This window comes from Scomber japonicus, chromosome 6, assembly GCF_027409825.1.
Source record: "Scomber japonicus isolate fScoJap1 chromosome 6, fScoJap1.pri, whole genome shotgun sequence".
NCBI classification, from domain to species: domain Eukaryota; kingdom Metazoa; phylum Chordata; class Actinopteri; order Scombriformes; family Scombridae; genus Scomber; species Scomber japonicus.
In genome coordinates this window covers 29,283,747-29,424,416 of record NC_070583.1, presented here as the reverse complement: position 1 = coordinate 29,424,416, position 140,670 = coordinate 29,283,747, and the positions used below count along the sequence as shown (strand labels likewise).

Here is a 140,670-nt window from a genome sequence, read left to right as displayed (position 1 = left end):
GTGTCATCAGTTTGCATCCGTGTGTGTGTGAGTGAGTGCGTGGGCAGTGTCTGTACATACTGTTGATTTCAGTCTGTATATGTGGGTTCCACTTGTTCATTAGGCGGGCATTGAATCAGTTAAATTTTGTGTGTTTTTGATAGCCATTAATAGTCATAAGAGTAAAAGGGGAAAGTGAGTTTTGTTTGTCTTTGCTGAATCTCCGAGGAAGCAGACGAGGCAGAAAACCAGCTATGAGACAAGGAGAAAGATGAAGAAGACGTTACACTAAAGATTTAAATACTAAATAATCAATTCAGGTGTATATTTATATAGTTTGTATAGGAATATCATTACATTTCTTACTCCTGAGGTTTCTTATCAATTACATTTCTAGTAGCACACATCTGAATGATTCAGTCCTCCTTCCGTGGTCATCGGTCAGGTGAATGTGTGCTTTGTCGATGTGAATGTGTCATTTGTTTAATGTGTCCATGGTCTTAGTACTACTATGTGTACTACAGGAGTAATTTTTTAAAAGAAATAGCCATTTTGAAGTGTCAGAAAACATCCATAGGCAGAATTCACAAGTCAGATACCAATTTTGATATCCAGTACGTACTCTGTAGTACTGAACACTGTGTATACTTTAATGATGATACATGTTGTAAGTATAAAATTTTAAAAAGTATGTAAAGTTTTGACAGCTGAAATTCCATCACTGCAATAAATATGGGATTGTTTTTCGAAATCTTGCTGTACATTGTTTGTTTGTTTTTCACACTGAGGAAAGAGAACCGTATATGCTAAACACACATATGTTGAGCAGACAAAAGATTATTCAAAAACAAAACCAGTACAAAGAGAATTTCATAGACAAAAATGAAATTAATATAAAACAAGTAAATATATTCTATAAAAAACATATACTGGTGGCATTGTGTTTTTTTTTTACTTGATGTTGACTGAATAGCTTTGTTCAGTGGTAAAGTCAGTCAAATAAAAGCACATTTTAAAAATAAACAACACCTGTTGAAACACAGTAACCCAAAGTGCTGAAACAATGTCTGCTGTATAAAGTTTACAGGTCGTCTGTCATCTTCCAGCTTGTCTTTCAGCTCTTTTATCAGATTAATGTAGAGCAAGAAAACATAAAGAACAAGCAGAAATTCAAACTTTTTTTTACATCAGAAGATTATTCTTCACATGGAGCAAAGTATAGAGGATCACAATGTCTCTGCTGCCATCTTCTGTGGCCACCATCTTACTACACTGTTGCCATGGTGCCGATGCTCATCCTCATTATCATTCTCCTCATCATCATCATTATTATTATTATTATTATTATTGGGCATCAATATGAACTCATGCTGAACTCATATCACAGCAGAGCCGATAAGAAGATAGTGCATTTAATAAGCCAAATATACAACACTACAGTATGTCACAGATTAAAAAACAAAGCTATCAAAACCTCAGAAGGGTGAATTCAATCTGTTCACACACATGAAAAGTTAAAAGTCAGTTCACCATAGCCATTTTAAGACACAGACATCCTCCAACATTTTGCATGTGTTTGTGTTTTTCAGCACACTCAATACCAAGGAACTAAACGCTTGGAAATAGCTACAGAGCAATCCTTTATATATTACTTTTATATTGTGTATTTACTGCAATTGAAATGACATTTTGACGATGATTCAGTGAAGGAATCAACTATATAAACTGATTCATATTTCATGTGGTGATAAAAAAAGAGGAATAAGGATTTGCTACTGAATAGATCCAACATTCAATAATAAATGCTGTAGATCAATTAAGAAAAGGAAGTTTCCTCAAAGGTTAGGGCACCGACCATGACTTGCAACATCTGCAGTTAAAATTCAGCTGGGGATCTCTCCACTGTCATCTGTCGTCTCTCTCTAACTGTCACTATCTAATAAAAAGAAAATGCCAGGAAATATTAAAATAAGCATTCACAAATGACAAAATAATCAGTAATACTGATATACTGATAAAAATGTTGTGAAATTTGTAAAACAATTTGACAATATAGTTTTAAAAAACAACAAGCTGTCATTTAAAGCTCTGTTGGCTATCAGTGGTTGGTGCACTCATTGACCTAAACTCTAGTTGCTCCAGATTGTCACTCGCTGTTAAAGAGGTTTTTTTTGGGGAGTTGAATATCCACCAAGCTAATACTGTAGCATGAAGCTGCCTGCTACAACATCCCTCATTCTGCCTCATTCAGGTGCTAAAACTGTAATAAAAGTTGGGGAAAGAAGAAGGTGATCTTTTCACATTAAGGAGATGGATGTACAGGAGGTCATATACCCTGCCAGAGACTCTACCCCTGAATAAACCACAGGATTCAGCCCATTCAAACAGCCATGCTGCTCAAAACTGTGTCCATATCCTGTGTCGTCACACTCGTATTTGACTTTACATCGACCAGTAGCAGCCACCTCTGAGGTCAGACTGACAGGCGGCGTGGCCTGTAGACCGCTGGCCTGGATGTTGGGGTCCTGCAGGGCAGAGGTCGTGCAAAGGGTTGTGGTGGTAACGACTTGTGAATCTGACACCAAGCTGTCTTTTTGTAACTCTTCCCACAAATTACCTGGGGAAAAAAGGGAGAAAACATCAAATTTTATTCTGGATAGCTTAACCCTAACCCTAACTCTAACCCCTAACCCCTAACCCTAACCTTAACCCCTAACAACTAACCCTAACCCCAACCCCAAAACTAACCCCTAACCCTAACTCTAATCAGAAGGAGATGCATCTGCTTCCTTTTCCAAATTGATCCCTCTTTGCAAGAATTTAAATCTAAACTTGAGGCACTGATGAATTAATTCTACAGTCCTACCTTGCAGCTGCAGGTCAATCAGACTGGGATTGAGCATGTCGATGTCATAACGGGCGTCCCCTTCCAACAGCAAGTCTTGCATGCTCTTTGGGCCAGCACAGTGTTGAGCGGCATCGTAAGGTGTTGGCATCTTTCCAGCCGTGGGTGAGTTCAGGCTTCCAGGCTGCTGTCCACAGGGTGAGTATTGGGCAAATGAGTTGCTAGGGTGGGCAGCGGCAGGGGGAAGATAGCATGGCTGCTGTGTGGAAGGAGGAATGTGGGAATACTGCAAACGCCTGATTGGTCCGAGCTGTGTTGGGGTGCTAGATGATGTGGCAGTGCTGTAAGCGGGCAGCGGTCTGGAGGACAGAGCTGGGTTAGAGTAGGGAAGCAAAGACCTGAACTTGTTCGGTCTCGTCCCCAACAGACGATCTAGGTCCTCTGCAGAAAAAGAGTAAATTACAATTATGTGTAATGTTGTAATGAAAGTGTAATGTTACACTCAGGCTTGTTTGCTAATTTCACTTTCTTTCAGCAGCGATGCCTTTCGAGACGGTTAGAGGACCCACCTGGTCTTGCCATGCTCCTGCGAACAGTAATGGGGTCCTTGCGGCGCCATTTGTGTAGCTCCTCTTGCATCTTCTCCACCTTGGCTGGATTGAGAGCCCACAGACAGCCTTTGCGGGACGAGTTTCCATTTTTGTTCTCAACCTTCTCAAAGCACTTGTTCAGGGAGAGGTTGTGCCGCACGGAGTTCTTCCATCCATCAGGAGCCGTCTGAAAAACAGAGAAGATACGGTTTAAAGCTTTATAAAGACATGTCAGTCATGGTACAAGAGGAAAAGGGATTGATTATTGATTGATTATTCCTCTTTTATTTCATTTATTTGATTCCTTTACTGATAGAGATAGTAGTAGTGAACAATCAGGAAGCATGCAAGAGCAATGGGCAGCAATGACAGCTGGTTGGAATTCAACCAAGAGTCTCCTTAACCAATACACTCCTCCATTATAATTTCTATTTTTTTTAAGTCAGAAAAATCACGATGTCCCAGTGATACCGTCAAATAGTTTGTCTTGTCCAAACAAGAGTTCAAAACTGAAAACCAATTCGATAATCTCAGTCAAAATAATTAAGTCTTTATTAAGTTATTTGTGACACCCATCATAACAAAATAATGAACTTCTTCTCACTTTTAATTTCCTTAATACTTTTAACGCACTAATTATACTCTAATTATACTCCAGTGGCTTGGCATTGACACACTGCATGAACACATCATTCAACCTTTAGTTAAAAGTCAAAGATGATGTTGAGCATAAAAAGCAGAATAACAAACAATTACAGAACACAGTGTTTTGTAATCATGATTTTAAGCCTATTGATACAATGTATGTTGCAAAGTGTTTGAGACCCAGAAACTAAAAGCAGTTTTTCCTGTCATGTCTTGCTGTTATACACTTCATATATATATTTCATACAAAAGGCAATGATGCATGGAATAACTGTCACCAGGATATAATTTTAGAGCAGAGTGATAAACAGACAAGAAGCCTCAATTATCAGCTTGCAACTGAACATAAGAAAAGCAGCTTTGTTTCTGTACAAATTTCCAGTTTTTTGTTGCAGCTTGCTCACAAGTGTGTCAACATGTAATTTAAAAGTAACCTTTTGATCCAGCCAGATACCAAGACATGTATAATCTGATACCATCTCAATATTGTGTCCATTCAGGTTGATAATATGCAAACTATTGTCCACAGTTCAGGCTAACCTCTCACCCACTGCCTGACTGTGGATATATGTTTCAAATTGGACAACACTTGTTCAAATATAACATACCATAAGTGTTACAAATTAACTGCAATCTATTTAAGTAGGTCAGGGCACCAGCCCCTCCCTAGAGGGACTAATAAAACGTATTAATTATTTAACCATTAGCAAAGATTACTGGCTGCATGCCAGAACAAGTGTCCACTGAACTATAGTAAATGGAAAGATCTTGTCAATATTAAGAAAGTATTTTGATTTATCAAAAGAAAAATTCCCTGCTTTTTGCAAATACCCCTGATCTCTATTACTTATCACCTGTTTTATGTATTTTCTGGCCCTGCAGCATGTGTTTAATGTCACAGGCAGCTGTTTGGAAACCAGCCATCTATAAGAGGCCTTCTTGAATATGAATGGCACAAAGTCTTTGAGCTCTTTCCAAAGTCTGAACTTATATAATTTTATAGATACCTGGAGTGCGTTGGAAAAGCCATAGTATTTGTGGCAGTTCAGGGTTCAAACAGAGGCCCGAACCTGCAGCTGCTTCTTTTAAGCAATATTTAAGTACAGGGGCATGAATTTCATCATATCATAAATTTACATTTTACTATTATTAATGTCACTTATCAGATTTTATTCTCTGAATTCATCTACCTACACTCAAACACACCGCCTGTATTAAATAGACACAATATATCATCTCATTTTACTTTCCATGCCAGCCTTAAAATTACTTTGCAGCTGGTCCAGAGCCATCCAGCTGCAGGTGAAACTCACCACTCCTTGCAGTCTTTCATCAACCATTACAGGGATATTAGAGTGATTGATGTCAGCTACAACACAAGACACAGGCCAAACCTGATTATACAATAAACCAGACAAACAGCTGTTCTGAGACATCTGAGTTATGATGCCCAGGGTTTTGAAGTAGCAGTTTAAGAAAATGATACATATGAAACATCTTCCAGGATGCCACTCCCTGAATAAAACTGCCAAAACATTAGCTGTACCCTCGTGGCAGAAATTAAAAGCCGTTAAAAACAAATTAGATTCTTCGACAAGTGTTTGGAAGATTGTCAAAAATACTAAGGTTATCTATATATCTATATTAAAAGAGTAAAGAGAATAGTTAGTTTTATCACTATTAGTCTGCAAAAACATGGCTCCAAGCTTAATGCCATCAACCTGCAACCAAAAAGATGAGCATGTGAGCGTGTTTGGCTGTAGATTGCCCCCGACACTGCAGTGACCAGATAAACTTGATCAAGAGCTTACAACTTCTCACACTATGAACAATATGAGGGTTTGGGTTTTTTCAGCTCTGTTTGTGCTACTCATGGGTATGAGATGTGTCTGTTTGGTTGTACCTTGAAATAGGGGAAGTGTTCAGTCATGAAGCTGTAGATCTCACTGACCGGCAGGCTTCCTGTTTTGCTGTTTTTCAGAGCCATGAAGATCAGAATGCTGCAGTCACCAAAGAGACATTGAATTGTTTTACACATTATAAAATATATATTTTTTAAAATACATCTTACACAGACATGGTGCACAAATTTAAGAAACTAGGTTAGGTTTATCCAGAGTATAGTTCGCAAATACATTATGATGGTTTGCACTTCTCCTTGGTATTGACAGTTTTTGGACTTTTTGGTTCATTATTTTAAGTATTTCACATTTAAATATTGTTTGGGTGGAACAAGGTTTTGTGTGAGGCAATAAAAAAAGGGAATGAACTACAGGCCCTTGCTCTTATTTCTGAGATGGATGTGAGATGTAATGTTACCTGTATGAGTAAATAGGCTTTGGGAAGAGGGAAGGTGTGGGACTCTCCTTTTGTGCTTGAGTGGAGAGACTGTGCAGTGAATATTTGGAGCTGTCAGACTGGTCATTAGCGGGGTACAGTCTAGATGAGACCTGTGCAGAACAAACACACAAAAATAATGACCCGAAGTCAATAAAAGACTGGTAAACTGCTCAAAACCATAAAATATTTTTCTTATTTTCTGTAGCTTGTTTGGATTAACTTCATATCCATATATTCTACTGCATGGCAACAAAAACTCACCTGTTGGAGAGGGCTCGATGAGTTGTAAGATGGATAACTTTGAGACTGGAAGCAGGAAGGCTCCACTGGCACAGCTGGTACATCTGGGTACAAATACTGAAAAATAAATGAAAGGAACCATTTGTTAAGTGTGCTTATGCACTGCAATAGTGCAGTTCAATTTGTCTTAGTTTGTGATCATTTCAAATCCAGCCTGCAGTCCATAGTCAATAATATAATAGTCAATCTTAAGGGCCTGATAAACTACCCTCGAAAAGTCCGGAATACTTATGTGGGGCTCCATAAGTCTAGAGACCTGAATGCTGCCGTTGTTTGGGTCCCAGGATGTGGGCATCTCACTGCTGGAGCTGTGTGTAAGACTGTCAGGGCTGCAGACCTCCTGCAGGCAGCTGAAGGGAGACGAGCAGTGCTGGAGGCCACCTGCAGCCGTCACTGTGCTGTCACTGAACTGTTGCTGGTACGAATGGAAGCGGTCTTCAGAGTCGTCGGGGCCTTGTCCTGGTCCTGACCCTGAACTGACGGTCTTATCAATGATGTGCCTCCTGTTCACAGCTGCAGCCATCAAGATGAAGGTGTTGCTGTCTTGCTGGGTGAAGCAGACATCATATCCATCCTTAATCTGTGGTGTGATCAACATTGTAGTGGATACAAATCAATAAAAAGTGTGACAGTTAAATTCAATTACTAATCACTATGGCTGGCATAATGCATTCAATTAATCCAATGCATTGAATTTGACGATGATGTGCAGAACCTCTGATGGGTCAAAAAACGTACTGATTGAAGCACCAGAACTGCTGCTGTTGCATCTTTTTGCTGAGACTTTGATGCTACACTCAGCAATCAGTTATCTTTTGCTTAAGATAGAGACTAGAAAAAGAGGAGGAAAGCTAGCCTTGCCCTCTTCAAAGGTGTTGAATTCTGCCTACTAGATCAAGTCACTGCACCTGGCCAAGAATTACTTATAACATAATCCATGAAAAACCAAAAATGATCATTTTTTCGCTCCAGACTTTGTGTGGATTGAATGAAAGAGATATAATGTGCTAAGTAATGAGTTTTAGAGGTTGATTTTGCCACTTGTTGTATTTTGTTACCTTTCAATGATATTTTCAGTATTTGTGCTAAGCTAAGCTAACCGACTGCTGGCATTAGCTTCATTTTTATCATATAGACATGAAAGGAGATTAATCTTCTCATCTAGGTCTCAGCAAAAAAGAAAAGCAAATGAGCATATTTCTTAAAATAACTTACTCAATGTACCTTAAAAAGGAATACTGATCCATAGCAGGTAAAGACATTTGTCTACTGGCACTGACAAACACTATATAAACACTGTATAAATTAAAAAGTCAGAAGTCTGCTCTTCTATTTCCAGTGAAACAAAACAGCCTGAGGCTCATCACTACCTGCGATTCTGCCATCTGCTGGCAGGAGTCTTCACGAAGCTCACAGGTGTGTCGGCTGGCCTGAGGGGTTGATGTTTGAGACTTGCCACTGCTGGAGGAAAATCTTGGGGATTCTGACATTCTGCACCAAAACCTGCTCCTGTGAAGAGATTTTTTTTTTTTTAAAGCAAGCTAAACTTGAAATATCCTTTATCGTCTGATCTGATCACACAATGGATGTTATTACTGAGGGTTCTTGCATAATTTGCAGCAGATCATATGTTATCTGAATCATGAACAGCATGAATGTAAAGTGAATGTTGCATGAAGCTGGTATTGCATACCATCATAAGGGAGGAAAGTTTCTATGCTACTTTAGATTGATACAGCTGTTGCCAAATGACAGGAAGCTATTCTGATGTGTTTTGAGGAAGCACTTCTTGCCACTGATCCTTTGAGATCATATCTACTGAGTGATTATCCTTCTGTAAATATGCGAGATACAGTATACTGTGTCCTCTGACAGCATGAGCAAGCATATTAAAAACACCAAAGTTTGACACCAGTGGCAGGGGGTTATCTGGCCGAGTGCAAAGAAGGGTTATCTGATCCGAGCGGAGGTGAGAGACACGTGGCCCAGGTTCCAGTAAAGGTAACCTCAACCCCGACATAAACCAAGCTCATTAAAACTGCCAACAAACCATGGCTGTTAGGTCACGTAAAGCCAAATAATGCTGAGGCAGACAATCAGTTTCTCTTGTTGTGTGTGTGTGTGTGTGTGTGTGTGTGTGTGTGTGTGTGTGTGTGTGTGTGTGTGTGTGTGTGTGTGTGTGTGTGTGTGTATGTGTGTGTGTGTGTGTGTGTGTGTGTATGTGAGAGAGAGAGAGAGAGAGAGACAGAGAGAAGTAGCAATCATAGCTCTTTCTGTTAAGATGAGAGGGGGCTTTAAGGTGAAAGCTGAGAGATTGCCTTTTCACCACTGTGGCAACAAATCCTCTCATCTGCTTGACAGACACACTGCCACCATCCAGAACAGATGCACTTAGAGTGAAGTGAAGTAGAAACTTAAGCAGTGGTGAAAGTCCGTGTGAAGCTTTCTAATCATTAGGACCATAGAGAAACTGTGCAGTATTCACTAAAGGTTCAAATAAGCTTTGTGTTTTGCATCCTTTTATTATTTTTCATTTGTTTTTTTATTTGCAGAATAATGAAATGGTGCATTTGGTGCAGTATGCTGACAGTGAAAGAAGATGTTCCACTTCACAGTATTTGGCAATCATATTTTTTATGATTAATCATCCGTCAAGTGGCTATGAAGTCACTTAAGTGTATTTATATTGCACCTTTATAGAGGAAAGTCCCTTCACAACCTGATGATATACAGTAAGATATACATGACACCTTTCATACATCACTGTGTGAAAAAGAAGGCTTATTTGATAATATCTGTTTCATAATGACCTTATTGTCTCTGTCAGATATTGTCTGTTTTCTGCTCTCAGCAGCCGCACTGTTTGACAAACACTAATGAACACTAAACATCTAGTTTTACACGTTCACTGATGTCAAATTGTCAAATTGTTGTTCTTGTCTGTTTTATTACCATTAAACTAGTCTCATAAAATATCAGGAAGTATCATTACAAATCAAACTTACACTTGCACTATCACACTATCGTTTTTAAGACTACAAATACTGATTATCAGCAATGTCCGTTCAATTTTAAGAATTTGTCTCAGCCTTTAACATGCATCATGACACATTTGGCTACTATTTGATTTAATGGCAGCAGAAGAGCTGTTGCATGCATGACGTTATATAACTCTAAAGACGTACCAACAATATCCTCGTGCAGTGAAACAATAGCATCTCATGTGTAAATCCTGCAGTTTTTTGTTTGTTTGTCTGTTTTGTTTTATGTGAGTCAGAGTTGCGTCAAAGGATTGGATAAAACCCAAAAAAGTGAAACTCAGCAGATTTAACGATATTCAGCTGTCAGTCAGCCGGTCTATGAAGGTGTAGCTTCAGTGAAAGTGCTCTAAGCTTCAGAATATAAAGTTATGTAGTTTTTTGCATGGTATTTTACAATAATAATAATCATGTGATACTAAGCAAATACTTTAAGAAACTTTTTTTTTTTAGTTCTCTCCAGCAGTGGGCTTATTTATCTGTGACACCTTAACTTTACTCATAGTCATTTGTTTCCATTTTTATATTACAAATATGGTTAATACAGCTCTAAATATGGAAGCACTGACATATGAAATAAATACTTACTTATCAGGTTCATATGTTACACTTTTACTTCAACACATTTCAGAGGGATATATTCTTCTTTAACTCGTTACTTTTCAGACTAATCAGAATGCATTTGATGCAGGGCATTACCCAAATATAATACATTATAAATACAACATAGTTAAAATTAGCTTCAGCTTAAATGTTAATCATTGGATAACAATAATAACATAATACTATATGTGATAATATAACATAATGAGTACTTTTACTTTTGAAACTTAAAGTATATTTTGATAATGATACTGTATTTCTACTAAAGAGTTTGATTCCAGGACTTTAAGTTGTGATATTTTATTATTGTTAACACTATGGTTAATTAAAAGATCTGAAAGCTGACTGGGAAAATAACTTTATAGTCTCCTCTTGTTTTTTATGTATAGTTAAACTCAAAGGTAACAGTTATCAGCAGCTTCAGTAAGAGAATATCAGAGCTTGCTTTTATCTTTTGGTCAAACCACCTGTAGTAACTCTTTGCGCATTATGAAGAAGAATGCATTACCAGATGCTGTGTTATAAAGTCTGCCTGCACCTAACACACCTAAAAGGCAATTTAACACCCAAAGCACCAAATATTCCAACAACAATATTTCTTCTTGCTTAGTTCTTGCTCAGTCATATAATCTCTTTGGGTGTTCCAAGAACAAAAACATTGAGGTGCAATTTACGGAAAACGTTGGATGTTGGAACGACGAGCCAAGAGAATCATGCAAGATAACACACATCCTCATCCAAACCTCAATTGACAAATGATATGTCATGCCCTGCAGAGATTGATCATTTGTGATGCAAAAACAGTTCAACCTACCCAGCACCAGCACTTTTCCATACGCGCTAGAAAGAGACATATCAAACATTACAGATCCAACTTGTACCAAACGTCACTGCTTGCAAAACTCCAGTTTTTCAGCAGTAAGAAACTACTCTCCCATATCTATAAGACTCTGTGTAACACAAATCAGCAAATGACCATACCCACTAACAAATGTACCTTCAACATCTCTGACAATATAAAAATCCAACAAATTCAATATAAGATCCTTCATAGAGCACACACCACCAAACATAAACTACACATCATGGGATTCAAATAATTGTTCAACCTGTAACCAAATAGACAATTACATTCATGCATTATGGCTCTCTACACACATCCAGCCATTTTGGTCGGAGGTCGCCAAGAGGCTGCTCTCCCAAATCCTTGATCTCAGCATTCCAGTGACACCATCTCTCTGACCTGTCGGACATCACTGTCAAAACACCTCAAACGAAATGTATATTAATATCTCTTACAACAGCAAAGAAAATAATACTGCTACACTGGAAAGACAGAACAAAAATCTCAGTCATCACTAACAAATATGGAACAACTGACCTTCACAATAAAAGACAAAATTGAACAGTATAATGAAATCTGGCACACAATTGACATAATGACTGAAGGATAGACACGCACATACGCACACACTTTGTTACGCATTCTCTCTCTCTCACACACACACACGCACACACACACACACACACACACGCACACACACACCTCCTTTTGTGTTTTTTTTGTTTACTATTATTATGTCCTGTTTTGTATCATTGTCTCATTTGATTGATTGTTTGTATGTTTTTCCTGATCTGCACTCTCTTCTCACGCTCCGTATAACTTGTTTTTTCTGCACAATAAAAAAAAAAAGAAAATGACACATCATTTTTCATTGTTACCAAATCTAATTAATAAGCATTGTTAATTTTAATGGGAAAAACCTTAAGGTGTATTTAATAAATCCTTCTTTTTTTATCATATATTACTTATCCTATAACCAGAGAAAATGAATGTCCTAACATAAGTTTCATCCTAAAATTGTAAGTTTATCATCCTGTTTTAGAAGTGATATGATGGTGCAGCTTCGTAGCTCCATTATTTAAGGGAAAGCCCAGTCGTGGATTCAAGACATGCAGAATTTCGACAAAAAATGTACATATATTCTGGATTTTTAAGTGAATATTTGCAATCCATAAAAAAAAAAGGAGTAACAAAATCAAAACATAATGTGATACTGACAATAAAATGCAACAGAAGGCATTCATTTTGATATATTCTTGTTGTTCTTTTGGTTTATTTGTTCAATTAACTTCTAAACTAATTCAAAAATGTTCTTACTTAACCAAACTCTTCTGTCTAATCTAGTGCGGTTCCCTCATTGAACACATCTCGTTAGTGTTTGTCCAGTCTACCGCACACTTTTCATTACAACAGGATTAGATATATTTGTTTCAGAATAAAATAGCTGACATATCTGTTTATCTCAAGGCTAATTGTCTGGATTACATGTTGGTAGTAATGCTTTGTCAGTGGAGTTGACATAAGAAGGATGCCGCTCAGACATCAGGAAGAAGTCTGCATCTACAGCACTGTCAACAGAAGTAGTGCAGACAGTAATACTTCCCTGTGCTCTCTCAGTTACTTCTTAGTTACTATATACAATCATTCTGGAGGAAAAGACTGTAAATAAATTAATACTAATACATATGATTGCTGTATAAATTGGTACAGCAGCTCATATGTACACATTCAAACATTTAGAAAAACTGTCAAAATGAACTCACCGAACCTTTGAACTCAGTGACAGCTCCCCGTCTTTTCTTTGTGGATTTAAACTTTCAGTCAGATTTTACTTCTCAGACCTGTAGCCTCTGTCCACATCTTAAGCCCATTTCCCTCTTGTTGCTGTGCACCTTGAACCCCCTCCAGCTTGTGAGAGTGGCAAGTCAATTAGACTGAATGTCTTAAATTGTATTGAAATGGTTGATGGGCTGGTTCTAGATTTTGGCAGCTCATAATGTCATCCTCATTCTCTCTCTCTCTCTCTCTCTCTCTCTCTCTCTCGCTCTCTCTCTCTCTCTCTCTCTCTCTCTCTCTCTCTCTCTCTCTCTGTGTGTGTGTGTGTGTGTGTGTGTGTGTATGTGTTTGGCACTCGTCCAGGTTAACCCAGCAATAAGATACACAGTAATAAAAACCTGCTGCAACAGGTTCCAAAAGATCTATTGGTGCAGTCATTGGCAGCTGGCAGCACTCTCTTCCTCCCTCCATCAGTGTTTCTTTGCCTCACTGAATGGTTATTTGTCTGAATGAGACATGGGATACACTCCAGATCACAACCAGCGGCGAAGAGCAGGCACCATGCCCTGGTTTCTAAGCTCGCTCATGGCAAAAGCTGTCTTAAATGTGATTTCAATCCACTTACCTGCGTCGCAATCAACAACTATGAACAAGTAAACCCAGGCAAGAGCAGAACATACACATCATTACAACTACACCAAAAATCTACTACACCTCTGGTAAACAGAAGCAATCAACCTGGAAGTTTCATTTTCTGATGCAACCAATAGGAATTCAGTGTAAGACATACCCATCTATCAGGCTGTTCTGGTCCGCTGGATGTGAAGTCAGTTTAATCAGACTAGTCAGACTAATCTCAGAACCATCTTCTCTCAAACTTTTACATCGATGGTGTGAGGTGCAAAGAGCAAGGGAAGGAGAGAAATAAAGGAGAAAGTGAGAGAGGGAGAGGGAGTAGAGGTATGTCAATACAGGTAGATTCTTATCCTATCCTTCCAATGAACCACGAAAACAGCAGCAGCCTTAACTCATATACCTTGAACGAACCCTGTCCTCAGTGAGAGGGTGAGGCAGAATGACAGAGAGAGACAGAGGATTAATTACAGGTTGAATATACTCTTGTGTTACAGTGCAAGGCCTCTGCAGAGCGAAGCTACTGCCGAAGGCTCTTTCTGCCAAAGATGGAGTTCTTGAGGAGGGTGTAATGTGGGAACAGATTCCAGGGGGCACATGAGTGAAAGTCTCATTGTCTTCCACAGAATAATTGCTCCAGTGCTCGGGTGTTCTCAGTTGCAATATCATGTTTTGCTGAACATGTTATTGATTCTTTTATCATTTAAAAGCAACAAAGCTCTGTCTCTCTACCACCTTAAACACCACCAGCAGTTTTTTTTAAGTCCTGACTTCAAGAAACCAGGATTCTAATGAACCAGAATCACATTTCTTGATGTCACTCTCACAATGGTTATGCCTGTTTTCAGTGTGATTCAAGATTGACACCTAAAACCTTGATAACAAAAAAACAAAGATATAAATCCTGACTTGCCTCTGTTAAGGAGAAATGCCGTTTACGATACTATTTATTTGTGTTTCCTCATGATCTACCTACTGCATGCAAATCTAGTCATTCAAGTGGAATCCCAACACACCCACTCAGTGACAGTTTGGCTGCCGTGCTATATACTCATACTATATGCGTCATACTGGATTATCTTCATACAGTATGTTCCAGGGAAACTGTTATGGTTGAGGAAGAATCTATGCCAAGAAATCATACAGCTACTTCTTCTTTGGTCTCTTTTGACATACCTCTAGGTCAAAGCTGAAACTTTAGCGATCCCCTGTTTTCTCCCCTCGAATCATCATCACATCTCAATTTCAATTCGTTCAATACTTTGATTTGTGACCAAGTACCTGTACAACGAATGGACTTTATGTTAATACGACCTTCTTTGATCTGCAGAATTGTCACATCAGGTTGACTTAATTAAATGTGACTAATTAACTGGCAAATAATGATGGTCAAAAACAAAGACATAATTCAAGACTCGGTGACAGGTTTATATAAATCACAAAGCAACTCATTCTCATGACTCATAACATCCAACAGAATGTAGAAAAACTCAGTGTGTTTTTGACACATTTATTGTCTTCCTGGATCCTCTCCAAGGCAGGAAAACATAAAAAGAAATTATTATGGTTGAAGAGGAATCTATGACTCCTCATCATCACGTCTTCCTCTGTGAGGTCACAGCCGAGTTTTGACTTTTGACAGCTGATTAAAAAAACACCTGCTAGCTTTAGGTTGACTGAACCTAAACTGTGGTGATCAATTCATCCAACAATTTTTTGGTTTGTAACTAAATATCCTGCTTTGGCATATTTGGTATAGTGTGAATGTACTTTTTTTTTTAAAGAATCATGTTGATGTCTTTGGTTGAACGTCTTTGAATGTTTTCTCTGTTTGTATGCCTACTGTATATCTTATTGTTTGTTACTTTGAACTTGTATTCTGTAAATACTGTTTTTAGAAATAAAAGGTCAAAAATAATAACAGTCGCATATATCAATCATCAATTCATAAAACAATTTAACACCAACACAAACTACAACCTAAGCATCAACACATGTTGATTCAACATCTCTCTAAAACAATCCCCACAAACTGAACATTATTCTCTGAGGTGCAGAATTGTCATATCAGGTTGCATTTTGCTGTTTACTGTTTAGTGTCAGTGTAGCTAATGAACTGGCAACTAAATGTATAACAACATTTAACATCCTACAGTATGTGCCCTACCCCGGGTCTGGCAGATAGACAGGCTGTCTTTTCTCTTTTTTCTTTTTCGTTTTTTAACCACACCTTTCCTATGAAATGACTTTCACATAAACTGACTTTTACAACTGTTTTGAATTGTTTCTATCAGTTTAATAGCAATTCTCTAGATTGTATCTAATAAAAAATATTTGTAGTGAGAACTTTGGTTTCAGATAATGCCACAATATGAAACTACATTGTATATCTTCAGAAAACAGGGATTTATGAGTCATGCACAATCCCTGAGGCAACATCATTTATCACTGACTACATTTCAGCTCAGGGTGAGGAATTACCTTTACATTGCCTTTCTCAGGAAAATTTCTCAATAAAATGTGCAGCTGTCTTCCCCAAATGACTGCTCTCAGCACATCATTACCAATTCAGGTCCCTTATAAATAACCTGTTCTAGAAATACTAAATGCAGTCAATACAAGGTCAAGTTACAGGGAGTATGATCATTTCAGATTATTATCTATACTTTACATCTTTCTGAGAACAGGTCTGCATATGATGTGTACATGGCACTTGGTATGCTAACAAGCCACCTAAACAAACAGCAAGTCACAAAACTCAAACTGGGACTGGACTTGGTACATTATACATTATGACTGGAAAAAACACCAAAAGCAATCAAAATAAGACAAGTAAGACAGAAGATATCATGTTATAAAGATGTTATCTTACCTCTGATAATGGACATCCATCACGCCTTCATTAACTTACAACTGTGAGAGTCAATTCAACAGAAGAGAGAGAGAGATTTACCTTTGAATGTCTCTATCTTTCAGTGTTTACTAGAAGAATGGATACTAGATTAAACAAAAACGTTTTCCGAACTGCTTAAACTTTTGACCTCACTGTAGTTTCACCATTTTAAAATCCCGCCTGTTCCTAATGCTGCAGATATAAGGCCCCCTGCCAAGGAGTTCAATGAAATGTTTTCAATCAGGTTCCGACAATTTCCTCCAATCATTTCTCCCACATTGCCCCTTTTGAAGGGATTTGCCTTCTGTCCCTTTGGCTCTCCTTAAATCAATTGGGGACCCAGTGGTCCTAATTCTATGGATGGCAATGGGATTTGAGCTCATCATCAAATTTAACAGTCTGAGTGGAAGTGGGTATCAGAAACCACAGTGAACCCTTGACCTTAGAGCCTATCTACAACAAATATTTATTCTCTTGGAAACTGAATATTACGGACACACACAAAAGGTTACAATTGACTTTGAGTAACTACCTTTTCTTTAAAATTGCATGTACAGTGTGTATAATTGCATATGTACAGGGTCAGTTCTCATACAAATGAAATATGTGACATCTAACAACATCAACATTGTGTAATTCACTGCAATTCAGACATCTGCTAGAATAAACAGTTGATTAGAAATATCACATCTAGTTGACCGTACTGTTAGATTATATTAGTAATCCTAACATCATTCAGTTCTTACCTGCTTAGCTGACTGTCCAAAGGATTATTTATCTAAATTAACTCAGTCAAAACATCAGCACAATGTTAGGAGGAATATTAAGATTGATAGAAGGTCTTGGCAGTAGCATAAAGGTGAGCAACCTGACAGACTGGTCCTCCAGTACCTGATAGATGAGCAGTTATTGTTCATAATCAAGGAGTTTTGGTGGCATTAGCCCAACTGGGGAAGGTATTCAGCTGGAACAAGGCCACTCCCCACGTGTTAATGGCAATGTTGGTGGTTATGACTCCAACAAAGTTCAGAATGAATCCAGTCCTGGCCTGTAAACAAAGGAAAAATAATACAAATGAAACAAAGACAACATAGTGTTTCATCAACAGAATAAATGTCATACCAATCTCATAATATTAATACCAACTGACGCATTTATACAGTGCAGCTGCTTTTCCATTTCACAGTTTACCTGAGCTCAATTTCCATGTTAATATTCAGGATATTTTGTGTTTGCAAATAGATAATATGATATGGATCAGGATTAATATAAGCTGCTTATCTCAAAATTGGATCCACAATCTTTATCCAAACCACTGTGTGCAGGTCAACACACTCACTTAGAGGGTCTTATTTTCTTTCTGAAAGGTCTTACCATGTCCATGACTTTCAGGTTGCCATAGGAGAAGGCAATGGCGTTGGGTGGAGTGGCCACAGGCAGCATGAAAGCCAGCGAGGCAGAGATGGTGCAGGGAAACATGATGTACAGCGGGTGTATCTTGATGGCGGTGGCCTTTAAAAATAAACATTCACACAGATGTAAAACGGGGCAGATATGAATATTTATTTATTTCATTGATATCTAAGACAGTGGCAGATTTGTTAAATGGCCCCTAAAAGTTTATATAATTATTATACAAGCACGCAGATCAGATGAAAATAATTCAAAATAGATGCTATTTGAGTTATTTGAAAAATATTGGTCACAAAATTCATAGCTCCTTAAACTTAAATGATGTATAGATAGACAGGATTTTGTTCAAGAAGTGGTGTAGTTAGCATTTTATTGGTTTGTGGCTAATCCGTTCTTGTTTTTACATTTTTTTTTTAGTTTTTTTTTTTTTTTAAGGTTTAGTTGAGGCATAAGGCAGGAGTTACTCTACATTTTTCTTACTGTCAACAAAAAATGAAGAGAGCACAACCAATAATTTGTCGATCTGTCTCTAAATTCTCTCTGGTTTTTCTACTCCGTCTACGGCTCTTAGCACCAAGTCCAATCATTCCAAATGAAAAAATACATTTTAAAAAGTATATAGATTCACTTTAAAAGGGGTGCAGTAATTTGCTAAAACAGCTGGACACTGTAGTTTTTAGAAAACTTTGTTCAAACAGGATTGAATCATGAATTTGTTAGGGACTATTTACAGCTGACAGAATCTGGCATGTGATTTGTTACACTAAGAAAAACATCACCAACTTCATGCTTTAACATTGTCCAGCTTTAAGCACTGAATGTATGTGAGAGTGAGCATTACAGATTGAGACAGTATCGTATTGCGTCTCACCATGGAGGCCAGTATTGGCAGAAAGAGAGTGGTGGTGGCAGTGTTACTGGAACATTCGGTGAACATGGCCACCAGCAGACACAGCAGGATGGAGATGGCAAACGGAGGAATGCTCTGCAGTGGTACAAGACTCTCTCCCAGCCACATAGAAAGTCCAGATTTCTTCATCCAGTGTAGAAAAAGAAAAAAACATCAGTGTCCAAACATCTGAGGGCAGGAGACAAATGTGGACTCAATGACCAGCTACGTTACCTCACTTCCATGGGCCAATGCAAAGCCTCCTCCCAGAAGCAAAAGGATGTTCCAAGGCATCTTTTCATGGACAATATCCCAATTAAGCAGGGGGGAAGGAGCTTCAGCAGGGGCCCCTATTAGAAGATAAAAGAGAAAAGCTGGCTGTTATTGGTTAAGATGGTCATAAATAATGGCATATCTAACTCTAAAGTGTAGAAAACCACAGCTTTTACTGTGTGCAGATAAGATACTGTGACCATAAAGGGACCCTTTAAAGATAAAAAGGATATGTGGTAAACAGGTAAGCCTTCAAAATCACTATTAAAAGTGGTTGTAACTGGATTCATATTTTTAAAATCTGCTCAACCCAACTTTTTTTTCTCTTTTCCAAGATGAGAAACGAACTTTGGCACCTCAAAGTCTGCCCCAAACCTTTTAAACTAAGAGTCTGTTAATCATTATGTCACCCTTCTGTGTATAAAACACAGAAGCTTTTCCTCTTTTTGAGGAGCAGCAAAGACCTTGTCGCTCATAGGCAGCAGCAGGACACGCTCAACTTAAGTTACCAAGAGGAGAAAAGATTTTCATTGATACAAAAGTCATTTGTCTAAGGAGCAGCACAGCATGTGCTGTTGTACAGGCTTGACCTCGGGGCTATCAGGCTACAAGTCAGGAAGGAGTTGGGATAATGTTTATTAGAAAGTACTGAATCAGCTAAATGAGTTGTCACATGCTGTACAAGTTATTGACATGGTTATGAAACTGCAAGCCTACCTTCATGTGAAAGGCTTAACATGCTGCAAACATAATGTGATGAAACAATCAATGATCACTCCCCATTGCTGAAAAAAGACTTCTGATGTAACATATATAATTGTATCTTTCTTAAAATGTGCTGATTTGTGTGATAGCTTCAACATATCAAAATAGAGATAAATACTCAAAACGAGCACTCCCATGTTGGAACATGAAGGAAGCGTTTTATGTTTTAAGACTCTAAACATGAGATCTTCTGGAAGCGCATGGTCAGTTTCTTTATTCACTTTTCACTTGTAGCACACATGATATAATAAGAAACATGCCAGCCGGCCTACCATCCTCAGACTTCCTGCAGCATCTGGGCAAATTGGAAGGGATGCAGAAGAAGAGTGCTGACATTAATATGGCCACCGTGCCATCTGTGACGTACCTGTTGAGAAAATACTATCAGTGTAATGCAAATAATAATGTAAAAAACCTCATGACATGATCTGACACTGGACCAGCACTTCCACAGAGCCCAACATAACTTTAATAAGAGACCCTCCCTTGCTTTCTGCTCTTAGCCAAATAGCCAAAATGCCTGATTAACTATAATACTCACGTTTTTTCTTTGTTGAAGAGCACAGTGGCCCAGCCGGGTATGAACCCAGGCTCCCTGGTAAACCACAGAAGAACCAGCAAGATGAAGATAACCAGTACACAGCCCTCAGCGAAGCTCATCCTGCCCAACTTTTTGTACTCATCTTTGATTACTTGGTATGCCTCCTTGTCACCAGCTTTATTTGTGCCACATCCAAAGGACTTTTTCAAGCTGGAATAACACAATAAGTGGAAATAAATTCCTCCTTTATTCATAATGTTATGTTGTTTGGTCTTAATAATGTATCGGAAAGAGTATCACTTACTTGAAGCCCAAAAACATAAACTGCAGCCACAACCAAGAGAAAGCCAACATTAGCACCATGTTGGGAAATGAGAAGCCAAAAAAGCTTGCAAAGTTGATGATGCCACCATTATCTGGAAAGAGTCTGTTAATTAAAAGAAAAACACTGTGAACTCCCAACAAAAACATACTAGGAATGATAATAATCATAACCTGCACCTTATCACAGATTGTTCAGACAGAAAGAATAACTAAGTTTACCACCGTTTGTCTGTGTTCAGGGACAAAACTTTTACTTATCTTATTTAATTTTAATCATAATATGAGATGTATGTCGTGTTTATTTTTTAAAGGTTACAGGACAGATTACTCCTGGGACTTAATTATTGGATGTAATTGACCATCATTTTTGTCAGTAATAACATTTTTCTCACTGATTTCATTACTGTGATAAATATAGAGTATCAATACTTTATATATAACTCACTGCACCAACACAAGTAACAAAACAAATTTCAAATGAGTCCAAGAAACCGACCCATGTGGATGTAAGAACAAATGTACCTGTTATACCTAAGAGTATTTTGACCCACTGTATTTATGTGTAAATCAACCTTAACAAAGCAGACTGTTTATATTGCTTTTTATTTAGAAATGCTAACTGGGTAAGACTGGGGAAATTTAAACATTTAATAAAGGTGTTTAAAATGGGTCTAATCATGCCCCTTCCCTTCATGGACTGGATTGGAAGTTGTGTGTGTGTGTGTGGGGGGGGGGGGGGGGGGTCATACTCATCAATCTGGCCCTTCAGGATGACATTAGGTGTGGTTCCAGTGAGGGTGGCTGTTCCTCCAATGCTGGCTGCATAACAAACACTTAGACTCATTCCTTTCGACAGTTTCACATACTTCTGCTCCCGCTTAAGTCTACGCTGCTCTGCCTCCGGACTCCAAACAGAAACCTCTGGAAGGACAGAGACAGAGACAGAGATAGAGACTGAGACTCAAATTGATGTTTTTAAAGGGACATTTAGCATTAATAGTACATGATACATTATATCAGCTTCTATAATTGCTTCACTCACAAAAAGATGAAAAGTTTCTAAAAAAGAGGCAGCATTTTGCAAGATATGAACATTTGTTGGGTTTTTTTAAGTTCTCATAAGCCCCATTCACACATGCACTGCAACCCTGGAGTTATCTGGACATTATTAGGTCCAAATCAGTTGAGCTAGATATTATACAGATTTTACTCCACGAAGTTGAGTAAAGTCTTTCCTATTCGAGGCTTTTATTGTCAAGACAAATTGTAAAAACTAAAAGAAAAACAACTTACTTGAAATAATATCATTTTCCTTGCCTTCCTTCATGTCTTTGCTATCATCTGCATCTGTAAAACACCATTAGAACAAAGCAACAAAAGTCAGAAAATCTTCTCTTTAACAAGTAAAACGTGAAGAGCAGAAACTAGACTGTCACACACTCACCCATGTTGATGCTGCTGTCCCTTCTTATGAGCTCCTTGTTGTTGTTTTCTTTGACGTCACCCATCTCAAAGCCTTGGTTTTCCAGGCCATCCTTTGCAGCAGCCTGGTCGTGATCCCTCTCTTCAGCTTCGGCCTCTGTGTCACTCAGCTGCTGCAGTACAGCATTGGCGATGGGCAGCATCATAGCTGTGGAAGCCGTGTTACTGATCCACATGGACAGAAAGGCTGTGGTGCTCATGAAACCTATCATCAGGCTGAAGGGGAAGCAAAACAAATAATTAGATAGAAATGCATAAATGGGATGTAAAGATATTGGATATTGGAGTGATAATCGTCACTGAGAGAACAAGGTGTCTTACAGAGAAGGCTTCACCCCAACAATAAGCAGAACTTGAAGGGCGATCCTCTTGTGCAGGTTCCAGTGCTCCACAGCGATGGCCACCAGCAGCCCACCAATAAAAAGCATGTTGGAGTCTTTCAAGTACTGGATACAAACCTGGATAAAAGAGGAATAACAGAGTTAAAACATGTTTCAATGTGCAACTTGTTTCTAGATCTTTTGAAACTGTAAAAAGATCCTTCAATTAACAAATCGTATTCGGACATATCACATTTCAAGTCAAAGAAATGGCTAATTGTATGTAAAATACAGTCAGACACACCTCGCCTGATTCCATGATGCCCATCATAGGGAAAAGAATAACAGGCAGCAGGGCAGTCACAGCCAGAGGGATACACTCTGTACACCAGTACAGTGCCATCAGGATTATCGCATAGCCACATTTTGCCTCCTGTAATGACAGACAAGGACTATGCTGATTGACATGCTTAATACAAAACATACAGTATACATGACTATAAATGGTCTGTAATGGTATAAAAGCTACATTTTCGGAAGAGGATTTACCTGTGGTCACTGCTCAAATTTGCAACCAGTCTATTAGAAATGACATAATACATTTCTAGTAACACTATAACTTTAGGGCTAATAACTGTCTAGTGCTTGATTTACCATCTTAATGTTTCTTTCTTATTTTTTAATCAATCAATCAATCAATCAATCAATCTTTATTTGTATAGCGCCAAATCACAACAAAGTTATCTCAAGGCACTTAACACATAGAGCAGGTTCTAAACCAAACTCTTCAGGTTTTAACTTTAAAGAGACCCAACATTCCCACATGAGCAACAGTGGCGAGAAAAAACTCCCTAAGTGAGGTCTTATTTTTTAAGTGAGATGCCATATAAAGGAATCATATTATTATTTATTATTATTGTTTGTGTGCAAATAAAGATTATATTATTATGCTGTATAAAAGGCAAACAGCTGGACAAGAACTATCAAAGAAACATACTTAAATTTACATGTATCATAAAAGCTGAAGAGAACAAAGATTTTGGTCTTTGAATTAATGGCACTGATTGAGCACCCAAACATGACCCCAATTTATCCTGTTTAAAGATTACATGTTACAAAGGGTCACTGCTGAGAGGACGACGTAAAAGCCATTAAATCACTTCGAGACTGACGTCGTTGATCCTTTTTGATTGTCTTTCATTTTGTTGACAAAATTTGGCTTCAGATTTAGATACATATGAGCTGTTGGAAAGCCATCTCCCCTTCTCAAATATTCTTTGTGGATTTAAGCAATAAATTCAGAAAACACTGTGTGCCTGTATTTGTACAATGCTCTAAGTGAACTGAATGTTAGTATTAGAAAAAAAGAAATATTATAAGGTAGCTGAATCACCTGGACATAAAATATTGTGATTCCTGATGATACATTTTAACAAAAAACATTTCTATGCAGTGTCCCTCCCATTGACGCCTTTCTCATTTTTCATCTTCTACCATTGAGACAATCTATCACACCTCTTCCCTCGTCTATCTTGCATAGTAATATGGTGCATACCGACAGTGTTTTATTACATCTACTCTCAAAGCACTGCTGCTATGTACTTTGTACTGTTTACTCCTCATAATCACATTACTCTTGGAATTTAATCTTAAAAACATTTCTTGTAGCCTTGTATAAATTGCTTAAAAGAACACAATTCATGGATTATATGATTATCACAATACACATTCATACAACCAAGTTACTAATGAATAGTCTCAAGTGACTCACCACCTATACACGGAGGGCAAATATAACCTGTTGTGACACCTACAGGCAAATGCCATGGTGAACTCCACCTTATGTTATGGAAATTCACGCATTTTTAGGTTTTTTTTACTTGTGTCAAATGTTACAGTTGGTCAGATATGACATGAACAGCGTGGAAGGATCGAGTAAGTTGGATAAAAGGGCATAGGAAGCTACAAGTTAAACCTGTTCTTTAAGCAGTTGGGATGCTGGTTCTCATTGATCTAAGAAGGTTATCAGGCCTTGAAAGAGATCTATGCTTCACTTTTGACGGTGGAAATGGGTGTGTTAGGTTTCCCATATCAAGCTAATTCACCTCTAATAAGGACTGACACTAGAGCACAAGTGATCTTGAACAAGGCTTCGTGTCTCAAGCACTAAACTGATGACTATGCTGTACCATGTGTATTCTGCATTTAATTGCCACATATCTTACATTTTGTCGATAAACTTAGTGTCATTTTTATGACTTCTTAAGTAAGAAATCCTTTATTTACCTGCTGATGACACATATTCACACATATATTTTCAGCAAAATTTGAGGTTTTTCCCTGTAGGCTTACCAAAAACACTTTTCCCCAACATATGCAATGGAATGGGTTTAAAATCACAATGGGAGCCCCAGTTTGCCGTCGTTAGATGTGTCATCCTTAGTCACCAAGTGTGAAGTCTAAAATCATGTCCAATGTTCTTACCGAGGTCGGGATGATCAGGGGCAGAGGCAGAAGTAGAAGAGGTGTCAGAACTATCACAATGTAATTCCTATATCTCCACAGTGACGTTAGAAATCCAGCCATGATCCTCAAGGTGTGATGGACATTCAAAATATTGAACAGTCAGAAGAAAATAAATCAAACAATGAAATGAAATGATTAGTGACACCAATGTTCTGTCTAAAAGACAGTTACGTATGAAGTCACAGTTTATATACTGGTATACATGGTATGTCCCCCTGAAAAAAAGATTAAAAATTAACTTTTGAGTGTTGGGGGCTGCAAGTAGAGGGTGTGTTTCCATGTGTTTAGATAGATAAGGCAAGAGACCAGGAGCAATAATCTAGTGGCTGCTGCTTTGTCTGTCAGGTGTGATCATCAAAAGCACACATAACTGTTTATTACCGCTAGTTACATGATCATGCATGGTTTAATACTGAGAACGCATATCAAAAACCCATCACACAGCCAATACAACAGCAACAAGCATGGACAAAACCGCAATTTGCATTGCTCTCACATAGAAAGCATTCAATAACTACCTTCCAACCTTCAAATTTCCTCTCTGTAGCTCTGTAGCGCATTTTGCAAATGTGTATAAGTCATTTTTATCATATGGACAGCAATGTGTCAAATTATAACTTCACTGAAATATATTAAACCAACACCCCACCACAAAACAATGGTCAAAAATAAAGTCCACTGAAACCTTTCCTGCTGTTTCCTGCTTCCCCTGTGACTCATTACTGCAGAAAAGACTGATACATTCTGCAGAGTATTACATTAAAAATTAAAATGAAAAAAACAACATATTACAAAGTGTTGAAAGACAATGACTTCAAAGCTTTGGTGCCGGTTGTGTGTGTTTTGTATGAGTATGTTTTTTTATTTCAGTGTGCTGATTGACACATGAGCTGTTATGTCTGTTGGACGGATTCACTGTCGTGTGTAAAATGAACTGCTGTGCAAAGCAGTGTGTTAGTAAAGTCGACTGTGTGAAAAGTTTGGAAGATGCAGATTCACTATTGAACCATGCATGTAACCAATCATAAAAGACAGTAATAAAGTCACAGTATTTCTCAGTGCAGATGGAAGAACAAGGCTTAATTATTGGCACTTAATAACAGGGTTGGATGTATGTCTGTGGGCGTAACTTGCGAGAAACAAATGGTATGATTCTAGAGAAAATCCTTCATAGGCAGAAATGTAGACAAACCAGATTGTCCTGACTCCTGTGTGTGTGTGTGTGTGTGTGTGTGTGTGTGTGTGTGTGTGTGTACATGCATGTGTGTGTTTGTGTGTTTAAAATGAAAAGGTGAGAACAGGTGAGAGTGATGATTGGTGTGTGAGGCAACCTTAAGTTACTATTACAATCCTCATAAACTGGAAGTCAGGGGCAATAAGGATTATTACTACCTCTCCCGCTATTACTGCAGGGAGGAAAGACACATTGTATACCAATAACATTTTCATCACATTTTCTACATAATTGTCAAAAAAAATCAAAAGATCAATAGTCAGTTTTAGAAATTAAACTATAGCTTAATAGAGAGAATATCTGACTGGTGTATGGAATTGGTAGATTCAGATGTAACTGTCATACTATAGCACTTTTTTGTCTTCACAGGAGTGTTTTTTCCACAGTTGTTTGTTATGTTCAGGTTCACTGGATACCAACAAGGAGGAGCAACACTATAACAGATTTTATAATGGCAGTGACTCCCTGTGGGTGTAGCTTGTGAGAAGCAGTGGTATGATTCCAGAGAAAATCCTACAGGTTCAGAAGTGTTGACAAACCAAACTCTCCTGCGTGTATATGCATGCATTTGTACGTTTGTGTGCATGCATGCGTGCATTTGTGCGTTTGTGTGCATGCATGCGTGCATTTGTGCGTTTGTGTGCATTTGTCATTTAATGTGTTATGTGTGAAAAGGCAACAGCAGGTGAGAGTGAAGATTGGTGTTTTATATCTTGAGGCAACTTTGAGTTTTAAGTAACTACTGTCAGGCTTGAAGTCCCTTGCTGTTAGTGTTCAGAGAAAAACAAAATATACAGATATAGTTGGAATTTAAGTAATGACTTTCATTACATTTCGATAAAGAATCTCTACTCTACTCTACGTCACTCTATGCGACACCAGACCTGCACTTATTGGAGGCAATGGAGGACATCGAAAACATCAGTCCTTGGACAGCTGTTAACAAAGGCTAACAAAGTAAAAAATGGGGGCGTGTATTAAGTGGTTAAAGGACTGTTAGGTAGGACATTCTTTTATGAAGTTTATAAATTTATGGCAGTGTGAACGATGCCTAAGAGCAGCGTTTACAGGAACACAACCTAATACAAAACAAACCCAAATGGCTGAACAAGGAGTAACGATGAAACCAACCATTTGGGAGTGTTTTGGATGCAGATTTCAGTTTTTGTAAGTCTCTATAGATAATTTAACCATTTTAAGTCTATTCAATTAATAAATAAGTAATTCACTAGGGGACCACAGGGTTGGTTGTTACATTAAATAGATGTCACACACATAGACCTGTGAGACACTTGACTTTGAGGGTGGGAAGAACTTTTAGGGTTTTTCATGTCAAATGTAAATATCCAGCTCTTCAGTGTTTCTCTTGTAGGCCTTTACACAATGGGTTCATGTAGGACATCCATAATAAAACAATAATTACCATTAAAATGTATGAAGGCTAGCCAACATGTGGTTGTTATTAGCCAGTAGCAAAAAATCCCAGTTGAAGATACCACATTTTCTTCAGGGTTATTGACATATACATTAACATTTAACATGAAATAAATTTAAGGGGAGAAATGTCTGTGTTTGTGGACCTATTTCTGTTGTAGTCCCCATTGTTTTGGTTAATGATGTTGTCTTTGTTTTCAGTTATATTATAAAACATTATGAAATCTGTTCTGTTGCCCTGTCAAAAGACACCAATAAAAAAGAAACCGTAGATGGTTTACCCACAAAGGCCAGGGAGGCTGTACCCTTTTGTGTCTTTCGCGTCTTCCACTGCCACATTAGATCTTGGGCACCACCAACACTTGTGAATGAAAACAAATCATTCATCTTCTTAACTCTCACCTCGGGACTAGACAGATACACTTTTAATTGACAACTTTAAGCTCCTATAGTCATTAAAACTGCACAAAACACTGGCAATATTCTTATATCAAACGTCCATACTTACTTTTTGCATCTGTATGAATTGCACTATATTATTTATTTACTGTAATTGCCCACAAGTGAAGGATATTGACACACAGTCAATTATGTCACTGCTTTTCTAAGAAAAATCATAAAAAACAAACTAGCTACTAAGTACATGCAAAGACAATTATCCATCGATAGGATCAGGGTTAGGGTTAGGTAATAAAGTCCATCCAAAACAAACTGCTCCCATGTCTCATAAATGTCTAATTTACAACCCTAATTATGTCTGCCGAATCAACCTGGCCGGGCAAGTACTGAGGTGTGTTCAGGTTTACTGGATATCAACAAGCACGTATTTATTTTAATACCATATTGGTACATTAAAGGACTATTAGGTAGGAGATTTTTTTCTGTCAAATTTATGACAGGTGTAGTGACTGGGGAAAAACTCTATTTAGAGTCAATCAATCAATTAGAGTTTCACAATGAGACATCGAATTTATAGAAATTTATAGAATTTATATAAATATCATATCAGCTAACTAATTACAAACAAATCTATGACTTTTGGAGTGTCGTTAAATATTTTGAGGTGGGTCTTTATTTATAAAATAATGGCTGCTAGTTGTGACATGTGACCGTGGTTTCCACAAACGTTACTGTAACCAGGATTGGGGAAGATTACATGTAATAGGTTACAGATTACTAGTTATACTGGCTACTAGGTTTTTAATCTATCTGATGAAGAAAGCAAAAACAAAAAAAATGTAGGGCATACTAAATTAAATCACCAGATAGGCCTACAGGTGTGCACATTTCAAAATGTTTTGGCAGATAAGGCTGCTTTGTATAAATCAAAGTATTTCTAAGCCTAAAAACTAGAGAAAATTAATATGCCATTTTACTTTTGAGCATAATATCTCAAAAAATGTCTTCTGATTTAACAAGAAACATCTTGAAGATTTCATAATGATAAGGTGGTGGATTCATGTGTAAATATGATACACAAATCAGAAATGCAAAAAAAACAAAACTGTCCCACATTACCCTAATCCACCCCATTTAATTTGTTAAAGGTTAGGGTTAGGGTCCAAAATGGCTGATAGAGTGCATTTCCCCTATTCATCCAGCTGGGGGCGCTAAATCCCCGCTTTAAAGTGCAGCAGTATTGCTTCCGTTATCTAGCTGAGCTGTTAGATTTAGTTACACTGAAGCTTTTAGTATTAAACAACCACGGAGACACAGCAGCTAAAATAAACCTCAGTCAGCATTATCAACTAGCTGCGTCAGAAAAAAAGGGAACTGTGGTAGAGAAAGAGAGAAAAGGCGAGTTTTGCTTGTGTGTCCAGACACTCTGTCTGTAGGCTACCGAGTTATAACACAGTTCATGTTGGTAGTCTGACATGTACGAGCCGGACACCGCAGCTATCCTTCCCGGCGATGTGCTCAACTCTGCGTCGACGGACGACGAAGTGTCTCCGATTGATTCATTTGACCACAAAGAGGAAGTTCATGCACGGGCCTCCAGCTCCCTGCGACCGCCGTTTTCATGCCCGCTGCCAGTCTCTGTGGAGCCGGTGTTGTTCTTGTCCATGTTTTCTCTGGCCCTGCAGGCGCCCCTGTCCACTCAGTATCTGTGGGATCGCATCAGTGAAGACCTGGGCTACAATGGCTCCAAGAGGTCGGAGTGCAGCAACAGCTCAGTCCTCCCCGACCCTCTGCTGAAGGTAGGTGGCAACTTCCAACAGGGACAGAAACAGACACCCCACCCCCCCCTCAAAAAAAAAGAAAAGCTCAGCTGTTGCTGAAATAGGCAAAGCAATCATAAAGACTGTCCATACAGATCATATCAAACATTATTTGTCATTCATTATTTTACATCCAGGTACTCAGAAAGACAATACACAGTTTGGGGAACATTAATAGAAATAACTACACAGCCACACAGTTCACACAAGGTATAAAAAGCAACGCACAAAAACAACATAAATCATTGTAAAAGGAGACTCATGCACTAGTGTATTTAGAAATACCTGACCATCAGCACTTTATGATGAGAGTTTTTAAAGAAGAATGGGGCCTTCAAAGGGGCCACATCATCTGGATCTTAAATGTAGGTGCATAGATTAGATACCTGCATTCCCCTTTTGAGAAAAGAAGGAACAGATTTCAAGATCATTACAACATTTAACACAAGATCAGCATCACCAAAGACGAAATAAAAATAGCTGTCAGAAGGAATAGGAATATGATGAGCATGCATAATTTGAATCTTTAATTTAGTATCAGTTTTAATAGATATAGATAATAGATATATTATTTGTTAGAACCCAGAGCCATTACAATTTGTATAACGTGTACTAAGAGAATTATTTCCACAAATGGTGCAAGGTAAGTCAGGGTAATATAGGGACAAAGCAGGAACAACTTGTATCTCTTTTTACGCAGTCTCAGTGTCCCTGTTCACTCAAAAGTGTAGTTGACCAGATTACACGTATCATGTCTTCCCCAGGAGGTGGAAACTTTGACAGCTCACTGGAACCTCTACATCAATCTGGGAGGCTTTTCTTTAGGTCTGTTGGTGGTTCCTCTCCTGGGCTCATGGAGTGACCTCGCAGGTCGCAGGCCAGTCCTCATCTTACCCAATCTAGGCATGGCCCTGCAGGCAGTGGTCTATTTAGTGGTGATGTATCTGAAGCTGCCTGTGGCCTACTTCCTGTTGGGTAGACTGCTTAGTGGCCTCTCAGGTGATTTCAACGGCGTCCTGGCAGGCTGCTTTGCATATGTAGCTGATACCAGCGACAGGCATTCCCGCACCTTCAGAGTGGCAGTCCTGGAGGCTTGTTTGGGCCTCTCTGGGATGCTGGCTAGCATCATCGGAGGGCAGTGGCGTCGGGCACAAGGGTAACAAATATTTTGTGTTGCACTATACTCAAAATTAAAAACTTTTTTGTTAATATTATACAATCATTACCCATATATGTTTATGACTGCATTTAGGTACATCAACCCATTCTGGCTAGTCCTGGCCACCAACCTGGCTTCGGCTCTTTATGCTTACCTGTTCGTTCGTGAGTCCGTCCTACCAGACCCAAGTGCCAAGCTCCTCACTACTCGTCACTACAAGGCCATTTGGCATCTCTTCTCAACAGGAGGCAGCACCAACGAGGCTGGAGGAGGATTCCACCGATGCAAGTTGTGGATGTACATGCTGTGCTTTTTTTTGGTGGTGACTGTACACTCTGGCTGCCGGGAACTGTTCGTGTTGTATGAGCTGAGTTCACCACTGTGCTGGGGACCAGCCCTCATTGGATATGGGTCAGCAGCTCTGCACCTGGCCTACCTGAGCAGTCTACTGGGCCTGAAGATCATGCAGTGCTGCCTGGAGGACTCCTGGGTGGCCATTGTGGGTCTGGCCTCCAACATCATTGGGCTGGTGGTCTTCTCTGTCGCTGATACCACCCAGCTCATGTTCACAGGTGAGGGACTCTGGACTGAGTTACTGTCGTGATCTACAGAAGTTTAAACAGATTTCTCCATGGAATCAATTCAGCTGCTGTTTTCTCTCTAAACGATTTTCTAATATTCTTACACAAAAATTTCAAAATCTGATTATGGCATTATGAAGCACAGAAATCAGTTTTTCTTAAAGGAGTTTACAAAATATTCATTTAATGCCATAATGTTGTAATTGAATGTTCCGTATGTTACTTTTATTGTCCTCATTTATTTGTGTTTTTATCACTGTACTCTGTGTTTTGAGAACATGCGCTCTTTATTTTGGCTACAAGTGAAAATAATTTCACTTTATCAGGCAAATGAAGACTGAACAGGGCCAACCTTGAATACCAGGTTATAAAAAAGTAAATTCTCTCCTTTTGGAATGTGCTTTCTCTGCTCGCAGCCCAGTTTGGTTTGTTAAAAAGTTGCATGTTAATTGAAAGACCATTCATTATTAGAAGAAATGAGAGGAAATACCTGTTTTGAAACTGATCTTTAAAGCTTGGCAATATGAGAGACGTTACTGCAAAAAGATTTAAGCAGAGAGCAAACATAATCTCCAAGTATGAGTTAAATTACCATTATTATTATTATTGTTGTTATTAATAGGTAGATTTTGATAGAATGATTAATATCAACAAACTAACTACTTTAAATTGATGTTAGACAGATTGGCTGACAAAACTGAGGATTATATCTCTGAGTGCCTTGTTTGTCTCTCACCAGGTTATGGGCTGTGTTTCCTCTTCATTGCTGCGACACCTGTGATCAGGTCAAAGCTGTCCAAGTTGGTGGGCCTGTCAGAGCAAGGTCAGACCCTGATCTTATACAAATCTATAACACATTTAACAAACTGTAAAAATGTAAATATGTTGTCTTACATTGAGAAAAAATATGTTAATATGTTTAATTGCACCAAATGCCCAGGGCACGTGGCGATGAAAGCTGTGTCTGTGTTGGTTGAATGATTCAGTAAATTACAGTTAGATTGGTATTATGAGTCAGTGCTGTTTAATTTGAAGCACAGGTTCCTTTTTCACATTGTGTCCTGTGGGTTTGTGTACATATTATAGTTGTGTGTGTGGGCTTTCTCCCAGGTGCCCTGTTTGCCTGTGTTGCCTGTGTGGAGACCTTATGTTATCTGGTGGGTAGCAGTCTCTTTAACTCACTCTATCCAGCCACACTGCACTTTATGAAGGGCTTCCCCTTCCTCTTCGCTGCCATCATCCTCTTCATCCCCGCTGGAATGATTGGGTGAGTTTTAGTTGTTTTCTCAATAGTATATTCTACTTTTTGTCAACTAATGCTAAACAAAATACTCACAAAAACATAAAATCAATACACAAACCTTTTTATAATGAACAGTTAAATATTCATAATTTTTCATGTCTTTTCAGGACTTTGCAGTGTTTAGACCAAAGGAGAGAGCACAGAGGCTCCTGACCTGAAGGGAGGCAGAGAGTTATGATTCGTTATGATTCGTCCTGTTGTCAGTGTGTGAGGTGAGCAGCTGTGACATAGAGACATCCATCATGTCACACCGAGAGAGACTTTTGATCTTGCCACAGCAACGGGGCAGAGGAATAACTCTTACCTAGTTCAGAGATGAGATTCTTTCAACTAGCCACATCAACCAGATCAAGATCACAGTTTGAAGAATCAACAAATTAATGACTGACCTTACTGAACAAGACATGGTCAAAACCTAGTATATGGCTTGACCATGTATGAAATGCTAGAGGGCTTTTAATTTGAAACGACAGACACAAGTGGCGACACTCAGTGAGGTGTCTGATGACATCACTCGGTCAGTTTATAGGGCTGGCCCCTGCAGTCTAGCCAAAAACCTCTTATTAATCATGTAGTTGAGTTAAGGGCATTGTCAAACCTTATGAACAAGATTGATAACGTCATAATAATTCATTTTGTGATTTTATGCATCAAAACCGCAGAGCAGAGCACCAAAGAATGTAACTTCCACTTCTGTTTTTTCTTTTTTCAATTGAAAAGCTGATTTATCACAATTTAAGTTGTCCAACATCATATCAAGCATGGGTGCTTGTAATGTTACCTCAGTATATTTTTTATGAATAAAAACAGGTGCAGTTCCTAATGAATTAATCTATAATACAGAAATGCTTGGCACACTTTGTTTGTAACGTAATGTATTTTTTTAAACGTTCCTGCACCTTGATTTATAAAGGGAAGACACCAAAGATATTTAAAAAATAAGAAAAACACAGGACAGCTCACCTGTAGCTGACACTAACTGTACTGTTGCTATATTGAGATTTATGGCATCTCCGAGGTGTAACTTGTGTCTTAATTTGTAGTTGAATTAGTTAAGAGTGCATAGAATTAATAAAAACAATGATTTCAGTCACTCTTTTGAAGTATAAGGAACTTAGCCACCACACAATGAGCAACTACACCCTTATCTTATGTATTTGCCTCTGTTTGCACATTTAGGAAAAATCCAGCTGACCAATGGAAATAGTCCTCCAACAGTGTAGATAATACCAAAGACTAGTATCATGTTCTAAGAAGATAGATCAGTCTGTGCCATTTGTGTCCATACACAGCCATCAGTAATCCACAGCACAGATAGTGAAACTGTAGCAGCAGCAAGGGATTACTGAGTTACACCTTGACCCTCCTCCATCCCTTCATCTCTCCATAAAACAGATACCACAGTCCAAACTCCCTCAAGAGCCCCCCTCCCCTCCCCACAAACAACACTAGATAGTCCCTGAGCACAAAGCCACAGCCAGCATGCACACAGGTCAGGTCCTAGTTGCATGGCAAAGGAACAAGAGCTGCCAAATCAGCTTTAAAATGCACAAAGGGAAGTTCAGAGGTTAAGTGAATTGATCTGAATGAACACTGGTTGCTTCATGTGGTCAAAGCCAATCTTAACATATAGTCTGACAACATGAGATGTTCACATATTCAGTTGTGTAATTAATTTGATTTATTTAATGATTTTATTTTAATTTGTATGGCTTGTGATGACGAGATACGCACAAGTGGATGAAGCTCAAATGAAAGATTTCACTTTTACATTTTTTCAACACATTTTATTTTTGATCATTGTGTCTCAAATAAAAGGACCAAATTTGGCTCGTCCATCTCACACTTTCGTAAAACATCATGGTGACAAATGAAATCCTGTGTTACTACTTGGGGGGAAAATGTCAGTTAGTAAATGGAGCACATTTTAGTTGCATTTCCATGACGTGAGCAAATATATTTGCCAAAGAGTCTTCAGGCAAGATCAGACGAAAGCCCTGCAGAAAAATGACTTCTGTTAGTGAACCTTTGAGCCTGCTGGTTCCTTATAGATAATATATAATGCTGCAAAAATCTTTAGGTTACATTTATTGTATTGAATAATAAAATGTGACTCATACACCCAGATGACTCCTTTGGTTAATTTTCAAGACTTAACTGTACAATCACATGACTATCAACATCATCAAAGCAGGATTATAGATTTTAAGAGGTGTACTGCAGTGTTGTATTTATGTGTACAGGTGATTTGCCACAAGTCTTTTTATAGTTTCGCAAGTATATGACATTGCTGGATTTCTTTTCTTCTGTACTAGACTGATTTTATTAAATACACTGAGGAAACAAGGATTCATTTTCAATTGACAAGCAGAATAATATTTACTTGACAGCACTGTGGAGAATAAAACCACAATTCAGAAATATTAAATGGTAGTTTAAATGTACTGCACTGTGTTGTAACTGCTGTCTATGAGACACTGTGTAAAACAGATGGAATAATGTACATTTTCAAGAAGTCAGCAGTAAATTACTGTCCAAGTATTTCTCTGTACTTCTTAGTTAGAGGGGGTTTATATAGCTCATTCATTCTTGTACACTATATAATGCCTCCAACTTCTTTTATGCCCACGGCGAATACTTGAATAATGAAGAGTTAAATGCGTCTGCCAGGAAAGGCTTCTTTTCTATTTCAACCTAAACATGAAAATAAAACAGAAATGTAATTAAAATCGGAGACCTGCTTTTGGTCCTATGAATGTACAGTGTACATGTAAGTTAAAAAATAAATAAGTAAAAAGACTATTGCATCAAGCTGTTGCTAGTGGATGCTTCAGAAATTGCAATTGATAAGTTTGCTGGGCGCCAGTGGTGGCTGATAAATCACAGTTATTTTCCTGAGTCACAGAAGGCGTATACTGCACCTGATTACACATATGAGGGTACTAACATTAAAGGCTTAGAGTTTATTACACACAATCTGGACCCTTTGCTTAAATTTCACTTATTGTTCGCACTATATTAGGTCATTCTGTAAGCATCTAAACATAATCAAATCGCTTCACATGCATTTGGGCAGAATAGGGAAAGCTGCCCGCCAGGTCACCAATAGGCCATGTGGGATTTGGCATCATTTGAGAGTGATTATAGCTGAGGTCAAACTCCGTTTATGTCTCTTTATTTTTTTTCTGTTCTTTGGAGCAGCCTGGTCCATCAATTAGGTCTTGGTTTCCTTTCAGAAAGCGTAGGATCTTCTCGATCGTGGCCTCCTGATATTCATGGGACCATCTGTGTCAAGAGAAGAAAAAACATTTGATGATGTGCATTAGTTTTGTCTAACGGATATTTTACAGGTTTGCTAAACAATTGAATTCATGAAATGCAAGAAAGGTAATAAAAATAGGCTTTAAGAGATTCATATTGGCATGAATGGGACTGCAAGCACAAACCAAATGCTGTTTAATCTGTTTAGAGAAAGAGTTTCCCTCGTATTAAAATGTGCTCCACTTGCACAAAAATGTAATGTTCCAGTTATGCAGAGATGTGCTGACATATAAAAACACATATTAGGCTTTTAATGCAGAGCTTCGTCAGTAACTCACTTGATACCGTTGAAGTTGAGAATTGATCTCATGTCCTCCGGCAGTGACATGGGGTCAGGCCATGCGAAATTATCTGTGACAGGAACTATGTTCTTCTTACCAGCCAAGGCTGTGACGATCTCCTGCAAGGCGTATGAAAATGTGTTTGAGTCAATGATGTCTACAATCTGCAAATGACAAATGTTTTTCATGTTATCTGATCTCTTGTTATAGCTAAAATGTTGCAGCATTCTTCATCCCACTGTTCAGAGAAGTTGTTCACCAGCCATTAAATATGTTAAATTAATGTTTCATTTTAATTAATCGAGTAAGTATACTTTTTATGAGCTTTAATTTAATTGTCTGGACGTGATACTTGAAAGCTAAAATATAAATAGTGGTTACGCAGTGTCTGTACTGTTTACAGGCAAAAAAGGATCAATCCTTTTATTTGATTTTCCACAGCCTTCGAATCAAGGCATTGGAATGTATTAAATCAAATCACCATCTAATCACATAATCAATATATAGTATTTAAAGCTTGATATATGCTCACTTCAGGAATCAGATAGTGCTAAATGTGGAATACTGCATCTTGATGAAAGATTGTGGTGAAAGTCAAAACAAAAATGAAGATATAATGAAACCTCCTATTTCAACATGAAGTCCTGACCGAAGAGTCCTGACCTTATGCACCCAGTCCTTCATGGCAGTGTCACCCATGCACTTGTCGAGTGCGTTTGCAGACAGGACCAAGATGAAGTTACGTGCCCGCTGGACGCTCTGAATCAGTTTGTCCTGGAATTTGCCAGCCTCCAACTTCTCCACATCGATGAAGACGCTGTATCCCCGAACCTGCAGGTGCACCTTCAGAAGGCTATGGGCAAGGGAGAGATTGCAGAAAAATGTAGAAAACACAGGAGCAGAGTTAATTTACTGACACTTCCATAGATATATACGACCTCATTCCCTCAGGCTATAATAATGACCTTTCCCACTAATCCTGCTTCAGTTCTGACCTGGCCAACTGTGAGCCGGTAGTCCGACGGTAGCTGATGAACACATCCGGCCCTGTAGGTTGTGCATCCGTGTGGCAGGGTCTTAGGGGCCTACGACTAGCATCCAGGATCTTTGCCCTGTGGACTCCGTTGCCAATGTGACAGTCCTGCCCAAGCTGCTGATCAGTCAGGCGCTGGATGTTGCTACGATCCACTCCTGACTGCACCAGGCCATAGGTGTACTGGCGGAAACAAGGGTCCACCCCAGCTAACCAGTCAGCAATATTGTTTGGGTCACATGTGGAGTAGTTGGCGTAAGTCTTCAACACACGCAGGTCTCTCAGGAACCTGGAGGATCAAAGAAAACAAAGGCCATTTTAAGACTGGTTTTACTTTTGTGCAGATCCTTGTGTGAAAGGGTTTTTACCACTTGCCTCTTACGAGTGAGGCCAGCATTCATGCCCAGATCAGTCTTCAGATCCTCGTCTGTGATGTGCAGCAGGAGGTCTCCATCCACCTGCAGCTCCTGTGAAGAGTTAGAAATATGTCACATACACCAATAAATTATCTGAGAGTAAGAAGAGAAAGAAGGCAGCGATAGATGTGCATAAACTGTTTAACATACCTGGAAACGGTCACAAAAGGCACTGAAGCCAACCTGCTGCAGCCAGGTTTGTACTTCACAGGTTTTCCAGTTGGGCACACATGACAACATGCGTCTCGGCACTTCCTCTCCCATCATTCTCAGTGCCCGCTTGGCAAGGGCGCAGGCTGTGCCGTTACTGGAGTACATGACGATTCTTTTGAGGCTCTGCACTGCTCCAATCTGCTGAAAAATCTTAAAAAGAGGACACATTCAAACTCAGTTGCAAGAAAGCCACAGCTCTTACCTAAAGATAAGTTGTATGAGAAGTGATTGTACCTTGGTGTTACGCTGACGGGATTTGATGCTGGCCTCAACACAAAGGTAAAAGGCTGCAATGCACTTCCCCTCCAGTCTTGTGCCATCCAGTAAAGGTAAAAGATGCTGCAGATCAGATGCTGTCTTCCCCTGCATGCAGTCTGCACTGTCCAACAAACTGCGGGCAAACTCATCCGGATCCAAAGACGCAATGAACGGCTCCACCAGCTCCAAGGTTCCAGATTTCACCACTTCTTTCTCAATCTCTCTGTTTGTGGCTAACACAGTCACAGCCAGGCATGCATGGAAGCGAATGAGTTCATCCTCTTTGGAGAAAGCCAGCGGGAAAAGCCACTCTGCTGCCTGTTTCTCAATCATCCATCGTTGGCAACGGTGACCCCCATACATGGCACAGTTAGCAAGGGCCACAGCACAGTGGCGCAGCACAGTGGGATCTGTGCCCCGGCACCAGAAGAGGAGGGCATCCAGGGCACCATTAGTGATGAGGTGGACGGACGTCTCCTCAGTGTGTTTGAACATGTGCTCCAGGATCCCTGAAACACTGCGAGCCAGCTGAGCGTCTTCCTGCTGTTGGGTCAGGTTGAGGATGACCCCTAACCCCATACGTGCTACATAATCCCTGTCAAGAGAAGTTTGGAAATCCAGCAAGGGAACAAAACTCAGTACAGTAGGTTGACTGATCCCAATTCATTTTGGACTGATTGTTGAAGAAATGCAATTTGAACATGACGTGATCTTTGATTAGCATTTTTGTCACTATTTTCTGTAGTTATATAAAATTGTTCACATTTTATAGACTCAACAATTAATAGAATAGAAAGATAAATAATGAAAATAAGGTCTTAAGTTTAACCTAGGGGGTAACATTGATGTCACACAAACAGTGCTTGAAGTAACTTTCAACTTTCGTCATGACCTTGTGACCTTGTTACTGTCTGTGTGTGTGTGTGTGTGTGTTGTATCTATCCCTGCACAAAAAACTGAAACCTCTTACAATGTGATGCAATTAGGTAAGTACAGACAAAACACAATATTGAGAGAATTGAACACAAACTGAACACATAAAGCTTTCAAGGGGTAACTTTTTAATTGCGGACTGCTGTATCATTGAAGCTGTATGTTATTTGAGTGTTGTTGTGTCTACCCCTGCACATACTGCACCTGTTGTCTGAGACCAGTATCTGCTCCAGCAGTTTTGCAGACTCATAGGTGATCTCCACAGCAGGTGTCTGCTGGAGCTGTAGCAGCAGCTCCAGGCCTCCATCCAGCCGGATCCTGTTGCAGATCTCTTCGGCCACCTGACGGCCTAGGGAGGGTAAAACCCAGGCCTCCTCCACCAGCTGGTAGATCTCCGCTATGGCTCTGCGGATCTCATCTGAGTCTGATGTATCTTTGGATGACTTCAACCTTCTGATGGCGCAGCGGAGGGCGGGGAGTGCGGTGTCCAAAACCGCCTGGACATCGGCGCTGATCCCCGGAGAGACTGCTCTCGGGTCGGGAGCTGAGCTGCTCTTCCCTCTCTGGAGCCGGCTGACATATTCTGGCACTGTGAGTCTGTCTGAGCTGAACATGATGGAGAAATGTCGGTGGAGCCTCGACAGGATGAGCGTCAGAGAGAAGAGCATCCACCAGCACGAACAAGTGTGACCAATGTCAGTGGATACGTCAGTGCTGAAATGTTTACAAAGGCCTCAAGCCTGTTTAAGTGTGCTGTCCGTCTTGTGAATTAGTCCAAGAGATGCGTCAAGCAAGGCTTATGTAGTAAATCAAAAGTGACAGCTTTCACCAAATTTCATCACCTCTCTCTCTTGATGTCATCCCTGGCAGTAATCATATGAAGACTCATAAACAGATCCAGAGCATGTCATTCTTTCTGGTCCTTCTTTAACATCTGTGCTACATTTGTGTCTCTTGTCCCACACGACGATGCAAGGATCAATCCATTTGTGCCTCGGTTTCCTCGGGGGAAATTTCAACACATCAAAGGCTGAAATTCAAATTATTCCTAGGGAGAAAACAGATGATTGTTGTCTGTGTTTTGTCTTTCAGTCAGTCTCTTGCAAACAAAGAAGGCCTGTTGTTCCCATGCAGTTTCTCTCCCACCACTGCATCCGACGCTCTGTTTGTGTCCTTCAAAAATATTAAATATATGATACCACACCCCAGTGGGAGAAAATGATCTATCGCATCCTTTGGTCAGCAATCGCAAGCAGCATGTCTATCTTCAGGGGTCTGCACCGCCCACCGGCTGCCGGGGATGAAGACTATACAGGAAGATGAGCTCCCTCCCCCTCCTCTTTCCTCCCTGCATCACAGCCGGTCAGAGCATGCTCATCATGCCGAGATATTTCTGTAAACACTGCTGTCCCTCTGCTGGAGGAAACGGAGAAATACCAAAATGTACCACAGTTATTCCTCCATCGCTAACACACCATAACTGGGCCTGTTGACAAAATAAATGAAACCACTATGCATCTGGCCCATTCATTTCCCTAAATTATAAACAGCAAATATAAACCTCTCCTCATTTAGAAAAGCATTAACCCTCCTGTTGTCCTCAGGTCAAGGAATGAGGAAGGAAGGAAAGGAGTAAGGAGGGAGGGAAGGCAGTGAAGAAGAAGGAAGGGAGGAAGGAAGTGAAGAAGAAAGAAGGGAGGAAGGAAAGGAGGAAAGAAGGAAGGAAGTGAAGAAGGAAGGAAGGAAAGGAGGGAGGGGGAAAAGAGGAAAGAATTAAGGAGAGAAGGAAGGAAAGGAGGAAAGAAGTGAAGAAGAAGGAAGGAAGGAAGGAAGTGAGGAACGAAGTATGGAAGGAGGAGGGGAAAGAGGAAAGGAGGGAAGAACGAAGGAAAAATTAAAGAAAGAGGAAGGAAGGAGGGAACAGTCAAAGGAAACGGGGTCAGTTTGACCCGGGAGGATGACAGGAGGGTTAACATTCAATAGGGTGGATTAGGGTTATATGGGACACTGACCAATGTGGGACAACTAAGATCCAGTGCATTTATCTTTTTCTATTCAGTTATTTTAAAGTTAACTATCCGTTCTGTGTAAATTATATTGTTTAAAATTACGCATATGTGAACATAAAGGCTACTAGTTTTTGAACCTAAAAACTATGGGAACACATTTCAGAAATTTGTAGCAGATATAAGGCTGCTTTGTATAAATCGGAGTATTTCTAAGCTTAAAAACTAACTAGTGTCCCACATTACAAAATCTACAAATTCTGAAACAATTTGGCACAAGGAATTATAATATACCGTAAGTGCCATGTTCCTTTTCAGTACAATATCCAAAATGTGTCTTCTAATTTAACAAGGATACATCTCAGGGATTTCATAATGATATTAGGTGTTTATATAATGTATTGGATTCATATGTAAATCAGGTAAACAAGTCAGAATTGCAAAAAGTGTCCCACATTACCCTAATCTACCCTGTTTCACACAAACAACACTTTAAAAAATGTGTTCACTGTGCCTTTATAACATCGAACTCCAAAGAAACAGTGCGAAAAGAATCTGGCCCATGGTTGAACCTATTTGCTGACACCTTAGACCTGTGGAAAACAAATGACATAACACACACACACACACACACACACACACACACACACACACACACACACACACACAACATTTTGGCAGCTACAACACACTTCCTTGGTAGTTAATTATCCTGTGTGAAATCTTTACAAGGAGCCACAATAAGCAATAACTTTACTCTCACGATTTAGTTTTATTACTGACAGAGAGATAAATCACTGCAGTGCTAATAATGCAATAACATATGCAGTAAAAGTGCAAAAACCCAGTGGATGGGGGTCAAAAGATGAACACACTGCTTAAACTTTTGTTTTGTATCGATCTCTTCTTTCTCTGTGTCTCTGTTTGTTTGTTCAAGTAGAAAAGATTTGCAAATAAGGTTAAGGCAAACAAGGAAAGCGGGGTGACTGACACATGTTTTCAATGATTGGGAGCGCATGGTCCGTCATTACTGTCTCATTCTGTCCTTGCACACAGCAGAGGAAACATGAGGCTGCTGGCTGTCCTGCTGCTCGTTTTCATTGCAGAGACTTTCGCTGCAGATGGTATGTACAAAATTTTTAAAAACATATATTTTAAAGGTCAGAAAGGACTTATAGCAAGATTATGTGTGAGTGCTGCTAGTTGTTACGGTTTGTGTAAGTAGAGTAGTATAAAGTTACAGTAAGGGGTGATAATGGCCAAAACAGCATCTACATTGTTCATTTCATCATGTGAATGGCTCATTGCAGTGAAGTACACTTTTGAAATGATGACTTAAGTATCCAAAGAGCACCTGTGTGACCATTACAAAGACCAAGCAACGCTGCTACTCCATTGTCTTTACATTCAGCTTCAATGTTGTGTTTCGACTCTTTAACTTTGTCATTTCTATCTACAGAATCTTGCATGGGTCGTTGTGAGAATGGCTTTGACTCCAAGAAGGAGTGCCAGTGTGACTCAATGTGCAAGTATTACAAGAGCTGCTGCTCTGACTATGAGGTCACCTGTGGCATGATGAGTAAGAAACTGCCAGTTTATTTCAAATGTATTCTGTAATATTGTTTGCTGGTGAAGATGTTCATATTGCACCCCCTTCCTCCCCTCCCTCAGCTCGAGGAGACACATTTGTGTTTGCAGAGGATGACGATAACAGTGAGCAGGTTGACAGTGTGACTCCCTCCCCTGGATATTCAGCAGATGACAAGACTTTACCTGCCAGAAGTCGTAAGCTCATTCCCACACCGACGCCCATATCAGACTTCGCTCACAGACCAGACCAGCGTCCAGAAACCACATTGAAAATGACCAAACCTCCACAAGTGTTTGACACAACCATCCAAAGAGCCCCCCCCACAGTCCCACCTACACCGGAGGTCCCCAACGCAACTGAAGCCCCTGAGATTGACACAGCTGCCGAGACAACCACCGCTCCAGTCACAGAGGCCACCACTGAAGCCCCTGACCCGGACGCTGTGGTCTGCAGTGATAGACCTTTTGACTCCTTTATGCAGCTAAAAAATGGCTCCATCTATGCCTTCAGAGGTGGGAAGTTTTTACATTTGACATGTTTTGTCACTAACCTTGTTGTTGTAGAGGAATTGCATTGATGGTAACGTGTGTTTTCTCTCTTCTGTATTTTTAAGGGGACTTCTTTTTTGAGCTGGACCAGAAAACCGTGCTTCCTGGTTATCCGAAACTCATAAAAGATGTGTGGGGCATCAGAGGTCCTATTGATGCCGCCTTCACACGTGTCAACTGTCAGGGGAAGACCTATATCTTCAAGGTGAGGACATAGATTACATCTGATGATGATGATGATGATGATGCTTAATTGACATGAAAACATTTAACAGGGAAACAGGTACTGGAGGTTTGATAATGGCGTGCTGGATGAAGACTATCCTCGAGATATCAGCGTAGGTTTTGATAAGGTTCCCGATCATGTGGATGCAGCGTTTGCCCTCCCTGCTTCTAATCACCATGGAAAAGAGAAGGTGTATTTTTTCAAAGGTAAAACCAGATTTTAAGCTATTTATGTTTATATTCCGCCATTTCTTCATCATATACCTTAAAGTTACTTCAGTATTGAGATATTTTAATCTTTGCATCTTCACCAGGGGATCAGTATTTCCTTTATGAGTTTTTGCACCAGCCGTCCCATGAGGAGTGTATCACCATGTCTGAGAGTTCTCCGTCCGTACTGTTCAGGCGCTACACTGACCTGTACTATAGCAACTATGAGCGTGTTTTCACCGAGCTCTTCTCTGACTGTGAGTTGTGCTGTTATGGATCACTCATTCTTCTTTTGGGTGAGGGGCAGGTGTTCAAAATGTGTGCATCTTAATTTGTCTTTAACCTTCTTTAGTGCCTCAGCATCATGACAAACACCACTTCATTAACAAGGACTGGAAGGGCCTCAAGTCTCCAGTGGACGCCGCCATGGCCGGCAGAATCTATGTCACACCCATGAGGTCAGATACAGGCCGCAACGACCAGCCTGACCAGCAGTGGGGTCAACAACAGGGCCAACAGGGGAACCAGCAGTACGGCCAACAATGGAACCAGCAGTATGGCCAACAGTGGAACCAGCAGTACGGACAGCAGTGGGGTCGCAGGAGACAAAGGCGTTCACCCTTCTGGGGCTCCATGTCTGGGCAGGGGATGAACATGGGCCGGGACTTTGCTGAAAGGGGGATGGATATGGGTCTAAGAATGGCAGAGAAGAGGATGGAAATGGAGGAGAGGCTTGGACGAGACTGGAGCAGACGGTGGGATCAAGACTGGGATCAGGATAGACGGAGAGATGGTTACCGCCAGAACAACAGAGGCAACTATGACTCCAGAGACAACCGCAGAGATGACAGGCTAAACTGGGATGTGACCCAAAGGAATCTGCCCATGCAGAGCGTCTACTTCTTTAAAGGAGGTAATACAGCAGAGAAAGACTCCTTAATGTTGTAATAATTGGCACCATGTGTGACCCTATGCTAACAATTATATCCATTGATTCATCTGTTGATTAGTTGTACAATTAATTATTTGCATAAGCTAAAAAAATGTCTGAAATTAGTGGTAAATCCTTATTTCAAGATCTCCAAATTGCTTGTGTTATCTGATCAACTCTCCAAATCCCAAAGATTTTCACTTACAGTAAAATACAACTGAGAAGAGAAGCAAATCCTCACCTTTGTTAAAAGAAAACCAGTGGATCTTTGGTGTTTTTGCTTATTAAATGGCAAATAATTAAACATTCTCAAACTTTTTAATGTTATGTATTGATCAACTAACATATCCCAACAGTCTTACCCATTGGTACGCTGCCAGAGCCTCATGGGATCTGTAGTCAATGAATGCCAGCAAACTAATCATTCATTTGACCAAAACATATTTTTCTGGTATCATGGTCCTCTGCAGCATGGGTTGAAACTCCATTTGCTGAGTGAAATGTTAAGAATGATCAAAATAATCACTGTTCTAAATTAGTTCAAATGAATATGGACAGAAAACCCAATGAACGTACATTTTTTTCAAATGGAGCGATGAAAGAAAACCTTTGTGAGATGAGTTACAGACTCAGACAGGATGAGGAGGAGGAAGCTCTTTTATAACTAGTTTCACATGCTGTGTGTTAGTCTGCATGACAAAGCAACAGAAAATCAAATCAGTTCCCTCTAACAGTCACTTCTTTTTTATCGTGTGTACTTGTTGAGTATTTCTTCTGTTTTATGTTTTCCAGCTAAGTACTACAGAGTGGACCTCAGCACTAAGAGAGTTGACCGCGCTGTGCCTCCATATCCCAGATCCATCTCCAAGTACTGGCTCGGCTGCTCAGACCCCACTGGAGCAGAGAAGAAGTAGTTTCAAATAATTTAGGTATTTAAATATAATCATTTAGATAAAGTTTGTATATAACAGATCATTCTTTTTCCCGCTCAGACACGCTGCTGTTGGCTGTTGTGTCTCACTGGCTCACTATAACACATAACCTACTACTCCTCAGCATTAGGAAATATCGACGATCAATAAAAGTCCACACACCGCTGCTCAGCACAGTAGTTGGCCAAAGTTCAGGTAGTTAACTTTCTGCAGAGATTTCTCCTTTGTACTCAACATCAACTGACCTACTTTAGTAAATGCAACTAGATCAAGATGAAACAGATTTTATCTCACATTTTCTAAACATGCAAATAACAGATCACTTTTAGGCTACATTGTGTTAGAGATGCCATGTCTGTGTTGTGTCTGCACATCTGTTCATTTGTATGGTGCCATATACAGTATTTGTATTTAGAGAGTTATTTACTGACAAGAAGAGAAAATGTTTATTTTCTCACTATTAATCATGATCACAGGAAATACAGTGTATGAGAAAAATAAAGACAGGGTCTCTTGCCAGATGGTTCTACGGGTTTTAAATGAGTCAGGACAGTAAAAAAAAATCCTGAATTGCAGTAATGTGGATTTTACCTAACAGCAGCAAGATGTGACTTTCACAGCAGAGGTGTGATTTGACAGAAGGTTGTGGATCCACTGTTTTGCTCTCTGACAGTCAGACAAACTTAGTTACTATTTGTTTTATATTCACAATCTGTTACAGTCTGTTTTTTGTGTTTTCAACACAACAAATAAACAAATAAAAAATATAATTGTGGCAGCAAATCTTATTCTGTTTTTGCTTGAATAGAGAACACAGCTGTAGTGATATTTGTGCCACTTGCTCTTGCCTTCTTGGAATAAAACACCACCCTCAGGCATGCCTATCTCTTCTGACACAAGAAGCGGACAGAGGGCAAAGACCAAGCCCTCATTTGACTGTTCTGGTTTGTATGCAGTTACTGTACTACACTCCACACCTGAGCAAATAAAAACAACTCTCATTTACTTACTGTTACTGCTACTGTTCAGCTGTCGATACTAAAGATATTCTGGGAGGGGTGGGGGGGGTTTGTTGCCCCACTTACCTTTTAACCTAATATATGTGTTTCTTGTACTTTCTTTAGAATGTAGGCTAAATGTGAAGGTCATTTTTTGGTCACAAACACTGCAAAAAATGTCACATAAAAACATACTACAGTACTTTTCCCTTTTTGTCTGTAATGGTGATACCTGCAAAATGATTAAAAAAAGTTAAATACAGTTGTACTTGGATCAGACCTGCTGATGACGTGGTTTGTCCAAAGTTATGAGTGTTTAATCATTACGTTTTCATAGCATGGTTCGTCGTTCACACTGACCACTGCACCTTCATTGGCAATGACCTCAGTGAGACTCGCAGCGTCCCCTTCTGGTCCAATTGTCTGGTAGCCGCCCTCATTTTGTCCCATATTGAGGTTGTCCCTCTGCCCTCTGTCTCCCTCCGCCCTCAGCTCTGGCCGAGAGTCCACTGAAGCCACCTCTGGCACGCTCTTCAAAATGGACGAGAGAGGCCTTTTAGGAGCACCACTCTCTAATGACACAGTTCCGTTAGTGCCTGCTGTGTCAGATGAGTTGGGGGAAGCATGTTTCCTTCTGACAGGTTTACATATGGCAGCCTCTCCTCCAGAAGGCTCTTCCTGCTCCCACACACTCGCCCGAGCTCCTAGCTTCCTCCTGGGTGGTTTGGTGATCCCTTCTGTTGTTTTGGCTTTGAGCCTGCCAGGATCCTGCTCCCTTTGTCTCTGGAGGCTTCCGAGTCGCCGTAGCATAGCCTGAACGGGTCCTTCTGAGCTCGACTCCACCTTTGATACGGGCCGTCCCGCCTTACCCACCGTCACGTACACTGTAGTGACCTTATTTATGTCAGAGGTAGATGTTGACACCTGGTTCCCTTTTTGAGCAGCAGTGTTGGACATAGTCCGTCTTCGTCCTGATGCCCCAGGGACCTGCAGGGTGGAGCGGGACGGGGTGTTTAGGTTTCTATCTACTTCTTGTTCCCCTGCCTCACAGCTTGATTCCTGGTTATCTGTTGCCTGCTCATCCACCCCATCTTCCCTCTCCTCACCCTCAGCCCCATCTTCCTCACCAGGCCTAGCTGCACCTCCCTGATTTTGGAGGGCAGAGAGCAACAAAGCCCCCCTAGCAGGCTTGGATTTGGTGCGAGGGTGTCCAGAGAGAGAGCTGGGGTCATGAGCCGAGCCACGTCTCTCTTTGGGGCTGAAGCGGGTGCCTTCAGCAAAAGAGACAGACGGCCGCTTGGCTTTGGCAATGCTGGAGGTGCGGGGGATGCTGAAGGGTGATGTTATGTCCTCACTACTGAAGCCTGATGGGTCCAAGAACATGTTACACTTGGAGCTCATCTCCTGGAACTCGCCGCTGGCCACTGCCGGGATGTCTGTCGAAGAGAGAGAAAAGTCCAGCAACATTAGAAGACACAGAGGAAGCGCAGAACTGAAGCAACAGAATAACTAAGGCGATGAGCTGTAGTAGTTCTGCTCACTACCAGAAGAGGGCAACGTAGAGTTAAATGAATTTTTACTCCTACCTTCTCTTGGAGGGACACAGTAGAGAGCCTCTCCCTCTTCCTCATCAGTGTCGAAGGACGAACCCTCAGTCACATAGCCGCAGGAGGGAGGCTCAATGAAACTGTGGTTGAAGGTCAGCTCCGGGTCATGGTGAGATACTGCGTGTGAGACATGAAATAGAGATTACATGACATAAATTATAAATGTCAATCAAATCTGTGTTTAAGGTTTTAAGAGACATTTCTCAGACGCTCGGGGCCCTCTCTTTCATTTCTTTCCATTTGCAATTAGCCATGATTTATTATCAGTTTGTTGTGATGACTATAAATTAAGTTGGTTTGAAAAGGGAAAAGAAAGTTCTGCATTTTGTGTTTTTAGTTTCATTGGCTTGAAGATCTCTCTCCTTCAAATAAGTGTTTTATCAGTTCAACCTTTCGGGGTGAACAAGAGAGTCATTATATGATCAATTATAGGCTTTTTAAAGACTTGAAATATCTGTTTTACTTCATGACTGCTTGAGTAAAATGACAGAACTTTGAACTTTCACCCTTGTTTACGCTAACTAACTGAAGTCATTCCTTAATAAGAAATGAAGATTTAAAAGCAAAATATGCCTGAGAAACAACTAAGTGCACTATGTCCACCTTCTTTGGATGAATAAAGCGTTACAAAATGACTACACTAGTACTACTGTAATTATCGTGCTGTCAAACTGACCAGTCACACGAGGCAGGCCCGAGGACCAATTAGAGATACAGGGGAGGGCAGCGCCGATGTTTGCCAGGACGCTGTAGACGTGATATTTCATCCGAACGGACCAACCTCCATCAGCCACAGCCGCCCTGGAAAAAAAGAGAGTACACTGTTTGTTTGTTTTTACCCTACAGTTCCGTTGAATCTCACTAAATTAAAATAGCAGGAAACTGAATGTCATTTTCTGTTACTTTGACTAATTACTCTGACTTGTCTCAAAAGTAAAGTAAAAACCCATGTAATGTAAATATATATATGTGGGACAGAGTTTGTGATGATATTCCCAGCTTGTTCATGATCTTGATACTGCAGTGAACAGGCTGCAGAGACATCTAAATAAATGGGTTCATTTACAAATCAAAGCAGGCATTTTCACTCTTCACACAGGGCAACATCATAAAACTGTCCCCACAATGAGACAAATCTCATATTTATTAACTTAACTCCAGACCACATTCAACACAAACATGCCTCAAATCACAATCTATGATATACAAGAGCCTGTGCAGTTAATCATTGTTTAGTTAAAATGTGACATTTGACTCTTCTCCCAGATTCTGGGTTCTGTTTGCCACAACAATATGTTTCTGCTCTGTTCTGAAAAATTTGACATGGAAGTCAGTAATGTAGTGAAGGCCAAAGTATATCCACTTCAGTTCAAGGCCGTCCAGTAGTGTTTGGACATGCACACAATGCTGAGAGGAGATAATATTGAGAGAAGGAAGTGAGGTACAGACCTGTCTTTGTCATCAGCTGGCCGTCCTCCACAACACAGACAGCAGCAGATTACGGCTACGAGCAGCAGGAGCAAAGGAACCAGTATACCTGCGAGCAGAGCGCCTAACACAAACACAAACACACACATACATAAATGTATATACATATCAAAAAATAGAAACATTTAAAGTGCATGCACTAAAGGTATAACCAGATGCATGTGGATGGATGGTCAGACGTACTGCTGGGGCAGGCACCAGTGACCGGGTGACAGCTGACCCCCTCCCCACAGTCGCAGGCAGAGGAACAGTTGAGGCCGAACTGCAGTGCGTGGCAGCTGCTGTTACAACTGGAGAAAAACAGACAATCGTGTAATTACACCACCGCAGCAAAGAGAGCAGCCTGTGGATGAAGGCTGGATCATGATCTATTTTAGTACTCAGAAAATAAACAGAGAAGATTCGAGGGAACATACTGGAGGTTTTACACGTCTTGTTTGACAGTTTGAATTTGAAAAGCGATATGATAAGTACTGATTGCATAAGCTCTACATTACTGCTTGCAACTTTGAAAAGCAAACTGTGAGTTGCTGTTGTCGAAAAATACGTCTTATTCAAGTTCACAGAAGCTTCAAAGTGTTATTTGAGAGTCAGCTGCTGAGCAACAAGAAACGAAAATCAATTTCACATTATACTTTTTATAACACGCCGATTTGCTTACTGTTTTGTCCACTGGGTTTGATTTTATTCCTTTCTAGTTGACTATCAAATCACAAATGCACCAACAGCAGCTGCATTAAGACATGGCTGTAATCAAACTTGGACAAAAAATAAATAAAGGTGAAAATGACCTGTTTCAAGCTATTCCAGTCTCTGTGATTTTTATATGAAGACTGCTTTTGGTGAATGATCAGCAGTAAACAATTAAAACTGTATTTATAAGACAGAATACAGTATAACTTTGGTTTCTCTAGGTTGTGTGTGTGTGTGTGTGTGTGTGTGTGTGTGTGTGTGTGTGTGTGTGCGTGTGTGTATGTACATGTGTGTGTCCCTGAAACTATATCCCCATCCAAAGAGTAACATTAAGTTTGTGGCCTGACCAGCCGGCTCACCTCTCTCCCTGAAAGCCTGGCTGACAGACACATCTTCCTGTCACGTGATGACAGTCACCATGGAAACAATGGCTACAAAGGAAGCTGCAGGCGTCTCCGTACGTCCTGTCAGGGCAGGCCTCACACCTGGCAGGCGATGGCCGAGAACACAAATATGTTTTTGTTACTGATGAGGACATCTTGATGATCTACATTCTCTTTACCATCTTACCATCTGTCACACACTGAACATTACAGGCATAAACACATGATTGTCTGTCCATCTCTGTCACACACAAATGCCCTCATTTACAGAGTGGATCAAAAGCATACTGGGTCTTGAGGGCTGGCTATTTTAAGAATGCAAAGTAATCATCAAGGAGCATTTTTACGCTCCAACTTATGACCCTTACCAAAGGCTGCAAAGACTGTACAGCTGATTTTATGCGCAGTAGCACATTCACTGCAAATTGCGTAATCATGACACTTCATGTCTCACAGTGTTTCCGAAACATACTGCAGAGTTAAAGCCATTTTCCTCCATACATGTATTCATTTTCATACAGTAAAAAATCAAACTGCAGAGTTAAAACTTGCTTGATGGAGATCTTATCATCACATGGCGATGCAGCTGTGGGCAACTACTGGTTTGATAATTGTTCTTTTGCTGAACATGTGCTACAACATCTTTTAGGAAAACACTGTCAAGCTAAACTTTTAAATGCACAAAACTGCCGAATCGTTCTTTCTGTTCTGGGTTTGATCCTCTAAAAGTGAAACAATAATAAAAGTATTCTCAAATGTTGAAATTATACACCAATAAACACCACAACATTTAACCATGTTAAAGCACCACAGACTGTCTGCTCTGAAATAAGTTCCAAGTCCTTGCAATTCATTTTCATATCTTGGTGAAATGAATAGAAACCAATAGCTACCAGAGAAGTGTATAAATATGCCAATACCTCATGGCAGATGTTCTCAAACTTTTTGGTTAACTTGGTATGTAGCCTTTTTTGTACCTTTAAAAATGCATAAGTGATTTACTAGTTTAGGGCTGCAGCTAATTACTATTTTCATATCAATTAATCATTTAGCCAATAAAATGCTAAAAGGTTGTGCAAAAATAGAATTCTCAGAGCCCACCATGATGTTGTTAATTTGCTTGTTTCACAGATTAACAGCCGGAAACAAAGATATTGAGTTTACATTGTCAATATGTCAAAGAAAAACAACAAATTATCATATTTGAGCTCATGTATACACACCTGGGTCCAGCCCATCCAGGATCACACCTCGAACATGTTCCAGTTTTTGGGTCACAGGACTCATTGGTCCTACATCGTGGACAGGTCTTCTCGCAGCCGTCACCATAGTAACCAAAGGAGCACGGCTGGTCGCATCGTGTACCGTTCCAGCCGGGCTCACAGGCAGCACACACCCCATCAGTAACAGAGCAGTTCTGGTTGTCTTTACAGTGACCACATCTAAGTTCAGGAGAGAGGAGAGCAGGGCTGAGTGATATAGATAAAATCATATATCACGATATTCTTTACCAAATAACTCGATATCGATATCACAATAATATTGTAGGGATGACTACTGGTGCTTTCACAATAATCATCATCAGTAATGTGGATATAATGACAAAGTGGGTAAAGGCAAATACTACAACAGCTAGAACAATATTGTAAATTCAGAAAATTATATCATTGATTTTACTGCAATGCAGCCTTTAAAAGCAGGAAAAGACAACACTTCTGCCATATTACGATATTACAATATCCAAACTCTGAGACGATATCACGATAACGATATCATATCGATATATTGCCCAGCCCTGGAGGAGAGTCCACCATGTGAGTCTACTAAACAAACTACCTTTAGGTCTATACCTGCACACACACACACTCACTTTCTTATACACCCTCTGCCGTACTTCCCAGCTTCACAGGGCTGGTTGCAGTAGGGCCCCTGGTACCCCGGGTGGCACAGGCACTTCCCCGTATCCGTGTCACAGCTGCTGTGTGCAAAGTCACAGTTACATCGCCTGTCACAGGTGGGCCCCCACCAACCTGTCGTACACTCACACCCACCACTTCGCTGGTTGCACGGTGACAGGTAGCAGTTGCAAGCTGCGGGACATTTCAGCCCCCAGTTCCCTATTTTGCATTGGCACCGGCCTGTCTGCTGGTCACAGCCAGGGCCCGCTGAGCCCCCGGAGACACACTGGCACGGCTTGGAGCAGGTTGGTGACCACCAGCCGTCATCGCAGGTGCAGTTTCCGTGGACGGGGTGGCAGTGGCCGTGGCGGGTGCACTTGCAGGGGTATTGGCACAGTGGACCCCATCGATTGGCATCGCAGGTGCACTCACCAGTGACAGAGTCACAACGACCATTTGGGAAGCACTTGCACACCTTGCGACAGTCTGATCCATAAAACTCTCGAGGACAACCTGGTAATAAAAAATAAATACATTCAGATATAATTACATATTCTACAGAAGATAAGTGCAAAAAGAACGAGACTGCAATGCAATCAGGTCTTTTCAGATTAGTATTTTAGCTCTACATTTTCTATCATGGTCAGGATATAAAGTATTAACATCAGCTAACATAAAACATAACACAAAATATGTTGACTTAAAAGCAAAATTGCTAATATGAATCATCGAATTGCAAACTGGAATTACGTGAATGGTACTTTAAGGACCCCCGCCTTAAAAGTATTCTCCTTGTACTTATATGTTACTGTTCTGATACACATGTTTGAGCTTCACTGTGCAGAGTGAATATATATAAAACTGTTTTTGACATTCATCTTGGTGAAAGTTTCTCTGTACATTTAATCTGAGTTTAAGACTATTGTCTACGTATTTATGGGCAATATTTGTGACATCACAGTCAGTTTAGTGTCCGATGACAACTGAGTTGACTTTACAATTAAACTTTTGAAATGAACAATATTTGCATATTCAGAGAACAGGAGTCATCTTAAGATTCTTTAACTTGCTAATTAAACTTTTGGTGGAAAAAACAAATCAGATGTCTTGATGTAATCTTTAAAAATTACCCAATAGCTGCCTAAAACTATATTAGAGCCTGGTCGATATATCAGTCACGATTTTAACAGCCGATATTGGCCAATCACAGATCTATTGGTAATGTATCAGTATCTGCATGTTGTCCAATAAGTTGTTGTTTTTTATTTATAGTTATTCATAATTATTAAATTCCTAATGAAGTTTAATGTATCTGTGCACTGATTTTGGGGAATACAGTTTATTGTTAAATTTTTAAATATACTGCCTCCACCACATATCTATAGCCACATTCGGGGTATAGTTGCAAAAATGTGTGTTTATTCATATATATCTATATATATTACAAAATTTCCATATCAGCTCCAAAAATCCAGCATCGGTCAGGCTCTAAATCATATACATATTACATAAATATAATTTACATTGACATTTTGCAAAAATATTACTAAAAGCACCAATGATATGGTCAATTTACACAATCTAACTTGCACAGTGTTCATGAAACTAGTTATAATATATATTTTATAAAGTTAAATGAATCCACAGATCACCAAAAAGCTTGTGTTGTTTATGATCACTCACGTGTTTTACAGTGAGCTCCAAAGTAACCGGGTGGGCAGCCACACACTCCTGGATACACACAGAGCTCACCCTCCTGGCAGGCCTGCTCACCCTCACACACAGCTACACAAACACACAAACACACACAAACACAGGATACCGGTGGATAAGACACCAGGAACAACATGGAGGCAGTAAAATCATTATTTCTACATTATTTGAATAGTGACACTCACCTATGGTGCACTCTTTTCCTTCTTGGAGCCATCCAGTGCAACAGACCAGGGTGGAGGGATCCCTGAATATATTTAAAAAGTAAATTAGCCTCAAACTTGAATCTGAGACTTAGCGTAAGGAACGAGGACTTGACATCTTTAATCAGCTCAGTGGAATCAATTGCGGAGGAAATTTAAACATCCACAGAGCTGTCCAGCAGTGTTACACTTCTGTTTAAGGTGTAGCTCCTTGAGAAATACATTGTTCAAAGACACTACAATTAGTCCCAGGAAATGTTTTTATATCCTGATTTTCTCAACCTGTCCAAGGATGTAATAATCTGTCTGTTACAAGCTGCTGTAGCTGCTCTCATCACTGGATTTAACTTTAAAAAAGACAACAGGTGTGGGCGAAGGTAAAGTAAGGTAAAGTTGAAGTGTACCTGAGATTGTGGCAGACGTTCTTCCCAGCAGGGTCCAGTGTGTGTGAGGAGGACAACGAGCAGCAGAGCAGAGCACTCAAAGCTCTGAGGAGAGGCTTCATCTCCACACCGGTCCGAAACCAAAACCTGGGACCCAGATCACCCTTCAATACAATCAAGTACAAGTCAAATAGGCTCCTGACTCCTCTCTTTTCTTTCTTTCCTCTCAACTTTCAGTCAGAGGGAGCACAATGAGAGTCAGTATCTCTCTTTCTGTCTGCCCTCCACCCTTCCCTCCTTCCCCTCCTCTCTCTCTCTCTCTCTCTCTCTCTCTCTCTCTCTCCTGTGAGTCGTCTTGTGGCTCCAATGCAGTCAGAGAGGTCGAAGCCCCCGAGTTTCCTCTTCCCATTTCCTGGGGAAGTCAGAGCCACTTCCGTCTATTCAGCCAGACACAGAGCATTTTAACGATGGTCGAACACTAACACACAAAACATTCGCCGCACACACTCACGGACAAAACACAGAACGCACACCCCCGATGTTTGACCCTTTCCCAGAATCTTCCAGGAGATGATGAAGAAACTCCTTATAAGCCATGAACGTTAGAACAAAGATGATCACATGATCACTTAGAGCTTCGTCATCTCATGGTGACCTGTTCCTGTTTTCACTGAAGATGCATTTCTGATTTGTTGGACCGATACTAATCATTATATACTGTCATTTTAGTCTCAGTGTTGACCATGGTGGCCTTATTATGGTTGTTTTGGTTTGGTAGTTACAATAACTGTGGTTTGTCCTTCTTTGCACTATCGTTTATGTCTTTGTTTGTTTGTTTTTGTTTGTTTATTTGTCTGTTTGTTTTTCTATATTGTTGAGAACATGTTTGTCTGTTGAATCTATGTCTGTCTATATGTTTGGACCCCCTCGAAAACGAGATGGTACATCTCAAAGGGTTTTATCCAAATAAATGAATTTTCAACTAAAAAATCAATTCAACAGTAGCAACACGTGCATCTAGTGTTGCATTTTTTCTCAAATCATAGAGAAAAAAATGACAAAGATTATTTGGATTTTCTTCAATACAAGTCTGTGTTTAAAGGATTTTATTGAATATCAGTGTTACAGAAAATCCACATGTTGTGTTTCTATCACACTTTCAGTAAAATCTACTCACATGGCATCTTAAATCTGTTTTCTCATCAAAAATGTTCATAAAACTTTCCATTAAAAACATGCTAACAAAAATATTTATGATTGCAAACATATCGTAGGAGATGTACTGATTGGAGGGTCACACATTGCCTCTCTTAACGAATACAATACCAGCCGTCTGAGTAGTGCTATGATCACACATGTAGGGGGAACAGAGGGGTCACTCAGAAAATGTGGAGACTTGATGATAGTTTGTCAGATAAACGTGGTGGGGATTTAAAAAAAAAAAACCCAACACACTTTCTCATTTCCACAAGGAAGCACATCACTTCCTTTTCAAGTAACCAACAGAAGCTGTGTGCCGACATAAACACACATGTATGGCACCACCATGAAATACACACCAGTTACTGATGACTGAAAATTAACAAATTATTATATTTTTAACAATACAAGCAGCGAGTTAAGGCTTATGGGGTTAAAATGCACTCACTGCTAAAATGGAAGAAATTCGTAATAATAATAATAATACGACTAAAAGTTTTTTTTTTCTCCTTGAGTATAAAAGTGCTTTAAATCATCAACAATACATGAGTAAAAACACAGCTTAGAAATCCCCAGACTGAGGTAAAAGTTTCATGATGTCTGTGTGGTAAAATGTTGATTGTTTTTTTTTTTTTAATAAAATAAAATAAACCTCTTGTGGAAAAAGATGTGTTTAATAGACACCGTTTCCACTTTACCAGAGTATTATAATATATCTGTAATATCTTTGGTTTTTTAAAACATTTGAGGATTTATATAAATATCTATAAGTAAAAACCCATTTCTCAAGAATTACATGGCTAACAATAAAACCTTCCCTATAATAGAGAGTAACATTATTGTTGTATTAATACTTGAGTCGGACCAGTTTGGGTTTGTACCAAGTATTCCTCTTAATACTGCTGCTCTATGCTGTAGTTGAAGACTGTTCATATTTGCTGTTTCTTTGAAAAGATAAAGAGACTAAGCCAGAAGAGGAAATGAAAGGAATTATGTCAGATACAAGTCAGTTTGATTCAACATTCAAACGTTCACCCTTTCTCTTTCTTTACAGTGCTTATGTGTGGTGATGTTGGGAAATTTCAATAGTCCGTGTAACTTTTTCCTGAGCTACAACAGATTTTTCTGTCATGAGCTGAGGGAGAAGGTGCAACTACAGGAAGAAGAGTCTTTTTTTTCAGATCACAAATAGTAGAATCTCACAGCGAGCGCTCTCAGGTCGATCCCGGGCTCAGGAGGACGGCCGCTGATCCCGCTCATCATTGGCCTCCGAGTCACCGAGGATTTCCCAGCTGGAGATGGAGGTGGTCATGTGGGTGGGGCTCCGGCTGTTGCCCGACCGCGTCAGGAAACCAAAGCTGCAGCAGACAGAGGAGTAAAGAGGAGGTCAGATCTGCTGTGAGGGATTACAGCTAAATATATCCCGAGACTGATGGGGATCTCAGGACAGCGACAGTGTCAGCAGAGAGTGACAGCACCATGATCTGATTCACAGATCTGTGATGATTCAGGCCATTTAGCTTTTCATTTCTCTTGCTTTGCATTTGATGAGAGGTGAAATCTATTTTCAGATAATCTTGTGTATTATTCATTTTTCTGTCTGAATCACATCATTTGCAGAAAGGTCAAAAAGACACAGTTACAGTTTACTTTGGTGTGTACTGTGCAACCATGATATACACTGTTTGTTTTAAACCTTTATCCCCTAATATAAAACCCATAATAATATTCTCTTACTTAATGAAAGTAAAGTCACAATGACAAAGACTCCTTAGCCTAAACATTACTGGGTCTGCAGATCTTATCTCCTGGGACTTTCCATCCTCCACTTCCTATTTTTCATTTATTCACTGCAAAGCAATGACTGCAGAAGCTAAATTGCCAAAACCACCACCAGCAAAAATCTTCAGTGACAGATCAGAGAGACTCAGGGTTATCATCTGTGGTTTTTTGCAGACTAGCATTGATGTTTTATAGTGCTGACGTCTGAGCGGTGCAGCACAGGTGGAAGTTGTACTCACAGATTTCGAATGCGCGATTCAGCCGGTTTGTCAGAACCATCTACTTCCGTACCGTCTACTTCTGTTTGCCCATACAAAGAGCTCTTGTCTTCCTCGTCACTGGAGATGGAAAAAAAACACCATCAAAGTGTGAAAACACAGTGAGTCTGTGTGTAACAACGACTGCCAAAAAAAACTGAACATATTTCTTTGGAAATGATCAATGTGTTGACTGTTTGTGTGTAAGTGAGACCTGCTGCAGTCATTCACAGGAATCCCAAGCATCTTTGCCTTGATGAGCGTTCTCCGTTTTTTGATGGCAGAGCGCACGGCTTCTAAAAGGAAACCTGGACACCTTTCCTCACTCAGGATCTCCCTGCAGAGACAACACAACACAAAGAGGCACCTGTCAGCTTCTCTTTCACTTTATTTAGGCTACTTTATCCTTTAAACTAACTAAAGTAGTACTAATTCATTTATTCTCAATTTACTTAAACTATCAACAAAAACATGACGCACCTCTGATAATAGCTGAGCTCCTCCTGCACCAGGAAGAGGTTGGTTTTGAGCTCATTCCTCTCAAAAATGATGTCGCGCACCTCCTTCTTGGTGAAGCACGGTATATCAGGATCCTTCTGATCAACTGCTGGTTTTTTCGTTGACTCCCGAGCTGCCTGACTTGGAGAGGACTGATGGGAGAACAGAGTCAAGAGAGTCATCACCCATTCAGCCAGACTAAAGGAAAAGACTTGAAACTATACGGCAACAAAACAACAGCCAAGTGTTAGTAGACTCTGAGTTAAAACTATTTTCTTGTTCCGAACATTTTAGAATGAGTGAAGCAGCAGAGTTTACATAATTTCAATCGATGGAATAAAAAAATCCCTGTGCACATCTGGCTCATTGGCTCCACTCATTTCATAAACAGATGCTAAATTGTGATTCAACACGTTTATATATGTGACAAGCAGACTGTGATGTACTTCTTTGTATATGACATAAAAGCAACATAAATAGAGAGTAATAATCTCTGCATACTGGGCTGTTGCTGTTGGTTTTGTCCAGCTGTGCTTGGAGGTTTTCTATTTCTTTGGTCTTCTCTTTGAGGTCAGCCTCCATGTCGGCCTTTCTCTCCACGGTGCTCTTCAGCTGGGCCTGCATCACATTTTGCTTGTGTCGCAGCTCCGCGTTCATCTTCATGAAGCGGTCCAACTGCTCCTGAAGCTACACAGACAAAGATACACAATGAATCATGAATTGTGAGTAGATTTATTAAAGTGAAGTTAAAGGTTAAACAGACAATCCCCATATTTCCCATTTCCCAACCAAGTTCCGGTCAATAAAACAAATCTGTATCTGTATTTATTATATGGCTGACAGTAAGAGCGACAGAGAAATGAGGTGAAATGACCTGTGGAGATTCAAACCAAAAGGCGAGATAGAGAGATAGACAATGAGAATGAAACAACCCAATGTCAAAACAAGTGTAGCATTCATTTTAAGGATGAAAACAATTCCTGACATCCATTTGAGCAAACAGATAAACTAGTTTATTTGGCAATGAGCTAACTGGGAGCAAAGAGCAGAGCATTACCAAATACACACCCAGTTATGGCTGGTATTCAAATCATGTGGTATATTATACGTACACACACAGACACGTGCAAACCTGGTGCAAACATAAGAACAAATACACACACACACACACACACACACACACAAACACAGAGTAGTTCCCCAGACTTGTCTAAAATCTTAGCTTAATCCTCAACCAGTAACTACGTGGATAATCTCTGCACTTTTCTCTCTTTCTCTGATAGCTGACACACACTTCCTGTCCTCCATTGTGTTTACCAGTGTGGTTTACATGCTGTAACTTCTCTTCTGATGCTGGATGTGATGTATGTAATTATGTGTGTATGTTACAAGGCTCAACATGTACAAATATTACAAAACTTGCTAACACTGCAATAATAAACATCATTGTGTGTGTGTGTGAGGAAAGTCAGGAAACTAACCTTTGGAGCTACGGCCATAAATATCATTCCTGTTATCATCATGTGTGTCATCAAGTACTTCAGCACTTTACTGTAAAGCTGCTCTTTTTATGGCTTAATGTTTTAAAAAGGTGTTAAATGTGTCTTTTGTTTTCAAGTATGTGTCTGTTTTTAAATGTGAACATCTGGAGACTGGAATTTCACTCCCATGTATACTGACTGAGTGTGTATTATGGAAGAGGCTATAAACTTCAGATTCAGATTCTGTTGATGGGCGTCAAGCACAGCAGCAAAGATAACAGATTTGTATCTACTGAGCTGCTCTCCAGTCCAGAAACCTTCACCCTGGTTCTCTCACTAGCTGAGTTTAATAGTCACACCCAACTATTTCACATAAATGCATGTGAGGGCTGCTGTGCTGTGCTGCATACCACTCCGCCTTATAAGGAATGTATTATTGTGTTTGAGCAGCTTTGTCATTCACACTGTGTGGCTTTGTTTCTCCTTACCGCCTCCACCTCTTTGGAGATGGTGGTTATCTCCTGGACTTTGGCTCTCAGCTCATCTCTCTGCTTGTCCACCACTTCCTTCAGCTTCAGCATCACCTCTCGCTCCTGCCGCTGGACTCGGTCTACACACATACACACACACACACACACACACACACACAAATGGTAAGATAAAGAAATAGTCCAAAAACACACGTCCTCTTTGTGAATCCTTTCTGAGAGTGAAGCTCTTAATAAACTAAGGTATGGGATAAGCAGTATTATATAACATTTATGTCATTATTATTATTAGGGATAATTATTTGTCTATAAAATTTGAAAAATAACTGTAAAGTTTATGTGTCCAGATGTCTTGTTTTGTCCGAACAACAGTTTAAAACTCAAAAATATTCAGTTAACCTTTGTGTCGTCCTCCCGGGTCAAATTGACCCCGTCTGTTTTGACTGTTCCTTCTTTCCTTCCTTCCTGCCTTATGTCCTTCCTCCCTCCCTTCCTCCCTCCATCCCTCCATCACTGTTTCCTCACTTCCTTCCTCCATCCCCTTTTTTCCTTCCTTCTTTCCTCCCTCCTTTCCTTCCTTCTTCCTCCCTCCTTTCCTTCCTTCCTCCCTCCTTTCCTTCCTCTCTCCTTCCCTTCCTTCCTTCCTTCCTTCCTCCTCTCCTACCTCCCTTCCTTCTTTCCTTCCCTTTCCTTTCCTCCCTTCCTCCCTCCCTACTTTCCTTCCTTCTTCCTCCCTCTTTCTTTATACTCTTTCTTTATATTTTTGCCCAAACTATTTTTTGATTACCAGAAGCACAATTCCAATAGTTACCAATTCATTTTCTGTCCATTGACTAATTGATGAATTAGCAAATCATTGGAGCTTTAATTATTATGCTACATTATATATAGTTCACTGATGGCTAATAAAGGCACTTTACTGATTTGTAGCATTGCATAATCGATCATGCAGTAAAGCACAAGACAAATGCCGAAAATGGAATAATGACAGTACATGATATAAATACTCAAAAGAGTTGCTATTCCAACTATTCCAACTATGTACATGGCAAAAGATAAGATTCGCAACTTCAGAGAAAATGAAACTACATAGACAGTTGTCCGAGAGTGAATACTTAAAACTTGATCAAGACTGTGTCTTCTTAAAGAAAACTGAGGAAATCTACACGAAAATCTATTTTACACGGTTTTACACACTTAAAGGGTCAGTTCACTCAAATCACAAAAAATATATTATCTAGCCACACAGATAGTTTCAGTTTAATGTCCTTTTTTAAAATCTTATTTCAGACAATAGAAATAAAATAGAATAATAAACCTCCATCATTGGTACTGTGTGACATTAAGATCCTCTATGTACATTTGTACTATCTCACACTATAATCAAGATACTCATCACAGTCCATATTATCCTCGTACTCATTATAGATCATATTATCAAAGAGCTCAATACAAAAAAACCAAGGGGAAAAAAATAAAGTAAGACAAATCCCTGCCCTGGGTTGTTCCATTTCATATACATCACATATTTTTATATCCATAAGTACCAAAGTTTTGAGATGTGAATCCTTTAAACATACACCACCACCCCAGCATGAAGAGGTGAACAGAATTTTGTTTGTGACATTCACAGGATTGAATTCAGAGCCAACAATTTGTGCAACATGCTGGTTAATTTGAATTATCCGCATGCCTTACACAGGAGGTAAAAGTAGAAGTAGTTCACAGTGAGGTCTGTGGATTATCACAAATATCTAGAACAAGACATTGTTTAGTTGGGACATTCTTCCTGAGTTTTTCACGTGTATTTTTTTGAATGCAAACATAACACATTTAACTTTCTAATCACTTCTATTGTTCTGAGGTACAGGGGAAAATCTCTGGCTTGTATATTTCAGATAAGCTATCATATCTATTGCATTGTTAAATACCATTCATGACTGCTTAGTATGAACTGAAACTTTAGACTTAAAATAAAATAGTGCTTTTACCTCTTTAGTTACAACATTTGGACTATTTATGATTAGCCCATTGTTGGACTGCCAGACTGCTTCGTACATACTGACACTACATGTTTATGGTTTAATTTGTTAACAACAGGGGAAATAAATCAATGACCAAAAAGACTAGTTAAATCTGCCAATATATATATATTACATGTTCATATTCATTTAACGTTTGCTGGTAAATAGCAGACTATTTACAGTCAAGCCCGAAATTATTCATACCCCTTTTGGACATGCCACTTTTTGTTCAAATGTAAATTAAAGCTGACTGAAATATTTTTTTTACCACAATGATGCCTTTTGTACATCGTCTTTTTATCTTCTTGGAGACGCCTGTGTCACTTCCGGTCAAAAAACAACTTGCTGGTTGAATAAAAGTAAGTTTAAGTCAAAATTTGCCAGGGGTATGAATAATTTCGGGCTTGACTGTAGATTATAGAGTGTTTGAATGTTATGGGCAGCACAGTACACAGTGGGTGGTAAAGGGTTAAACCATATACTGTAGTCCCTAAAAACTTACAACAGCATATTTTAACTTCACTGCAACCAAAGAAGTCATGGGAGCCTGTTGTAGCAGTCATATTCATCACATGATAAAATGGTTGTACACTCACCTAAAACATGACCTCAAAATATTAAGGCAGGATGTTTTCCTTTAAGTACATGAAAACAGGAGACAGCAAAGCGACCCCACCCTGTGGCTCATATTACTGGGGGATGATGTCTACATGCTGGGAGTCTTCAGTAAATACATGAATTATTATGTAACCTGTGGAAATACTGTCATTTTTTTAAAGTCCTCTCCTAACAGTGAAGACAAATGCTGCTTCACCTCTATAAATAATTACACTGTAAACACTTAAACAACCAGTTTGACTCCTTTCAGCCTCATGTTAACACTAGCCTGCAGGTATGACAGCAACCCAGCTGCTTTGAATCTGTGCTGTAATTGGCAGAGATGCTGTTTTACAGTTAATGTGTTTTGCATACGTTTGCATTCATGAAGAGGACCGGTCAGATTAAATCTACGACTGTTTGGACGATCCCTGCTGTTTATAGTACTTCTGAAAATGATTAATATCAAGTATGCTCATTTATTTTGTGATTTTTGCATTTATTCATTTTATGTGATCTTAAAACTATTATTATAACCAGCATTACGAATCAAGAGCCATCTTAAAATCTTGCAAGGCACAAATATTTCAACTTTTTTTCAACTTTTGCCTTTGTTGGATAGAGGACAGTGAAGTAGCAGACACAAGGGAAGAGAGAGATAGGTACAACATGCAACCAAGTTCACTTGCTGGAATCTAATCAGTGATATTGTGCACAGTAACCATTCAGCTATCAGGGCACGCCAATATTTTCAGTTGTGAATGTCCACTCAGCACAGATGGAAAAGATTACCCAGGATTCCCTGAGGCTTTATGAAAGGTTCATGTAGCAACAGTAACATCTCTGCTGTGGTGAGATTGACACATTCATGTGAGGACAATAAACTATTTGTAATGTAGAACAGTGAACGCCTCCTGTCTGAGCTGGTTTGGGCAGAATTTTACTGGACACAATCCAGATTTTAAAAACTTGCAACATGTTTAACATTTGCCTTGAACTGAGACATACCTTCATGTGCATGGCTGCCCTTCAGTCGGCTCTGCAGCTCCTCCCGGTCTTCCTGGAGGTGCTGTACCTGGACCTGCAGCTCCTCACACTTCCTCCTCCACTGCTGCTCCTTCTGCTGCAGCTCCTGCTTTACAGAACAGAAGCCAAGACCTCAGAAACACGAAGTATACTAAACTTTCAGATTAAACAAGTTGTGATGTAACCGTGCTGTTAAAATCCCCTCTAGGAACTTGCATTCAGCAAAACAGGTTGGGTCTGTCAATTTGATAAGTTACTACAGATGTTTTGTTGAAATGGTTCCAGTACATCTCAACATCAAATTCTGATCCTAGGACCACTCCTCTCCATGTACTCTCTTAGCAATGATTATAACAACACTGATGGGTCTGCTGCACTGTTTCCAACAGTGGGTGTTGGTGCCATGAGTATAGGAAAGTGGTGCTGTGAGATTTATCATATCATTGTTCACCTATTATGTGTTTTAATAATGTTTCACTACTTGCCAAGCTATAATAATATTGCCATGGGCCATTCTGCATTATGAATATTTTTACTTTTTAGGTTGCATCTTGCTTTGAGAAACTGTGATTGACATTTTTCACCATCTCCTTTGACGAATCGATAAATCGTGAGAAAAATAATATGTACCGGTAATCAAAATAACAGTTAGCTACAGTACAGAGTATTTTTACATGATGGTATTCTTCCTCTTACTTAAGTTCACTAAAATTCCTAAAAGCGTTGTTTCTTTAGTATTTTTCCCACCATAAGTATATATTGTTTATTAGATATAAACAATATATACAAACAAATCTATTTTTCAAAAATATGGTTCGTTTTCATTGCCTTTTTGTTTTTAATGTCCTTAATTGTGGTGCCATATTGATTTAGTTCTTGAGCAAAGTGTCCAAAAGTTTGGCTTGGAGTCAGTCTTCTTATGTATATGGAATTTTCCCAGCAACAAAATAATCTGTGTCTTTCTCTTCATTTTCATAGTGTAAATGACATAGTGTTTCTTCCTCTATACCACATCTTTTCCCCACCACTGTAGCAACGTCACGCTGCACCAAAGCCGCGTTATTTATATTTCCCACCCGCATCCGACGAAGACCCGCCCTACTCTGCCACTGATTGGTTCCGACCACTCCTCATGCCTAAATCCAACCAATCTAAACAACGGAGGTAACGAGTTCTAGCCAATCAGAGGCAGAGTAGGGCGGGTCTTCGCGGAATCTGGAAAAATAAGCTAAAACGACTGTGCAGCTTTAGACATGGCTTTCCCCCAAACATTAATAAGGTAAAACCATAAACACAGTTAAAACAGTACACGTTAAATCTGAACTAACAGCACTGACAGTCAATTAAATAAAACATACATTAAAAAAACGAGTTTGGCTTCATAACAATAGCGCTTAAAACAGACAATGTCACGGTTGCCTTGACGACACCGACTGAGCAGCATGGCTGTTTTTTCAGGTTAGCAGTATAACAGCAGAAAACATTCATGTGTGACTTTACTAACGACTCAGGCCATCAAATCCGAGTAAAGTAAGTAATTTCAGTTCCATGTGGCCTGAATACATCCACACAGGTGTCTCTTTCTTCCATGTTTTCGCCACATTTGTAAGGCCTTGTCTGTCACAACACGCCACATATGTCAGTCACGACCTCACAGTAACTGAGTTGTAATCGTTGTTACAGCGTTATAACAATGTTTATACGGAGGATTAAAAGCTACCATAATGTTTCTCACCCGTGTTTCATGTTTATCATTGCTTTCCTCTCCTCCTTCTTTCCTTTCTCGTTTCTTCTGCTGCTGCAGTTGTATCGTCTCAAAAGTCTTCAGCAACTCTTCCTCCCGCTGTTTGTGTGCGTGGTTCCTCGACGCAAAGCTCTCCAGCAGCTCCAACACTTTCACAATTTTAGGCACCAGACCCACGACGCTATCCTTGCCGTAGCCGTCGATGAGCTTCTCCACCTCGGTGCCTATCAGTTTGGCAATTTCGTACACATTGTCCACGGTCAAAGCCGAGAAAGTCCTCTCAAAACAATCCTCCAATGCGGGTTTGTCGTCCGAGTGAGATGCAGGTTCCTCCATGTCTGAATAAATCCAGCAGCAGCAGCAGCAGCTCACTTCACATGCTCTTTATCAACAATATCGAAAGCGACAGTGGCTCGTCAGCGCCACATTGTCAGACAACCGTGAAACGAGTTTATGAAAGTGAAAACACTGCTGTACTGTTTAATTTGCACCCACGCTGCAGTGAAGACACGCCTGAATCCGCCTTGCTGCTCCTCTTCTGACAATATCACGTCATGCAAATTAATCAGTACTCAGCTAACAAATAACAAATGCAAGGACATCGAGTACTCCTATAAATCCACTGTATTACAAGGCTCTGGCAGCTCTCTCGCAGTCTACCTCGCTGCAGGATCCTCCTACTTTTCTGACCAATGTAATACGAGTACAAACACTCAGCTACATGCAGAAACTCGCCTGCCAGGTCGAGCATACTGATGCATGCAGCAGAGCGTGAACATTTAATTTCCTGTGAGTCTGCACCCAGAAATGCTGACCTGTGATACTCTACTAAATGTCAACCGCATAGCTTAACTAATCTTCAAAATTGCTCATGTTTGAGGCAGAAAACTATAAGAACAGGATAGTAGTATAACTTCAGTATGCCAGAGTAAAACAGGGCAGTAACTGAAACTCAACCAAGCTATCTCTCAGCTGAGGGTGTTGACCTATGGCCTCTGAAAAGGGAAGCCAGCCAAAGAAAAAAAATTCCCCTGTGCAGTAAAACTTCACACAAATGCTTCACTCTTGTCTGGTTACACAAGTTAAAATGACAGCAGAAAAAAAAAAAAACACCTAACACATCACAAATGTTTATAAAAAAAAAAGGTGATCTTTATTTAAACCCAGGCTTCAATGTCACAGGATGTACATTACAATGTAAAGTACATCAACTAACAGGGTATTTACTGGCAAGGAAATACAACTTTCAATTTCATTACTCAAAAAAAAACAAAAGAGGGAAATTAAGTCATTTTTACCCTTTTTAACAATGTTACTCATCAAATATTACAGCAAAGTATTGTGTACTGAAAACTACACACAAATGCACATATGCTCAAAAACAAACCCGATGCCACATAAAAGTACAGACTGCTTGTTCATACAGACGGTGTATTGAAGTGAGGGAAGAGTTGACATGAAAGGGGAACAAAAACTTTGTAGAAAAAACACAAAATTCCTAAAAACATCCTTTTGCCTTTACATAAAAATTTCCAAACAACAGTTACATGTGTTCAATAGAAATATTTCACAGGCTTTTCTGGACCGGCTCCACATGATTTTAACAGAGCTATCTACAAAATGCGTCAAGAGCAGAAACGTCCACCCGCGCTCAGCCGAACATGTCCTCGCGGTCGGCGTTATAGATCTCACCCTCCTGCAGTGAGGCGAAGTTTAGGAAGTGTGAGGGCCGGTGGACTTCGTGGTAGAACTCCTTGGGGTTGGCGAGCTGCAGGTCGTATTTCATGTTGGGGTCGTGACGCACACCTGTCGTAAGAAAAGTTGAAAGTGGTTTGGTTAATGGTTAGTTGAAGATGTTTATTCAGACAATCCTGCACGACTGGTCTGAGCAGTCATGTGTAAGGCATAGCAAGGCAGTTTTATTTATATATCGCATTTCATACACAATGGCAACTCAATGTGCTTTACACATGTACACAATTTTAAAGGACAATTTTTGTAATGTTTTCGGGTGTCCAAATGAAGACTGAAAGGAGTTTTCCTCGCTATAATCATTTCTCTTGTTCATACTGGACATTAAAACATCCCCATTAAAAGTAGATGAGAGCTCATATGAGGCCTCAACAGTCTGAGTTAGCCATATTAAATGGATATCTGTCACATTTAGTCTGTTTAGAATAAACTCCCCTCTTTGTGTTTCCCTTAAAAGCTCCAGTGGAGGTATAGAAACCAAAAGAGAAGACTGGCACTTATCTACTCGACTAAATTTAAAAGTTTATCTGAAGTTTTATATCACCTTCAGATAAACTTTTAAATACGTTTTTGCACAGGAGGACGACTCTGAACTTTGGCCTCCATCACTCACATTGTAAGTGCATTATAAAATACTACTAAATGGTCAGTATGAACAGGATTAATAATTACATTACAAGACAAAAAAACACAAAAAACAACATGTTTCCAGGTTCACTTGGCACCTGACTCTAGTTTTAAGTCACTCTTGAAAAACTGAACTGTCCTTTAAAAGTTTTGCCTTTGACATTGTTTATATGTTTTGCATGATAACAAACTACTGTGTATTTCCCTGTTGATGTATTTCAATGTTGATTTTGAGCTGTGACGCAGGGCTGTGCAGTTAAAAAAAAAAAAAATCAATAAATTGACACAGGCATGAGCAGAAATATCAATGTATGGCACCGACTTCTGCCACAGATGGACTGCATTACTGAGGCGATGACAGACACGGACGTTATCTCTCATATCACCGTTACACATTCAACCTATGAAGCAGAATGATTTTGCAAGTAAAATCACGTCTACTGACCCATGAAGTTGTAATTCCAGGAGACTTGACCAGGGACCATGAAGAAGCCCAGGAAACGATCAGAAAGCAACATCTGTACTCTCTCGTAGTGGGATGGCAGGTAACCTTTAGGGTTGTTGCCCTTGTCGGTGTTCTGTCGCCCCCACTCGTATCCGCTGGGTGTCAGCTTGTAGGCTGTGAGTGTGCAGGAACCTGGTGTGAAGCTGAAAATCAGATGTAAAATGCTTTTTAGTGCCATTTAACAGCATTGATTTTTTTTTTTTTACTGTAAATTAAAAAGGAAATTCAATAACTTATGAGACACTGTAATAACTGATTTAAAAACAAGGCTAGCTATGTCAACTTATCGATTTTCCCAAAATTTATGTTTATTGTATTTTCCAAGAAATTCTGATCTAGCTGCTTGAAGATTATCGCAGCCCGACAGTTAACATTCATAAACTGCTGACATGCATGAACGACTCTTTTTAATATGACATAAAAATCTAAAATCACGTCTATTCATGGCATTTTCAACCATTTACCAAGATGCCTACCTGCAAGTGATGATGATGGTCTTCTCTCCATCCCAAGAGGGGTTGTCAGCCATGACCTTAGCATGGGTGGTGACATCCTGGGGGGACAGCTGGGGTGATTCATTAGGCTGTGTGTGGATCCAGCCGAGGGGCTCCATCTCCTGTTTGGGCAAAGTTGCAAAGTTAAGAAAAAATTGCCGGCATCGCCATCACAAAATGCTCAGAATGATCTGGAAGTGTGTGTCTTACTTTAAGGTATTCATGTCCAGGCAGCTGGTTGGGCAGGTGGACAGTTTGGTGAGTCCCCCACTGTGGTACCATGACGATACAGCGGATCTCCTTCACCTGGGGGTTGTCTGGTGGACTGGTACCGTAGAGGTATCCTGCGATCTGGAAGAACGCAGATCATGCTTACTTTAAACGGAAGCAGTGACTTTTATCTACGTGATGAAGGACCATCGAGCACAGATGTCAAATGTTGAGACGTCTGTGTAAAACCATAGTAACACATCCTCAAACATACCTGTGCTCGCAGATCTGAGATGCAGATAAACTTCTTTAGGACGTTCTTGGGCAGGATGTAGGTGTAGCCCGTCTCCTTGATGTCATCAGATGACACGTAGATGTGGTTGGTACGGAGATGGAGGTTGGCAGCAGATATGGCCCTGATGGAGTAAGTACAAGGACACATTTAAGCCAACTGAATCATCACTGCTTTGTTAACCATTTACTACAATAATCTATGAAGGTTTTCTTCTTTATGGATTATGAACTCCCATCTGCATACCTGACCCTCCATTCGGTCTTGGAGGAGAAGGTCTGAGTCTCGTAGTTTGAGGTGGTGGAGGTGATGATCTCGTCACCGTGCTTGTTCACAGTGCGGGTCTGTGTGGCTGTGAGCTGCGACTGCTCTTTGGTCTGCTTCTCAATTTCAGCGATTTGCTGACGCTGCTGTGACGGAGCGGAGATCTCCATACCAAGGATGATGTCACGGATTTCCGACTGGGTCAGAGAGGCCACGTTCACACTGGAGGGAGAGAAGGGAAGTGTTAGATTTATAGTCTGGCTTTATTTTCTTCTATAAAGTTACAGGGGGAAAAAAGGGGATATTACTTACTTGTTCTTTTTGCCATAGTCAGCCAGAATGAGGTCTTTGAGTTGGACTTCCACCTTGATCCATTCCTCGTCAGTGAGAGTGGGCCAAATGTGATGTGGCTCAGTGATGGTTGTCTTGTCAGGTTTCAGGATCACCTTGGCGCGGTCGTTGTTGACATGGAGCGCTCTGAGGATCAGGATGAGTCGGGAGAAGGCCTAGAGATGGAGCAGACAACCGAACAAACACTACTTACACAGGGGAATGAGTCAAAGAGTCTCTAAAAATAAATACATCCTAATGAGTTGAGCATTCATTTACTTATTTTGGCATACTGCTAAAATCTCTTTGTGACAACAAACTTCAGGGAAACTTCTATAGAGATTCAATACAGGGACATAAAAATAAGACTCGCTGGGCTCATGGGATGGAGTAAAACTCACTGTGTAAGACGAGATGGTCTTGAGCCAGTCATCATACAGATTGAACAGCACCATCTGAGGCTCTGTCGCTTTCAGGATGAGGTCTCCAAACTTCTCCACCTTCAGACAGGCCTGGAAGGGCAGCTGCAACTCTGAGCCCTTGATCACAATGTTGGGGAAGTCGAGCAAGTGGACCTGCAGACAGAGAATAATAGTATTAGAAGTGAAAAGCCCATAAATGTAACCAGCAGAAATCAAACAGATGACCCATCAGGAGTTCTCATCATTGCAGCAGTATTTAACATGTCAGCCTCACCTCCAGAGGGTCCAGCATGCCCTTTCTGGTTACAATGATCTGTTTCGGCTGCTCTTCAACAGGCAGGGAGCGAATCAGGGCAGCTACTTCTTCAGCTGTCTTCCATTTGGCCAACTACAGAGTTAACACAAGAGTGACGTTAGACACTAGGAAGAGACAACAACAGTGCCAAACATGTATATAAACATTAGTTAGTTAAAAGGGATAAAAAAAAAAAAGTGTCAGGGTCAGTAAATACATTGTCTGTTGAAATTTCAGCAACATCTGATACGGATACAGCCCATATGATATATTAAAAAGTTATTCTAAACTAATTTAACAGTATTACAGTCGGCACTGATAGGCTCAAATAAACACCAGTTATAAAAATATGATTGTAATGACAGCCTTACAATCATACTTACAGACATAATTTGTTTAAAAAACAAAGTAAGAGTAAATTAGAGTTTGTACTGAATGAGGAACCAAATAAAACCAAAGGCTCAGAATAAATCACACAGCTGGTGATTTTAGTAGTGGTAGAGCGGGGCTGTACCTGTCCCAGACGTTTCTGTCCAGCCCACACAGAGGTGTGAATGATCTTCAGGAAGAGCTGTCCGGTTCTGGGGTTGAAGATGAAAATGGCTCCATTGATGGGCTTCGTGGTCAAGTTACCCTCAAAGGTCTGATGAGAGAGATGAAGAATACATGTGACTAAATTCATGGGCTTAGTGTTTCTATATCTTCATGCAAAAGCAGCACTTAAGGACTACTAAACGCATGACAGTCTCTCACCTTGTGGATGGTGACTCTGTAGACATTGGTGTCATCTACGAACCAGATGATCTGGTTGGAGAAGAGTTCACCGTAGTTCTGTGAGGACAGGTACGGCTCAGTGGGCTCTGAGGAGTACAGCTGCAGACCTTTGCGGATGCGCTCTCTGAGCACATACAGGGCAGGGTTGGCCTTCATGATCTTGGCCATGGCCTGTTGGATCAGAGGCTTGCTTCCAGGGAACCAGTTACCATAAGCACTACAAGAAGAGAGTGAATGAGTTAAAGACTGCGTTGAGATTGTTTTTCTTAGTAAACAGTCAACGAGGACGTCACAGTACATTGACTAAACAGCACCCTTTAAGAGGATGTGAATAACTATAGCAGAATGTGATGATCATGTAAAACAAGTTAGGAAGCTTGTGTGAGGACTTTAAACTCTCCTGCAAAACACACTTGTTGACAAGTAGATGCCAAAATCCAGGCAATGCTGTCAAACATTGGTCTGACAATTTACATAGTTTATTTTTAGACACCTATAACACTTGAACTAACCCTAACACAACTTTTTTTTTTTACATTTAGCTTCAAATTGACCCAAAAGGATGAATTATTTACATTATGAATCATAGTTTCATTCATGTGCTATTATTTGAACAAGCCCCCACACAAGATGTTAGATTTTAAAGAAAAGCATGTTTGGCCAGAGATGTGATGTAATCAAGTGACGTCTGAGAACAACATTTTGATTTGATTGGTTTTTGATTGGTCCTTTATCATTACTGCCCCCTGATTATTTCATTTTGACTTTGAACAAGGACTTGAGTGACTTTTCTTCAACAACATTTAAGTCAATTAACTAAATATCTGCAATGATAGCTGATCACGTATTCATGCTCTTAACAGTGCTAACCTGTGGAGATTGTAAGCCAGGTCGATAGCAATGAGCACTCCTGTTGGGGAGGGGTAGATACTCATGTTGTCTGTGGTGTAGTCCAGGAACTTGGCCCTGGCGTAGCGCTCGATGTCATGTGAGTCATAGTCTCCCCAGCGCAGCTGAATGTCAATCCAGTACTTCTGTGTGGTGGTGCTGTCCATCACATCTCTGCAGGAGGAAGTGCACACTTTAATTTATACAAGATAAGACAATGGACCTTTAGAAAACTTTCATGATGACAGTTTTAGAGAGTTTACAAATCTCATACCATTTTCAAATCAACTAGTGTCCAACAGTTTTTATGTATTTAGTGATCAAGTCAGTTGTGTCATGTAAATATATTTTCAGAAGTCATACTTTGAGTCAGCAAGCAGAGATGGCCGAGAGACGTTCCACTTGTATGATGCAAAGAGGAGGATGTCAGCACAGGACGAGTTCATCTTGTATGACTTCCTGGGGTGAATGGTCTCCTTCTGCACAGTCTCAATCTCAAGAGCATCCAGCTCCTGGTCAAACACCTGAAAACAAAAACACAAAACTTAGTCACATTGTGGAAAGAATGAGTTATTTTCTTAGTAGCTGTATGTCATCACTGTAAACACTTGACACTGAAATTCCCCTTTTTTAATTCCCGTTTGTGCTGTGGGAAGATCCAGTCCACAAAAAAGGTAAAACCTACCTGACAGAGATCCATAACAATGCTCTCGTGAATCTTCTGCCACAAGTGAGCCCTAAAGATCTGAATGAGGGAGATCTTCAGTGTGGGGATTTTGCCGTGCATGAAAATACCAGTCAGGTCAAGCTGCACCTGGAAACCCACGTACACCTAAAAGACAAGTAGAGGAGAAATTCTATAAGCTAGTGCACAAGTTTAACACATTCTTGACTTTTCCCTCTTTGATTGTGAGGAGATAGTTGTCAACAGCTGGTCGGACTAACGTTGGCTCTGTTGATTGTGGGCGACCACCAAAGTGTGAAGCGACGGTTGGGGATTTGGTTGAGACCAGACCTCTGGGCATTGGTCAGCTTCTTCCACTTCATGGACTCCTCAAAGCCGCTGGCCTTCTCCCTAAAGCACAGAAAGACAATTGATGCCATTTTTATGTGTTTGATATAAAACAAGAAGTACAAAGACAGAGAGGAAAATAAACTTTTCAGAGTGAAATTGTTCTCACCAGAAGAGACCCTCCCAGGTAGGGAAATAAGTGCCTTTGAAGAGCGTGTGCTCCAGGATGCCCTCCACACCGCCAAGAGCCTGGATCATGTCTGTGCGGTAGTTGTTCAGGTTCCACAGTTTTCCGTCGTGCCTCTGGTGGGTCCACCAGAATGGATTCTGCTTCAGCACCTGCAATCATAATATACAGACACATATTGATATGTGGCTTCATGTTGGCATTAATGCCGAGTTTTCATTTCTGGAAAATGAAAACTATCTAATGTGTAATGAGTATTACAGCCTCAAATTAACCTTTAATCTTTGGGTTATGTTGTATGAATTATTAAGAGAAAACCTGATTTTTGGCCATAACCTCAGTAATCTTCATCATACCTGGTACTGTTTGAAATCTGTCCTGACTCTCCAGCCTTTGTCATAAGCCAGTGTGTGTCTGTCCTTCTGGAAAAGTGTGTTGATACGCGGGATTCCTCTGTCCCACGAGTCCTCCAAATCCTCCAGAGTCAGACGTCTGAAACACAGAAAACATACTGCTATTAGCCTTGTTTAGTTTCCATTTCACATTTGTTGAAATAATACAGATGTCGCCAAGGAAATGTTAACACTGATAAGCTGATGTGTTACAGGCCATACCGGTTCTGAGCAATGGCTTCCTGTCTCTTGAGGGCGTACTCAGCCCAGACCCTCTGGGAGTCAATGAACTCGCTCTCCCACGGCTGAATGTAACGGTACAAGTTAGGAATCAGCTGGTCCTCTTCATGGCTCATTCCAGACCTGAAGTGGGTGATGCCCACATCTGTCTGCTTAGACCACCTGGTGGAGAGGGAAAAGAATTAAACTTCAATTGACAAAAAAAAAAAAAAATACTGACTCTGACTATTAATAACTGACAAGAGATCACAAAAACAACAATCTGCATGCTGACTCACCGCAGGTCTGACTGTGGAATCAGCACGTGGCCCATGGACAACATGCCGAGGCCACCCAACTCTTTGGGAGTGTAGAAGACCACAGGGGGGAAACGACTGGGCATTTTGGAGTTAAGGCCGATCTTGATACGTGTCTGGATCTTGTTCTCACACTTGACCAGCAGATCCAGGAGCTCCTGAGTGTTGACGACTGCTTCACGGAAGTACGTCATCAGGCCGATCAGAGCCGTGTTCCATTTGTTCACAATCTGGAGGGAAAGAGGAGAAATTATGAGTACTTTAACTTGGTGATTAATCAAACATTTTTATTCTAATTCATCCCAGAAATCTAGATTATATTAGATGAAGCTGCCTGCAGACCTTTGTGAATGTGGTGGATCCGGAGGCCATCAGGATCTGACGCACTCGGTTGTGGAAACGCTGCATTGATTCATCGTCCACACGCAGGAAACACTGCGCTGTCCTCTCTTTGGTTACCTGCACATGAAAAAACAATGCGAGAACTTAAAGACACAAGTATCAGTGTAGTAAAGGGATACGTATCAGATTTTAGACGTCTGAAATTGTCATGGCGATCATAGCAGCACAACTTTTTTTTCTCATTATTGGCACTCACCTCGTTCTGCAGGTTCCAGACGCCGTCCTTGTGAGTGAACTCCTCGTAGCTGGTGCGACACTTGGGCAGGATGCGGCACTCAAAGCCACACATGTTGAAGAGTAGGTTGGGGTTGTCTTTGCTGTAAACCGACACAAAGCTGTTCTCCCACTGGACTGTGGTCACTGATCTCGGCAAGCGGTTCTTGATGTCCCAGAAGACTGCACGTCCACTGTAGAATAATAAAGATTAGAGAAGTTAAAACTATTTATCTCTAACCTGGTTAAACAAGTATTATGTTTCTCATAATTAACATTACTGGTTTAAAAGTCAAAGATGGAACTCACAGGTTGACGTCGTGCTTCATCAGTCTCATGCGGGCATCACGAGGCCAGCACTTCTTGTTGTTATAACCCACAATGTTCTCGTTGTTGGGGTCTGGGTGCTCAGTTAGATACCTCTGAATGAGGTCCCTGGCCTCGTCAGCAGAGAACCTGGTGAACATATAAAAGAGTCATATAACTAGTCATATAAAAGGCACTTTGTAAAAACTTATTGCATATATCTCCCCAAAGCCACATGTTAGGAAGTGCTTTCATTCATCATTTCAGTGATCCAATCCCACCTGAAGAAGATGTGGATACGGTCGATGTAGCGACAGTACAGCCGGATTGGATGGGCGCTCTCTGTGGGTATGTCCTGGAAGCTGAGGAAGTCGTTGGGCATCTGGGGTGGTCCGGCCATCTCACTGGCACGGTGCAGGCCCAGCACCAGCAGGTCCATCACCAGGCCGTAGTACTGTACAATGAACGAGGCAAACTGCAGCCCCCTGATGATACCGTATGAGTTTGTGTGATTCATGTCCTAAAAAAAAAAAAAAATCCAGATTTTAGAACAAACAGCAATAAAAAAAAATGTTAAAACAGTTGCTCAAATGACGGAATCAGACTAAATGTGAACTAAATTTGTGTTTACCTTGTAGTTGATGACCACGTTGTTCTTGGCCGTCATGTAATCAGCAATGTTGTGGTCAACGATAAGACGCAGCAGCCTGTTGAGCAACGTCAGATCAATCTTCTCGTACATCTTCTCATAGCGGGACTCCAGCATCACGTTACATTCTCCCTCCGCAGTCTCCCAAACGTCCTGCAAGTTGTTGATGCCTGTTGAGAATAAACAGAAATATATCAGGTTGAGCTATTTCTCCTGAAAACATGGTAGACTTAATGGATTTGAAGACTATGTTCTCATCAACACTTTTATTTCACTTCAAAGCATACTGGGCTATTACACAATAAAAATCTGACTTTCACACACACACACACACACACACACACACACACACACACACACACAACACAATTTATTATATCTATAATAACAAGTCTAGTCAAAGCCCTGACCTTGGCACCACTTGTAGACAAGCAGCGGTGGGGGTTCAGTGTCGGCAGGTTTGATCCAAGGTGGGAACAGGCGTCTCTTGTCTGCTTCATACCACAGATACTGGTCGAGGTAGGCGTCAGTGATCTTCTCCAGGGGCTCTACGTCATACACTGGCACCAGATGGCTGTACAGGTCCATGAACTCAATACCAACCTACAAAAGAAGGAAGAAGTGATGAGACTGGCAGAGGTGGAATAAATAAACCTGTGGAATATCACTCAAAGAAAATGAGAGATTCTTGAGTATAAAACTGTTATTTTGGTCCTGACCTCTTTGAAGGCTCTCTGAGTGAGCAGGTGACGTTTGATCCTGGACAGAGCTTCGTGAGGATTGTCGTAAGCCTGCTCTATCAGCCCGAGCTCTTCCCTCTGAGACTGGTTCAGACGAGACTTCACACTGGAATACACATACAAAGAGTCGATAAAGCAAAACATTCTGGCAGATATTTCCCACTCTAATGAGTTTTTTTATCCAGTTTATTTAATAGCGACAATGCAAGTAAACATCGCACCACTTCCTCTCATTACAAACAAAATGAAGTACTGATGTTCTGCTAACAAATTATAGCTATTGCTATTTTCCAACTCCAGTCCCAAGTGTCCCCACTTAATGTTTACTGATGAAGTTGGATAATGCTCTAAGTGTGTTTACCTGTATGCCTCCTTGAGTCTTTCCAGAGCCAGGATGAGCAGCTTGGTGTCGTGTTTGTAGGACAGTGGAGGGAAGGGGATGGGTGAGAACCGCCGACTCTCCAGCCAGTGAACAGTGGTGGTGTAAATGGCAACCGCCTCTTCAGCTGTGATGTAGGGGCCGTCCTGTAGACAGAACATTAACACTTCAATGAAAACATGGCAAAATGTGAAGAAACAGGACAACAGTAGTTTGGATATAAAGGTGTAATGGTACTATTATCCCATATTAACTTGAAACTAAATCACTTTAAAATATTAACACAATATTTGAATGGTGAACAACCAACTGCAGCTGCAGCCAGTAATAAAAAGCCACCACTCATTTTAATATTCCTCCAGTTCTTACGCACAGGCAAGCAGACCAATGCAAGTGCGCCTTTGTAAGAGGACATTCAAATCTTCACTTGTGATTTGGGATTATTGAAATCTAACTGTAATCAATAAAACAGTATTTAGTCTATAAAATCTTAGTATTTACTGGAAAAGGCTTTTTTGTATTTCCTGTTTCTTACCTTCAGGTAGTTGTGCTGTCTCTCCTGCTCAGCTTTCAGATACAGACGGGTCAGTCTTCCCAGGTTCTTCTTGCAGACCGTTTTGTCCACAGTGGCTCCACGACGGATACGCTCACGGTTGTAATGGGCCGTGTTAGTCCACCAGTCTGCTTTGGCCTTAACGTAGCGCAGGATCATGTTCTCAATGGGAGTGGGCAGGCCTGGCACCTAAAACAATAAAAAGTAGGCACCGTTAACATTTTACTTCAAGACATAGCCGAAATTCAAACCAAACAGCAGTTTAATGATTCTGTGATTAATTCCTGTCTTTCAGCAACAGACCATTTCTCTCCTACAGGTGTCTGTCAAAGCTGATCTATGAGAGACACTAACCTTCCAGGGGATGTTGGCCTTCCAGCACCTCCAGGACTCACTCAGGTGCTGCAGGATGGTTCTGGCCTTGTTCTGTTTGATTCCCTCGGGCATCATGTCCAAGATGTCGTGCATCACAGCTGCACGCAGCTCCAGGTCAAAGTGAGATTCCACACGCTGTTTGGTCACTGTCTTGGCAACACCCTTGGAGTGACGTCCTGTTGGTGTAATTTAAAAAAATGTTTGCTTAAAACTCCTCCAACACAAGCTTGTAACTGTGCACCATCACACTACTTTGTTCCTCAAAAAAAGAAAAGCACAGGACACAAACCTTCAAACTGCCTGGCCAGCAGATTTCCCAGCCACCTCTCCAACAGTGGAGTGATGCCCCTCATGAAGAACAACCACACTCTCCAACCGGGAGCCCAGAAGCCACATCCTGGTCCCTTGCCCACAGGACCCTGATAAAACAAACACATAAGGCCCAAACATAAATCTTAAAGAAGAATAGCAGTGTGACATGCTGAAACTTTTTCTGTAGTTTGTGGGAAAATGAATCCTTTCTGAGGATAAGTAGTACTTACAGTGTTAAACCGGTAGTAGATTAGATGCTTCAGATCTTTGCACATGCGGATTTGTCTCATCAGCTTGTACTTGTAGCGGTACATGCCGGTCAGTTGCCCCACATGAGCGAAGATGTACTGCAGTCCATCAGCCAACTACAATAGAGACAAAGTTCTGCAATTAGCCAAGTATTAAATCACTGTGTGGGATCTTAGCTAAACTGCACCAAAGTCACTGACGCCAACAGACAAGACTAACCACACTTCGATTCTCCAGTAAAGAAAAGGACCAACGATACAGGAGAGAAAAATGTTTATCACAGCCATTCTTTGCTTAAAAGTGTCTTTTTGTGTTTTACATTCAGAGCATGACTTCTATGAACCTGGCAGGTTTGCTAACCTAAGGAGTGTAGCTTAGTTTTAAATTATTAATCCGGTGTATCCTATTGAAAGAAAAAGCTTCTGAATAAATGATAGAAACACCAAACACTATTTGTGATGTTCTCTGCCGAATTTACACATTCAGGGAGAAAATGAATAATGTATGTTAGTGTAGCTGGATAACAGACTGAGTGTACTGTGAGAAATGTGTTGCTGAACTAACCTGGAAGGCATCAACGTTTCCCAGTCTGTACTGCACATGGCTGTCCACCACCAGCTTGCTGAGACGCAGCACCTCTCTGCACAAGTGGAAGGCATTACCGAATCGGGACTTTTTACGCTCCTGGGAAGATAGAAGCAAGAACACAATGTTAGGTCAACACTGGTTATAATACAACATGTGGTACTTAGTAAATATTTTTAGCTTTACAGAAATCACTGAATTACAGAGTTTTAACTTCAGATTTTCTGTTTTTCATGCATGAAACCACAGAAGACAGACAAAATACACGTAATATAAAGTATTGTGCTCTATATTAAAGCATTTACTACATGTCAAATGCATAGGAGGGTTTGGCTGGTACCTTGGTTGTCAGTGTCTTGACGGGCTTCAGGTTGAAGTTGTAGTCAAGATGTAGGTAGTTCAGGTTCTTACGGTGGATAAGCAGATTGAGCATGTTGTAACCCTGTCTGCAAACCTGCAGGCCCACCTCAACCCAGTCCAACTTGGTGGACTGAAAGAACTTTGTTGCCTTGAAGGAGCGGAATAGATACCTGGAAGTCAAACAGGAAAAATCTTTAAAGAAAAACTTACTTGATGAGCAAAACACATTAAAAATGATTAAATTAGGAAGATGAGATCCAGCTCAAGAGTGTAATGATGCTCACCTCTTCTTCTGGGCCTTGGGTGGTCTGTGTTTGAGAGCGTTGAGCACATAGTACTTGAGCAGTTTCTGGTATGACACACGCACCTTCACTGGCTGTCCAGCAGGGCAATGCTCACGGTACCTGTAAAATAATTTAAACACATCCCACTCAGAATTTGCAAAAAACAAAACATCAGGCAGAGAAACAAATTAAAAACTGTTCACAGAACTCACGCATCTGTTCTTAAATTATAACAACATTTGTTCTAACGTGTTGATATTTTGCTCACCAGTTCTTGATCAGGGGGATATCAATGGCTCTTCTTGTGCGGCCGGAGCGGAGGTTGAAGGGTCTTGGCGCCCACAGCAGAGCAATGCCATTGGCAGTGTTGTCTGTGTAGAGTGGGGTCTCCTTGAGGAAGGGCTCCACATACTCAGCTAGCTCAAACTCTTCATCGTCATCAGGCAGGGGCTCTTGACTCTGAGTGGAGACAGGAAATAGCAACAACAATGAGTGCTGACTTTATTAGAGCTCATTACTTTAGCTTTTTACCGTAAATCAATATGAACAGTACTTAGTAAAAACAGTAATTATTAAATAAGTTATAATATCTGAATGCTGACAGGCCAACTGCAGCTGCAGCCAGTGATTTAAGAGTCACCACTCATTTTAATATTCCTCCAGTTCTTACGCACAGGCAAGCAGACCAATGCAAGTGCGCCTTTGTAGGAGGACTTTCCTTTAAAACATCATCAGGGGTTTGTTTTGAGAACGTTAGATTTGGCTTTCCTCAGCCGCCAGAGGAAGGAGGAGGACAAGCAACCACACTCACCTTGACAGAATGTCTGTGTGAAATGGGGTTGATCAGCGGGTCAAAGTAGAACGCTGGAAGATCTGGATCCTCTGTCTTGATAAACACCACATTGGGTGTGTGGTACCTGCGGAAGAAAAGTTATGAGTGTCCATTTATTTCTTACAGCCAAAAAAGAAAAAGATATGTAAATTTAGTAACTCAATGAAAAAAAGTTCAATTGCATTTCACACAGAATTATATCTGTGAATTCTTTAACAACAAAATTAATATAAAGTAACATTGTTTACTGTTGTTTCTGCCTTTTGACATCTAAATGTAATAATTATAATGATAATTGGTTACCAGTATTGTCTCAATGAACTGCAACTTTAAAGAGCCAATTATTCATTGCTTACCAGGTGAGGTGGACGTGGTGTGGCAAGTTGTTGTACAGGTACGGGAATGCGATTTTGTACTCTGTCCTGATGGGCTGTCTGATGATGATCTTGTTGATGTCATTGAACTCATTCCAGTCTTCATCCCTATAGGAGAATCAGAGAGGGATCAGCTCCAGCACAAAGCATCTAGCATCAGTTTGTGTGGGTTGTTTTTATAAAAAGGGGTGAAACATAATTACTATTCTAACAAATACAAAACACCATGCATCTTCTGAAAATAAAATGCAAGAAAACCTCCACCCCATGTTTTAACATTTATGAGCCTGCAAGTGGTGGCCGTGCCAAGCGGCTTTCACAATCCAGGAGAGTTAAAAGTATGAAATCAGTCAGTTTATCATTTATTGAAGGCAGGAAGTTCTTACTGGAGGTTAATGTCACGGACCAGGGGCTCAAACTTAGGTCCTCCAGGGATGGCCATATTTAAGGCCTTGGAAGTGAAGAAAGCCTTGAGGTCAAACAGATAAAAGTAGTTGAAATCCACCAAGTCTGTCAGCAGCTGGTTGGCTAGTCGGTACAGTGTGGACATCATGGGCAGTGTGAACTGCCAGCGACGGTAGGTGGTGCCATTTACAAACCTGCAGAGGACAAAAAGGAGTCATTACTTTACCAGATTCAGAGCAGCTACATGTCTTTTTAAAAAATAAACTAAATGGGTGTCTCATAAAGAAAAAAAGCTTACTTGGCAGTGTCTTTGAGGGGCTGGTGTTCATAGAACCACTCCACCACTGAGCCATCCTCCTCGGGGTCCAGCTCCATCTGAATGGCCTCCAGTGGTTCCACATCAAGGATGTTGTCAGCGTAGTCCAGCGGCGGCTCCTCATCATCAAATGGTGGAAAGCGCATCCTTTTGAAGTGTCGACGATCACGCTTCTCACGACGCATCATGATCCACATGGTGCTAAGAGGAGAATAAAGAATACCAGTGATTATGTGTGTTAGAAATACAAATGAGCACAGTACACTTCCTGTGCATTTCACAAATGTATGAGTACCTTTAACTAAAAACTTCACTACATAACATAGTGACACTCTTACCCCCACTGAGCAATGTAGACCGGCTCAATAACCCAAGGGATTTCATTAACAAAGGAAATGGCTCCTGTGATGTGGTACAGGACAGGCACATCTCGGATCTGCTCCCAGGGCATAGGCATGTTCTCCAGCAGCTTCAACACTGCATGGGGCATGTACTTGAGGGCACTGTTCAACAAAGAGAAAGACACAGGATGAGGTTGGGCAGTCATGATTAATGTCCTCAATCAGTTAGCAAACTCACGAAAATACATTAACCAAACCAATCAGTATTTAGCTTCCATGCACATAAGATGGGTACATTTGGAGGAAAAAAAGTATACCAACTTATAGTATCAGTCAAATGTTTGGACATACCTTTCAATTCTCTTCAATGAGATAGTTTCAAACATTTGACTGGTACTGTGTATTTTGAGTTTCCCATAGATATATTTATTATTGTATTAATCTATATTTACCCGAGGTAGACCCTCTTGTCATGACGAAACTTTCTGTTGGTCATGTCTCCATGGTCCCTGATGATCTTGCGGACATGTTCAGGTGGCATGTCTTCCTTCTGCGCATCCACAAAGCCAAACTTTCTCTTTTCTGAGTAGCGCTTTGCCTGCAACTGCTGCCATTTCCTTGCTGTAGAGTCAGAAGACAACTTGATAAACAACAAAAATTTACCACATCCATTTGTGATAACACTTTTTATCAACACCATACATAAACATAAATGCATTGAGTGAAACCTGACATACCTTTCTCTTGCAGTTTTTCCTCAGACATGAAGTCTGGGACCTGTGCAGGAGGGGGTACACCTGGTGGGATCCCTGGAGGGCCTCCTCTATAGGGGAAGGTAGCTGCCATGGTGCCTCGCAACTACAAACATCACCACAAACAAAGAATTAAAATACATTTCTGATTCCACTTGTCCCAAGAGCTAAACTCTCCGTCACCAAGTCCCTAAAAACACAACTAACAAACAGATACACTTAGAGTACTATCTAATTTGATGGGGAACTCTACTTAGTTGATGAGGTCCAAAATCCAGTGTGTGTACAGTGTGTACACAATAAACCCGGTTCTGATTTCTTAAGTGATGGAGACCAAAATCCAGTGTATCCACACAATTGTTTTGTGCAAGCATGCATTCAAAAGTTTATTTAACGCTCATTCAGCAGCCATATTAACATTTACCTATTTTCTCCTGTTGAGCTGCAGTAACAAAAAGAGGGAGTGAATCTTTAAAGAGACTGCAACGTTGAATGATATCTATTTATTTTGACTACTTTGCAAACTTTATATTATCTTCAGATGAACTTTTAATTACATTTAAGCACAAGAGGACAGTGGATTTCGCTTCCATTGTAAAATAATCTTGTAATGGCCAGTATAAGTAAAAGGAATGATTACAACAAGAAAAAATAGCTCAATGTTAATTTGGGCTCCTGACTGTTGTTTTAAACAGACTTCGATACAATGAACCCTTTCTGTAACTTTAGCTTTCCAACATGGCTTCCAGTCTGAAACAAACACGCTAATGTTACCGATCACCGACTGAGCTTTAAACTTTCAACATTGCTAAAAGTTGCATTACACGAACTTAAACACAAATCACGCTGCAAGTTTGCACAACGTTGATAAACACTAATTCCCTGTAATAAAGCATGGATGAAGCGCTAAGCTAGCCGGGAGCTAACAAAACTAGCATAGCAGCTAAGTAAGCTAACAATAAAAACACGAAAATGCTCGTAACACCACACACCTTACTGCCTTCACTCCAGAGGCAATTTCTTCACGTCGACTGCAGCCTCTTTTTTTATTTTCCTCAAACGACCAGCTACCAAATCATTTCTCCGTTGTGTTGATTTCTTCCTTAGCTGGAACACGCACGATGATCGACGGCAGCCACACGATGGACGTAGTTCAGTGGGATTCACAGGTAACAGCTACGCCGGATGGGCCGCTCTCTTACAACGAAATGTACGGGGGCGCTACGTAGAAAGATACGCTAACGTTAGACAAGCGCCATTTGAACGAATACCCGGATGATGCTGTTTCCGCCATCGCACCGCCCCCTACAGTACTGGAGTGGGACATGCAACCATGACAACCTAGATTTGTGAGACTGTCGCCTGTCACTTCAAAATATTCGTGTATAATAATAATAATATTTTATTAATGGACGCCTCCGCTGGTCCACATTAACAAGAAACAAAATAAAATAAACTAAAACACAAGACAATACAATAACAAGACAGTATAAATATAGGCTACAGAGTTAAAACTGATACAGACATGAATCCAATGCCTCCAAAAACAAGAGGAGTATTTTGTGTCAATTTGTGTAAACTGGGCTAATGCCATCATAACCTTATTTTTTGATTCATTTAACCGAACTATAAATCTGTACATTAACTTCCTTAACACTGCATAAAAGGTGGGGACATTGTTCAAAACAAACATGTGAAGCCTAAGCAGAAATCTCAATGCATGCAACCTGCAACCTGAAGCTTTTTCATGTTTGCTTTGCTGTAATTGCACCAAAAATGGGCTGTAGATTTTCCTTGGTTTTAACTGCAATCATGACAACATTTTTAGAGTTGTAAAGGAAACGTTACTTCCGCATAAATCTCGCGGGAGTTTGATCATTTCCCATTCATGTTTTTGCCTTTTGCCCATGTCTAGTCCATGGTCTAGTCTCGACCTTAGGCTGGTGTCAGCTGTGCTCCTGTCATACCCAAATACTTCTCATTGATTCTCATTGTTCATTTTTGCTTTTTAAACAGTTCGGAACCACTTTTTGTAACTTTAAAGGAAACTAACTTGTAACTCTTTGTTGCGCAATGGAGACTTCCGAAGACGTGCGGGAAAGCGTGAAGGTACAGTTAACGGAGCTTGTGTTATTATTGAGTTTTATTCTCATGCATTTACCTGGTTTTTAAGTTAATGTTACTAAAATATTTTAGGGCTATCACAAGAAAGATTTCGACACTTTGCAGAGAGGCCCCTCCCGGGCAAATCATTTCCGATAATCTCTGCAAAGCAAGACTGATACTCTACTTTGATCCCAGGAACATTGCACACATGGATATAATATCAGGAATTCTGCATATCATGTACACAGAGATTGTATGTTGTTGTTTTTTTAATCTAATTTTATTTTACTATGGAGTGTGATCGTCTAACATTTACTGAAAATATTTGAATTAACTTAATTGTCTGTGATCTCCTGCAAAGAGATTTTCATCCTTAATTTGTGTGATTGGCAGCTGAAAAAAGTTAGTTTAAATCAGTAGATTATACATGTTGTTTTAGTACTACATTACATAGTGGGTAGTACATAGTACTTAAACACCTGTACACTGACTTGCAGCCTGTGTAGAAACTGGAGTTGGCTCATAATGTGTCCTCATGTGTGCAGAAATACTACGGCAATCGACTGCAGTCCACTTGTGATGTGCAAACAAGTGCCCCTTCCTGCAGTTTGTCTTGCTCAGCGCCAAAAATCGTTACTCAAGCGCTGAGTCTGGTTCACCCCGAGGTGTCCAAAAGGTACCATTTACATTTTTTTCCTCGTCTTCATCATTGCATCATATAGGTCTACATCTTTAGCAGTGACTGGAAGGTACAGCAGAGATTATTTTCTAACATGCAGATTTGTCATGCAGAGGATCTTCAGACAAGCCTGTTCTGTAGCTGCTGTCCTTGATTATTTAGACTAAAACAAGAGCAAATTACTGTACCCATTGTCATCTACACTAAGCACACACATCAGGCAAAATGTGATTGACAAACGACTCATCATGACTCATGACTTTCCTATCAGAGTAGTTTAGATTTAGTGGTCATTGGACTGTGGTCACTGACAGTAGGGTTGGGCAATATATTTATGACTATTATATTGATATGTACTGTTATTTATTTATTCAGTCATTATATCCACATTTCATTGTTTAGATATTTTGTGAAAGCACCAATAGTCATCCTTTTCATTATTATCACAGTATTGATGTAAAGGTATTTGATTAAAAGTATCTAGATATTTGATTTTGTCCATATCACCCAGTCCTAACTGACAGTACTTTGCTCCAGATTCTACGGCTGCGGTCTTCCGTTTCCAGCAAAGCTTGAGGGCTGCAAAGTCCTGGACCTCGGCAGCGGCTCTGGCAGAGACTGTTATGCCTTCAGTAAACTCGTTGGACCGAGTGGGCGTGTCACCGGGATCGATATGACAGAGGAGCTGGTAAGAATGACACATGCACATACACACACATTGCCATCTGACTCCTTTGCTCTGTACTGACTTAATTTGTGTTTCTTTAGATCACAGTGTCTCGTCAGTACATCGAGTACCATCAAAAGAAGTTTGGCTATGAGCAACCCAACATCACTTTTGTCCAGGGCTACATGGAGAAGCTCGGTGAAGCTGGCATACAGAGTGACTCAATGGATGTTGTTCTGTAGGTTTTGAAAGTGGTTATGATTCTGCATCTGTGGTTCCCAACTAAACAAGATTACAAGATAGATCTAAAGAGTTTTTTTTCTAACCTTTTTTGGTGTGAAAACTGACTTCAGGCCTCAAAAGGTCATTCAAAGGTCATTATAATATTCTAATAAGGAAATCAGACACATCAACACAATTGACAAGGGGTCACAAGTAGACATTGCTTCATATTATGGGTCATAAGCAAAAAAGGCTAGGAACCACTGTATATGATTTGTCCATTGTGTCTGTGGTCTGTTGATATAACAGCCTGGATAAATCAAAAAACAAATCCTATCCTCTTTTCAGATCCAACTGTGTCATCTGTTTGTGTCCCGATAAGAAAGCAGTGCTACAGGAAGTCTACAATGTCCTAAAGGTTAGTATGAAAAATGTCATTCATTTAAAAATGTCTCTGAAAAGATGATCAAGAACAGACTCTGACTCTCATCACGCTCTCATTTTATCCAGGAGGGAGGTGAACTGTACTACAGTGACATGTACGCCAGCAAAGTGGTGCCTGATCACATGAAGAAAGACCCAGTTCTGTGGGGTAAAATACTGATGATAACATAATTGAACTGTCATCAAATTTCAATGTGGAAGGCAAGAATACAACACAGAATAAAGCTGATACACACAACATACAATATCCTTTTGACTTTGATCTCTTCCCTTTGGATTCAGGTGAAGGAATGAGTGGCTGTCTGTTTTGGAAAGACCTCATTTCCTTGGCCCACAGTGTAGGTTTCAGCACTCCACACCTTGTTTCAGCAAGCCGTATTGTGGTCCACAACAATGAGCTCAAAGAAAAAGCAGGTAAAGAAAAAGGAAAAAAAGAAGCAATTTTGACTTTTAATGACAAGATCATTTTCATTCTACAACTAAGCCAGCTCTTCTTTCTGCAGGGGACATCTGCTACGCATCAAGCACTTACAGGATGTTTAAACTGCCCAAACATCCTGTCATGACTGACGCAACAGTGACCTATAAAGGAACTGTAGCAGACTGCCCTGATCAGTTGGACTTTGATTCATCACACTGTTTCAAGGTATAAAACAAGCCACATCAGAAGAGGTTAATATACAAACCCAATGATGAATGCTTACACAAGAGTTGCATGTACTGTAAATCTGTTTATGTGAAAGGAAAAAAAAAAACTTCTAAAAACATCTTTGGACAGACTAGTTCAATGTTTATTTTTGTGCTACGCAGAAAGATGTTGCAGTGGAGGTGAATGGAGAAATGGCCGCAATCCTCCAGAGTTGCCGTTTCGCCCCGGATTTCAAAATCCAGAAGTTGGATAAACCAGAGTCCTGCTCTGAGTCAACACCACAGGTAGCTGGTTTTTCTGAAATGATTAAATTCTCAATAGTTACCTACTGAAAAATGAAGGATGACCCATTTATTGCATGCAAGAATCTATTTTTTAAATTGTTTTATTTTTTCTCAGTACTGCCACCTCAACCCATTTCTGTTGGCTGACAAACTGGGAAACGCAGTGAAACAATGCTCCAAAACAGGCAAATGAAGAAGAAGAAGAAGCAGTGAATTGTTCTGAAGACAGCAGACAAGTACAGAAATTTAACTGTCAGGCATTAATATGTGTTGATTTTGTCCATAAAGGTTTGTAGGAGGCTAATCATTTTATACCTGTTATGTAGCTCCTGTGACTTATGAATATACTGAATGTATTTTATGAAATTACGTAATTCACAAAGTGATTATTGGTATATAAAAAAAGCTGTAGAAGCATCTTGTCAATGTTTTTGTTGCTAAAACCTGTTCTCTAGTGTGTAATATAAAAGATTAACTTGTACTTGTACTTGTGGATTCAGATAATCAATAAACAATGATTTGAAAGAGAGAAACATACATGTTTAATAAAAAATGTTTAAGTACACAAACATGATTACATCGTGTTTTTTTTATTAGCATCTGTCTGACAATTAAAACTGAAACAAATTTAAATAGCAAATGCGATTATGATGAGATGAGCAACGATTTGGTCAGTTTAACAAACAAAAGGAGAAAAAACATCTTCCATACTGCTCATGTAAGCTGACAACAGTAAAGTGGATGATATGTTAAGTCAGTTCTGAATTATCCCTTTACATTTAATACCTGAGTATTAGTTATGTACCATAAAGCATCCAGGTTTTATTTTAAGTAAATGAAAGATGGTTAGCTCATGCATCATGATATCAATGTTGTCAATCAGCTAACTCATGAGTCATTAAAACAGTAAACATGAAACAGATGTCTAAAAACCCATAAAATATTCTTTATTTTAAACAAGTTACTCAAATATACTGCAACTGCTTCCGTTTTCAGTGTTAACACAGTCTGTATGTCTTTGAATATGAAGTCCACTTAGACTTACCCAGTCGCTGCACTCATGATTGAGATTAGATTACAAAGTGCAAATTCAAAGCCTTGTTTGCTGCTATGGTAACAGCACTGTGAGAGAGAGTGAGAGAGAGTTTTATGGGCTTATCGGATGGCAAGATGCAGTTAATCGAGCGATCCCATTTGGCACTGGATGAGGGTGAGTGGAGCCAGAAAAAGAGAGGTGTTACTCCGGGATACAGCAGACATCTAGTTACACCTGCAGCCAGCTCAGGTCATCAGCTCTGAACAAACACGAGAACAATACAGATGTTTCACTGTTCAACACACAGTATGTTTACATGTACACTTGTATTCCAGTCATAGTATTATCTGGTGTTTGATTATATTTAGGATTATAGATCTGTATGGGTGTAACACTGAGATGCAACCCTGGCCTATACCAGCATATTAAAAAGACCTGTGAGTGGTACTACTGCCAAATTTCAGACCTGAACCAGACGTGAGACACAAAGCTTCAATATATTCTTCTTTCAGTTCATTGTTTACTGCCTGATTCTGTCCTGCGGGTTTGTCTTCTTTTACATATCACCAGTAATGGACAATACCAATGATCATCATGTATTTATTTTAGGAATTTCATTTGCATCTAGTTTGTGTAATCTGGTGTGTGTGTGTGGATGCATGAAACGACTCACTGAGCCTGTGCTTTTGTTATGCGATGTCCTGTTGCCATCAGTTCTGCCAGGTGAGCCACAGCAGGGTCAAACATCAAGCTGGCGGCAGCTACCACCACCTCATCTCTGTTGACAAAGGGAAATGCAACGCAAATATAACACCACAATTCATTTTCAGCTGCATCAGAAGTTACTGAAACTGCTTACTTAATATAAAAAGCCAGGAACTTCCTCTCTTCCACTTGGCCTTTGAATATGATTTCTGTGTAGCCTTCCCCATAGCCTGTAGAATGAAGAAATGAAAGAAGAAAATGAGATTCAGTGCAGCGTTGCCTGACTTATTCTAATATAAGAGTGACAGTTTCTCATTAAAAACTCCACCTGTGTATCTGATACTCTTCCCAAGCAACACAGTCCAGAAGAAAGGAACCGAGTCAATTTTGGTTGGTTTCTTCAGCATATTCAGGGCAGCTACTTTTCCTGAGGAAAGAAAAGGAAAATGTGCTTAATAATCATTTTTGAGCCAGACAGAAATTCCCATATCAAGTCACAGAACATGAAGGTTGTGTCTCTTTGAATCCTTCAGTCTCTTACCATGGGCATGTGACATTTGCCAGTGACCAATGTTCACCCTTTGGTCTCCACGAATGGTCAGAGGGAAGGAAGCAACGTCTCCAGCGCTAAAAACATCTGGTATATTGGTCCTCATGAACTGAAGAAAAGAGCAATGTGTTTGATGTCAGGTCTACAAGCACTTTAGTTGTCATGTCAATACATTTCAGTCAGTAACAGATTAGCCATATCAACACCACAGTGATTACAATTCTGCTGTCGATTGCTGTTTGTTTACCTTGTCTACAACTACAGCTTTCCTAGAGTCCACTTCCACTTCACTTCCTGCCAAGAAGTCTGAATTGGGGATCACACCTGAGAAACAGACATACTTGAGTTTTGTAATGCTGAACAGGAAAGGTCAGAAAACAAAACGATAAAGGTCTATAAATTAAAAAGGTGCAAAAGTTCATAATCTGCAAAGAATAAATACATTTTTTTCTGTCATCGTAATTAAAATGAGGTCAATTACCAATTCCTGCAATCACCACATCAGCTTCCAAGACTATACCACTCTTCAGCACCACCTCCTTTACCTGCAAAAAAAAAACAACACTCATGGATCAACAATATAATATCAAGGTCCCAGTTGAGTCTCAGTGAGAGTGAAGATTGAGGAGTGTTACCTTGCCATTCTCCCCTCTGATCTCTGTGACTCTGTCGTTCATGTAGAACTTTACATTATGTTCCTCCAACATCTTAAAAAGGAAAAATTGTGTGTTTTAAATTGTGTTAAATAAAAACTGGTAATAATTACATTCAGCTGTGACAATACAGAGCGCCATCATTGTTTCTTACTTGCATAGTCATCTTGCCGATCTGTGGGCCCAGAGACCGCTCAAACGGGTATGTGCCAGTGCCAACAACAGCCACACTGGAAGCTTTGTCTGATAAGTAGGATGCCACTTCCATGCCTATTATTTCAAGAAAATAACAATGACCTATGAATTAGATTGACCAGAAAACAAACTAAGATTTATACTGCAACGTAACTTAAACTCAAATCTGATTACCTATGAAGGAGGCTCCAATGACGACAGCCTTACAGTCAAGGCAGGAGCTGTGAATCTCTTTGGAATCAGCATAACTCTCCAGTAACTTCACTCCCATCAGGTCATTACCAGGACAGTCGAGCGGCCTCGCTCTGTTAACAGAAGGACTATTATATTGCTATTGCTGCATAGAAAGCTTACAACTCAACAATTACAGATGGTTTTTACTAGTCTTTTATATGTTTGAGGAACATGCGAGTGAGTCTGACCGACAGCCCGTTGAGATGAGGAGCTGGTCATAATGCTGCTGGCTGCCGTCACTCATCTTCACTGTCTTCTCAGGTACGTTTACTGACACCACCTGAAACACGAAAGATATTTCAGTCTGTGCAAGATGGTGAGGCCACATCTCAAATATCAGTCTTTTATTTAACCTTTATATAATCAGGTAATCCCACTGATATAGAATGTCATTATCAAGAGACCTCAATGTACATGAAACATGAACAGATAATTGTTGACTTTGGGTTCACTGAGTGTTAGCCAATCATGTGGCTAACTCATGTATTGTCAGTATTGCCTGATCTGACCAAGAGTGATGAAATGTAAAAAGGAAGTTGTTAAAAGGAAGAGCTCTGTAGATGAATGAGTATCAGTGCATGCTACCTCTATCTGAGAGATATGACCAACCGACCTTCTCATACTGGGTGCAATGATGGGTACCATAAACATCACCAGTGATAAAACGGAGGGCAGAATGATAAACTGAGTCCAGAGGTTTGAGGGGACAAGAGGATACATCACTATAAATCACATCAGCTGACAGAAATACCACTTCAGTAACCCTTTTTCTGCAGAGTCGTGGGAATCTGGGCCTATTTCAATATCGAATATGAGAAACCAATCTTCTGTCGTAGCTTAGTTACAAGAATTTCAATATGGTCTTTAAAATCTATAGTGGAAATTATATAGTCTATATTGGATCTATGAAACAACATGAACTTAGTTTCCCATGTGTTCACAGTGCAGAGCATTCAAGGAGGTTTGCAGATTCATAACAGCAAATTGAGGAGAATCAATATAATAGTATAGTCTGCATAAAGGTAGGCATGAAAGCCAGATAGGGATGAAGTTATATCGTTAATGTAAATGGAAAATAAGATAGGACCCAGTTTGGAGCCTTGTGGTACACCTTTCAATATCGGTAAAACTCAGACTGGACATTCCCTGTTTGTTTTTTTGCTTATCACCTCTTTCTGCGTCCACACTTCTATCCCATGTTGTTGCAAAAAGTCACTTGACCGGAGGAGGATGCTGCTGCTGTCCACATTCATAGCCTGAAAAGAAGCAATGCCATCTATTACTGAAGCGACATCTAAACACAGGGTAACGACACACTAAAGACGGTGTTTATTGTAATGACTGAAAATGAAGTGTTTGTTTGACTGCATGAATACAGGTTAGGTCTTACCTTGCTCAGTTTGGGCTTGTCAAATGGAGTCAAGGCGTCTTTGGTTACTATAATGATTCGACCCTGGTAGCAGTTCTGTCTCAGCGTTTCAGCACAAACCAGAGAGGCAGGGCCTGAACTCACAAAAATGACAGTCAGTCTGTACTTACTCAGCGGGTACATTCAGAGATGGAGATTAAGGACACACAGCAGCACTACAACACCAAGTGATGTTGAGAATGATGGTCTGAGGCTTGAACTGTGAAAATGTGCCATGATTATTACATCCAGTCCTTACCCCCTCCTATGAGCAACACTGTATGTTTGATGTCTGGTACCAAGCTGCACATCTCCTTCACCCGTTTGGTCAGCTTCAGAGTCTGACAACAACAACAAATGATGGATGATTTAAAATAGAGCATTTTGACACAAAAAGGAAAGAAACATTGTGATCGTTTCATCAATTGAACTTGCAGTCACTTACCTTTTTGTCGATGGAAACATACACTTTGCCATCCTGAACTTTGACCTGTGAAATTCATGTTTAAAAGGAGAAGTTTAGCCACAAACTGACCGACTAAGAGATTTTCTTTTTCAAAAAACAGAACATAGCATAGTAGACGTCATCTGTACGCAATGCCAAAATCATGTCTCTCCAGACTGTGAACTGAAATGTTGACAACCGCTTCCATTTTGTAAGAGGGAAATATTAACAGTAGATTGAGGAAGTGACCAGAACAATGACAATGTCCTGAAATGGAACTACAAATGTTGTCTCAGTGTCATATTTGCCGTTCTTGTCTTAAGCAATGCACATATTAAATTAAACACCATGTGCTCAACAAACGCTGTTAGCAATCCCAACGACAGGATATTAATTAACAGCTGAATAAATATTGCTTTGTTTGATTAGCTTTTATGCCAGTCTGCGGTACATGGGTGCGGGGCCACCTGCTTATGTGAAGTCTATGAAAGGTTTTGTATATAAAAAGCTTTATTTGGAAATAAAATATGTATTTGTGCCCCATATGAAAGGAGTACAAATGCCAATGTATGCTTTTGTTATAATAATCATTTTTTAAAAGCCTGCATTTTGCTTCCATTTAAGTGGCACAAACATCATGACATCAACAGAAAGTATGGAGCTATTGAATTTCACAACCATGTATGTTCAAAATGTAAATTCATGCATTCCTTTAAGAAGTGGCACAAACAAGGTTACTCTGTTGCTTAGAATAAAAAACAACACTTCTCAGGAAAGTCAGTTTCTGTTGACTTTAAGCCAGGACGTGAGGAATTGTATGTAACATATAATCAACAAATGTGTTTCCAATCTATGCCAAGTCATGGATGTAGCAAAAACACCTGAGTAGAAACAGATGTTGGGTGGAAGCTATATGAACTGGACTCTTGCCACTCCTCTTTGTCATACTTTTACACACCTTGACTGTACAAGTGAGGGCTTGTATTAAGGAGATGGCTGAAAAGTGAATTTGTGCCATCCAACCCATTCTTAATAACCATCAATGGGAAACCGACTATCAAGATGGTGAGAATATCTCTTGTGGATTCATTGCTGTTGAAATAGGAGTAAATTATTATTAAATGTTGAGCTCTAAAAGAGAAGTTTTACCTTATAGCTCGGCAGAGAGTCCAGTCCTGGATACTCCTCAATATCTCCAGTTCTGACATTGAAGCAAGCGCCATGAAAGGGGCATCTTACTTTGTCACCAACCAGTTTTCCTAGATTATCAGAGAACCTGCCGTTAACACTACTTAATGCAAAAAGGTCATTCATTCAGAGTTAGATGTGTAGAAAGTGGCAATCTGGATATAGCTGGATGTACCTTTAATCAGAGGAGCACTGTAATGAGAGCACCTGCTTCCAACTGCGCTGTACTGACCCTGGATACGGACAAGTAAGACCTTCTGTTCCCCCACAGATACTTCTTTCATCCTTAATAAACAAAAAAAGAGGTGGACATGTGAAAGAAATGTAGCTACAGATGACTGAAATCACATAAAGCGTAATATTTTTTATCTGGTGACTTACTCTTGGTCTTTCAGGTCAGTCTCCTGACAAACCAGCTCGGTCACCTCCTCCAGCTCTTCAGCAGGACCCGGTTCTTGGCACCGATTCATTCTTAAGATATTAAGAAAACCTGCCTTTTGTTAGGCTGACTGGCACAAAGTTCACCTGGCTCAGAGGATGACACAGCACATCCAGGTTCTCAGGTTTCATTTAGCTAATTAAGTTCATTTTTAAAAGGTAGGCTACATCTTAATTGTGTTTATTGTTCTATTTTAAGCACAAATTGTATCCCCATGGTGAAAGACTTATAGGGTTAGGGTTAGGGTTTCACTTGTTTACTTTATAATGTCTTTGTAAACAATAAACAGGTTATATGATGCCCTATACAAATAATAACTGTTCATTCAAAGCCAGCTGTAATGCAACTTTCTCTTAATTCTGTTAGGTTTCTCAGACAGAGATTGAGACATTGAGACATTGAGAGAAAGATTCAGTGAAAACATCCATAGAGAAACAAGTCTAGTCTTGGACTGGATTTAGACTTAATCCCTGAATAGTCTACAGTAAAAAATAAAAAATAAAAATCACGAGCATAAATAAATCATTGTTATTATTATTAGGAATATGTTTTGGCTCCAGTGTAGAGATTTTCAAACCTACACTGGAAATTGACATTAGTTTGAAGCAGAGGTCATAATGTAAATATGAAGTTGACAGATTTTAATATAACTATAACTATATTGTAAAGCATCGCATCGAGTCCTGCAGCACCCATTCATCCTTTACACACCTCTCCTAGTACGTCTCATACATTTAGCTCATGGATGTATTATAAAATTTAGCCACATTATATTAATACAAACATTACAGATCATTTGTGTTATCCTCACCTTTTGTCTTTTTGTGATTGCGCACCTGAGATCCTCGACAGTGTTTGCAGGAGATGAACAGACTGATGCGTTAAAGAGCGAGCGCAGCACCACGTGACAGCCGGCCTGCGTACCACATGCTCCTCACGAGCTCCTCCCTTCAACACAGTTATCACACAGTTATCTCTCCCAGTGGTGCGTTTGGTTCATTTCTCTGATCACAAATGAAAATCTCACAACTATTTGTTCAGCCTCCACTTCATAAAACAGATTTTATCATTCTTTTGAACAAATTGAAAATACTGTTTTTTGTTTGTTTGTTTGTTGCTGTTGTTTTGTTGTTGTTTATTTAGCCTAAATGTATCCTGAATTGATTAATTGCACTCAGGTGAGTCTTTCACTTATGAAGGGGATTAGATAGATAGATAGATAGATAGATAGATAGATAGATGGATGGATAAATAGATATAATATAATATAAGGTCTTATTATACATTCATGGTGTAGCTACTACTGATCACTAAACTTTATGTTAAAGATGTTATAATATATTTTGAATGTATGAAATTGATTTGATTGTTAGCTGTGGTTATAATGGGTACGTGTTTTTATTCACAAATGTCGTCTAGTTTTTGCTAATTCGCACGAAATTCAAATAATAATAATTAATTCAAATTGTAATAATTACAAAAAATATGCAAACCAAAATGTTCCTGTCTGATCTTTAGGTATCAACTAAAGGGGTCAAAACACTCTTTTACTTTACATTTACTGATTATTACTTTCTCGTCATAATACTGTCTGAGCTGTTAGTAAGTTACAATGTGAGACGGTCCTTCACCTGATGGTGGCGCTGTGTCATCAAATACTGAGGCAGTACTTCATGTCCTCGGTCAGGCTGTTATATGAATGAGCAGCGTTGTTTTGGTGACTTTTAGTGAATGAAAATATAAAAAGTGAAAATGTCAACCATGCCTTTGGTCCCGGGTAGAAAACAACTATAAAGAGTTTAAAATAATATTATAAAGCGTATAATGCAATAAAAATAAACAATGTATCCTGTGTGTTGTAATAGTTTATGTAAATTGTAGTTTATATGAAAAAAAGAAACTACGATTCCCATAAACCCACAGTGATTTGTGACGTATAGGTGGGTTGGGAGGTATGTTGCCTTCATGAACCCTTTGTAATTTACACTATCAATGGGTAGATATAGTTATACATGCAACCACGTTGAAAAGCTTCACCTAGACATAAAAGACTCTAACAAAACCTGTTGGTTTAGTAAAAGTAGAACATGTATACTTTGTATTGTGTATTTTTTACCTCCTGTAAACAATATGCATATAATTTGTATCTCAAAACATCGTCAACATGTTTGTTGTTTTCAAAATATAAGTTTAACATAAGTTTATATTGTATGTATACTAAAACTTCTCTCTGTTTTTACTACCTTGTACAATGTGCTTTGATAATACTGTATCGCAATATGTTCGTGCCAATAAAGCTGCTTTTAATAGTAATAATAATTATTATTATTATTATGATTATAATAATAATCATAAGCATGTTTTTATAGTCTTCACAGAATACAAAAATACTATAAAAACATGCAAATATTAAAAGACAAAGGCAATAAAGACATACAATCAATGAGGCAGAAGAAAGAAAAGCAACAAAAACTAAATGAAAACATAAAAGACCATAAGACATATAAAAGCAAAAACAGAGGACATACAAGAGAAACAAACACTAAATCAATTTAAGGTGAGAGAGAATTTAAACAGGTGAGTCTTGGGTTGCATTTTAAAAACACCTCTACAGAGGCTGCAGATTGAAACCCTAAACGAATAGAGTTCAACAGTTTTGGAGCCACTACTTCAAAGGCCCTATTACCTTTTTTTCAGGCTGGAGCGAGGGTCAACCAGTAGACCCTGGTCAGCAGGTATGGATGGAGAAGATCACATAAGTAGGCTATTCAAGTGCCTGATTGTGTAGGGCTCTCTAAGTGTTTACTATAACCTTAAAATGAATAGGGAGCCAATGTAAAGAATATAAAATGGGTCTAATATGTGACCTCTGGCTGAACTGAATTGATTGAATGAGTTATGAATGAAATTGGCAAGTTCAAGTCTGCGATATCCAGACAGGACGTGAACGCGCCTCAGCACATGGAGCGTGCTCGTAGCCGCGCCTCCTTCATAGTAGGGCGGGGAGAGGCTGTTGTTTGGTTTCTGTTGATGTCAAAAAGTTACACAAGCAAAGAGATGAGGTTTTACAACAGGATGGTTTCACGGTCACATTCACCACTCACCTGCACTGGTTACACCTGCGGACACTGAGCTTTCCTCAGAGGACTAGGACAAAAAAAAAACCCCAATATAGCAAGACATATCTGTTTGTCTGTAAAGGAGAATCATTTGACAGAGTAGTTCACGCCTTCTCTGTCTCTGTCTAAACAATTACCCTGAAAGAAACACGCGTTTTTCTCCTTTTTTACGCACGCCTCTGTGAGTGACCAGCTGAGATCATTTGGGGAACACAGCGGCATGTAAACCTGATTGTCTCGGTCGTCGCAAATAAGGATTCACAATCGGAGGCTACGCTGCATCTACTGCTCACATTTTGGAGAGAGCCTGTTGAGTCTTCAAGTACTACATCAACATTTTCAGCTATGGAGTTGAGTTCAGTGATTTTAACGACTGGGGGCTCCTTCGGTTTCTTCAGACTTGTCAACGCTGGTGTGAGTAAACTCCCCATGCCTGAAAGTGCCTGCAGGAACGCGTGGAAATGGAGAAACATCTCTACATCCTTTGTGCACAGTTTTATCACTGCGATATGGGCAGTGCTCTGGTGAGTTACAACACACATTTAAGGCTGTTTCATTTCACTTTAAGATTTAAAAAATCAGGGTCTGCTGGCATCACTGGGAGTTTCCAGGTGTTATTCAGATATAACGAGTCTGCCAGGTCTCATTAGGGATGCTGGCTTTTTTGGCGCGCTCCTGTAACATTTACCTTGAATATTGATATTAAATTAACGTCCACTGCCTTACCTCTTTTTTATTTTGTTATTTTGTTTTGTTTTGTTTTGTCTTGTCATACTGCTTATAAGACCTCCCATGAGGATGTATAAATCATTTTGGGAAAACATTTAAAAATTCCTTCCAGATATGTTTTTAAGATGTCTATTAAAGATAACACTTTACTTTTAATAATCATTTGTGTCTGATGTGTTTTTTTACACAAAAAAGGTTCATTTATCTTGTTAAAATCCTTCTCCCTCATTAAAAATCCCAGAAACTATGAATATGCAAATGTACTTAATATCAGAAGCAAGATGTCTTCTACTTTACTGTAAAGTTCATTCTCAGTGTTTGAGCACTGGAGGCTTCAGGTTTCCACATCACATTTGTATTAATCTAATATTGGACCAGGGTTGGCTTCCTAACTACCCTTATGCCCTTAAAATCATATTTTCAATTAACACAGAGAAATGTCCCACTTTCAGCAGATGAATGTGAATACAACCTCTAGGCTCCCTTGAAAAAGAGGCATTTTAAACTCAATGGAATTCATTCATTCAAATAAAGGTTTATTAATAACAATAATTATAATAACATTAAAATGGATGGTAAAGTTTACTGTGTGATGGATATTGAAAGTCTAAGGAGTAATATGAGTGTTTCTGAGGAGGTTAAAATTAATGAATTATTGAGAAATCACTGTCAAGGTTCCAAAAGCTTTTTTTTTTCTTTTGAAAAGCTTCATCTTAATGTTTGTTTTTTATCTTTCCAGCTTTTTCCTACACCCACGGATGGCCGAAGACTTGATAGAGACTCACTCTGTGTTTTCTCATGCGTTGGTGTCGTTTTCAATCGGTGAGTAAATATTCATAGTGTTCAGTGCTGAATTACACATTGTGTCCTTATGGGAAGGTACAGAGCTTGATAGATGTGCTGCCATCAACAGGGAAAGTGAAGAAGTGACATTATCTAAATCAGCTAATCTCAATTTTCTACATGGTGTTGTAACAGTTGAGTGAAGTGAGGAGTGTATATGACCCATGTAAATCATTTATTTTAATTAGGTGATATAAGTCACAGGTATTATCAGTCATGGAGATAATTATTATATGTTTTGCTTTGCCTGATGCCAATGTGGAAAGCATATTGTCTGCAACAATAGGTACAGACATGGTAAACATGAGTCCCACTCTGAATGCTCAACAAATCAGGAGCTGACCTGTTAATAAGCTCCCATCATTGCTCAAAATCTCTGGCCTTTTGTTGTCTGTACAATTAATTAACACAATTCATATTTACCATATTGTAAAGGTAAATATCAGGGTTTACCAGAATCAAGTTGTCTCAAATTTCAAACTACCTCACTACCCTGCATCGATCTATGCCTATGTGAATGAATTGATGTGCAGTACCAGTTAAAAGTTTGTCCAAACCTTTGACAGGTACTGTATAATACAGCCTCTAAGGTGCGTGAGATATTGTTTGTTTGTCCTGTTTATCCTGTTACTGTATTGACACCTAGCAAATATTATCATCTGCTCCCCAACATTTGCATTAAGTTTTTTTTTTTCAATTCAAGTTTGTTGTAATTTCTCAAATCTGAGTGCACATGCTGCCCCACATTCTTAAAATAGCAGCTCACTCAGTTTTTTACTTTTCCTCATTAATCCTTTAAGTATTCTTAGAGCGACTAGTGACACGTGAGTCCTCTCAATCCCACATATATACTGGATGCATGCTGGAAAACAAGGGCTCCCCTAGGATTCCCGGGATGTTTGGCATTCTTTCATGAAGCCCAGCACTGGAAGATGGCAAAGGGAGGAAACAGGGGTTGGTATGTGAAAATCAATGGAGAGCATTATGATCGGTCCCAGGCACCAGGCGTAACCCCACACAGTCACGTGACATCACCAAGATAGCAACTGTGGAAGAAGTCAGAAGTCAGATTTATGCGAGTCGTCCACATTAAATGCCAGTGGTAACAGAAAGGGGAGTCATTCACGCAAAAACAAGTGGGATGCTTCTACTAAGCCCTCCCACAAACAGTGTGCTGTGATTCTCAGGACTCTGCAAGTTTAGAGAGGTTTTTTTGCATCAGATGTGTGTGTTCAACCCAACTCACTATGATACCATGCTGCAAACCGGGCAGTGACATGCCATCAATGAACCTCAACGTGTTGCACGAAGACCTTGTCCAGTGCCTAGACCAACCTCTTACAGAGGAACCCAATTATGGTTACCATGCTGCTTTCAAGTGCCTTTGAGACTCAGTAGTTGAGTTTACTGTTCCCATAAATATTTGAGTTAAATGAAATGTATCTCTGCCGGTTTTACCCAAACATATGAAGAACAACATGGCTAACGTATTTGAGCAGTACATTACCTCTAATACAGAAGGTGATAGTAAGTATTGCTCCATGGGTATGTTGTGTTGATATAATGAAGTACCCATAATGCTGTGCAAGTTGAGTTTACTTGGGTTGCGAAAACAAAAAGCCACAGATGTGTACATGCCTCAGTAACCTGGTCAGTATCAGACTGTGCCAGGTGTTTTAATCAAGTTTCACATACTTGAAATATCATCTAAACAGGGTTATTCCAAAAGAGTCGTTGTGTTGGCATGTGTCAGCTTGATTGACTAACTGGTTTTAAAAAATGAATTACCTACCCCTATAAACATGTCAATGCATTACTGATTTATCATTCGTTAAGAACGTAAATGGAACCAAACCAAACATTACTTTGGAAGATTTCTCTAGAAATGTTTTTTTCTTCCACTGACTGTCCTATTCAGACTTCAGATGGATGCCAGTAGGAAGTCAAACAGTGTCTGATTCCCCTGTCCGCAGTGTTGGATGTTAGCTGTGCAAAGCTGCAGCACGTTGGCACGCTGGCACGCTGGCACGCTGGTACAGTCAAAACAAAACAAAACACATCCGTATTTCTTTCATGTTTGTCCCTTAGTTCTTCATTCCTCTTGTGTGTTTCAATGAAAGCATGTTCTGAATGAAAAGATAAGATATCTGAGATAAATGGCACTTTTATAAAAACAAGTTACCATACACCCTGTTGGCTGTTGATGGCAAAACCTGACCCAAAATCAGCCTCATGTGTAAGGGGAAATAACCCCATTGTTGAACAGATTGGCCAGTTTCCACACAAACTGTCTATGCCCTTATCACCCAACATGAGCTAACATGTTATATATGGAGACCAGAATATGTAATAATATTTTGTCTTATGGCTAATAACAAGTATGATGTTTATGGTGAGAGAAACCCAAACATACCACCACACTGTCAGAAGGGTCCATGGTGTCAAATTTCTAACATAATGGGGTTAAATCCAGCCTCACCAGCGCCCCAAGCTCCCTCACAGCCCACCAACCCCATCCTCAACACTCGATTATTTTTCCAGCATTCTGAAAAGGTGTCACCATGGATACGGCTCGTGGCGGGTTGGGGGTGGTGGATATGAATAGCCCCTCTCCAAGACGCATCTTGGTTGCCATCGCAGTCGTCATGGAAGCAGGGTCCCCCCTGGCACACTTGATATGCTCAAGGCTGCTGTTGTCAGAGGAATCTGTTGCTTTAGTTGATTAAGGAATCGGCAAACATAAAGATGACATTAACCTCGACTAATGTGCTGTCTATTCCCGCAGGTTATTTCATCTACGACTTCTTTGACATGGTGCTGAACCAGAAGCTGAGTCAGTCCTGGGAGCTTCTCTTTCATCATGTTGTGGTAGGTCTTTCAAACATTACTGTCGCAGCTAAAAAGAAAAAAAAAACAAAAAACTCCAAAGTTTCATCATGTTTCACCAAAACCTCAGCACACCTGTCAGAAACTCAGACATGGGAAAGACAAAATACTCGTCTTTCGAGTTACAAAGAACACACGAGACAGGAACAAAGACACAATCATTCCAGTGTCACAGAGCCCCCCCCCCACCCCCCCCTTCGCCTTGCCTCCTCCCGCCAAGTATTCAAAGAAAGTTGAACTCCGCCCGATTCCTTTCCTCTTTTGCTATCCCAACCGTTTCTAGCCTTCTACAATTATCTTCATGACACGGTGACCTGATGCAAGATGCCTTCATGTAGGAAGAGCAGGTCAGATCAGTTAACCCTTCCCCCATTTGTGTTTTTTTAACACTGTGGAAAATGAATGTCCTGAAGTAGCAATGTAGACCTACAACCTCGAATACTTTCTCTCTCCGCTTAAGGCTCTCTGACCTAGATCCAGGACCGTGCTAATGTTGTTTACTCCTTTCTGTTGCCAGGTTCTCATCTGGTTATTGAAGTGTATTACACATAATTGCTGTTTATTTGTCATTTTTTGAAAGAGGAATTCACTCTGATATGATTTGGAGTGGGTTTATATTATGCAGCAGCCATGATTTATGTTTGTGTTGGGGTGTTAATGTACATTTAGTGATGTGTAGAAATGCTTGTGAAATCCAATCACAGAGGACATGGCTGATACTGCATAAGGAAGAAAGCATATTTCATGCTGCTACAGATTTATTAAAGAAAAGCATGCTTGAAATCAACATACTTATATGTATAGACATGCTTTGCATAAACTAGTCACAGTCATATGGACTCACATCTTTACATTCTCCCGATAAATATCTCATTAAGTAGATATTTTACCAAACACTTGCTGACAAACCTCTACTCTAAAATGTTGAATGGAACTCATTTTCAGTTTCTCTCTCACGCTAGCTCTTACACCAACTCAAAGGCTGATACTGTGCCAGGAAATTGGCAAATGTTTTTATGAACCTGCTCACATTTTTACTTGTTTTGGTAGTTGAATGGTTGTGTGATAAGAGAGGGGAATTCTTCTGAAACAAACACAAGGCATACCATGAAAGATCACCTACAATGTCTGAGCTTAAGCATATAATGTCTGCTCTTAAGCATACCATACATAGAGAACAGTCAACATTTCCAATGTTCCTTTGGTGGTCACTGAAGACTCAACGTTTCCATCAAGCATGGTGACGCTGCCAGTTGATCTGCCCGTCACTTTCCTTTCACTGAATGCACCAAGTGAAACTTTAGCACATCTATTTGCAGCACCTTTTTGTTGTCTTTAAATTTGTTATGGTGGTTGTTCAACAGAGAGAATCTGGGTTTGTCCACCTTTTCCCTTGTTGGGTATGTCGTCTGCCTCTCTCTCTGCAGACTTTCCAATTGAATCGTTCATTAAAGTTCTAGCTTGCTTGATGGATTTACAAATTATGGTAGTACTATAAATTTTGGACAGTCTTGTGAAGTCAGACATTGATGTCTCACTTTTGAGTGATGATGAGTCTAAAAAGGCCTAAAAAGGAAGCTCAGGTTGTTTGGCGGTGACAGCACCAGTCATTGTCCCTAAACCAATACCATTACAGGCACACCTTAGTTGAGTTTTTTTGTTTGTTTGTTTTTTTCTCAGGTGAAAACCAGTTATTTAATGGCGGAAACACTCTGTCACTCAGATTCAGACTTGTGGGAACCAGTTTCAGCACCACCCTGTTGGTGGTAAAAGCCTATCTCCTTTTTTTCTGAAAGTCTTGGGGGTGTATTTTCTTTCATTTCCTGGAGGCCCAGTGAATGGGTGCTCTGGCCGGGCCAGCTGGCGGCAAATTGTCACTAGAGTGTCTGAGGAATGAAGACTTCTTTCTTTTTCACATAGTTCTCTGTACTTTGCAGCTTCTGAACTCTCTTTCTCATTACTGCCTTCATTTCCTTGTTGTCCCATCATCAAGACTTTCATTCATTTCTTTTCTAAGACGTGACCTCCGTGTATTCAATGTCTCTGAAAGGTCATCTTCCTTAAACTTTGTCCTGTGTAATTCTCTTCTGGCTTTTGCCTTTTTTTTATATTCTTTTGGTTTTTTTCCTTTTCACTCACAGGGCTCACATAATTATTATAAATTAGGTCATTGTGTTAGATGTTCATAAATGGTTGTGAAACAAGAAAAGGAAGTCGAGGTTTTACTGTGAACGTGAGCAGACAGGTCACCTGAAGTCCAAGGAGATGTCTCAGTGGGCTCCCCTGCCATCATCCCACTTTCTTACAATTATATTATACAACTATATACTAAAAACTGTACATAAAGGTCAATGAGGTTGCAGGAATAAACTCATTTTGAGACAAATGGATACCAACATAAAATTAATTAATCGTTAGTTAAAAAGTACAATACATCTATATACTATATTTGCTGACCCAGTTACATCACAATGTGGATGTGGCAAGCTGCATATAAAAGTACATATACAGTATATGTGTGAGTGCCCATGAGTGAGCAAACAAGGTGGTTGATATGGAATATATAGGGGAAGATGTCATGAATGGAAAATGGCGCAGGCTGTGTCAACAACTGATCGTTAAGATGATGTGATTTTATTATTTGATGTTGACTCACGTATGCTGACATAAGTAAACCATAAAGCACAGAAAGCAAATCATGACTTTGTGGACGTTTTGAGCAGGTGCTGTCGTCATTAGGAGAGCAGAAGGTGGTTTGTCTCTAAAAACAACAAGTGCAAATGACACAGTTGTGGGCAAACTTGCCATGTACCGATGCAAATGCTAGAACATGATTTATTAGTGTGGTGCAACATGCATAGTGATGCTAGTTCAGTTTAATGGCTATAATGAATTATTATTGAAGTCACTTACCTCTAGTTGAGATAATTCAACCTTACATTGATACCATCAGTGTGATAGTACAAACAACAGATATTGTAAAGTTTCTAAGGGAAGATTCAAGTTGGGTTGTAAGTAAAGTCTCTTAACCCTCCTGTTGTCCTCAAGTTAATAAGGAAGGATGGAAGGGAAGGTGGAAGGATGAAAGGGAGGAGGGAAGGAAGGAAATGAGGGTGGAAGGAAGGAAAGGTGGAAGGATGGAATGGAGGAAGGAAGGAAGGAAATGAGGGTGGAAGGAAGGAAGGAAGGAAGGGAGAAAGAAGGAAGAAGGAATGAAATGAGGGAGGGAGGAAGGAAGGAAGAAAGCAGGAAAGGAGGGAGGGAGGAAGGAAGGAGGGAAGGAAAGAAAGAAGGGAGGAAGGAAGGAAGTAAAGAAGGAAGGAAGGAAGGAAGGAAGGAAGGAAGGCAGGAAGGACGGAGGAAAGACGGAAGGAGGGAGGAAGGACAGATGGAAGAAAGGGAGGAACAGTTAAAACAGACGGAGTCAATTTGACCCGGGAGGAGGACAGGAAGGTTAAATGTCCAACAGAGTTTACATCAACTGTTTATGTCATAGTTATGTTAACGGCTCAATCCTGTTAAATAATGTTTGGACTTTGTGTCTTACATCTGCCTTCTCCTGCTTTCATTTTCTGTTCTGAACCCTCCCTTCTTTAATCTGTGCCTTCTTTGACGCCCACATGATGATTTCTTTAATGCTGTCTTCATTTCTGTGATCTTGTGTGAGGGTTATACAAGTGTATAGCGAGATGCCATGTGGTGTAAAATGAGTTTTTTTTTATCCCAGTTGTCGCAGCCCAGGAGAAATAATAAGTCAAACATTCCATGGAAAGTTTTTTTTTTCCTTCTTATTGACTGAAGTGGAGATTACAGCTTCTTATTTCTGTCTGAGAAGTATGTGGGGCCCTGCCACAGTCACTGACGCCTGATGAGATCCTGTCAGCCACATCCTTGCGCTTCCTTTGGAAAACAGGAAGTTCTGATAATTCTGCCAGAAATAGGGTTTTCTTCTTCTGTGGTGGTTAAGTATATATGTACCTGCTATAGCTATATGTGTGGTCTGAGACAAAAAGTACTTGTAAATCTATAGCTTTTTAAGCTCTTAGTGTGTAAGAAAGAGTAGAGTGAAATGACATTTGTTATTTTTACCATTGTTTGAGGTAGACAGCAGTTGGTATGGTTAATGTAAAACCGTGGATTTGTTTGCCTTTGCTGATCCTCGTAAAAAAGCCCAAGTCCCCACAATGAATATGCGTCAGCCTCAGTTCCCCATGACTCTTGGAAATAGTGAGCTTGCCTTTTACAAATACGAGCCAGAAGAGGTAGATGCCAAGCAGAGGCAGAATTGTAGATTATTTTTTTACCATGAATACTGAAAGCATGTGAATATTAGTATGACCAATGTTCTGTATTGATTTGTTAATTGATGATAAACATTTGAAACAACAAGTGAGTCAGTTCTGCTCCTCTGCTTGCTCTCTGCACTCACATGGGTTTGAAGTTTTGCCGCATATTTGCCGTTTCCCTCCATAAATGTCTGCCATCCCTCTCTCATTAGGCAGATTTTCTTTTTTTTTTTCTTTCTTTTTTTCCCCCCGTAGAGACTGACCTCCTCTAAAGCAGATCAGGGCGTCACAGGTTTCCAATCACATCTGCTCTGTGCTTTCTGGCTTATCCTCTTCAAATCTAAAGCAATATACAATAAGGATCTTAAATATTCTCTACAACAGGCTACTCATTATGCTTCTTGTTAAAGTTAATGTATATATTAAAGAAAGTCTTCTAATGCTTGTTTTGTAACTTATCATCATCATTTATACTCCAGTACAATCAATGCTTCAATATAGAACTACTAATCATTTATTTATGTACATTGGATTGGATTTTCAATTATTTTTTAAATATAAAAAAAAAAAAACATTTAAATATATATAATTTTTTTTAATGAATTCCTATTTAAATCAACTCTGGTGGCCCTAAAATGACAGCTCACATGAAGTCATAGAGCATGTATGCATATATTAAACTTCATTTGAGTTTATCCAGAAGACACTTTTTGAAAGTAGTTAAAGTAGTTGTGATTAGTCTGTAATGGCTCTGGTTCTCAGGTATCTGGATTTCACATTTGGGATTTTTCTCTTTAAACACCCGTAAAAAACATTTGACATCTTCCAGTCATTAAACAGATTTCCAGTCATATTCAACTCCAGCTTTGGTTGGGCACTTTCAAGAGCTTTCATGGTTTTTTTTAATGATAAGCCATTTAGCTGTACGATTAATGTCATTGTTGTTGTTTCTGGCACTTAAACAGGTTCTCAAGCTATTTCTGTACGTCGTTCATGTCATAGCTCTTTCTAAGTTTCTTGGCTGCTTTTAACTTGAGCCATATCATAGAGCTGCCTGATTGTAGAGATTATGTTAAATGAAGGATGAAAGTGTGTCTGGTTACTACTAACACAGGACTTTGAATTATTGTTGAGTGGCTTTCATCCCCACTCAGTTCTTTCTGCTGGAGGATGGTATACTGTACATTCTCAAGCAACCCATATAAGGCTGACACTCATCTTTGCCGTGTGTCCAAATTTAACCTCTTGCATATTTCCTCCTTAAAGGTTCGTCTTGTAGCAACCTCAGTTATGAGAGGAACTTGTCTCAGTTTACTTGGAATGAAAATAGGTGTTTGTGAAAGGAGATGCTAGCTGTTTCACTTAGTCAACAGTGAATGTTTTGTTTTGGAAGTATGTTGATGTGGTATTTTCAGCCATTGAAAAGAGGAACATTCAGTGTTTTAATTGTTTGCTATGTTGCGACACCGCATGCTCCAGGAATGCCAGGTGTACCAAGGATCTCTACATCTCCAACATTGCAAAACCTGATTATCCTGTACACCTGTCTTCGTCTCTCTCTCTCTCTCGCTACAGTATCATTCCCACTTCCCTTGCGTCATCTTCTCTTTTCACTAGCTCCTTGTTGTCTTAGTAACCAATGACAAAAACCCCTGATCTGACAAGAGTACAGGCAAATTCAAAGACTGGCCAGATTTGTCATACTATTCTCCTTTGGTTTGAAGTCTGTACTGTTGCTGAGGTGGTTCTGTTTATACAAACATGTCTGAAGCTCAGCTGGTCTATTGCCTGATGGATGTACCGTCATCAGTGGTTAAACCTGCATTGACACTTAACACTAACAAGCACCATCTTGGGAGTTTTACTAAGCAGCAGTTGATTTAGTATGTAAGGTATGTTTTTGTTTTTTCGAGATGTATTTCTAGCCGTCCACAAGCTGCAGACTGCCACTCCTGCTTTTTGACCCACACTTAGGTATGACAAGCCAAATGGAAATAGGCTTACTTTTTAAAATCTCGAGTGTCAACATCATATTTGCACACCGAGAGCTGCTTCTCCTGCCAAATCCAAGGCCCCATTTTTATCTAAAAGTTGAATAGGACACACAGTTAGCTGGGCCAATGGTACGACAGCCGCACCAGTCCACTTACTGAGGATAAAGATCCAAAATATGGCTGGAGGAAAAACATATTGGAGAAAGAGAAGGCAGCAGGAGCGTAAGGGAATGTGCATGTGTTTTTTTTGGGAGAGTAAAGATTGTGATGCGTGTGTATGTGTGTGTGTGTGTGTCTCAACAGTCTCATCCATTTTATGCGGGGAACCCCACGGGTCCCCCCAGTCTGTGTGTATATCCAGACAGGAGGACAGACATCTGGTCTCCACATGAACCTCAGGCTCCCAAGGGAGACACACACGTACACACACACACACACACACACACACACACACATATACACACTAAACATCTGGCTTCCTGAGAGGGGTTCTGCAAATGTATGCACCCCCTCAAAACATTTCTGTGCCGCAGCCCAGCTTCATATATCACACACAGTGCCTTGTTCTCCGCTCCCATATCCTTCTATCGCCTCCAAACATCTTCCCCATCCCCCCTCATCCACCCACTCTGTGCAGCTTGGGCCGCCCCCTCACATGGCTACGAACCAATGAGAGCCTCTGTGCTCCAGTAGTATTGTGTCTTGTTTTCATGGATTTTTTTCCCCCCCTCATGGTCTGACTGTCATTGAGGAATTCCGTTGCCCATTGTGGTTTGTGTCAAAAACATTTCACATTCATTAAATGCAAAGGCAGCAAAATCCACACGTTGATGGGCGCAGCTTCTTGTCGTCTTCTTTATCACCCACAGAAATGCTTCTTGGCACTGAATATAGTTGCTTAGGATAATAGATGGTTAAAAAAAATGTGTGAGGTTGTGTGTGTGTGTGTGTGTGTGTGTGTGTGTGTGTGATCTGTGTTTATATTTGAAGTAAACGTTTGCCGTGTCACATAATGCGGTTTCACAGAGCAGCGAAGATAAATTGTCATCAAGAGTCTTTGCACTTGTGGAACAGGTCTGCATTTTCCATCATCATCTGCATTCGTAAGTGTAAAAGTGTTGCGTGGTTAAAAGCATGCCAACAGAAACTGAACACTATTGAGAAATATCTTCCAGAATAATGAACACCCATGGTGACCGTAAAGACAGGAAAAAAAACATTGGCATTGGCTGGAAATTTGCAGTTAAGAAATCAGAGGTCTATTTGAATAGTGGATTATTTAATAAAACATGCAGATGTTGGGGGGCAAGAAAACACATTTTTAAAAAGTGTAGAAAAACAGACTTCCAGTATATTTGCAGTTAATCCCTGCACGATGCTTATCAGGGTTAAGGAATGTGAAATTCAAGTTATCAGTGTGAAGTAAGAAATAAGCCATACAGATGCAGATCCAATGCATCCAGAACAGAGCAGGCAAGTATGAAAGAGCCTCATGATATCTTCAGCCTGCAGGTGGACAGAAGCAAAACACACTCCTGCCATGCCTAAAAATGGTGCCCTGAAAAAGGGAGGGGGCATTTATTTGCTTTTGACATGCCAGCACTGTTTGTGGAGGCATCAGTGAGTTTAGAAGACTTATCACCTTTTTGAAGCTCCCACTCATCACTGACAAGCAAGGTGGGGCAAAGCCTCAACATTTGTTTTCACTGGGTGTGGCACCACCGCACTAGAACCGAAGCATGGAAAGAAATAGACAGTACTCTTGGCTTGGTTCCAGATTCGGTGGGAATACCAGAGTACTTGCGTATGATTCTAAAAACAGCGTGGGTGGGTGAGCAAAAAGTGAGTGTACAGCGCAGGAACAGCTCCACAATGAACATGTGTAGTAAGTGGAGTTAACCATTTCAGTGCCTTTTTTTGTGATCATGTTTCAAAGCAAACCTGAGATATCTCCACTATTTTCTCACCAGAATTCCTGCTTATCATGGATTTAATAATGTATTTTGGAAGATAAATGATGGGTTTATTAGTTGCATAGTTTTATTATCTGGTGAAAGTGGTCAAAGATAAACAATTCGTTGCAGGATCAGATCACATTACTGAAAGTCATGAACAGCGGGTAACATCATCAGATCTCAAGGGCTTTCTGGTGCTTCCTGATCCTAATGAGCATAAGGATGCATTGGGGAAGCCATCATTGGCTTTTATCTGCGCTTGGCCGCTCTGAGAAGTGAGGTAATGGATGATACACATCTCAAGTCAATGCAAACCTCTACTCCTCTCCTCACACCCAGTGCCTGAATACCTCAAGTTAACAGTCGTTGAGCCTCACCCCGATGTTTCCGGTGAAGTTGAGGAGAAGACTCATTCTCTCAGCCTGGTCTTTAAATACCACACGAAGACACTTGCAAATTAATACCCATGCTAATGTTAATTGATTGTATTTTCCCTAAATAATCCTGTTAGGGAACATCCAGTGAATTTCTGACCACATGTTTGTGACAGCGAGATGATGAAGTGACCCACTGTGCTGCTGTCAGCTGAGGGGAGTTAGTTAACTCGGGTCGCATGATCGTAGTTATGACCACCATCCCTCAGCTCTCCAGATAAGTGTGTATGTCTTTTTAAACTTTGAACTCTGTGCTTGCTCGTGTTTGTGTGTCTAATCATTGCTGTCTCATGTTTCCATACTCCAATACCATCCCTCCATTTCCTCTCGAACTGTGCAAGACCCTCCCACCTGCACAATCACACCACTGCTGGTCTGCCTATGAGCAGATGGCTAACATCTCTCTGTGGAGCTTCCTATTAGTTTCCTCTCCATCAACCTCTCAAGGCCATTTCCTATTCTTCTTTTTTGACTTGTATTAAGGAAGCACTGACTGTCTAATCATTTGAACATAGCAGTGTTGGGGCGTGCTGATCAGTGCAGACATTCAAAACAGTAAATAATCAATAAACTTGCAGCTCTGAGGGATTTATGTGTATTTTTCAGCCATTTGTTGAGTACAATGGATACAAGACACTCAACAACATAACTCTTTGTTAAAGCCAGTGCTTCACCATTACTCACAGATAATAAGTACCAGCACTTGATGGATTATTCACATGTGCACCATTAAATATTTTGAGTGTGTGCTGCCACTTCTCTTGTGAATAAACCATAAATCAAGGTTAGCGGTAGTTAGCTATTGGACTAGATCGCCTCTTTTTCTGCCCAAACAAGCCCTCATGCAAATGTGAGTGACTTAAACCAGAAAGAGCTTCAGAGTTTTGGTTTCAAATAATCAGTCGTACCACTATACAGTCCTGATGTGCTGGCATGTCTGGGCAAAGAGGATGGGGGTCGACTGACTTGCTGTGAGACGGGTTTCATAGATAAGATGATCCCGTTCAATGAGAGATAAGAAGGTGAGCTACGTTTCTTTTGAACCGACTGATCCTATAAATCTTGTGGACATAAATTCATTCATTTCAATACTTTAGGAGAGGGGAAGTGACGGAGAAAGCTCTGAAGTAGTAATAAACCCTCCAACAAACCTCCCACAGGCATTAAAATAGGTGTTAAAATAGCTTTTATGTAAAGAAGCCGAGAACAGCCATGCTTACAATTACTTATCTAGAGATCACAAGTTAATTTATCTCATTATCTTGAATATAAATATATAAAGATAATGTATCATGCTCATTTATTCATGCCTACAAAGCACAAGAAGGTGGCTCTTAATGACATGAGTTCAAATCCATGATGTTGGTTCTTGTTCCTACTCTCCTTATTTCTCTCATTAAGTCCAATAAAATGAAAAGGTATTGTTTATTACTTCTCCTACATGAAACATCCCATTGTATTATGATCATATTAATCAACCTGTCATGTGGCTTTGACAGAGCTGTCATTAATAAAGGTGCTGTTCATAATAATGGATTCTCCTTTTAATCTGACATTTTCAGCTTAAATCAGTTGCTACAGTTGTCAAGATGTCATCACAGCATGCCTGCATGACTTTCCTGATCTCTGATAAACATTACGAGTAATAAGAGAAAACAACCTTATTTTTCTCATAGTAACAGGATGATTATCTTGAGATTACAAACTCATTTTCTCAAGATAACAAAATAATTAACTTGTGATCTCAATATAATGGCATAATTTCAAGTATTCTCAGATTCTGTATGTGGATATATGATTGAATTTAAATGTTGAAGTATTTGAAGACTTGCTGTGACTGAATTGTTCCAGATGTTATATTTTTGGACAATTAGAACAAATAATGTTCAATAATGGGAGGGGAGGGGGGTACATGTGATATGTTGTGTCCATCTCCCGGACATATGTCTATGTGTAATGGAGTGAATGTGTTTATTTTATGTACTCTAAGTGTTTTTATGTATTATTCTTATCAGTGAGACCAAAGACAATTTTCATGCAGGATATGATAATAAACTATTTCTATCTATCTAATCTTAAAGTCTTTTGTAATGCACTTTAACAACTTTATCTTAAAAAAAGGAAACAAGGAAAAATATCCCAAATCATCCATCTATTAGCAGTTTTTATTACCTAAAGCAGTGAGCCACAATTAGTATGTGTTTTTTTTGTTGTTACTGTGAGTTATCAGTTATTGTGAATAAATGTCCACTAGTTTGATATCTTTTATAAATCATTTATCTAATTGAACCTGACAAAACACACTCTCCCCATAAAGCTGCAGGCTGCAATTTGCCCGTTTTTATTCCAGTTCAAGCACCGGTTAAAACCATACTAACTTTGCAGGAATGTGATGACAGACCCTCTTTTCCGTGTGTCAAAGTGCTGATGGTAACATATCTTGAGAGTCTGTGGTTTGCCTTTTTTTAAAAATACTTACATTTATTTAGAAAAGCTCCTGCTGACGTTTGCTTTGGTGGTTTTCTCTTCATGCAGTTTCTGACATGCACACTGGTAGGGAGGTTGCTGCCCTTCTATTTGCGATGCGGGGGGTGGGGGGGGGGAACCACCACCACCACACCTGTTGATACTGAACTCAAGGGCCCACCGCTAGGGTTGGGTTTTTAAAAAATGGATTTTCCAATTCAAATTAAGCTTCATTTGAATGATCAGATAAAGAGATGACTGTCTGTCAGTGTCTCCCGCTCTCTCATAAGAGGACCAACATGTTGAATTATCAACAAAAATGATAAGGAAGGCTCTTCAAGGCTGTGTGTGTGTGTGTGTGTGTGTGTGTGTGTGTGTGTGTGTGTGTGTGTGTGTCATGATTGGTGGATGATATAAGGGGTGTCTGTCAGGTGTGATTTTATTGATTTTGATGTTTTTCTGAATGTGAAGGAGTCATATGTGTTTTTTTTAAGTGCCGTATTAAAGGACATCAAAACTCCACATGATACGTACTGCTGTTATCTGGTCACTCTGTAGAGTTGCAATACCGCATTGTGTTGACTGCTGTAGTCTGTTGGTCATGTTAAATAAAAAAGTACATTAATGTAACAGTTTTGGGATTAATTCTTAATTTAAACATAAACATTTTTAATTATGAAGCATGTTAGAGGATCCCTTGTACAATTCATAGCATTAGAAAAATTGAACTGAGTCTGTACTAACCAAATTAATATTGAATCAAATCAGAAATCAAATCAAATTTGGACCTGAATTGGAATCAAATCAATTTCAGGGAATCAGTGTGTCGATACCCAGTGACCCCTGCTGCTCCGAGCCTAGTGTAGCTGCATTTTAAGCTCTAAGAAGAGTTTAAAACTGTGATGTCTTGAACAAAATCACACAGTCTCTTAAACTAGTGGTCACTGTTTGAGAGTTTTAACTTAAACATGCTGCATAGTTTTATTTAAGTTTAAACTCATACTTTATGGGCAGATTTCATTACAATCTTTCACTATGGTTGATATTAATGGTGTAGATTAATTTAAAAAAGTGTCACATCTGCCTCAGTTCATTTTTGCCTCCAGAAAGAGAACTGCTGGTTATCTGAAAAACTGATAAGATCAATATTATCAAATCCACCAACACATGTACCTGGAACATATAGGCAGGTGAGACACGTGAATCGTTGCCACATAACTGCAGTTTTGACGTAAAATAATGTATTTTACAGATTAGTGATACTACAGTAAGCATAGTGTGTGTAAAATGTATATAGACTGTTAAACTCCTCCTTGGTTTATGACCTCCTTCGACTTCTTGAACCGCCCATTCGTCTTTCATTCACATGGTCTCGTAATTATCCAGCTCTAACTGGCTGTGCTGGTTCTGAACTTTGAATTTTTCCCAGAGCCAGCGAGCTCGTTCCCAGTTGAAAGGCAGGGAAACTGGTTTGACATGGAAACTTTTACAGCATCTCTTCAAGGCGTATTGTCGTAAAACAGACAGCTCAGTGTGTGGATATTTTAAACAAACTAACCTATTTCTAAAAGAGCAGGTATGAATGTGAACGTCAGATGCATCTGTGGTGTAATATGGATTTGTGTGAGAGTATTGAAGGCAGCATACTCACACATTCAGACCCCCCCCCCCCTTTATATCATTACAGTATATGACAGAACAATCAGTGGCCAGTACTCGATCACATTCATTAACCTTCACATCACTTGGAGCTCGACTGAAATGAGAAATGTGCAGCATAGCTTTTCTAAAGAGCCTGACTCTCTTAGGTTGCACTGTTTACTGATTAGATCTCAGGATCCCATGACCAATGACCATAAGCCTCTGACTGACTTCCCTCGTGTTGTACAAGTTTTTTTTATTATTTGTGCAGATGGAAACTTTCCTAAAAATGTTAACAGAATACTTCAACAAGCCAACGCTATAATCAGAAAGTAAAATGCACACAGATTTAAGCCTGTAGGAATATTTGAAAACAGAAAAAAAGATACAGTTGTTTCCCTTGGACTGTTACCTTGATATCATTCTTTACAATCGTGTTTGAGGCTTATTGAGCTTATCTTTTTTATCAGCTTTGTCTGGCCCTGGTTTATCTGGTGGATTTCCTTCTTAATACTGAAACTGAGCCACTGTGGCAGCATGGTGACTCAGTTTAAAAGCGTAAACCTTCACACGGATTTTGTGAAAGACGTGGTCAGTTTAGCTGTTCTCTCATGCCATACCTCAGGATAAGCAAGTCGAGTTTTCCCATGCAGAACTTCTGTTAGATAATCTGTTTTTATGCCTGTTCATACCGACACTTTCTATATGCAATTCTTTCATCTTTGCACCCAGTGCCCCCCCCCCCCCCCCCCTTTTACCTCCACCCCTCCTAACCCTAACCCTTAAAAGTGGGACGAAGAGAATGTCACCAGGGTGTAGAGAACGTCTAATTGAGCCCACAGGGAGACAATACAGATAACAAACACCCACACAGCCTTGTTTTTCCGCCCTTATCCAGGATTTTATACTGGCAGCTCTAACAGTAGGTTAATGTATATGACTGCAGTCCAAAGGTTAGATAACCTTTGTGCGTCTTCAAAAAAACAAAATTACATAAATATATAGGTCACATTCAAGCTAAATTATATCCGCCTCATTCTCCAAACCAGAAATGTCCACTGCAAACTACAAATTTCCAAATATAATTTAAGATATATACATTACAGGCTTCAAAACTATTCCCACAACACAAAACTTATGCTTTCACTGATTTTCTGATTTCAATAGTAAAAACAAAAGCCTATTATTATAATTATATATGTTTTAATTAACTGAATATCAGAATAAATATATTTAAAGTTACATCATTGCTGTATTTATACACTGTCATTGCGGTTAAAGTCCATCTGGCAGCCGTGTGAGATGTGACACCTCTCATATGTGTGTGCAGGGTCTGAAATTAAAACCCACCAGGCACCACATGTGGATACATTTTCTGGTTTGTGGGTAATTCTCCAAAGGCTATCTGCCAAATGTTTGTACCAAAATATTCATGAAATAAAATGTCTGGCAGGATGCTTGGAGATAAATGACTCATGTTTGTTCTGATACAGTATAGACACATGCATCATATGTGTTTACATGTGTTTAAACCATAGACTGGTTTAACCATGCTGTGAACACTAGACGAGAAAATCTAACCCACATTTGACACTTGGCAAAAACATATTCTCTTCTTGAATACTGAAAGGAATGCATCTGTGACCCAAAAAGGCGATTTAATTACCAGTGCTCTTGGCAGGTGAGTCAAAAAGGTCATCTCGGACACTGCATGTGTGCCTGGATGTGTCCACTACAGTTTCTAGTTTGGCAGTAACGGCGGGCTGCTGTATGTGAAAGCCAAGCTTCAGCAGAGCTTAGCAGAGCAAATCCAGCTAATGCTGAACCATTCTAATTGTCTGATGGATCCAGGGGCTGGACAGGGGATTACTCTGATGCCCCCTCAGCTAGGGGTGCTGACCGCAGTACAGGGTGTGGGATTTGGCCCTTTTCCTTTATGGATGACTGTCAGAGGCTTCATCCAGGCTCACAGAGAAAGCTAACAGGATGAGTTTGGGCAGCTGCTGGTATCTGATTGGCTGATGATGACCTGGCATGATCTGAACTACTGGTCACAGTCACCTCTGGGTGAATGAGGACATAGTGACTTTTTTTGGAGGGGTATTCCCAGCTATTTATGGTTGTCCACTTTTAAATATACTGTTGGTAACCTTGAAATGGTAAATAATTGCTGAGGTGTAGCTGTTTGTAACATTATGGCTCAAAGTTTATTGTGTTTTGTGGCCCTGACAGCCACTCTGCTATCACTGTTTGTTTTAAGATGGGTGAGGAAAAGCTGTGATTGGCCGTGAACATGGACATACACCATAAAGGAAATGTCGCCACCATAAAACTATATATATGTGCTGGAGGAACACACATTTTTCACATGAATAAAAGCTCAGGACGCTCATAACTGTCTTATCTAGTGGTTGTACAGGGGTTTGTTTTGACTATCCGAGACTTTAACTCTGTCATGTTTTATCTTCCCAGTTCAGATTAGCCCTCAGATGAGCCAGGCTAAAGACTGCAAGATGATGAAACTGTGTGTGTGTGTGTGTGTGTGTGTGTGTGTGTGTTTATTTGTGGTCTTGTTTTGGATTAGTACTAACAGTATTGGATAGGTGTTTTTCGCACATACACCCCTCCATATGTTGTTTACTACAGGTGTCGCTGCTGTAAAGTGAAAAACAGCAAATGCAGGAGATGGAAGGATATTAGATGTGTCATTCAGCGTCTGTGTGTATAATTCCTGTGTACATTCATATTTGCAGATGTCTAGTCTAGCATATTTGATGTTCATGGATACTTACTTTTAATCAGATCTAGCATCCTGTGTGACGGATCCCTTATCGTTGTCCTCTGTTGTGTTTTGGCTGTCTTGATGTCACATTTATCATGAAGTGGAGGATTTGGAAACTCACAACAGAACAGATCCTTCTTCAGCATTAAAGTGTTTCAGTATTCTGAATCTCACCACCTTTCAGTATTAATCAGAAACACAGATGTGTACTTTCTTCCCACATTTATTTTGTTTGTAGACTTAAATTATGGTATTTTTGAAAGCTGGATATAGGCATGGGATGGTAACCGTGTTCAAGGTATACTGTGATATGAAAAAGCCACGATAACCAAAGCTGTTTTTTTGTCTGGTCAAAGACAGGAAGTGCAGGTCAGAAATCCCTCACACTGTCATTACAGATTCAGGTTAAATTAACATGTGTCTCTTTATTTTTCTTTTTAGGAACATTTTAGAGCTGGAATCGAAATACCGCAATACCGTGATATTTTTGCTTATGGTTATCATACTGCCAGAATCTCATACCGGCCCATGCATAGCTGGATACCTGATTTCTATAACATGGAAACTGAGGCTTGGGCAGGATTAAATTCAAGAAAGTGCCCCTAAACCCAACCTCAATCAGCGACCCCAGCCCTTCCTCATTACATCGTATAATTATGATGACAAACAGTACTGAAGGCTTCTAGGCACAGTGGGGCCGACGGAAAGGGGGATCTAAAAAGTTTTTTCAAGACTTCTCTGCTGCAGTTGTACATAAATGAGGTGAAGAAGTGACAAATCTGTGTCCACTACTCCCTTCTCCACCACGTTAAGGATTACTCATTGTGGTAGTGTAGAAAGAGAAGTGCCTCTCCCTTTTCATGTTTATTTACGTTAAGGAGCGGCAAAGAACCATGCATGCATTTATAGGGACTAGAGCCGTCCCCTGGTTGGTAAATGGAGAAGCCCCTTTGAGAGGCGCTGGTGGTGTTTGTATTATAGTTCACTTGTTCTCTGTCGCTCAGCTACAATCACTTCAGGTTCACTACCAACAAACTAGGCTGCATCTTTTGGGAGATTTCTTGACTATAGTAAGATACTTTGGTTGATAACATACTGAGACTGTGTCCATGAAATATTAAGGAAAGTCACCAATTAAGAGGAAAAAAATAATAATAATATCTTTTAAATGATAAAGAGTAACCTAAAATTGCAACAGAGTGGATTTGTATATTTCCTTTCATCGGTAAGATCAGCAGATCTTTTAAACTGTAAGATTGTATTAAGGACAATTATGAGCGCCTTGTGCTTATTACAGCTGTTATTCAAGTTGAGGAATTTGTTATTCTGAATGTGCATTGCCCTCCAGGTTACCGCTTTAACTTTAATTTGCCAACAGAATATTTTTGAGAACATTTTCAACCTCAAACCACGCTTAATTCTCAAAAAAGGGAAGTGTCCAGAAAATTGCCCCTCCTACAGACCCCTCTCATAGCTTGATGCAGTCCTTTTTAAAGTCACATCTTGGCAACTCATCTGAAAAACCATTTAAATCCACTGAAGGGCAGAACATATATAAGTGATTATTGCTTCCAATGGAATATTATATTGAATGCAGTGATTACAAAAAGGACAGTTCAGCTACACACTGGTTGGCAGTGATTCACTTTGCTTATCCAGTCATTTCGACACTCAGTGTGTGTATAACACCTTTCATCTGTTCGGCCACAGTGAAATGTCACAGCAGAGTGACCGACCAACACTGCAGTGTGATCTCATAGAGTGTGTGTGTGTGTGTGTTTGTGTGTGTAGCTTTGTTTTGTCCTGAAAAGCTTCGTGTCCTGTTGACATAACTGTTTTCCCTCTCATCATGCGGACTTTGATGAAGCAGGCTGTTTACAGTGCTAAATACAGTGCATGGTCTGTCGTCTGTGAAATTGCTCACCGTCATTATTTGTCATCACTGTCATTGTAACCTAGTAACAGGTGAAAGGTTGATTCATACTGTGATTACTCAGGGTGTGTGTATTTGAGTCAGAGACAATCTTAAATCGCTGCTTTTATTGTTCAGCTACATAACTTATAGAAATATTGTTTTTACTGTGATACCTAAAGACTAAAGATGTCTTTCTTATATTTGGTTCCAAGGCAAACTAACACTTAGTTCACAACAAGACCAAGATTCATGTCATTTTCTGCGTACCAGGACCCTGTGTTGGCTCCACGCCACATCATATAATGGCATCAAGACTAAGCCATGTACAGCTGTTTCAACTTGTCGTCAGGAGTTTTTACAGAATGTGAAATGAAATGCACCCCTGTAAAGAAAAGCATTTTGACTCCAGCCCTTTTCAGCCAGTGATACATACAATACAATGAATACATGTTTGCATACATGAGGCAGTTTGGGGCGGGTGTGCTGCTGGCTTTTTCTCACATACCATGTTGCCTAACCTACTACAGCGTTGTCGCATGACTGTTTGCTGCATTAGACAAGACATCCTGTGACCTTACACAAAACACACATACACAACTACAAGATCCTTCTCCAACTGAGCCATGACTGATGTTAAAGGTCTTTCATTCACACCACTCTATGTCCCATGATCTGTAGGCTACTAACCAAAAACTTCACACTGTGTTTTATCTCACACTCTCTCTCCTACGTTGCACCTATCCGCACTCCGTTCATAAACGTAGCAGCTAAGGTGGTAAAAAGTGTGGACTCAACACTAACGTACAGTGTATCTGAAAACAGTTTGTTGTCCAGCTTCACTGTGAGTGTGCGCTGAGTGTGAATGAGGCTGGTGAATGTGACTCCCTGTCGAGAGTTGGCTGAACAGACTGTTTTGGTATAAACACATTTTTGTCATCCCAGATTTTTCACATGCAGCTACTGTGTGTGTTCGACAACGGCGTTCACTTTCATCTGTTATTGAACGTAACTCTAATTCCTCCGTGGTGTGAGGAGACGGATTTGTTGAGTTGCCTGTGTTTGCCATTCACAGACAGGGTTTTGAATGTTGTTGCTGCCACCTTGTGGAGTATTTATGTTAGTTATCTAACAGAATTTCATAAGTACTATATTTCATAAGCAGAAATCAGCCATGTGAACGTTGACCTTCACTGAATTACTGTAATAAATTATATAAGCATTATAAGACATTTGTCCACTAGAGTCTCCTTACATTGATTGATTAGTAAACTATTGTGTCAGCTGTAATAACAAATAGATCTTTTTGGATAATATCATTTTACATCCAGTATTTGTCAATGTGGGATCTGCACTTTTATTATCCTTTTTTTATAGGTATGTGTCACATAATCCAGGTGTCAGATGTTTAGAAACACTAACCTACCTGTAGATAGGCAGATCTGAAAAGCTGAAACTCGTTTGCATTTCACCTGTTAAGAAAAGCACATCCCTGTATTTATCAATTAAAATCAATTGTTTTATCTAATATTACTGAATTATCATGAAATCATTATGTACTGGTGCATCCATTGCAAGGTTATTATAGTTTTGAAATGGTCTTTATTTTGTATTTTTATTTAGTTTTAGTTAGTTCAACAAGTGATTTAGTAGTTTTAGTTTAGTTTTTATTTTGAAGGAATTGACTAGTTTCAGTTTAGTTTTTATTTAGTTTTAGTCTTAGTTTTAGTTTTTCAGGTATTAAGAGAAAGTCTTGACTTGTAGAAGCTGAAAAGGATGAAAGAATGTGTGACACCAAATATGACTTATCATCAAGTCCTTTTTAATTTCATTCTTTAACCACGGCTGCTGCAGGACAGGAAGTAATCGAGGGAGAAAACAAAGCTGAATTTATCTGCAGTTCAGTTTAGTTTTAGTTAGTTTTACATTGTTCATTATAGTTTTTATTTAGTTTTTATTTTATTTTCAGTTAACTAAATTATTTTTTCATTGCTAGTTTTAGTTTTAGTCTTAGTTTTCGTTAACTATAATAACCCATTGTAACGTTTCTGTCTCTCTCTCTCCCCCTGCAGGTGATCACCTGTTTCGGCCTCTCAGTGCTGTCGTGCCGCTATGTGGGCTTTTCCGTGGTGGCCCTGTTGGTGGAGATAAACTCGGTGTTCCTTCACCTCAGGCAGACCCTGCGCATGGCCAGCCTCGCCGCGGGCACCCTGTACCGGGTCAACAGCATGATCAACCTGGGCACATACGTGGTGTTCCGCATCAACACGCTGGCCTGGATGACCCGCTGGCTGGTGCTCAACAGAGACAACGTTCCCCTCCTGGCCTATACGCTGGGCAGCGTGGGTTTGGCCATCATGACGGCCATGAATATTGTCCTGTTTTATCGACTGCTCAGGAGCGACTTCCTGAAGAGCAGCACCCGGGAGGGCAAGAAGGAGAAAGAGATGTAGGGAGGAGAGAAGGATTAGAGTCATCAACACTCTCATTACTGTATGTTTCCACCCTGTGGCCAAGATTTGGTACCTGTGATTTGTTTTTTGTCTTTGTTTTTTTTTGTGTAATATACTCAAAGCTGAGAGATGGAGGGATCAGTCTGTCATTCTCATACTGTTTAATCACACAAACACACATGGTGTAATCAGTTGGACTCTCTCAAAGCATCAAGGAATCACACAGTCATAATGCTGACAGCTACATTGTCCCCATCAGTTGTAGTTTTGACTTTTTGGCTTCTGTGTTGTCCAGTTTGAGTGTCATCAGTGACTCATTAATTTTATGAGGAGGATGATTTATATGAAAATTGCAAGGCCATGTAAAATGACACCAAACACCTCATAGTCCTACAGAGTGTGTCAAGCTAAACCTTAAAATGTAGCTTATGATAAGTGATGACTGTTCTTAAAACACCTTACATACTTTCATAGGAAACAAATACAAATACAAAAATATATATTTCAATCATATATATATTCTACACAGTTGTGGGTTATTTGAAGTCTATCATGTAATATCAAAATCTATCCCATTACCACTGACGAAAGAAATAGTGAAATATAAATCTAGCACTGCAGAGGTGAAGATGTCTTTATTTTTCCCACCAAAATCTCCTCAACTAAAAACCACCTGCTACCTCAGAAAGCTTCTTTGCATCTTTCAAGCACAAGCTCAAGCTTTGCTACCAGTGTTTGGCAGGTTCTTTCTTTATTATAGAAGAAAAAAATATAAGAAAAAACAATTGAGTTTGTACTATAATGAATTAATGCAAACCACAGAAAATATGTTAATAGGGTGATAAATTACTAGAATTAATTTTGTATGAATGAATTCTCACAAGTGGCGTTTGAGAACAAAATCTGGTTTTCAGTGTGTGGCTGATATAAAACAAAACAAATTCTTCACTAAATTGTATGAAGGCGCTCATCAAGTGATTTGATATGATAACACATGACATCCATCACTGCAGGCCTTACATTCACTGTAATTACTCAATATACCCATAATCCTCAAAATAGCTTCTCCGATCTGACTGGCAAACAGTACCTTCAACCAATCCACTCATTGCTTTGTTAGATATTGAAGGAACAAGACCAAGTCGAGTAGTTTGTGGCTTCGATTGGTTCATAGATCAGTTGCGATAGGAACAGGGAGAAAGGATCCCGCCCGCCTGCAGCCATTGAACAACAAAGGTTGTCTGACAGTTTGCAATACACTTGAAACCTGTGAGATGACAGGAAGCAGAACAAGCTATATGACCGTAGATACTGCGACATTACAAACTGATAATGTTAATACTTTCATGGTTTGGATGTAATTGTTTTAATATACCATGATATGTAATATAATCTGCAGTAGGAGCTTTCAGACAGGCTGGAGTTGTTATTCTTCATTTGGCCTTTAGGGGGCAGCACACTCCTTCTCATCACCTCAGTGACCTCAACCAGAACACCAAGCTGTCTTGATTTATTTTTTTTTAAACATTGTTGTAGGTCTTTACCATCCTGCCTTCAATTTAAGGTCGCAAAGTTGCACAGATAGACACAGAGAATTTCTGAGGTCGTCTGAGATCTGTGAATACTGCAAGCTTTTATACACACAGTACAGTAGCTATGAGGCGGCCTGACATCAGAGCATTGTAGTCCTTATGTGACATGAATGCCAACTTTGGTTTTTGTGTTGACATTTGTGTATATTCATTGTTTTTGGGGGGGTTCAATTTTGTATATTAGTAATTTATTTGTATTAATATGTTGTGGATTAAGAAAATGAAATTGTGAAAAACAGTTTATTACAGTGAAGCTGATGATGATGGTGTTAGTAATGTTGTTGTGGGGTGTTGTGCCACTATGGGTCTTACCTTTTTTTTTTTTTTTTTTTTTTTTAAATTTGTTTGCCCAGTGAATATTTTCAATACCCAATGTCTCCAAAGGCACACCCACAATCATCTCAGCTTGACACTGCAAACGTTGACGCTCTAAAATCAGGCCGGTGATGACTATATTACAAACACAGCAGCATGTTTAAGTATGTAAATAGACACCAAAATACTTGGGATCGGAGTTCAAAGGAAACGTCAGACTCACATATACGACACTCACTAATCAGCTTAAATGCAGCTGAAGAAGTGGCACGAACACAGTCCACGAATTTAACTCCTCGTCCACGTTAAAATGAAGACATCACTGCACTTAAGAAACGGCACTGTTTAGGTGGAAAGCACTGGTGGTTGATTTTTGTCATGGCTGATTCCCAGTTGCCTTTATTTTTAGAGAAAAAGAGAAACTCCCTTTTTGAGATTTTTTTTTTTTATTGTGAATGTAAATTTGCATACTTCAATTCTGTCAGCAAATGTTTAGGGCAGCTTAACTTTGTTGTTGTAGTAGTGAAGACAACTGGTAATAATTGAAGTTATTTCTAACAAGTAAGCTTATACGTGTGAATGTGTTGTATAAGGTTGTAATGTCATTATTGAGATTATACATGTGTGATACCAGCTTTGTTGTTATGTTGCTGTGTGTCTTTTGGGACTCGTGATGAAGCACGGCAGCCGAAAAGAAGAAGTAGAAATGCCTCTTCGTATCAATGTCGGCACCACACAGAAGGACTTATGGCCCCCCAAAAAAAGAAAAAGCCACAGCGCAGCTCTCTGCACTCCACGTCCTGCTCTTTCTGTTTCTCTTATGTGCATTTATTTTCTGCCTACATGGATTTAAGAACAAGCCACGAAGATTTCTGGCATGTTTTTACATTTGTGGGGAGTGTACACATGAACAATGATTTCAGGATGTAATAGCAGAAACAGTCACAGTATAGATTTATATTGCCATGCTGCCTCAAATTCTTCATCATACACCATCATAGACCATTTTCAGAGATTAACAACATACAATTAAGTCCCTCTGTTATGTTTGTTCATTTATAAACTTCTGTTTTCAATCTGGTGATTGGTGAAATATTGTCTCTTGTTAATAAATTTAAAAAAAAAAGAAAATAAATTCATCACAACAGAGAAGACTTTGACACTGTGCAGTTTGTCCAGGCCTTAATTTAGGGGACATAAACCTGGTGAACTGAAGCAAATGAGACCAACTGAGGGTCCGAGAGGAGTAAAATGGTCTGTTTACTCTGATCCTCAACGTGTCACATTTCACAGATGTTTCTCTTGTGTGTAAATATAACTTTTTTCTCATGTTTTGTCAGAGATTGTTTTGTAATTAAAATTTTGATTTATATGTTTATAAAATAACATCATTGGTTTAACGTGAAAATAAAGATCGCTGAACTAAGTCTTGTGTTTGTCTCTGGGGGTTTTTTTGCCTGTTTTGCCAAAATGTATCAAAGTATCACAAGTAAAAGTACACTATTTGCAGGTGGAGTGGTTGTCAAATGGAGTAGAGCTAAGTGCACAATATGTCTCTGTATGTAATAAAGTGCAGTATAGAGTAACACAAAGAGGAAGTAATCAAGTACTGTACAAGTATAAAACTGTGGGTTACTCAAGTATAACACTTAGAGTAAACCATCACATGATGGATTCATTTTTAATGAAGGATATCAAACTTTTCAATATTGAAATTCATTTTACTTCAATTGATTTTTAATGGAGGATCTTAACTTTAATTTGATTTAAATTCCAGTTAAATGCTGTTTGAATATCTTTTTTACCCCGCTGAGGTTTTATTGCAGTTTTATGTTTTTTTAATCTGTAGCTGTATTTTATGCTTATTAATAACTTGTGATCTGTAATCAGTGGTTGACATAAAAGGGAGCATTCAGATTTTCATGATTTTTCTTGATGAATACAGATAACCAACCACTACTTTTGATTACTATTTTCAGTGTGGTATCCTTACTTTAACACCTTCAAATGACTTTTGAAACAACATTAGTCTTAAGAGAAGTCCCCCCCCCCCCCCCCCCCCCCCCCCCCCCCCAACTTGAGGTCCGCGGCCCATAGGTTGAGAATCCCTGCAGCAGCCTGCCTCTGTCCATGGTGCTGGAATCACACCCATTAAATCACTGTGTAGTAAAGAATCCCCTAAAACAGCTCGACTTGCTTTTAAACGCAGTGAAACAAAAAAAAAAGAAATTGTCACATTTTATTATAGTTGTGAGTTTTTTTCTTTGTACTCCCACCAGCTCTGTATTGATCCTGTCAGAGAAGGACGTACAGCTGATACGGACTGCTCCCTCCAATCAGCTGCTCTGCTCTCTCTGTCGTACGATGTTCTCGCGTGTCCTGATCACGGGGCCTTGTTTTCATCACTTCCAGCTCGGCCGTCTGCAGCCGCCTGATGTTTCACACTGTGGGCGAGAAAGAGAGGTGCGCATGTAGAAAAAAAAATGGACTGCGCACTTTGGTCTCTTTGGCTTTATTTATGAAAACGTCCTCGTGCAGCTGATCATGCTCGACGCCGATGTTGGTTTCGCATTTTTACGCAGCCATCCAGCCTCTTCCTCCTCTGATCAAAAGGCGTCACATGCAGCAGATGAGCACTTCAGTGCTTCAGATAACATGTCTTTGGGTGAATGCCGCAGCCTACAGCTTTTGGACCAGCACCGGAGGCCAGCATGCCCAGAGGAGAGGACGTTTTTATAACGCTTACGAATCATATTTCTTAAATTTTGGGAGTTAACATCAATTTAAAGGTGAGCAAATATTTTTTTTTTGTATCAACTCAATCTCTTGATTCAAAGGCATCCCAGCAGCTGCATGGTTTCACCCTTTTTTGTTGATTTCTCTGGCAATCAATAGCTTATTTATAGCTGCCACGTGACCTCAAAAGAGAACTTGCACTTCTCTTCATGTTGCTGATATAAGAAATGTTCTCAGTGTGAGAAAGTGACATTTATCAGCTGATATTCAGGCTGTACAAGCTATAAACTGTTATATGTTGAAGGCAGACCTCTATGAAATATATGGATGGTGCTGTCACAGTCAAAGTGGTAAGAAAAGACACTATCTGTCCCATCTTTCTAATTTCCTCCTTCTGTCTCTCCAGACGTGGCCATGGGTGATGAGAGCGCCTTGTCTCGGCAGGTGGAGAGTGTGGAGAGGAGCGTGGTGTTCCTCAGGCAGGAGCACCTCACTTTGCTCCACGGCCTCCACCTGGAGATCCTCTCCCTGCAGAAACGATGCTCAGGTGAGAGAAATGTTGTTGCTGCTGCTGCTGCTGCTGCTGCTGTGTGTGTGTGTCTGTGTGTGTGTGAGAGAGAGAGAAAGAGAGAGAGTGCCTGAGGGATCCAGGAAACTTTTCTATGACCCCAAAATGTTCAGTAATCCTACAAAACTGCTGTTACCACAGTGCCTGACTTGCTTAAATCACCACCCCCATCCCCACCCCCACACTAATAGTTTAATAATTTCTCAAAGGTGGATGTGTAGTGAAGCTGTAAGGAAAAAATATATTTACTAATTTGTCACCAATTAAGAGCTCTCAGGCTGCAACTAATGATTATTACCTTGACTAATTGCTTATTGTTTAGTCTATGAAACGTCAAAAAGCAACCAACTGTCCAAAGCTATGATATATTTATTTTATTATTATACATAACAAAGAAAATCCTCATATTTGAGAGGCTGTAAGCACATTTCAATGATAATATCACCACAGTTGGAGATAAATATTCTGCTGATTGAGTAGATTATTTGAGCTTCAGGGTAAAGGATCCTTCTTCTAGTGCTGCTTACTTTTTCCTTTAAGCTGCTCTAGTTCTTCTTTAATCAGCAGAGACCCACACTGACCTCCTGCCTTTGAAGAGAAGCTTTAGTAAGATTTAACTTATTGTGAGGAAGACAATATCATGACCTTTTTTAATGAGCTTTTTTCTTTCATTCTATAATAATTCATCAAGTCTACACCCAGATGGTTTTGTGATTCAGCCCAGGTAAAGCTTTGCATAATTTGAAACTAATCTTTAACGATTATAACTACATTTTCTAAGAGGCTACATCATCAAGAGCAATATTTAATATGTTAGTGAACAGAAGCCGCTCTGTGTTTCGTCAAAATGTGCCTCAGCAGTTCAGAGCAGTTACTGTCATTTTCATTTCAAATAGACTACGCTAAATCTCTTAGGACCATCATGTGCATACAGGCCCCATTGTTCGTGTGATGTGTGTCTGCAGCATCAATCAATGCCACACAATGACTACATGGTGATGTCATGCTACAATTCCTGTAGATTACATCATTTCCTGTATGGGGCATGCAGGCATTATTAGACATGCAGTCCATTTTATCAAGCAAGCAAATGCATATCAACACAAAACACATACATGATCGCATTATTATACTTATGAGAATGTTCTTTTTAATTTCATTAAATCCCTGGAGGCTGTCCCACCTTTAACCCAACATTCACTCTATCCTCAGCCTGTTCATAACCCAAGAACCCCTAAAACCAAGTCCCTAAAATAAATAGTTAACCTAGAAGGTGCCAGTTTTGTGTCACCAGGATCGGAGGTGAATACTGTAATGTGGGCACATGAATAGGTTTTTGTCACCCCGAAAGTGAATATCAGGGTTACACAAACACACACACACACACACACACTTACATATGTTTGTTTGTAGTCTCACACACAATTCATCCTCAGAAAGATCCACACAATACTCATCTATCATGGTTAATCCATAGATCGCATAGCTGCAGTAATCCATATGAAGGAGATTGTAGTGTACAAATACAGGGAGAAGAGTGGCGGGGGAAGGGGTGTGTGTATGTGAGTGTGAGTGAGTGTGAGAGGAGAGAGAGCGACAGAGCGAGCGATGGCTGAGAGCCAATGTCACCAGTTGTTTAGAAAATGACCCCCTCCATCATTTGTAGCTCTGCTGCACACATCACATCTGGTCAGTAAAGCTGTGTGTGGTGGCTACATTTTGTGTGCGCGTGTGTGTGTGTGTGTGTGTGTGTGTGTGTGTGTGTGTGTGTGTGTGTGTTGTTGTTGAGAGACAGACAGTAAAAGACACAAACCCACAGACATAGTCAGTATTTCCAGCTGTTTACTTGCCCTCTCCTCCTCTCCCTCTGTCTCAGCGGGGGTCTTCCACTGTTAACTCAGTCAGCCCCTCAGGGTGCCGTTACAGATCATTTGTAATTCTAAATCATTTTAATAGAAAATAAGACATGTGGTCAAACCGGAGAGACAACACTGGATTTAGTTAGGATTGGATTGACAAACACAGACGTATTACTTTGTCAGAGCTCAGCAACACGCATATAAATCTTCTTTTGAAAGCAGCAGGAATCATAAATCTGCTCTCCAGTTTTATATCTGCCTAAATCGCAGCCTTTAACTTTCTTCAGAGAGATTTCTGTGGGGATGTACAGTATTATGCCACACTTACTAAAACGTGATCATCTGCTCTTTCTGCTGAGCATCCTTAAAGCCCCTTACAGCAGTTTAACGCCAGACTGAAAATATGTTTAAATGTTTTTCAGGCACATCAGTAAATAGCTACACATCATTGTGGATCCCTCCTGCACACATGAACCTTATTATAACTTGGAATAATGTTCCTATTAAAAAACAAACATGACTTCTAATTCCTTAGTTTGAAAGTATTCATGTTTTACTTGGTTAGCCACAATGAAAGAAACTCTCCATTTATACAATTAAAGTTAATGACTAAATAAACTACAGGTGATGATCAGTGTATTTTCAGTGTTTGCTCCTCAGACTCCCCAAATCCTTCTGGTTAATTAGCTCTTGGCTGATATTAGTTAAGTTAAGTTTAGTTAAGTTTATTGACCTTTAAGCATTTAAGCAGCTGAATAACTTTGCTGTTACATTGAAACATCAATATATTTAGACCAACAATTTAGAATAGACTACATTTTTAAAATCAACATTTTAAGTTTTTAATTATCAAAGCTAAAATTGCATATCTCATATCACCAATCTTCTGTTATTTAGGAGTCCTATAGGGGATTGGTGATATCCTGTATATCTCAGTGTGGCATCGAGCCATGGCAGGGTTCACTGAGGTTGGACTTAAGCAGCTTTCTAGCAAAGTCAAGACACAGTTGAGTGCGTCTCTCTGCTAGAGTGCACAAGACAGTAGAGAGAGTCTCTGGGTACTCTGAGTACCTCTGGCCAAGTATGATTTTACAAGCCTGTTTCTGCATGCTTTGCAGCCTTTTAGCCTTTTAGCTCTGCGGTCAAAGAACTGTGCCAGGCAGAGACTACATACCCAGCACCGGACATACTGTACATAGCCTGTGTAGATAGGAACCGGTTCTGTATCTCGGACACCAAATTTCTTCACGTGACACAGAGCAAAAAGCTTCCTGTTGGCTGAGGTCAGCATGTGGTCTACCTGACTGTCCTGTTGCTAGTTACGCTGGATGGTGACCCTGAGAAGTGAGTCAGCAGGGCTGATGTTTGTCTCATGCTGGTGACATGTACTTTACATTTCCTTGGGTTGGAGTTTCATTTTGTGCTCCTCTACCCAGATGTCAAGACAGTTCAGGTTCTGTTGGAGAGTACAGAGTAGTTGGGACATCTGTGGTCTGTTCCATTGTGGACATCACCCTTAATCAGTACTAGGAAGACTGTAGACTCTAGTACTGTTCCCTGTGCAACTCCACATGTGGGATATTCTCAATCAGAGAGATTTCCCTGGTAGATGATGAGAATCGGTAAAAGCTTCATTACTTAAGCACTTCATCTATTCATTCTAATAGATTAAGTGCTTGGTCTTGAGGATGATTCATGGTTTGTCTAAAGGATACATCCTCAAAGCCACATAAACATTAGGGAAGACTAACTGCAGGCCAAACTTCAACATGGTTTTCAGCATATTTGAGGGTGACTTGTCTGTTTCAGCCAACATGAAGGATCGGAACTGCAGACACTTAAAACACGCTGTTCCGCCTACGGGACGGACCGGAAGTTGGGAGGTAACGACAAGTTATTCTGAATGTTTTAAACACCAACCCTTAAACATATATATTCATGCCGTACATTGTTAGAAAGCTTAGATTCTCCTGATTCATTCAAGACCACTCATGAATTATATGGTTGCTCACAGCTGTAATAGTATTAGCGGTTAGCTCGGCTAGCCACTAAAGTAAGCTAACAGCTATAATGCTACATACCTTCAAAGTCTTCTCTTTATCCACGACGATCATCGATCAGGACTTTCTGTACAACTCGCCAAGTATCCATTCTGGTGAAATATGAAATCAGTTTCAATAAAACCGAAATATTTTCCTCAATATGTCCATGTATTTAGTCCAACACGTAAGGAAACAGACACGGAACAAACCATATACGGTCCCTTTCACGTCACTTCCTGACCTACACGTGCATCTGTGGGACACGTGACTGTTTTGTTTACGTCCGTGAACTCCTCCTGTTTCATACACGCCACACACCAGCAGATAGCCTCTAGCAAAGACATATGTCTATCTTCTTCTTCTTCTTCTGGCCGACCAGGTGAATTAAGTGCGTCTTCTTTGGTTTTATTGCCGCCACCTACTGCCCCGGAATTGTTACGACAAGCTACATTCACAGACAGAGTCCCATTATTATGCTTTTATGAGCGAGGTCGAGCGAGCCAAAAGCCGAAAAATCTATTCGTGGCGGACGTAATTCTTTCGTGGCGGGCCGCCACGAAAGAATGAATGTGTGGGAAACACTGTGTATCCATTCCAGGCAGAATAGTATCGTAGAAGGCATTGGCTTTTTCATTAACGCTGGTTGCTTCATTCACCTCCTATCATGGATGATCCACCTGCCAAACTGCTTCAAGCCAGGCTCCCTTATAGATCGGACTAACCATGTAGAGCATTGGGAGGTCTTGATTGTGCGTCAGGGCTCCAGAGGACACAATCATGGCCACTTGAGCCAACAGGACGGAGAATCTGAGGCTTCAAGTAGACTGATTTCATGTTTGTAATAATCATGTCAAGGATGGCTTCACCTCTGATGTGCTGATACACCTGGTAGAGTTTATTATCTCCACAAATGTTGTTACTACAAAGCAGGTCAGATGAGGCTATTAGTCTTCCTTCCCACACAGTCTGTATATGGTCTGAACACTGATGCAGGTTGGTGGATAAGATAGACCTCTGTTTATAATGTACACAGTGTTCAATGAATGTCTTTATTGTCTTCATCATCGTGATTTGAAGGGATTCTGTCAGTTTTTGGATTGTAGAAATATAAAGGGATTAGGATTCTGGAGGCTAGCGCAGGTTTGCAGGTGTATTAGGTATTTGCTGCCAGCTTGCTAATGTGAAGCCTGGAAGGGTAATGCAAGGTTACACTGATGATGTTTTGCCGTGCATAAGAGCTTTGCCTTTGTACTGTTGACCTCTTTTTTACTGTTCTGGACTCATCATCAGTTTTCTCATCAGCCCAAAGGTGGTCACGCTTCTGTCTCCTTCAACAACCAGTAAAATCAATTCTCTTGGAATGGGGACTTAATTGTGTGTCGTAGAAAACAATCAAGTTTGCATATGTGTGCCCTTCAAGATATCTTTGCAACATTCGTGGTCGAGCCATGAAACAAAAAACCTTGAATTCTCAAAGACGATTTGGGAGATACAGTAAGCCCGACCTGCAAAGCGTTACACATGCTGGATGTTGGCATGTGCTGACTGCTTGTTTTTCATTGTTGTTCCAAGAAATAATCCTTAGGGCTGAGTTCCTGCAGCTAAATTAACTTCATAAATGCTTCTGGCAGTTATGAATAAGGATAATGACTAAAAAGCAGGAGCTCTCTCAATGAAAAGAGAGAAAAGTCTCTCACATTTTGCAATTATAGTTTAAAACCGACATCAGCTAATCTGTTTTTCTGGAGCTACCTACCTGAGGTTTCTCTATACCTCCTGCTTTCCCTCTTTCCTTACTTTCTGTCTTCCTCCCTTCATCATCTCATTTGTCTTTCTCTTTCTTCATGCCAGCTGCAGTGGTGGCCATGTGGCGCTGACTGCAGAGGGAAGGATGAAGGGTGTGACAGTGAGGGAGATAATAAAGCTGGAAATTACACCATCTGCTTCTCTAGATTGATTAGATTATCTTTCTTTTTCATTACAAAATACAAATATATATATTTTATTGAAAAATACTTACCGCTCAACCCTTATTAAACATAATTGGTTATTGGTTATACTACATTATGCTCACAGTTTGTAACAGAAAGGACTTGAATACACATTTAAGTAATTTTCAGAGCAGTCAACATCTTTGTGTAAGAGTTTCATATGATGGTTTTTTGACTTCCCTTATTTAAAGGCTGCTTCATTAACGGGCCTGTGTTTCTGGCTCTGGGAAGTTGAAATAGGTCACGTTCATCTTAAAATGACTGGAGCTACACGCACACTGTGATTGACTGTGTGCTGAAAGCTGAATGTAGAGATTTCCCTGCCTAGTCAGGCCTCCCTGAATGACCATCAAGATGACTGACGGGCCAGACACGACCAGCAGTCTGCCTCCACACTCCCCTCAGATGCTGTGCTATCTTTATTAGGGACACTGATAACTGAGTGCCATGTAGCAGTCTGATCCTTTATCTTCTAAAAACCACAGTCCATTACCCGCTGTGTTGCATGAATATGAGATATAATCCATCCAATATCCAAAAATGCTGGTGCGCCAGATATCATATCATGTAATATGTGGATAATCCCTATCATGTTGATGAGATATTCCACAGTAACAGCATTTGCCACTATTATATCTTTCCTCTCTGGTAAAAAAAAAATTCTGTTACAATCATGGCTTTGATATAAAGAGGTTTACTGTCCAATCTAGTGTTCAGACAAACTGTGCCTTAGTGTCTAGTGCCTATAATCTCTCTGCTATGGCATCCAATACATTTACTAAACATAAAAACCATCTACAGTGCCACATACAATATAAAGCAGTAATCAGAAGAGGCATAAAATCAAAAACACAGTGGAAATTCATCATCTTGAGTTCACTTGAGGACAGGAGTATTGACCAGCTTCATATAAAGAAAATCTCATACTACCTCTACAAATAATACATCAGTCTAGGCGTGTCAAACTCATCTTCATTCAAGGGCCACATACAGCACAATTTGAATGGATGTGGGCCGGATCACTAAAAGGAAGGAAGGAAGGAAGGAAGGAAAAGAAGGAAGAGAATACAGGAAGGAAGGAAGGAAGGAAGGAAGGAAGGGAGCAAGGACAGATGGAAGGAAGAGAAGAAAAGACAAGAAGGAAGGAAGGGAGCAAGGAAGGAAGGAAAAGAACACAGGAAGGAAGGAAGGAAGGAAAAGAGGAAGAAGGAAACTGGGCCGGATTGGACCTCTCGGCGGGCCGGTTCTGGCCCACGGGCCGCATGTTTGACACCCCTGGTCTACAGAGTGCTTCAGTGTGAAACTGTAGCTTTGCATTAAAATGATTCGTAAGTGTTTAAGAACAGGGATAATGTCTGAAATCTGCCATAGTACAAAGTATACATGGTTTTTAAACAATAAAGAACTTTTATTAGGTTGTTTCAAAACCATGAGACTACTTAATGCACGTATTGATTGAGGAATGCTAATAATGCTTTTATGTCTTATATTGCAGTTACAGTAAAGACAGTTAATACTCCAGTCGGTGACAAATAATATAACAGTACATCACTGGCCAAGTCTCTGACACACATTATTTGATGCAAAGTTTCAGATATAGCTTCATAAATTATTCATGAGCTCACTGAAAAAATGTGCTGGAAACTGCATTGAGCAGCTGTTATGTTACCCGCTAAGAGCAAATAGATGAAGCAGTTTGAAATGTCAGCGTAGCGCTCTAATGAGACATTTCAGCATCTATATTTAAGCTCTAACAATGGAAGTTCATGTGGTGTTTGTATTCCTTTTCTCCTTAACTTCTCTTTCTTGTGTTTTTTTTCAGAGTTGACGAGTGACCTGAAGGTGAAGCCTCCAGGCAGAAGCCAAATAGGTAAAAAAAAAAAAAAAAAAAATCCTCCTGCATATATCTCTTATTGTTCCACCCTCTTGCTCAGCGTCTGAGACAGAAAGACAGACACATGTTTACATCTCTCAGCGCTAGTTCATCTTTGCTACATCCAACCTCAACCCCCAATCCACCATCAGTGTACGCCTGCGTCCCTCTCTGTCCTTCCAGCCGTCCCATCCCCCAGGGGACAGATCACTGTCAGCCACCCTCCTCCATCTCCTCACCCATGCCTCTTTTTCCTCATCTCCTCATCTGGGAGCAAGAGGGAGTTTCCGTGACAAACCACACAGACAAGCATAGGTCTTTCTTTTCACACATATGTGCCTTTTTCCCAATGAATGGGGTGAATTGGTCATGGCTAAATTAGGGCAGCGCACGCTCGTCTACAGCTGCAAAAGACAGCATGCCTCGACATATTTGGCTGATGGCTGACGTTTGCAAGACTGTTTGTGGCATCTACGTGCAAGGATGCAGAGATAGGCACAATTTTGTCATGGCGAATTAGAGAAAGAGCAAACTAAAGAGGAGTAAAAAAAAAAAAGGCAAATGTTTGATTGGAAGGAGCCTGGCTGCATTATTTAGCCATTAGACCCCATCTCCTTTTCCAGGACAGGTTATCCCCCGATCCATCAATACAGCACGGGCCCTCCATTCTCCTCCCATCCTGAGAAATTGATCCATCCTCTTCTCTTCTCTTTTTTTTTTTTTTTTTCCTGCTCTCGCTTTCCCTCGAGGTCCCAGCGGGGGTGTCCGTTTACAGACTTTGCTGAGAACGAGAGAGACGTAGAGTCAGGAAAAGAGAGAGGAAGAGGTGGAAGCAGAGAGGTAATGAGATGTAGCAAAAAGAGGAGAAGGAGAGGTAGAGAGGAGAGTGGATAAGGGGAAAAGACTTGACGGCAGGATGCGGTCGTTGGCAGACATGTAGGAGGGGAGAGGAGGTGGAAGGATATGTAGATCATATTAGGTGGACTATAGTTAGCGTATGAGCTCAACTTGGGTGTGGCGATGGGCGACAGAAAACCTGAGACTGATTGGTCATCTGAGGATCCATGCTGGGAAAGCAATAAGAGAAAGAGAGAAGAATATGAATATGGAGGAAAGAAATGTTAGGATAAGAAAATAATGATCACTGATAGACAGAAGTATGATGAAAGCAAAGTCATTAAATATAGAAAATAATGTGAAAAATGGAAAAAGGAGATCTTAAAGCCTCATACCCCAAAGAACCCTATTACATTTAAACCTAATGTGGATTTCAGGCTTTATAGTTTCACCTCCATGACTCACCAAACCTCCCACCACTCTTTTAGGATTCTCCTATCCAGCAAAAATGACCTATTTAAGATCCCAGAGGCATCAGCAGCGGCCTGTGTGAATGTAATCTTCTCCTGTGGCTCAGTCGGCCTGGGGGGCTGCTGCTCTGACTCAGGGCATTTCGTCTGCGCTTCCCACTCCTCTGGGGAGTTTCACAGGAATGAAAGAGCATGAAGGTTGCCTACCAAAGCAAAAAAAAACAAAAACAAACAGAAAACAGAACAATAAGCAGTATACTGCATTCAGACTGACCTTGGCTCGGCGATTGAAGTTCATGTGGAGGCTTCAAGTAGTAGATCATCTGTTTTATCTTTTGAGAACGATGCCTAAATCAGAATTTAACCAGTCGACTATTTTGATCTGATGCATCAAATTTTAAGGACAACCTTTGAAAACAGTACGTCATACAAATGGTTGTGGTGCAGCATCACTGTTAAGCCCTCGCTCCACTCCACCCATCTAACGTACTTAAATTCTGATAATTCATTTACCATTGAGGTCATTTTACAATAAAACCTGCCAAAAACCTGCCAGTTTAATATGAGGAGTTGCTGCTTTCTCTGTGTAACATTGTTGTAAATGGGATATTTTGGGATTTTGGACTGTTGCCCAGACAAGTCCAGTGATTTAAATTCATCACATTTGTTTTTGGGATATTTGAATGGGCATTAAATGTGCATTTGTTAATAATAGACTGCTTCATTCATGACATATTAGTTTATATTAAAGATCATGTTTGAATCAATCTCTGATACTTTGTAAACAAAATAATTGAATATTATGAGCTCCACAAACATAGTGTTTATTACAGGGTTGTTGTACTGGGTTAGGATTAGATATTGAATAATATATATATTTGTTCAGGTATGTAAATATTAATGTGAGCTTATCTAGTTGATGTTGAATTCTCAAGTATTTCTGTAAAAAATGGGATAGAATTTATTTTATTGATTTAAATGAAAAAACTTCTTAATATGATTCATTATATTTAATAATATGATATGCTAAACTCAAGCTGTAAAGCCACCATAATGTGGATGGTTTGTATACTGTATGTGTTCAGATTAGTATTACTTGAATGTTCAAACTGTTTTACATAGAAACAGTATGTGTCTGGTCATACATGTAATTGTATGTTCAACACATACACACAGTACTTCATATTATGTTTATATTCAAAACTCTTTTGGTATGTTTCTGTGTCAGAGTTACAGGAGGAAGAGGAGCTCCTGGAGGCCCGCTGTCAGGATGTAGAGGACCGTTTGGCCGAGCAGGAGTGCACCTTAGGAGAGCTTCGTAAGGAGCTGGGTCACAAGGGGCTCTTGGTGGGAGCCCTCAGAGGCAATCTCAAGGAAAAGGAGCGCCACTTCCTGGAGGAGCTCAAGCGCCGCAGCCACTGCTCCACCATCCTGAACACGGAGCTGCAGAAACAAACAGAGGCAGCAGCATACCTCTCCTTCCAGCTGCATGCTGCCAGGCAGAAACTGCACCACCAGCGGATGCAGCAGAGGCAGGGGCTCCTCGCCAGAGCCAGCAGTCAGGGGGCCCAGTACAGCGGCGAGCAGAACTCAGTCTCTCCACTGATGCCACCAGGAGCCTCCCCTTCATCTCCGGTGGTTAAACCCAAGCGCAAGAGCACTAGGTCAGCCTCGAGAGTGGAGCGTGCCCGGGAGTGTGTGCCGATGGAGAAAGTGATGGGCCCTGCAGAACCCACAGCCATGCCGGACCCCGCACTCTTCCTCCACCCCCGCAGGCACAGAGCCCGCTCCAGGCACAGTCTGGCACACAGACCGCCTCCAATGAGCCTGGCAAAGGAAGATGAGGAGGAAGAAGGTGGGGATGGGCCAGTGGAGCCTCAAGAGGAAGCTGCCAGGCTGGTGTCTTCAGCTGCAGCGCCCCCTGCTGCTGAGACCAAGGCAGATTAGCAACTACTGTGACCTGTGCTTTAAAACTACAGTTTGATCACTGTAATTATCTTCTGTCAGACTGTTAATACTGTTAACTGTTGTTCTGCACCTTGACTGAATTGATACTGGGACTGGTTTTAGCTATTGAATTATAGTACACTTAGCATAGACACTTTTTTAATAAGGACTTTGATATAACCTTACTTAAGAACTCGCAAAGCAAAACTCAGTAAGTGTCACTTTAAGTCGGTCTTAAATGAAATTAGAATTATCTGTTTACACTGGTGTCACATGCTCTGTATACTGTGGGGCCTTATTTGAAAGCAATCCCTTTTTCATTTATGGTGACAGTGAGGTTGACAGTGGCCCTGCCAACTGTGACTTTTCAAGGCAAACCATAAATCATCCCATGTGGCTAAATGTTTGTGTGGCCATTGACCGAGTGACAGCTGAAAATGTCTGAGGTGGGGGGGTTGGTCACGACTGTGTGAGTTCGTCATGTGAAAAAATATTGGTTTGAAGGAAGAATGTTCACCTCACTTTGGAAACAACAGCATTTTGCCTTTTTTTTGCCTCCATGACCACTACATACCCATCTGTTTTATTCATTGTATTTGTAATAGATTTTATACCTTAACCACAGAAAATACTAACATGTGATTGACTGGGAAGCGTCTGTTAAAGTCATTTATCAGGACACTTCAAACATAGTTCCAGTGTTGTGTCAAAGTCTGTTTTCCTGTGTTTCCCCTTACTTTAACTTTAACCAGAGCCTAACCTAAGCAGTAACACCTTTAACCCTTAAACACATTATTAAAACTAACACTATTGGAAACACTTAGGAGAAAGACTTTAGTGTGCAAGAGTTTAACTGTTAGTTAGATATTAACTATAGGCAACAATAATTATACTAAATTGAGCTAACCCTAACCCTCTGCTGAAAATCAACTAACCTCAACTTCAAAGTTATACTCCAAAATTCAATCATTCTGCTCTGTGTCGTTACCAATTGGTCTTTTCTTTATTTTAAGACCATAGCTCCATCGTAAAAACACAAAAGTACATTTTAAACATCAACAAATGAGAATGCACATTATCATCATTATCATATATATCACAAATAATACGATACACACAGAACATCAGAAATATCAATACATAACATCACAGAACATTATTAAAACTTCTCAGCATCACTCTCAAAATGCACAGCTGCCACATCTCATTAGTGCTTACACAACATACAGTTTTGTAATTAACTTGTTTTGCAACTAAATGTGAGATAAACATATCTGTTGTTGATAGGAATAACTTTTTTTTTCAAAGGTGAAAACCCG

At 40.0% G+C, this 140,670-nt stretch overlaps 13 protein-coding genes across 16 annotated transcripts in view; 6 read left to right on the top strand and 7 right to left on the bottom strand.

Annotated features, from left to right (window-relative positions):
- The window catches only part of unc119a (unc-119 homolog a (C. elegans)), a 17,868-nt gene extending 17,185 nt beyond the window's left edge, over positions 1-683 (top strand). The window contains exon 6 of the mRNA XM_053320660.1: positions 1-683. This exon is cut by the window's left edge and continues 356 nt beyond it. The gene's annotated coding sequence lies outside the window, so the exon portion shown is untranslated.
- Positions 684-2,276: 1,593 nt separating this feature from the next.
- On the bottom strand, positions 2,277-8,335 carry foxn1 (forkhead box N1). Its single transcript, XM_053320256.1, has 8 exons — positions 8,070-8,335; positions 6,956-7,279; positions 6,661-6,756; positions 6,379-6,509; positions 5,963-6,059; positions 3,394-3,601; positions 2,846-3,265; positions 2,277-2,596 (listed from the first exon to the last, which is right to left on the bottom strand). The coding sequence occupies exons 1-8, from the start codon at positions 8,187-8,189 to the stop codon at positions 2,277-2,279; spliced, it is 1,716 nt and encodes a 571-aa protein (XP_053176231.1). The 5' UTR covers positions 8,190-8,335.
- A 9,070-nt stretch (positions 8,336-17,405) lies between these two features.
- On the bottom strand, positions 17,406-25,079 carry LOC128359945 (solute carrier family 13 member 2-like). Its single transcript, XM_053320255.1, has 12 exons — positions 24,978-25,079; positions 22,798-22,926; positions 22,495-22,631; positions 22,191-22,389; positions 21,441-21,610; positions 20,672-20,794; positions 20,368-20,577; positions 20,099-20,193; positions 19,023-19,138; positions 18,771-18,932; positions 17,861-17,998; positions 17,406-17,534 (listed from the first exon to the last, which is right to left on the bottom strand). The coding sequence occupies exons 1-12, from the start codon at positions 25,077-25,079 to the stop codon at positions 17,406-17,408; spliced, it is 1,710 nt and encodes a 569-aa protein (XP_053176230.1).
- A 4,410-nt stretch (positions 25,080-29,489) lies between these two features.
- Positions 29,490-33,132, top strand: slc46a1 (solute carrier family 46 member 1). Of its 2 annotated transcripts, XM_053320649.1 has the most exons (6): positions 29,490-29,885; positions 30,671-31,062; positions 31,159-31,637; positions 32,386-32,469; positions 32,757-32,913; positions 33,057-33,132. In XM_053320649.1, the coding sequence occupies exons 1-6, from the start codon at positions 29,562-29,564 to the stop codon at positions 33,100-33,102; spliced, it is 1,482 nt and encodes a 493-aa protein (XP_053176624.1). In that variant the 5' UTR covers positions 29,490-29,561; the 3' UTR covers positions 33,103-33,132. The 2 variants fall into 2 exon arrangements, with proteins under 2 accessions (XP_053176624.1, XP_053176625.1); XM_053320650.1 differs by lacking the exon at positions 33,057-33,132 and having other exon boundaries at positions 32,757-32,917.
- Positions 33,133-35,867: 2,735 nt separating this feature from the next.
- Positions 35,868-40,083, bottom strand: sarm1 (sterile alpha and TIR motif containing 1). The gene is made up of 8 exons (XM_053320646.1): positions 39,609-40,083; positions 38,448-39,066; positions 38,151-38,363; positions 37,960-38,051; positions 37,547-37,873; positions 37,215-37,404; positions 36,549-36,670; positions 35,868-36,234 (listed from the first exon to the last, which is right to left on the bottom strand). Exons 1-8 carry the CDS (start codon positions 40,070-40,072, stop codon positions 36,114-36,116), a joined length of 2,148 nt encoding a protein of 715 aa, XP_053176621.1. The 5' UTR covers positions 40,073-40,083; the 3' UTR covers positions 35,868-36,113.
- Positions 40,084-42,426: 2,343 nt separating this feature from the next.
- vtna (vitronectin a) lies at positions 42,427-46,615 on the top strand. Its single transcript, XM_053320648.1, has 8 exons — positions 42,427-42,534; positions 42,870-42,989; positions 43,082-43,513; positions 43,615-43,754; positions 43,825-43,981; positions 44,089-44,241; positions 44,337-44,897; positions 45,708-46,615. The coding sequence occupies exons 1-8, from the start codon at positions 42,477-42,479 to the stop codon at positions 45,827-45,829; spliced, it is 1,743 nt and encodes a 580-aa protein (XP_053176623.1). The 5' UTR covers positions 42,427-42,476; the 3' UTR covers positions 45,830-46,615.
- Positions 46,616-47,134: 519 nt separating this feature from the next.
- Positions 47,135-55,335, bottom strand: scarf1 (scavenger receptor class F, member 1). Its single transcript, XM_053320663.1, has 11 exons — positions 55,235-55,335; positions 54,813-54,874; positions 54,598-54,699; positions 52,887-53,427; positions 52,240-52,458; positions 50,993-51,118; positions 50,124-50,230; positions 49,902-50,004; positions 49,129-49,253; positions 48,432-48,569; positions 47,135-48,281 (listed from the first exon to the last, which is right to left on the bottom strand). Exons 1-11 carry the CDS (start codon positions 55,333-55,335, stop codon positions 47,152-47,154), a joined length of 2,754 nt encoding a protein of 917 aa, XP_053176638.1. The 3' UTR covers positions 47,135-47,151.
- A 973-nt stretch (positions 55,336-56,308) lies between these two features.
- On the bottom strand, positions 56,309-66,855 carry rilp (Rab interacting lysosomal protein). Of its 2 annotated transcripts, none has more exons than XM_053320651.1 (8): positions 66,302-66,855; positions 64,549-64,675; positions 60,920-61,041; positions 59,452-59,637; positions 58,933-59,102; positions 58,667-58,789; positions 58,435-58,533; positions 56,309-57,771 (listed from the first exon to the last, which is right to left on the bottom strand). In XM_053320651.1, the coding sequence occupies exons 1-8, from the start codon at positions 66,644-66,646 to the stop codon at positions 57,645-57,647; spliced, it is 1,299 nt and encodes a 432-aa protein (XP_053176626.1). In that variant the 5' UTR covers positions 66,647-66,855; the 3' UTR covers positions 56,309-57,644. The 2 variants fall into 2 exon arrangements, with proteins under 2 accessions (XP_053176626.1, XP_053176627.1); XM_053320652.1 differs by having other exon boundaries at positions 64,549-64,672.
- Positions 66,856-67,922: 1,067 nt separating this feature from the next.
- On the bottom strand, positions 67,923-84,860 carry prpf8 (pre-mRNA processing factor 8). The gene is made up of 43 exons (XM_053320641.1): positions 84,710-84,860; positions 83,703-83,823; positions 83,418-83,586; positions 82,963-83,127; positions 82,607-82,825; positions 82,290-82,502; positions 81,886-82,011; positions 81,509-81,614; positions 80,966-81,156; positions 80,698-80,817; positions 80,394-80,583; positions 80,033-80,152; positions 79,450-79,584; positions 79,197-79,326; positions 78,887-79,083; positions 78,515-78,721; positions 77,962-78,125; positions 77,580-77,706; positions 77,271-77,463; positions 76,843-77,030; positions 76,493-76,731; positions 76,215-76,361; positions 75,889-76,099; positions 75,633-75,749; positions 75,273-75,520; positions 74,977-75,156; positions 74,719-74,854; positions 74,345-74,514; positions 74,109-74,238; positions 73,849-73,995; positions 73,527-73,687; positions 73,146-73,337; positions 72,255-72,492; positions 72,016-72,144; positions 71,481-71,594; positions 71,186-71,359; positions 70,767-70,960; positions 70,437-70,676; positions 70,173-70,314; positions 69,899-70,039; positions 69,671-69,810; positions 69,135-69,337; positions 67,923-68,116 (listed from the first exon to the last, which is right to left on the bottom strand). Exons 2-43 carry the CDS (start codon positions 83,809-83,811, stop codon positions 67,962-67,964), a joined length of 7,017 nt encoding a protein of 2,338 aa, XP_053176616.1. The 5' UTR covers positions 83,812-83,823; positions 84,710-84,860; the 3' UTR covers positions 67,923-67,961.
- Positions 84,861-85,644: 784 nt separating this feature from the next.
- zgc:153372 (uncharacterized protein LOC767695 homolog) lies at positions 85,645-89,327 on the top strand. Of its 2 annotated transcripts, XM_053320653.1 has the most exons (10): positions 85,645-85,826; positions 86,369-86,499; positions 87,040-87,190; positions 87,271-87,407; positions 87,740-87,809; positions 87,902-87,983; positions 88,118-88,249; positions 88,339-88,481; positions 88,646-88,768; positions 88,884-89,327. In XM_053320653.1, the coding sequence occupies exons 1-10, from the start codon at positions 85,791-85,793 to the stop codon at positions 88,959-88,961; spliced, it is 1,083 nt and encodes a 360-aa protein (XP_053176628.1). In that variant the 5' UTR covers positions 85,645-85,790; the 3' UTR covers positions 88,962-89,327. The 2 variants fall into 2 exon arrangements, with proteins under 2 accessions (XP_053176628.1, XP_053176629.1); XM_053320654.1 differs by lacking the exon at positions 88,884-89,327 and having other exon boundaries at positions 88,339-88,507.
- Positions 89,328-89,987: 660 nt separating this feature from the next.
- On the bottom strand, positions 89,988-96,502 carry aifm4 (apoptosis inducing factor mitochondria associated 4). Its single transcript, XM_053320664.1, has 19 exons — positions 96,433-96,502; positions 95,564-95,653; positions 95,358-95,467; positions 95,144-95,253; positions 93,995-94,039; positions 93,809-93,890; positions 93,532-93,644; positions 93,311-93,397; positions 92,330-92,421; positions 92,082-92,212; positions 91,867-91,982; positions 91,695-91,766; positions 91,541-91,604; positions 91,307-91,383; positions 91,051-91,168; positions 90,838-90,936; positions 90,664-90,739; positions 90,478-90,582; positions 89,988-90,063 (listed from the first exon to the last, which is right to left on the bottom strand). The coding sequence occupies exons 2-19, from the start codon at positions 95,650-95,652 to the stop codon at positions 90,033-90,035; spliced, it is 1,617 nt and encodes a 538-aa protein (XP_053176639.1). The 5' UTR covers position 95,653; positions 96,433-96,502; the 3' UTR covers positions 89,988-90,032.
- Positions 96,503-99,068: 2,566 nt separating this feature from the next.
- tlcd2 (TLC domain containing 2) lies at positions 99,069-123,273 on the top strand. Its single transcript, XM_053320657.1, has 4 exons — positions 99,069-99,264; positions 100,209-100,291; positions 103,098-103,180; positions 122,741-123,273. Exons 1-4 carry the CDS (start codon positions 99,086-99,088, stop codon positions 123,119-123,121), a joined length of 726 nt encoding a protein of 241 aa, XP_053176632.1. The 5' UTR covers positions 99,069-99,085; the 3' UTR covers positions 123,122-123,273.
- A 4,192-nt stretch (positions 123,274-127,465) lies between these two features.
- Positions 127,466-139,860, top strand: ccdc92ba (coiled-coil domain containing 92Ba). The gene is made up of 4 exons (XM_053320655.1): positions 127,466-127,817; positions 128,171-128,311; positions 136,047-136,094; positions 138,633-139,860. The coding sequence occupies exons 2-4, from the start codon at positions 128,179-128,181 to the stop codon at positions 139,349-139,351; spliced, it is 900 nt and encodes a 299-aa protein (XP_053176630.1). The 5' UTR covers positions 127,466-127,817; positions 128,171-128,178; the 3' UTR covers positions 139,352-139,860.
- The last annotated feature ends 810 nt before the right edge of the window (positions 139,861-140,670 follow it).

Excerpts from the sequence above, each read along its gene's own strand:
- foxn1 (XM_053320256.1), bottom strand. The coding sequence starts at position 8,189 with ATGTCAGAATCCCCAAGATTTTCCTCCAGCAGTGGCAAGTCTCAAACA. Across the intron at positions 6,757-6,955 it reads CAAACAACGGCAGCATTCAG|TATTTGTACCCAGATGTACC; the intron begins GTCTCTAGACTT and ends TTTATTTTTCAG. Across the intron at positions 3,266-3,393 it reads CAGGAGCATGGCAAGACCAG|AGGACCTAGATCGTCTGTTG; the intron begins GTGGGTCCTCTA and ends CTTTTTCTGCAG.
- LOC128359945 (XM_053320255.1), bottom strand. The coding sequence starts at position 25,079 with ATGGCTGGATTTCTAACGTCACTGTGGAGATATAGGAATTACATTGTG. Across the intron at positions 22,632-22,797 it reads GCATCATGGAATCAGGCGAG|GTTTGTATCCAGTACTTGAA; the intron begins GTGTGTCTGACT and ends TCTTTTATCCAG. Across the intron at positions 20,795-21,440 it reads CTGAAGGGCCAGATTGATGA|ACTCTTTCCAGATAATGGTG; the intron begins GTATGACCCCCC and ends TTTAATTAACAG.
- slc46a1 (XM_053320649.1), top strand. The coding sequence starts at position 29,562 with ATGTACGAGCCGGACACCGCAGCTATCCTTCCCGGCGATGTGCTCAAC. Across the intron at positions 31,638-32,385 it reads CACCCAGCTCATGTTCACAG|GTTATGGGCTGTGTTTCCTC; the intron begins GTGAGGGACTCT and ends GTCTCTCACCAG. Across the intron at positions 32,914-33,056 it reads ATCCCCGCTGGAATGATTGG|GACTTTGCAGTGTTTAGACC; the intron begins GTGAGTTTTAGT and ends ATGTCTTTTCAG.
- sarm1 (XM_053320646.1), bottom strand. The coding sequence starts at position 40,072 with ATGCTCTTCTCTCTGACGCTCATCCTGTCGAGGCTCCACCGACATTTC. Across the intron at positions 37,874-37,959 it reads GCTGGCCTCACTCGTAAGAG|GTTCCTGAGAGACCTGCGTG; the intron begins GCAAGTGGTAAA and ends TTGATCCTCCAG. Across the intron at positions 37,405-37,546 it reads ACCGGCTCACAGTTGGCCAG|CCTTCTGAAGGTGCACCTGC; the intron begins GTCAGAACTGAA and ends CCTTGCCCATAG.
- vtna (XM_053320648.1), top strand. The coding sequence starts at position 42,477 with ATGAGGCTGCTGGCTGTCCTGCTGCTCGTTTTCATTGCAGAGACTTTC. Across the intron at positions 43,755-43,824 it reads GGAAGACCTATATCTTCAAG|GGAAACAGGTACTGGAGGTT; the intron begins GTGAGGACATAG and ends AACATTTAACAG. Across the intron at positions 44,898-45,707 it reads CGTCTACTTCTTTAAAGGAG|CTAAGTACTACAGAGTGGAC; the intron begins GTAATACAGCAG and ends TATGTTTTCCAG.
- scarf1 (XM_053320663.1), bottom strand. The coding sequence starts at position 55,335 with ATGAAGCCTCTCCTCAGAGCTTTGAGTGCTCTGCTCTGCTGCTCGTTG. Across the intron at positions 54,700-54,812 it reads AGGAAAAGAGTGCACCATAG|CTGTGTGTGAGGGTGAGCAG; the intron begins GTGAGTGTCACT and ends GTGTTTGTGTAG. Across the intron at positions 48,570-49,128 it reads GGGCCTGCCTCGTGTGACTG|TATCTCACCATGACCCGGAG; the intron begins GTCAGTTTGACA and ends TCTCACACGCAG.
- rilp (XM_053320651.1), bottom strand. The coding sequence starts at position 66,646 with ATGGAGGAACCTGCATCTCACTCGGACGACAAACCCGCATTGGAGGAT. Across the intron at positions 61,042-64,548 it reads GGGCAGCCATGCACATGAAG|ACCGAGTCCAGCGGCAGGAG; the intron begins GTATGTCTCAGT and ends GTATGTGTGTAG. Across the intron at positions 59,638-60,919 it reads TCTCCAAAGAGGTGGAGGCG|CTTCAGGAGCAGTTGGACCG; the intron begins GTAAGGAGAAAC and ends TTGTCTGTGTAG.
- prpf8 (XM_053320641.1), bottom strand. The coding sequence starts at position 83,811 with ATGGCAGCTACCTTCCCCTATAGAGGAGGCCCTCCAGGGATCCCACCA. Across the intron at positions 79,585-80,032 it reads GAAACGTTGATGCCTTCCAG|TTGGCTGATGGACTGCAGTA; the intron begins GTTAGTTCAGCA and ends TCTCTATTGTAG. Across the intron at positions 70,315-70,436 it reads AAGACCGAATGGAGGGTCAG|GGCCATATCTGCTGCCAACC; the intron begins GTATGCAGATGG and ends TTACTCCATCAG.
- zgc:153372 (XM_053320653.1), top strand. The coding sequence starts at position 85,791 with ATGGAGACTTCCGAAGACGTGCGGGAAAGCGTGAAG. Across the intron at positions 86,500-87,039 it reads CACCCCGAGGTGTCCAAAAG|ATTCTACGGCTGCGGTCTTC; the intron begins GTACCATTTACA and ends ACTTTGCTCCAG. Across the intron at positions 87,408-87,739 it reads GACTCAATGGATGTTGTTCT|ATCCAACTGTGTCATCTGTT; the intron begins GTAGGTTTTGAA and ends TCCTCTTTTCAG.
- aifm4 (XM_053320664.1), bottom strand. The coding sequence starts at position 95,652 with ATGAATCGGTGCCAAGAACCGGGTCCTGCTGAAGAGCTGGAGGAGGTG. Across the intron at positions 93,398-93,531 it reads ACAAGCCCAAACTGAGCAAG|GCTATGAATGTGGACAGCAG; the intron begins GTAAGACCTAAC and ends GCTTCTTTTCAG. Across the intron at positions 91,169-91,306 it reads AAGCTGTAGTTGTAGACAAG|TTCATGAGGACCAATATACC; the intron begins GTAAACAAACAG and ends TCTTTTCTTCAG.
- tlcd2 (XM_053320657.1), top strand. The coding sequence starts at position 99,086 with ATGGAGTTGAGTTCAGTGATTTTAACGACTGGGGGCTCCTTCGGTTTC. Across the intron at positions 100,292-103,097 it reads GTTGGTGTCGTTTTCAATCG|GTTATTTCATCTACGACTTC; the intron begins GTGAGTAAATAT and ends CTATTCCCGCAG. Across the intron at positions 103,181-122,740 it reads TTCTCTTTCATCATGTTGTG|GTGATCACCTGTTTCGGCCT; the intron begins GTAGGTCTTTCA and ends CTCCCCCTGCAG.
- ccdc92ba (XM_053320655.1), top strand. The coding sequence starts at position 128,179 with ATGGGTGATGAGAGCGCCTTGTCTCGGCAGGTGGAGAGTGTGGAGAGG. Across the intron at positions 128,312-136,046 it reads CCTGCAGAAACGATGCTCAG|AGTTGACGAGTGACCTGAAG; the intron begins GTGAGAGAAATG and ends GTTTTTTTTCAG. Across the intron at positions 136,095-138,632 it reads TCCAGGCAGAAGCCAAATAG|AGTTACAGGAGGAAGAGGAG; the intron begins GTAAAAAAAAAA and ends TTTCTGTGTCAG.